The 101229-nt window shown below is 39.9% G+C and overlaps 7 protein-coding genes and 1 long non-coding RNA gene across 10 annotated transcripts; 5 read left to right on the top strand and 3 right to left on the bottom strand.

The window, feature by feature from the left end:
• The first annotated feature begins 3106 nt into the window (after positions 1-3106).
• Positions 3107-8976, top strand: LOC124857154 (transforming protein RhoA-like). Its single transcript, XM_047348289.1, has 5 exons — positions 3107-3251; positions 4139-4296; positions 5775-5895; positions 6808-6938; positions 7845-8976. The coding sequence occupies exons 2-5, from the start codon at positions 4141-4143 to the stop codon at positions 8016-8018; spliced, it is 582 nt and encodes a 193-aa protein (XP_047204245.1). The 5' UTR covers positions 3107-3251; positions 4139-4140; the 3' UTR covers positions 8019-8976.
• Positions 8977-11451: 2475 nt separating this feature from the next.
• Positions 11452-18719, bottom strand: LOC124856326 (transmembrane protein 43). Its single transcript, XM_047346663.1, has 12 exons — positions 18569-18719; positions 17446-17592; positions 17177-17311; positions 16065-16159; positions 15936-15985; positions 15772-15841; positions 15627-15697; positions 15405-15532; positions 15212-15286; positions 12286-12387; positions 12066-12183; positions 11452-11969 (listed from the first exon to the last, which is right to left on the bottom strand). The coding sequence occupies exons 1-12, from the start codon at positions 18584-18586 to the stop codon at positions 11767-11769; spliced, it is 1212 nt and encodes a 403-aa protein (XP_047202619.1). The 5' UTR covers positions 18587-18719; the 3' UTR covers positions 11452-11766.
• A 985-nt stretch (positions 18720-19704) lies between these two features.
• On the top strand, positions 19705-28594 carry zgc:112334 (uncharacterized protein LOC619199 homolog). Its single transcript, XM_047348709.1, has 11 exons — positions 19705-19839; positions 20547-20654; positions 22802-22898; positions 22980-23114; positions 23191-23389; positions 23475-23606; positions 25469-25568; positions 25667-25838; positions 25935-26079; positions 26166-26220; positions 27582-28594. The coding sequence occupies exons 1-11, from the start codon at positions 19798-19800 to the stop codon at positions 27723-27725; spliced, it is 1329 nt and encodes a 442-aa protein (XP_047204665.1). The 5' UTR covers positions 19705-19797; the 3' UTR covers positions 27726-28594.
• On the bottom strand, positions 28557-32222 carry ndufaf3 (NADH:ubiquinone oxidoreductase complex assembly factor). Its single transcript, XM_047348710.1, has 5 exons — positions 32076-32222; positions 31027-31222; positions 30867-30933; positions 29207-29307; positions 28557-29083 (listed from the first exon to the last, which is right to left on the bottom strand). Exons 1-5 carry the CDS (start codon positions 32162-32164, stop codon positions 28976-28978), a joined length of 561 nt encoding a protein of 186 aa, XP_047204666.1. The 5' UTR covers positions 32165-32222; the 3' UTR covers positions 28557-28975.
• A 2846-nt stretch (positions 32223-35068) lies between these two features.
• On the top strand, positions 35069-49760 carry LOC124857577 (NCK-interacting protein with SH3 domain-like). Its single transcript, XM_047348902.1, has 13 exons — positions 35069-35406; positions 36834-36946; positions 37031-37235; positions 39896-39971; positions 40113-40681; positions 42261-42431; positions 42878-42964; positions 43179-43317; positions 45617-45697; positions 45818-45946; positions 46071-46160; positions 46248-46420; positions 48306-49760. The coding sequence occupies exons 1-13, from the start codon at positions 35236-35238 to the stop codon at positions 48528-48530; spliced, it is 2229 nt and encodes a 742-aa protein (XP_047204858.1). The 5' UTR covers positions 35069-35235; the 3' UTR covers positions 48531-49760.
• A 662-nt stretch (positions 49761-50422) lies between these two features.
• LOC124857318 (mitochondrial carnitine/acylcarnitine carrier protein-like) lies at positions 50423-75029 on the top strand. 2 transcript variants are annotated; one of them, XM_047348534.1, is made up of 17 exons: positions 50423-50579; positions 50655-50773; positions 53166-53258; positions 53337-53464; positions 53546-53636; positions 53738-53855; positions 56655-56727; positions 65398-65663; positions 65757-65789; positions 67670-67809; positions 68229-68335; positions 68426-68579; positions 68665-68766; positions 68863-68937; positions 69014-69079; positions 69192-69330; positions 74101-75029. In XM_047348534.1, exons 2-17 carry the CDS (start codon positions 50669-50671, stop codon positions 74223-74225), a joined length of 1815 nt encoding a protein of 604 aa, XP_047204490.1. In that variant the 5' UTR covers positions 50423-50579; positions 50655-50668; the 3' UTR covers positions 74226-75029. The 2 variants fall into 2 exon arrangements, with proteins under 2 accessions (XP_047204490.1, XP_047204489.1); XM_047348533.1 differs by lacking the exons at positions 65398-65663; positions 65757-65789; positions 67670-67809; ... (5 more) ...; positions 69192-69330; positions 74101-75029 and adding exons at positions 56806-56915; positions 58405-58529; positions 61531-62104 and having other exon boundaries at positions 50425-50579.
• LOC124857319 lies at positions 50798-52324 on the top strand. Its single transcript, XR_007035567.1, has 2 exons — positions 50798-51689; positions 51774-52324. It is a non-coding gene; the product is annotated as an uncharacterized LOC124857319 (long non-coding RNA).
• Positions 75030-76023: 994 nt separating the features above from the next.
• On the bottom strand, positions 76024-99012 carry si:ch1073-335m2.2 (msx2-interacting protein). Of its 2 annotated transcripts, none has more exons than XM_047348532.1 (15): positions 98758-99012; positions 97341-97655; positions 93567-94040; positions 93311-93462; positions 91249-91449; positions 90987-91138; positions 90773-90898; positions 90572-90685; positions 90361-90474; positions 90163-90263; positions 82833-90009; positions 82654-82722; positions 82375-82569; positions 80185-80343; positions 76024-77043 (listed from the first exon to the last, which is right to left on the bottom strand). In XM_047348532.1, exons 1-15 carry the CDS (start codon positions 98838-98840, stop codon positions 76912-76914), a joined length of 9564 nt encoding a protein of 3187 aa, XP_047204488.1. In that variant the 5' UTR covers positions 98841-99012; the 3' UTR covers positions 76024-76911. The 2 variants fall into 2 exon arrangements, with proteins under 2 accessions (XP_047204488.1, XP_047204487.1); XM_047348531.1 differs by having other exon boundaries at positions 93567-94043; positions 98758-99011.
• Positions 99013-101229: the final 2217 nt, after the last annotated feature.

Raw genomic sequence — 101229 nt, forward strand, 5'->3', positions numbered from 1 at the left:
TTAGATCTGGTGACTTTGCAGGCCATGGGAGATGTTCAACTTCACTTTCATGTTCATCAAACCAATCTTTCACCAGTCTTGCTGTGTGTATTGGTGCATTGTCATCCTGATACACGGCACCGCCTTCAGGATACAATGTTTGAACCATTAGATGCACATGGTCCTCAAGAATGGTTCGGTAGTCCTTGGCAGTGATGTGTCCATCTAGCACAAGTATTGGGCCAAGGGAATGCCATGATATGGCAGCACAAACCATCACTGATCCACCCCCATGCTTCACTCTGGGCATGCAACAGTCTGGGTGGTATGCTTCTTTGGGGCTTCTCCACACTGTAACTCTCCCGAATGTGGGGAAAACAGTAAAGGTGGACTCATCAGAGAACAATACATGTTTCACATTGTCCACAGCCCAAGATCTACGCTCCTTGCACCATTGAAACCGACGTTTGGCATTGGCATGAGTGACCAAAGGTTTGGCTATAGCAGCCCAGCCGTGTATATTGACCCTGTGGAGCTCCTGATGGACAGTTCTGGTGGAAACAGGAGAGTTGAGGTGCACCTTTAATTCTGCCGTGATTTGGGCATCCATGGTTTTATGTTGTTTGGATACAATCCAGGTTAGCGCCCCAACATCCCTTTCAGACAGCTTCCTCTTGCATCCACAGTTAATCCTGTTGGATGTGGTTCGTCCTTCTTGGTGGTATGCTGACATTACCCTGGATACCGTGGCTCTTGATACATCACAAAGACTTGCTGTCTTGGTCACAGATGCGCCAGCAAGACGTGCACCAACAATTTGTCCTCTTTTGAACTCTGGTATGTCACCCATAATGTTGTGTGCATTTCAATATTTTGAGCAAAACTGTGCTCTTACCCTGCTAATTGAACCTTCACACTCTGCTCTTACTGGTGCAATGTGCAATCAATGAAGACTGGCTACCAGGCTGGTCCAATTTAGCCATGAAACCTCCCACACTAAAATGACAGGTGTTTCAGTTTCATTGTCCAACCCCTGTATATATATATATATACATATATATATGTGTATATATATTTGATGTAATGTCCTTAAAACAAGTCAAAATGAGGCTCAGTATTGTGTGTGACCTCCATGTGCCTGTATGACCTCCCTACAACACCTGGGCATGCTCCTGATGACATGGTGGATGGTGTCCTGAGGGATCTCCTCCCAGACCTGAACTAAAGCATCTGCCAACTCCTGGACAGTCTGTGGTGCAACGTGACGTTGGTGGATGGAGCGAGACATGATGTCCCAGATGTACTCAGTCGGATTCAGGTCTGGGGAACGGGCGGGCCAGTCCATAGCTTCAATGTCTTCATCTTGCAGGAACTGCTGACACACTCCAGCCACATGAGGTCTAGCATTGTCCTGCATTAGGAGGAACCCAGGGCCACCCGCACCAGCATATGGTCTCACAAGGGGTCTGAGAATCTCATCTCGGTACCTAATGGCAGTCAGGCTACCTCTGGCGAGCACATGGAGGGCCGTGCGACCCTCCAAAGAAATGCCACCCCACACCATTACTGACCCACTGCCAAACCGGTCATGTTGAAGGATGTTGCAGGCAGCAGATCGCTCTCCACGGTGTCTCCAGACTCTGTCACGTCTGTCACCTGTGCTCAGTGTGAATCTGCTTTCATCTGTGAAGGACACAGGGCGCCAGTGGCGAATTTGCCAATCCTGGTGTTCTCTGGCAAATGCCAAGCGTCCTGCACGGTGTTGGGCTGTGAGCACAACCCCCATTTGTGGACGTCGGGTCCTCATACCATCCTTATGGAGCCGGTTTCTAACCGTATGTGCAGACACATGCACATTTGTGGCCTGCTGGAGGTCATTTTGTAGGGCTCTGGCAGTGCTCCTCCTGTTCCTCCTTCCACAAAGGCGGAGTTAGCGGTGCTGCTGCTGGGTTGTTGCCCTCCTACGGCCTCCTCCACATCTCCTGGTGTACTGGCCTGTCTCCTGATAGCGCCTCCAGGCTCTGGACACTACGCTGACAGACACAGCAAACCTTCTTGCCACAGCTCACATTGATGTGCCATCCTGGATGAGCTGCACTACCTGAGCCACTTGTGTGGGTTGTAGAGTCCGTCTAATGCTACCATGAGTGTGAAAGCACCACCAACATTCAAAAGTGACCAGAACATCAGGCAGAAAGCATAGGTACTGAGAAGTGGTCTGTGGTCCCCACCTGCAGAACCACTCCTTTATTGAGTGTCTTGCTAATCACCAAAGATTTCCCCCTGTTGTCTATTCCATTTGAACAACAGCTGTGAAATTGATTGTCAATCAGTGTTGCTTCGTAAGTGGACAGTTTGATTTCACAGAAGTTTGATTTACTTGGAGTTATATTGTGTTGTTAAAGTGTTCCCTTTATTTTTTTGAGCAGTGTATATATATATATATATATATATATATATACACACTGCACTTGGGGACACTTTCAAAGTTTTCCCAATTGTTTGGACTGACTGACCTTCATTTCGTAAAGTAATGATGGCCACTCGTTTTTCTTTACTTAGCTGCTTTTTTTGTGCCATAATACAAATTCTAACAATCTATTCTGTTGGACTATCAGCTGTGTACTGTATCCACCTCCTTCACAACACAACTGATGGTCCCAACCCCATTTATAAGGCTTGAAATCCCACTTATTAAACCTGACAGGGCACACCTGTGAAGTGAATGCCATTTCAGGTGACTACCTCTTGAAGCTCATCAACAGAATGCCAAGAGTGTGTGGAGCAGTAATCAAAGCAAAAGGTGGCTACTTTGAAGAACCTAGAATATAAGACATATTTTCAGTTGTTTCACACTTTTTTGTTCAGTATTTAATTCCAAATTTGTTAATTCATAGTTTTGATGCCTTCAGTGTGAAGCTACAATATTCATAGTCATGAAAATAAAGAAAACTCTTTGAATGAGAAGGTGTGTCCACACTTTTGGTCTATACTGTATATATAGGAGAAAAATGTAATGCGTTATTGATTAGTCATGTTAAAATAAAAGCAACTGATATAGATCAATAGACTGATAGGTGTATATATGATTAAAAATACAATTTAATATAATCATCACCATCATGTTTCTAGTCAATTTTGTACAGTTTAGTTGTCCCCACCCCCTCACTTCCCTCCTGTTAATCCTCCAGCATCAGCAGGCAGCAGCAGACACCGAGGCTAACAAAGCGCTACTTTGACTTCAGTTGAACAGATTTTCAACCAATCACTACGTAAGTTCGTCTTACTTACAAACGAAATGTACATATATATTATATTTGGGTCTGTTATTTACATTATATTTCATACGGTTTATTTTTTAAATAGATTTTCTACCGACTCTTTGCCGATGCTAGCCACCTAGCTAACGAAACGATAAAACTCGGCTTGACTTCCGTTATGCTAAGCTAATTCTTGTTAGTCAGCTAGCCGTGCCGGTATGTGACTTTAGATAAAATTGTGTTTCGTTTAGCTCTTAGAACGGACCCACTAAAGGTGTAATGTTTTATATTTATTACATGAAATCACTCAGACCTTCTAAATCGTAAAGATAATGTAAACATTTGGCTTCTAGGCTACATCCTGTCGTAGCTAGTTAGCCTCCTAAGCTAACATTAGGTATTTTGTAAACATAAAATTCTCTTGACTGATTTTATTCAGGACATACAGCCCTGCAATGATTCGCGGAAGGGTTTGTCTGTAATTTGCAGCAAAGTGGGTCAAATCGAATAATTAACCAAGGCTATTGCCGGGGTGGGTAATGCAGTCGCAGCGGAAATGTATCATCGAGCAGGAATAAGTCTCTAATTTGGCAAAAAAAAAAATCAACTCGAAGTCAATTAAAGGGAAGTGGACGCTCACTTTTGTGCTCATCATTTCGGGTTTGGTGTGTTCCCAGCCTTGAAGATGCTGTGACAGAAAGTCAGGCAGTTAGCCCCGGGTGTTGGTTTTAGACGGGGTTTGGGGTTGTGTCAACACAGCTGAAGACTGCTGGGTGCTCACAGGCACAGTGGGGCTACAAAGTTGCATAATAAAATGACCCGCCCTGTTAAAGACAGATAACAAGCTCTGGTACTAAAATATCTGTTGTTGTTTTTTTTTTATGCCCTCCTTTTTCTAGCGATGGCAGCAATTAGGAAAAAGCTGGTTATAGTGGGAGATGGAGCCTGTGGGAAGACCTGCCTGCTCATTGTGTTCAGTAAGGACCAGTTTCCTGAGGTCTATGTGCCCACAGTGTTCGAGAACTATGTCGCTGACATTGAAGTTGATGGCAAACAGGTAGGGATTGTTTTCCTGTTCCACATTTCAGACAAACATTATGTTGAGTTTCAACAGCTGATAGCTGGTTAGATCTCTTCTGCTTCTTTTATCCGCCAAGAATAAAAAATGTTTATTATGTGTTTATATCATTGCTTATGTTTGGGTTTGGATTTTTACAAGCACATTGAAAAAAAAAACCTGTTGCAAATATCTATTTTACAACATTTGTTGTGTAGATGTATTGGTAGATACCTTAACCCTTTATGTAGAGATGCACTGATCTAAGATTTTATAAAGCTTTGACCTGATCATAACAATTTTAGCCAACTCCGATTCGTCCTGTAAATAATTACAAAACAGTAAATTAAACCAATTTCTTTAAACTGTCCAAAGGTACAGAACTTTCTCAGTCTGCATAGCTGAAAATATACAAATGTGGTAAAATGTGATGGAAATTAGGTATTTAAAAATAAACCTAGCTGAAAAATAATAACAGCTTACTTACAAGCTTATAGGCCACAATTATTTTGCACACCTAAAAGTATTGAGTGCGTCATATCCCAAGATATTCAGTTTTTTCTGCTAGATAATAAAAAAAAGTGTCATCCAACTCAGTGTTTATGAGAAAACGTTATGTGTTAGATTTTTAATCATCCATTCATTTACTACAGCTATACAGGAGTTTCAGTCTTGATTGAACATTGATTATTTATATCAGGACCAGAGGTGATGTCACACCGTGTGTGTGTGGGACACATGATTCTGCTTAACAGCTTTAAAGCTTAACGAGTTTAGTTTAATAAGAAAACTAAGACAAAATGACTAGAGTTGGTATTTTAAACTGTCTTTAGTATCCTATATCAGTATTCAGCAGGATTATTGTGGTTAGCATTACAAAGAGCATCCTGTTTGTAGAGTTAGTAGAAACTTGTAACTGTGAGATTAACAAAAAAAAAAAAACATTTCCTTCTCCAGCATGTTCCACAACAGACAGAATTAGACTCTTCAAAAGGGTTAAACACGGTAACTTCGCTGTAATGCTTCCAGCTGACGTCTGACTTCCTGTTTTGGTGGCCTGAAGGAAAAGCCAATATCTCTCTGTTGACATGCCTTTTCTAGAAGTTCCTTATAACTTTAATGCTTTCTCTAACTTAACTTACTGATACTTATGTATGTTACGTTCACAGACTGGAATAATATTGTGATTTTTAGTTTTGCCTGGTCGATTACTGATCAGGGCCGGTCGAGCATAAAAACATAGAATTCTGGTCAATTTTCCTGTGAATTTTTACATTTAATCATATGTAAAAAACAAAAAAATAGTTTTAAATAAACTCAGTCCCTTACACTGACAATCGAAAGCTTGCTGTATTAATAGACCACAAGGTTTTCAGTAAAGGGATGATGGATGCACGATGTTCAGAATAAAATGGTCTACCATTATGGGCTTGTAAGCACTTGCATGGGGTTAGCTGATAACTTTGAACTCTTTGCAGGTTGAATTAGCACTCTGGGACACAGCAGGTCAAGAGGACTATGACAGACTTCGCCCACTCTCTTATCCAGACACTGATGTCATTCTCATGTGCTTCTCCATCGACAGCCCAGACAGTCTTGGTAAGTAAACCCAGGATTCTGTAAATATTGTGGTTTAATTTTATGATCTAATTTTCCAGCAAGGGATTCTTTTATTATTGGCTCATAATATTACATGAGTAAAAAACACCCTTTTGTTTGAGATCTGAGGCTGTTTTTGCATCTGCTCTGATCTCAAGGAAAACTCTTTATTAAAGGACTTAATGCAATGCTGTTCACTATTAGTTTATGGTTAGGGTCCAATTAACTAGAAAAGAAAAAACATGCATTAGTTTGCATGTTAATGGTTTATACTCAAAGGATATGGTAGCTCATGATTGGTTTAAAAGATCTGCAACTGAGTAAACGTCATGAGTTCTGCGATGAGGTCATTTGGACTTGACGGCCAAAGTAGAGATGTTTGGTTTTTGGCCAACATGGAAACACTAATATCAACTGTCAAGCATGGTGGTGGGCGGTTGATGATTTGGGCTCATCTTGTAGCCACAGAACCTGGACACCTAACATTCACCGAGTGGACCATGAGCTCCTCTGCATACCAAATTAGTTCTGGGTTGAATGTGAGACCACCTGTCCAATAGTTACAACATTAGGTTATGCAATTGGACAACGGTCCCAAACACAGCAGCAAAGGTCATACAGAAAACAGCCTTTTCATGTTGTTAAATTATTGGGCGTGTTTAACATTTCCACATCTATCGTTTTGATTTTTACTTTATTTAATAAATGATGACCATGAGAATTTGAGTGTTTTTGTCGATTAGAGGTTAGATTTAAATAACTTTAGAACATGTGGATTAATTACATTAATTGTAAATTCCCAGACCTGAAGGGGGGTTTTAATTTCTTCTGACTGCGGTTTTTTCTGATGATGCTTACTGTTCCAGCTGTGTCTTTGCTCTGACTGCTGGTGTCTGTTGTCCCTTTAATCAGAGAACATCCCTGAGAAGTGGACCCCCGAGGTGAAACACTTCTGCCCCAACGTTCCCATCATACTGGTGGGAAATAAAAAGGATCTGCGTAACGATGATCACACTCGGAGGGAGCTAGCCAAAATGAAGCAGGTAAAGTCTTTACTAGAAATGCATGCATCAGAATTGTGTGGACAATTTTTGCACAGCTTCGACCTGCTATTGATTTTGGCTGATTTTTAACTTTTCTCGAAGAACTGTAGTATAAAAACAGATGAGAACAGCATTGAAAATATCAATTTCTGTTGTCATTAAATGTTTATATCGGGATAAGAGGTAATACGCTGTTTTGTGACAGCAGTTGCTGTAAAACAAGGTTTAACTTGCAGTGTCTTTGTTTTTTAGCTAACCTGTATGTAAAAACTGGGAAATGTTTGTTTTTTACTGAGCTGTTTTTTTACACTTGCTTTGAATCTTAGTCTAGTTTTTAGCTAATCTGCGAAATATCCAGTAAGCCCAATATTGGTTCCAATAAACCCACACTCTGTTAATGTCATGTGTCAGAGATTGGCATCTACTGCAGGTTCCAACTGGCATATTCATGACACTTTGTATATAATAACCAACATAAATATTGCACTCCTTGGGGATAAAATAATGCACATGCTGATATTACAAAAATATATTTGCAGTTTATTGTCTAGCCCTATGGATAGCATAACAAACACAGGCTCCATGTCCCTAGAAAATGTAGACCCTTACTTTAACTCTGAGGTTTCTAAAAGACTGCGAACATTCCCAAATCCAGCATGTTCCATGACAGACAGGAAATAAAAGCTTAAAAAGATAAAAGAACAACTTTTTTCCCCATCCGAATGAGACTGGATTCTTCTATTTCCAACCAGTGGGTCACTGGTCAGGGCCCATTAGGCTGAATATCAGCTGGTTCAGTCACCAGCCAATTTCTTGGTGCATGTTCACTTTTTACATCCTATGCAGACACAAAACCAGCTCAGTTTTCCTAAAAGCCCCTCTGTGCGCCCCCCACTCTCTCCACAGGAACCTGTGAAACCAGAAGATGGGCGGGATATGGCCAACAGGATCTGTGCCTTCGGATACATGGAGTGCTCTGCAAAAACAAAGGACGGCGTGAGGGAAGTGTTCGAGATGGCCACCAGGGCCGCACTACAGGCCAGGCGGGGAAAGAAGAGCAATAAATGCGTCCTACTGTAAATTGGGGCATGAGGACTGCTTCCTGCAGGGGGTAAAAGAAGGAGAATTAGGTCAACCCTACCCCCATGTAAACACACAAAGACTGTTCTCCCCTGTTTTTACTAAAGGTGTAATGCTTCTACTGTTTTTGTCTTAAGCAAAAGTTGTCAGGTCATCAGTATTCAACTTTAAGGTTATGAATAAAACTTTTTTGTACTTTTAACATGAGTAAACCTTGCCATATTGAAAGCTCCTTAAACACGTTGTATGTAATTGTAAAGGTCAGCCCAGGGACCTGTTGTGTCATTCTTGCAAACTACAGTTAAGTGCTTAAGCCCTGCCTGCTGATCTGAGGAATGTGCCCACAGCCCACTAGGGTGGAGTACCTGCACACTGTGACCTGTAGTCCTTTAACTATTCCAACAAACCGATGCATGCATTGGGTCTAAACTCAGCAGCGTGCCTATTATTAAGAAAAATCATTGGTGCATTGTGATCACGTGCACATTATACTGGAAACTGGTTTTGCTAAACACATAAGTGTTTTATGTAATAAATTACTTTGTAAGAATCTTGATAATTTGCCTGACTTGACTGAGAAACACTGAATGAGGACCAGAACTTAAATGTAATACCAGCTTCAGGCTTTTTTTTTTTCTTGGGTTAAACTTTCATTGTTGGCCAGTTGTTGGTTTTTTTCTTCTTCTTGTTTTTTTTGCATATGCATTTTAATGTTTGTCAGGGGGTTCTGACTCAGCCATAGTGCAAGAAGTGCACAGATGATATATGGTGGGTCTTACAGATTGATACAAGCCACTCCTTTAGCTTTTTGTCTTGTCTGTGGAGCCTGATTCATTTTTGTCGAAGCAACTTTTGATAAGCCCTGGAACTACTTAGTAAAATATAAATTATATGTAACAATCATGGTAACAGTTTGAAAAAAAAATAAAGTCGTCAGTGCTCCCTGGTGGACAAATCAGTGCTTGCTGTTTCTGTTATATCCTCCTTGCAGCCAGTATCTATAATAATGTAAAGAGTTGGGAAGTTCCAGTGATAATGTACGCAAATAAACTGGTCAGACTTGTGTCAAACATCCATAATGATTTATTCAACATCTAACATTTACAAGTTAAAGTCATTGTTTCTCAAGTGAAAGCAGAATTTTATCCATTTACTTTAAGTCACCCCACAACCTATCTGCAATTTATAAATGAGGTAAACAAGTACACAAAATAACACTTCATTTGTTGCCAAATGGATGCAACTGAAGATGCAATATGGAGACGTTTACTCTGGTAAGCCCATTTCTTTACTGGTTGATGCTCTTGTACCAGATAATACTCCAATAAAAAAAATATCCAGTGTTATAATAAAGCTTTTGAGTTAAAGAACCCTCTGTTATACAGAGGTTGGACAATGAAACTGAAACACCTGGTTTTAGACCACAATAATTTATTAGTATGGTGTAGGGCCTCCTTTTGCGGCCAATACAGCATCAATTCGTCTTGGGAATGACATATACAAGTCCTGCACAGTGGTCAGAAGGATTTTAAGCCATTCTTCTTGCAGGATAGTGGCCAGGTCACTACGTGATACTGGTGGAGGAAAACGTTTCCTGACTCGCTCCTCCAAAACACCCCAAAGTGGCTCAATAATATTTAGATCTGGTGACTGTGCAGGCCATGGGAGATGTTCAACTTCACTTTCATGTTCATCAAACCAATCTTTCACCAGTCTTGCTGTGTGTATTGGTGCATTGTCATCCAGATACACGGCACCACCTTCAGGATACAATGTTTGAACCATTGGATGCACATGGTCCTCAAGAATGGTTCGGTAGTCCTTGGCAATGATGTGCCCATCTAGCACAAGTATTGGGCCAAGGGAATGCCATGATATGGCAGCCCAAACCATCACTGATCCACCCCCATGCTTCACTCCGGTCATGCAACAGTCTGGGTGGTACGCTTCTTTGGGGCTTCTCCACACCGTAACTCTCCCGGATGTGGGGAAAACAGTAAAGGTGGACTCATCAGAGAACAATACATGTTTCACATTGTCCACAGCCCAAGATTTGCGCTCCTTGCACCATTGAAACTGACGTTTGGCATTGGCATGAGTGACCAAAGGTTTGGCTATAGCAGCCCGGCCGTGTATATTGACCCTGTGGAGCTCCAGACGGACAGTTCTGGTGGAAACAGGAGAGTTGAGGTGCACATTTAATTCTGCCGTGATTTGGGCAGCTGTGGTTTTATGTTCTTTGGATACAATCCAGGTTAGCACCCGAACATCCCTTTCAGACAGCTTCCTCTTGCGTCCACAGTTAATCCTGTTGGATGTGGTTCGTCCTTCTTGGTGGTATGCTGACATTACCCTGGATACCGTGGCTCTTGATACATCACAAAGACTTGCTGTCTTGGTCACAGATGCGCCAGCAAGACGTGCACCAACAATTTGTCCTCTTTTGAACTCTGGTATGTCACCCATAATGTTGTGTGCATTTCAATATTTTGAGCAAAATTGTGCTCTTACCCTGCTAATTGAACCTTCACACTCTGCTCTTACTGGTGCAATGTGCAATCAATGAAGACTGGCTACCAGGCTGGTCCAATTTAGCCATGAAACCTCCCACACTAAAATGACAGGTGTTTCAGTTTCATTGCCCAACCCCTGTATGTGAGTAAAAAAATGTTTTATGATTCAAGAAAACTAAAATTATTCTGCATCTTTACGCCCGGGCTGCATTATATGAGGGAGTGGTGGCCTAGTGGTTAGAGCAGGAGGTTTGTGTTCCGGAGGGGACACAAGGGGCCGGGTTCGTATCCCACAGATTGCCACTCTGGGTCCCTGAGCAAGACCCTTAGCCCCAGAATGCTCCCTGGGTGCTGCACAACAGCAGCCCACTGCTCCCTATAAGGGGTTAAATGCAGAGGGTCTAATTTCCCCTCGGGGATCAATAAAGTATCAATTATTATTATTAACTTCCATAAATACGCCTAGAAAACTAATGTAATCCCACATTTGAAACCAATTCAATTTATGAATGTGGCACCTGAGTGTAAACATTTAGTTGGTACTCATCTGTTCACCCTGTTTATGCAGATCATCTGTATGTGATGCAGTTGAACAGCAACACAAACCGAATCCTCTCAACACGAGCAGTAACAAGCTGTCAGGGTTCCTGACCAGTCTGGAGAAATCTGGGATTAAAGTATTTTCCAGGTATGAATGAGTATGGAAAAAACATTTGGTACATTCAGATTTGCATTCCATGTCACATCCATGTATCTATTCATCCATCCTTTTGTTTCTGTCCATCCATCCTTACAGTTTGTGGTTTCTACAGACTGACATTTATAGAAATTCCAGCAGATATTTCATAGGGAGGTTTTGCATTTATACTGTTGAAACAAATGGGCCAGAAATTGACAAATAAGCTAATTTTAGGCTGGAATTAATATTACATTTGGCTGTGTCATTTATTTTAAGCTTGCTCTTGTATGCATACAGAAATATGAAGCAACATCCACCATCAGGTGAGACAGCACCTGCCTGCTGGGTTCCATTTACACAAAAAATTGGCCGGGTGGGGTGTTTTCATGCTTCAATACATTTCTGAAAGGCCACATTAATGAAAAGTGACATGAATAACATAAAGCCTGTTGGAGTGCAGTTCAGAGCTCAGTGCGAGTAAAGTAGCTGTCTAACATTGACTTTTGCTGGACAGATACAGCCAAACTAGAAATATGTCAAATCCTCACTGCAACAGTCATTCCTTCTTCTTTGGTGGAAGACCAGAACGAGCCAAAAACACTGGAAGCAGAGCGAGGGCTCCCAGAGCCACAGCCACCAACGGTCTGTAGAAAAGCCAACCTATTCCGATGACGAGAAGAGACAGCGAGCAGGAGAGGCACACAGCGAAGATCTTCAGGCCAAAAGACACCAGATCTCTGAGGAGAGGAACCCAATCCACTGCAAGCACAAGAGAAACAGCATGAGTGACAAATGCATACATGGATTAAGCTCCTGTTTGGTGTAGCTGGACGGATAAAGCAAGTGTTCAGTAACCCAGTGTGTAGAGGATGCGTGTGGTCAGCTGAATACTAATGAACATGAGGGCCCAGCCTGCAGCCCTTAGTCCCCACGTCTTCATTCTGTTGGACTGATGCTCCTTGGCAAACACTTCCTGCAGATGAAAATATTAGTTAGGAAGTCTAAAACATGAGAAAACAGGAGGGAAATATTAAAATATTAAAACCAAAAGAAATAAAAGTAAACCCACACCGACCTCTGCAGTGAGCTCCTCCAGGTAGATGATTTCCAGAAAGTCTCCAGACTTGGTTTTAAAGGGCAGCAGTTTTTCTTCCCTTTGCATGGCTACAATACTCACCTGGAAAAAGTTTAAATACTGTCAGTAATGATTATTTAAACAAGTCCAAGAACAATCAGATCATCGAGATTGTGAAAATGGAATCTACTGAAACCCGGTTTTATCAATAAAAACTCGCACCACTATTTCTAACGCTGAAGTCTAGTTCCAACTCTACGAACGTGAAGATTTTACACTTCATGTGTTTTTAACCGATTTATTGTTCCAGCTAAACATTTTCTCTACTTGGAACTACTTTTTGATTAAAATAAATGAATCTGAAGATGAGTCACTGTGGTGACAAACATCTTGATTTTTTTAAATTTATATAATATACATCCATATTAGCATATGCTGTACACAATAAACGTGATATTTGAGGGATAGTAATCTGTTTAATAAAAAACATGTTTGGAAAATATGGATTTTTATGTTAACATTTTCAGAGTCTGGATAAGTATGGAAAAAGGAAAACTGAATAGGAAAAAAAGTTTGCGTTTCTATACTTTATTTTGTGAATTGAAGCCATCATTGATCATAAACTGTGATTTAAAGGACCAGTATTTAATCTCGAACACTAAAATCCAGACTAGGGATGCCCCGATATGAAACTTTGGGCCGATATTGATATCCCAATATTAATTTTACAGGTTATGGCCGACAAGCAATATTTACATATATTATAAATATTGTACATATTTCTCTACCTTTTCAACACAGTGGGAAAAAAAAGACCACACGGCTTCTCTGCTTCAGGTAAAAACCCCACAATCCTGTGCTGCATCACTGTCACATACCCGAACCAATACCATATGGCCAAGCCACTCCCGTACTCTCTCCCTGCCTGTCACTCTATTACTTGTGGAAAAGAAAATAACTAGACAAGATGTTTCCAATCAATTATCTGCAATATTATCAAAAAACAGAAAAACTGATTCTGGAAAAGTATGGAATTTTGAGATGAAAAATTGTAGGAAATCTGGTCAGAATAAAATAAATGTAAACAAAGTACTTCTAACGTCTGTTAGAAGAACTGCAACAACGAGTGGTATCTTTGGGTCACCAAGTCTTCATGACACCTATTGAACTCCATCTAGATGCCAACAGGTTGTTTGGCAGTAATGGCTCCCATTACAAGTGTAAATGATCAGACTTTGATGAACGCTATTGGGACTTTACCTCACACTGTGAGCTTCGGTCAGATGGTTAAGATTACGTTTTTCTGCAGCAAACACACGAGGTGGGTCCGACGTGAACTAAAGGATAATTATGAGGAAAAGCATCTGATGCCCACCGTTAAGTATGGCGGAGGCTCTTGAAATCTCTTTAGGGTGTGTGGCATCATGAACTCTTTGAAACATCAGATTTAAAAGCAGACTCTTAAAACACTAAAGATGCATCTAAAATATTTATTTCTGACTGTTGACAGGTCAACTTTATGTAATATTGCAGAATTTAACAAATCTAATCCTAATAAAACTGTCTATTTAAAACAGTTCAGATTGATCTTTAATTTTAAAGGTTTCCTCTGTGATTGATCTTGTTGATGATGCAAGCAAATAAAACCATTTATAGGTCTGTGGAACATCTAAAGCACAAGTTTTAAACCTGGTATTTGTTCCTCTCCAGGCACTGTTATGAGCATCCAAACAAACTATATAAAAGAATGAAATGCATGATGAGCTGATACCAGCGCTGTATTGAGTTTGTGATTCATATTTCCATTTTACCATTTTAGTTTAACTTTAGTTCGAAAATACTTTAACTGAAACATGCTCTCATATTTTCAAAATAACTGTTGCAGGCAAAGGCAAACCTCAGGTCTGAAAAATACAACTAAAAACTCCAAATCGCAAATTATACAAATGTTGGATTTACAATTTAGAAGTACAACCGTTGGGGGAAAATACTGACAGAAGTTGACAAAGTGCAGAAGGCTTCACAATAACATTCACAATCTATTCAAACTACACATGGCCTACTGGTGTGGGTTCTGGGATCCTGAGAGATCAACCCACCTGGTCAGAAATGCTCCTAAAAAGGTTTGTATTTATTTCTCGTGACTCCAGGAAGTTACAGAAATGTGGTGGTGGTGGCAGCATCATGCTGTGGGAACGTTTTTCAGAAGCGGGGACTGTGAATCTGGTCCGAGTTGAGGGAAAGATGGATGGTGCTAAATCCAGGGATAATCTTGAGCCCAACCTGTGTCACTCTGCATTTTATTTACAACTGGGACGGAGGTTCACCTTCCAGCACAATGACCCGAAGCATAATGCTAAAGCAACACATTAGTGGTTTAAGGAGAAACATTTAAATGTGTTGCAGTGGCCTAGTCAAAGTCCAGACCTCAATGCAGTCGAGAATCTGTGATTAGACTTGAAGATCGCTGATCACAAGTGAAAACCATCCAACATGAAGAAGCTGGAGCAGTTTTTCCTTGAGGAATGGGCAGAAATCCAAGTGGCAAGATGTGGCTCATAGAGGCTTATCCAAAGCAACCTGCAGCTGTAATCACCGCAAAATGTGGCTCTACAAAGGACTGACTATAGAGGGGTGAACATTTTTGGATGCTGAGGTTTTCTATTATTCTGTCCTATTTGTTGTTTTCTTCACAATAAAAAAAAACATCTTCAAAGTTTCAGCCATTTAAATGAAATGGTGCAAACTCTCTGAATACTTCTGCAAGGCACTGTACATTGGCACGACATTTAAGAGCAACATGACATCTCTTTACTGAAAAGTTTAGTTTTTTTACATGTAACTGGCCATATGTGTTTGCAGAAAAATGTTTAAAATAAGTTAACAACCAATTTGTGATTATCAGTTTAATCATTGGAGCACCTACAGTTAGCGGCGGGCCGAGGCGAGAGTTCTCACCACTCAGTCCAGCAAAGGAGAACCTCACACGGACATCCCCAACCTGTTGAAATAAATAAAAACATCATTAAAAGCAATTAAACAGTGCTACTATTCAAATACACGACTGAAAACAACTAAGACTGAATATTAATGTGAAAAGTGAAACAGTTGGGGCTCACCAGTGGGTGCAGCGGGAATTGAGTGTGATAGAAGTAATCGTCATGAATGGAGAGGAAGGAGGCTGTATTAAGAGCGGAGAAATCCCGTAGGCTTAGAGTCTGAAAGTCGTTGATCTGCTCCACCAGGCCTGAGGAGTAACAATCAAAATCAAAATTAGTGATGCAACATCAATTCATTTTGAGCTCAGGATCACGGTGTCAGATTTGAATAAAGCAAAATACCTTTGGACAAAATGAAAGGTCCCACTCGGACTTCATGGGCTACCACTGTCACACTCTCAACGGGCATAGCACTGTAAACCAGAAATTAGTTAAAACCGCCCTGCACAAAAATAAATACCAGTTTATCTTCAAACCATATCAGTACCTCGGGTTCTGGTGGCCGATTTCCTTATCGAAATTACGACTGTTGACCACCTCCGATTTCCACTCTGTGTCTAAAGAAATAAATCAAGATGTCTCACCATAAGCAGGGTGTGTTGATGCAAAAACACCAGCAGGTGAGTGCTAAATAATAGAAGAACAACTCACTGTAGGTGTAGGTTGTCTCAGTTTTAGTTTCCCCATCCTCTTGATAGTCCCTGAAATGATTTGAGTCAAGTTTTGTTGCATTCTAAAACTTTTTCAGTCTGAGATCTGGCTTGCAGGGAGCAGACATACCTGCTCTCATGGTGCTCCACCCACTGATACATCTCCACCTGCCTTCTGAGCTTCACGGCCTGAACCACCACGCCGTAGTTGGGGTCATGAAGGGGCTGGGCAGACACAGGCACACATGAATTCTCATACATGAGATTCAGCTGACTAAAGGGGAAGGTGCCCAACGTGGATTTGAACATTATTACATTCTACATAATAATAAAAAAGTTAAAACACATTAAACAAAAAAAAAAAACAAATCCACTGATTAACAAAAATACATTTTAGTGATAGCTTTCATACTTTTTTTGTTCTGCAGTGTTTTTTTGCGGCATTAGTTGCCTTTATTTTAGGCTTTTCTCCCAACAAAGGCAGAAAGGAAGTGGGATGAAGACATGCAGCACAGGTCTCCTGGATCGGGACTCGAACCTTGGACGGCTGCGTCAAGGACTGAGGCCTGTGTTTATGGGTCGCTCGCTCCACCGCTACGCTGCGCACCGTGCCCTTTCCTCAATGTTTTTTTATCTGTTTGCAGTTCCTAGTGGGTCACTGGCAAAACTAGCTGCTAACGTCAACAAATAAAATAATTAGCACACAATAGCCATGAATGGAAAAGGTCTTTATTTGTACACCGTCTACTTTCGATGATCTTTAAATGTGACAGAAATTAGGCGTAAGAATGCTAAAACACTTTGAATGAGGAGGTTATTCCACCAGGCTTGTGGAAGAGCTCTAAAATGTGAAGTCACGTATTCCACAGAGATCTGACAGGATTGTGGAACTTGGGAGGCTAAATCGAGATCTTTGCCGCACTACTGCTATATTTTACAGATTGACAAGCTGTATTATCCTGTAATGGTATCTCAGATGATGCATGTCCAACTAACATTCACATGGATAGTTGGCCAGCAGTGTGCTTTCAATGCTTTTTGTCTTATTGTCAACATTAGGGATTGCAGGTGTTTTGCTACCAGAAGATAGATCATACCACATTTTTTGCCTACTAATCACCACACAAAGAACATTTTCAGATTTCCATTTTAATCATTTTCTCTGATCCAGCTATCACTTAGCATCACAATAACCAGAAGGATGATATCTAAGTGGGCAGAGTTTAAACAAAGACAGCCTACCTCCAGAGTATGCAGCTGTGCAGATAGATGAACTAATCGGTCATTGTTCTGCAGGTCGAGGCTGGAATGAGGCCCAAGTGATATAACCTGAGAGAGACCTTCATCCAGAGAATAGGCTGTTTGCAGAGCTCGTCCCTAAAGAGCGAAATATACAGAAAGAAAACCTCTTCTAAATTCACATGGAAGTTAATAGTTTGACATAACATGCGCTGCACCAGCAATGTGAGACACTTCAAAACAACGTTTCCCTCTCAGTGACGGTTTCTCACCTCATTAGTGAAGAGAATATAGATGGAGAGAAAAAACAGTCCAACACCGAGGATTGTTCCTCCCGCTGTTTCACCAAGACGCTCCAGGAATCCAGGTTTGGACTTGACAGATACACGTCTGTGTTGGTCAGGGTCTGGTCCTGAAAACTAAACAAATAAAAATTAAAAAACAGCTCAAAGTCAAATAAAACCATAGGAATACAGTACAATTTGTATTTATCAATAATTATTTACCCAATTTATTTAACACAGAACTAATTGTCAAAATAATTTATTAGGAATATGACATTACTTTAGGATTTATTTTATGTAGTCCTCTATTGTTGGGTCATTTATTTCTCAGTTTCACTTTTTAAAGTGAGTGGACAGAGCAAAACTGCTAAACACATTTTGATTGGTCTATAGACGACTAAATGTACAGGTCAACCAATCAGATGTTAGGGCCTTTTTGCCAAACCATAAAACTATATTATTTCACGGTGGTGTAGAACAGGAAATATAGAATAAATAAAACATATAATAAATTGAAATCTTAAATGATTATTTCAGCATTTAATTATTTAAGTTTGTACTTAATTACTGACAGACTAACATACTGCTAAGCTCTTATATATAACGTATTTAGTTATACACAGTTTTACTTAAGTTATCTCACATCATATTCAAATATTAACATTTATATTTTATAAATGAATGAAACAATGAAGTTGAGATTTCGTAATTCCACCAAAATACGTGGGTCAATTACAACTTTGATACAAATTATACAGACAATTTGGAGTAAACAGTAAATTAATGTATCCAACTGATAATAAAAGTATCCAAAGTTGGTGATCGGGCGTAAAGAACCGACACACCTTTAGTACTTCCTACATGTAATGTCTCCTTCTTCTTATATATAATAACATTTACCTTAATATTCTACAGCATTACCACCATAAGCTGCTATAGCTACATTTATTTAGAAGTTCCCTAACTATGTTGATGGTAAAAGTTAACTGCAAGTTATATCCTGATCTCAACAGACTAAGGCGATAAAGCCTGCATGAAATAGACTATACCTTGCTTAAAAACGGTGTTGTCTATGACATTAAACTAAAGTCGTGTAAATGTTAACACTCACGTTCTGTTCTGAAGACATTTCTTTGATTATGGTCAACTCTGCAAGCACTGAATCACAAAGATGTTAGCAAACTGACGTACATACAAACGGTTGCCCGCCAGGGTACGCTTCCACTTCACTGCGGAGTGTCCCGACTCCCGCCCAGAAAAGGCGGTGCCAAAGAGAGATGGCTGCTGCCGAGCCGTCCAGCCCGCTTGGTGAAAAATTCGACCGCTGTGTTCTGACTCTGGTCTGAGGTAATCGACATCGAGAATCGTGGGTAATGTAGTCTTTGTTGACGTGAGGCAAAAACTGCTGAGATTTTGATAGTGAATTTAATCACTAGTCAGTTTACAATTACATATAAAGATAAGGGCAGAAATTATAAATATATTTCGCAAGTTTAATTAAAAAAAATTACACCAAGAAGTGTTCTACTTTCAACAAACATGATGCCTTGCTACTTTTACAACTCAAGACTAACATACATACACCCAGACAACATCTGGATTAATTTCCCTTAGCGAGATACAGAGAAACCACATACTTTTTCTTGTCATCTTGTCATAAGTTGTTGGTTTAACAACTGAAGCTGAGTTGTCCACACATCAGTGAACACACCTGCCTTTTCATTTTAAGCATGGTGGTGGTAGCATCATGCTGTGGGCCTGTTCACTGCCAGTAGCTTTGGTACACTGTCTGAAAATTCTGTGCATGCGTGGGTTATTTTTGGGTACTTTGGCTTCCTCCCACAGTCCGAAAACATGACTGTTAGTTTAATTGGTCTCTCTGAATTGCCCTTAGGTATGAATGAGTGTGTGCATAGTTGTTTGTCCTGTGTGTCTCTGTGTTTCCCTGCAATGGACTGGTGATCTGTCCAGGGTGTACCCCGCCTCTCGCACGTAGACCACTGGAGCTTAGCTTTTAAAATATTTTAGAGAACAAATAACAAAATTAAATACACTTATTTGCATCCAAATGTTGTGTAGATCTTTTTTCATTCACTAGTTGCACAAATTTAATACCATAATCCGCATCGAGTGTGAAACGTGACCTCTTATAGTCAGTCTTGCTCACTCATACACCCAGACACACAGTATGCATATATGTGCCCGTCATAAGAGGATTATTGCAAAGGAGAAAGCAAAGCAATTACTCTCACAGACCATCTTGTCACCTGTTTCTCTGCACAGACATTATAAACTGCATTCAGGGGAAGCAGCTGGGATTGAAGCAGAGACACCATCAGGATGCAGGAGTATGATGTTATTGTGCTTGGAACTGGAATTAAAGTAAGAAAAGACATGTATTTTTCTTATAAAATTTGCAATATAAGTGAATGCACGTGCTTCTGTCAGCTCTCAGAAAGTAACACTTAGTCGTGATTCATGAGAGCTTCAGTAATTTGCAGATATGGTCATTAAAAACTTTGCTAAGTTCAGACAAAATAGTGTTCTTAGGGGGTGGGGTTTTAATGAGTAAACTGATCTTGAATTTGAGGTTAAACTACATACTTTGTTAATCAAAGGGCTAGCGCATTTGTTCACTGTGAGATGTGTCAGTTACACAAATAAGTAACCAAAAAATGTAAGTTGCAAGATTTATTTTCACATCTGTCTCTTGCAGACCTAGAAGGAGTGCAGTCTGTATAGTTAGTATCTGTATGATTGCAATAAACTTAATTTCAAGGTCAACTCAAAATTTTATTTTAGATATCTGCACCAAGCACCTTAAAACACAATGAATGACAATGAATGATGCTGGTTCAGTTAGTATGTTGCTAGAAATCCTTGCATGTTTCCCTGGATCATCATCCTGCAGACCCACTGAGCTCCTTCAGGCTGTCAAAGGAGATTTACTGAGTGACATCATGGCATTAGTGCTGATATGCCTTTACACAGACTGATAACTGCTGATTCCAACAGCATTTGACCCACTCCCCCCCCCAACCCCTATCCCCTCCTTCCTTATTCCTTTTTATCCTTTTTACTTCTTTCAGGAATGCGTCCTATCTGGCTTAATGTCTTTGAGTGGTAAAAAGGTCCTTCACATTGACAAGAACTCTTACCATGGAGGAGAAAGTACTTCTATTTCTCCCCTCGAGGAGGTCTGTTGAATCCAAAACATTTCACACCCGCATCGGCAGGTTGCAGTGCATACCAAGGTTTTTAAAAGTTGTGGTTTCAAAAACATTTTGTGGAATACTACCATAGCAAGTGTCTGCATGATCACTTTTCTTCTGCTCTATGGAGCAGTAACACAACGCAGTCAGCGGTTATATAAATCAGCTGATTTATGTTTCCTTTGATTGCAGGAAAGACAAATCCAGCTGTTTGGAAATGGTTGCACATGTTACAGTTGTCTCTTAACATATCTTTAGATTCTTTTTAAAGGAATGCTGCTATAGTGCACAGAACAACAAAATTAAATTAAAACACCAAATTTGACCTTTGAATTACTTTAACTCCTTGTCACCAAGTACCTCCAATGTAACCTTGACAGACCATAGATTTAGTAAGAGCAACCTCTTATCCCCCTCTGATGGTGTCTTCAAAATATCAATGTTGATAAAACCTCGAAATGTTATGATCATAAAATAGCATTAGTCGAATGTTTGTATAAAAATGTTAGAGTTTCTTTTTTATGAATGAAGATAATCTTATGTATTTTAATTTAGAAATTCTGTAAGCTTTAAAATAATTCATGATTAGTTAACTTTAATCGTTAATTAATGTGTCAAACCTTAGTGAACTTGCTTTTTTATGCAATAACATAATTACATGTTTCAGACCCTGAATGGCAAAGAAGCTCCAAGATTGAGATTATTTTCTTATCACAATGATATATTACATTCCTGCTCTCTCTCTGGTCTAAAACAATATTTTAGAAAAAATAACAGAATCTATTTTTCATTTTGGCTGTTTTGTGTGACTTGGCTCACAGTTCTCCCAAATCTGCTTTTGATTGGTTGATCAGCACCTCTTGATAGCTCCTTCCACAGGCAGCTGTGTTCTGTCACTCAGATTGAGACACAAAAAGAACCAGAACCAGCCAAAAGTGAGGGAGATAGTGCATGAGCCGCACAACTGGAGTGATCCAATTGGTTCTGTGAATAAGCAAATAGCTGCATTCCAGATCAGAACGGTGCTCAATTCTTTGCTTGGTGGTGGTTCTGGTATGGTGATGCTGATGGCTCAAAAACAGTTTAGACATTTTAATTCCGCATTTTCCTCAAACTTATGTTAGATTTTATAAATCAAAATAAGGCTACAAACCACTTCCTTTAAACTCTTGAGAGTCTTATACATTATTGATAAACGTTCGACTTTCAGCCAGCTTTTAAAAGTTAAATGTCTTATTAATAAAACTTACCCTGTTGGCCTTTTAGTGGAGAAACACATTAGTTGGGTTTATCTCTGTTTTTGTTTCGTTTTACAAAATAAAATTGTTATAAAGTAGACCTTAGAGAAATTAATAATAAAATTCTTGATCACAATAATCATTAACTCTTGTTGGTCTTTCTTATCATTTGTCATTGAAATATAACTACCTTCGTTTGATGCAAAACAAATGACGGAAACTCAGAACTTCCTTACTTTAAATTTGTTTCTAATATTGTTCAATGAGAAGGTAAATAATTCATCCTTCAAGTTAATTTAATAATTTATGAGATGTGCACATTTGTCACTGATTTCTTTATCTTATGTTAATATAGTTCATAGTTCAGCATCGCTTATCAAACCTACACCGTTTTAAAACTAGCATGGTGTGAGCATCTGATTGTAAACTGTATACATGAGCAGGTGAATCAACTAATTAACCAACTCATATAAGTTCTTTATACTTGTATTAATCCATAAAGAAACAAAAAGGGGTAGTTTTCTGCATAAACGATTATATATTACAAACAAATTGTTGCAGGTGTTTACTTGTTTTACTGATACTTTTGCTTATGTTGATGGATCAAAATCAAAATAACAAAAACATTTTTTAAAACATTGTTATTATAACTGTAATAATCACAATGTTATAATATTTTAGAACAGTGAGAATGGGTTTTGCCTTTGGTTTGAAATAAAAAAGTGAATATTTTCATCAAAGTTTTGTATAAATACCATGCGTGAAAACGATATTTTCACTGAAAATTATGCCACTATAATATCATACCTGCCCATGTCTAGCAGACACATCTTTATCTGTTTGTACAACACAGAGTACTCCATTGTTGGAATTAAATGCTAATTTTGTTTACAGCTGTACAGGAGATTTAAGGTTCCAGGCCCTCCTAAATCGATCCGTCGAGGGAAGGAGTGGAATGTGGATCTCGTCCCCAAGTTTTTTCTTGCCACTGGTGAGTGCAGCGTGGCTCAACTTATTGGTGAGCTTTTTATTTTAGGCTGATCTACAATCACCTGATGTGTTTTTGCTTCAGGCCAGTTGGTAAAAATATTGGTGCACACGGAGGTGACTCGCTATCTGGACTTCAAAGTTGTCGAAGGAAGTTATGTATTCAAATCAGGCAAAGTGCACAAAGTCCCTGCCACAGAGGAAGATGCCCAAAGCTCAGGTGACAGATTAGTACTTTTAATCTACCTATACAAGCAGAAATATATTACATGATTTTAAAATGTGCTTATTTTCAGATCTGATGGGTATGTTTGACAAGAGAAGGTTCAAGAAGCTGCTGCACTTTGCCCTGAACTTTGACATAAAAAACCCTCGCAGTCACCAGGACGTGGATCCTGAAAAAACAACCACACGAGAGATGTTCAGCCGCTTTGACCTGGGACAGGATGTCATAGAGTTCACAGGTCATGCCATAGCCTTACACTCCAGCGAGAGGTCAGTTGAGATCTTCAGTAAATCCCAGTCACCACAGGTGGCACAGAGGGCTCAGTCTGCTTCCATGTTGTCTCCTGCACTGCAGCTACCTGGATCAGCCCTGTTTGGAAACCATCAACCGGATCAGACTGTACTGCGAGTCTTTGTCTCGACATAACACCAGTCCCTACCTGTACCCTCTGTATGGACTCGGGGAGTTACCACAAGGATTTGCCAGGTGCGTTGCAGACAGTTTCTATCTCTGTAATTTACAGATGTTTTTGTTTTATTTAAATTAACAAAACCACTGACAGTTCTCCCTGAGTGACTTCTGAAAATAAACATTTGAGTTTCACTTCTACCATGCAGAAGGTATGACATTCACAAATTCACAAGCTGGACCTAAACAGCAAAACATAACCTAACTGGACAAAAGAAAGCTAAAACTAAAATACCACAGCATTTCAGAAAGGGCAAGGTTTGGGGCAAAACAATATCAGAGCATTTCAGAAATCAATCACTGGAAAAAAAAAAACAGTTGCGGTTGTTTAAATTGTTGCCTTGAAGCAAGTCGATCATGGGTTTGAATCCCAGCTGTGTAAAATCTGTGCATACCTGAGTACTCGGGCTTCATTCCAACAATTTGCATGTTTGATTATTGGAGATAAGGAATTGCCATCAGGTTTTGCTGGACAGGTGACATGGAGCTGTGCCCTTAATGCGAAGTTCACACTGTGTTTTAAGAAACATCATGGATTTTTTGCTGCTTTGATGTCTTTTTAAATGTGTTTTCTGGAACATGATATTACCTGAAATTGCTGCTCAAGGCTTTAGTGTTGAATTTTAGTGTTGAAACAAGTCAAATGTTCTTCATAGTAGAATTCCCTGTAGATGTTGGGAACAACTGGAGAATTCAACTAATGCAAAGAAATCAAAACAAAAATTAATCAGAAATTAAATGTGTAATAAAGTGGAATTGCACAGGGAATAAGTACTAAACAAAAATGTATTTAGTACTTTGTATAAAAATCATTGTTGTTAATGAAGATCCACCATGCATGCAGAAACTAGTATTGAGCATTAATCAGATATTGAGTATCCCTGGCTTTATGTTTGGGATCCAAGTTTTGCTGAAAGATCCCCCTTGTAATATCTTGCATATACCTGAATTTTTCCATTGATTTTTCCTCTAATTGTAAGAAGTATGTCAGTACGGATGCTGAAAAAACAGCCCCATACCATGATGTTCCCACCTCCAAGCTTCCCTGCTGGTATGGTGTTATTGGGGAGATGAGCAGTGCCATGTCATCTCCAAACATGTTTTTTGCGATAGCCCAGAGTTTAGTTTTGTTCCCATCTGACCAGACCATATTCTCCCAGTACTTTATTGGCTTTTTAGATCTCTGCAGCAAACTCTAAACCAGCTTTAGCACATTTTTTTCCTCAACAGAGGAGTCAGTGATTGTAATGAGTTTACACAAAGGTCATGGTGGTTGACTGCATTAATTATTATTTTTAATGGAGAAAAGGTTTCAGGTCTTTCTGAAGCTCTCTGTATTCTTTGGACTCTTCTGTCAGGATCGTATGAGGAGCATTTATTTGTAGCTGATTTATAATTACATTTTTGTACACTTTGGTATAAAGGTCACAATGGGGCTCACTGGGGCATGCAGAGGTAATATGGCTGAACCAGTACCATCATTAGCAAAAAAAGTTGTGAAAGTCTTCAGAGAACACTTTGGTTTTACCCATTAGGAGATACTAACCTTTTCATAAGCCATCGATTAGGACTAAGGCTGCTGATTTTTGTTTGAAATGATAGGTGATGGGATTGATTTCTAAATACTGTCAGATTTCAGATTTCCTGGCTTTCTATTTTCCCTTGTGGCAGCTTTGCTTTTGTTGCTGTGTTTGGTGCTTATTCTCTGTACCATTAAACTTTATTACCCATAACTGAATTTATGAACCGGTGCGTAATGATTTTGTTGTGTGTGTGGATTATTTGGGTTGTTGAACTTCTATTTTATGATGTTGCAGTCCCCTGCTCCTCAGTCTATTTGTTGAATTAAAGTGTTTTTTTTTTCTTTGTGCATTTTTCAGACTGAGTGCAGAGTATGGAGGAACCTTCCTGTTGAACAAGCCGGTGGATGAAATTGTCATGGATAACGGCAAAGTGAAAGCTGTCAGATCGGATGGGAAGGTGGAGCAGATGCAGGATTGTGGCGGACATTTTAGTTGAAATGTTCAGTTGAGGCACAGTGCGCTAGATGATGTGAGGTTTTCTCTTTTTTCCAACAGCTTTTTCACTGTAAGCAGTTAATCTGTGATCCCAGCTATGTTCCTAACAGAGTCAGGAAAATGGGACGCGTCATAAGAGTTATCTGCCTATTAAATCATCCAGTTAAAAACACTCATGAGGCCAGCTCCTGTCAGATCATCATCCCTCAAACAGAGCTCAGCAGAAAGTCAGGTAGATACTGACAGTGAGCTTGCAGACTTCTCCTGAGAAACTCTTACCATTCTGAATGACTATTTCTGGGTGTCCCCATCTGTTTTGTCCATGCAGACATTTATATATGTGTAGTGTCCTACAGCCACAGTTTGGCCTCAGACGGGATGTACATCGCCACCGTGAGCACAACTGTAGAAACCAACAATCCAGAGAAAGAAGTGCAGCCCGCCCTGGAGCTTCTTGAACCCATCATGCAGAAGTCAGTGATGTGTTCACGTCCTTTGCACAGATTGCTCTGTTTTACTGAATTGTTGTAATTTTTTTGTATGGCTATAATAATTTCAGATTTGTATCCATCACCAACCTGCTGGTTCCAAATGAGGATGGAAGAAAGAGTCAGGTAAGAAAAGAAATCACCAGATGCATTCATACACCCATCATCAGCGTGAATGTTATTTTAATTTGGGCCTTTCAGGTGTTTATTTGATACCATCTTTTATGTGCTTGGACTGATATTACAACAAACTGCAACAATTTCTGAAAAACACTGAAAAGGTAGCTTAAGTTGGTTGGGATGGACACAGTTTGGGCTTTTAAGCATGGTCCTTAAATTTTCAGCAGGGTTGAGGTCAGAGCCATTCAATAAGCCTAATGTTAGCCTGCTGTATCCATTGATGTGTTCAGGATTATTGTCCTGCTGGAACACCTAACTGTGTCCAAGCTTCAGCCATCTAACTGCTTATTTAAGGTGAACGTGAAGAATTTAGACATAGTCTTCCTTCTTCATTATTCCGCTCAATTTTTGCAATGCAATAGTACCCATGGCAGCAAAACAGACCCTCAGTCTGATGCTACCATCTCCATGCTTGACAATTGGTACAGTGTTGCTAGGTATGAAAAACATCACTTTAACTCATCCAAACAGACTTTGTAATTGCGGCCAAATCACTCAAACTTTGTCTCATCTGACCATAAAACTTTTCCCTGGAAGGCATTTAGCTTGCTTGTGTGCACAGCTGCAAATTTCAGTCAAGCTTCATTGTTTGGATTTTGGTTGCAGGTGCTTTTGCATTGGTTGGCCCCCTCTCAGTCTATGTTGATGTAAAATTCCCTTTACTGTGGACAGTTAGCATCGTCCGGTTTACCATCCTTGGTTGTTTTTGATTGGCCTTCATCTAAAGGTGGCAGCATGGGTCAGATGGTTTAAACTAGAGTATTATTGGCTGTTATAACAGCCCAAAACACATCGAAACTGACTGTGACATGGATCCAGCAGGTTAACATTAAGTTTCTTGTGGGCCCTGATCTTAATTCTTTTAAAAATGTACAGACTATGCTGAAAAGCCAAGTTCAACCAGGAAACAAGACAATTTAAATGGACACTAACATTTCTGGTGAGACGAGTGGTCCAATTTCCAACCAAGGTTGTGCCAAAAGCTTGTTTATAGTTGCAAACTGGGTATAGTTTTAACCAAATATTAGTGGGGATGAATTTATATATTTCAGCCTTGTATGTATACAAAATCCACAAGAAATTTTAACTAATGCACCCAGTTCTTCTTGTTATACATTTATATAATCGTTCTGTAAAAACAATGTCTGAAGTAAATCATTGAAGGCCCAAAATTATTAGAGGATTCATGCGGATAAGTGCATGTAAACTTCTGACCCTAACTCTAGGAAAGTTTTTTACAAACTAAATAAACAGAAGAGTCTAGTTCTGATCATTTTTCTCCATCCTCTCTCTCTATACCGGGTTAGATATTTGTGTCCCGTTCATATGACGCAACAAACCACTTTGACTCAGAGTGTGAGGACATCAAAGATATGTACCGCCGGGTCACAGGGGAAGAGTTCTGCTTCGGTAGACCTCGGAATCTGTCCCACAACTCCGACGACGACTGAGAGAGGCCTTCCACATCAGGGACACGTGACTATCAAACGCAGTTGTGAAGCAGAGGATGTTCTGTAGCGTGTACAGTGAACCACGACTGTTATTTAAATGTTGGAAGTCCCGTTTTCTCCCGATTTGTTATAATTTGTTCTGTTTGAGAAAGCATTCAAAAATCATTAAGCTGTCTAACTTTTAAACACTGTTCCACCCTGTGTGTTTTTTTTTTATTAATTATTCTACATATAATTGATCGGAATATTTCATTGTTTATACTTTAATAGAGATTTTGCTGAATTCCTGGGAATGTGTGAAAATTACTTAAAATAGCAATGAAGTAGTTCTGCATGTGTTAATGTGAAATATCCAGTGATGTGGGCATTTTGCAACTGCTTCAGGTAAAAGTAGCTCAGCTGCAGACTGCATGTGAATGATGTGGGTTTAAACGCTGCGACTGATTTTAGTGTTGTTGTATTGCAGCAGCTGATTAGAGATGAATCGAACATGTAGGGGATTTGTGGATTCTCTTCTCTGCTGGGGGCTTACGTGAGAAGGACAAAGCCAGTGAATTATATCATGCTGCACAGGCAACTTGTTTGCTGCAGAGCTGCAGCTGCAAGAGGAGGACGCACAGAGCAAAGAGGCTTATCCAGATAAAGGACGGTCGCCACAAACAACCTCATCCTCCTCTCCTCGGCACAGGCTGCTGCACATTTACACATATTAGATCCTTTGTTTGTTAGTTGATTTTATTTTGTACATGATGCTGTGCATACTGAAAATGACAAATACAATCTGATGAGACGGCTTCAGTAACGTTTATGGAAACATTGAAAACAAATAACTCAAACTTTGGTATTTAATAAATGTATTTATAACACAGCGTTCTATACAAAAACTGAATTGATATCCAAGCATGCAGCTTTACTCAACACAACTTGTTTTTGTTTCTCTTTTCTTGTTCATTAGTGACAGATAGTTGTATTTACATCTAAACCAGAATATTACACTAAAAAATTGCCACAACTTTGTCTTGACTTTTGAGAAGAATTCTCAAGGTGGCTCCTAGCTTGCATGAGAATGCCTGAGACCGACTGTGGCTGCTACAAACTACATTTGCCCTCATGTTTACTGAAATATCAAATATGAATTGCTTTGATATATTGCTCTGGAAGCCGTTTTGCACAAGAAAATTGACCCTCTCACTTGTATGTGAACCTCTGCCTGAAGTTACCACTCAAACACTCATTTTAAGTCCCAACATTTAGTCCTGTTTCACTTCTAGAGCCGTGCTGTAAGATGGTGGAATCAGACCAGCGGCGACCAGTCTTCGCTCACTATTCAAAAAGTTGAACGTTGCACAGGCGTTCGGCTGCAAAACAGAAATAAAAAGATAAAACACAGAAGTAAGGTAGGAAATTAATTTTAATACATTTGTTGTAGTAAAAATCTTCTTTTTTAGTTGTATAGCACAAAGAGATTGAGTGGACTTTACCGTGTCCTGCACCTCCACAGCGATGCGTTTCCGCTTCAAGAGTGCGAGGACTAAGGGGTTAATTTGCTCAACCCGTGATCCTGTGCCCAGCACAAGAATCTCTGCAGCAGTTCAGAAAGAAATGCAGAAAACACAAAGTATTTAATAAAATATTTAAATAAAATATGCCAGAGGAAAATTTGATGAATGCACAGAGACAGGAAACGGAATATACAGTTCCCCTCACAGATACAGCCTTAAAATTAAATCTTGGGTATGTACACAGAATATGCAGTAGTACATATACTCAGCAACAGAAATATCCTAAATGTGGAAATGCCAAAACATAAGTCAAGAAATCACAACCAGAAACTAGCTTCCCTCCTAAATATTTCCATATCTGCAAACAGAGCAATAAATGTACAGTTAAAAACTAGTGTGAAAAACAAGGCTGAACAAGGATCCTGTACACAGCGAGAAGTGCAGTAAAACAAACTAGTGGTTGTTTTGGTAGGCATGCCAGGTTAGCCTTTTCTGTCCTACTGTACCAAACGTCAACATGTGGAGTTTGCTAAACCCTTCAGGGACTTCAACTGAACTTGTGGGATTTGGGTAGATTGGACTGATATTGAGTTTTTAGACAGCAAACGCTGAAGTGGGTCTGGTATTAAACAAAGGATGAATATATGAAAAAGCCCTCAAATGCTTACTGTTACGTATGGTGGAGGATCCATGATGCCGTACGCCCTTTTCTCCTCCTAAAGCCCTGGGAATTATTATTATTTAAGACTGCATGGCATCATAAACTCTTTGAAATACCAGAACATTTTGAATCAAAATCTGGTGGACAGATCACTGGATTGTTTTAGTCCAACACATAATAATGATCCAACACATATGGCCAAATCTTCACAGAAATGATGCAAAAGACACAAAATGAACCTTCTTCCAGGGCACTCTCAAGCCTTCGACCCAAATCCTATAGAAACCCTTTGGAGTGAGCTAAAGAGAAAAGAGCATAGGAGATGATCCAGGACTCTCTTTGTATGCTCCAGCCTTATGAATTGTTATAAAGAAAAACCAAATAAGTGCTCCCTTCTTTACTGGATCGATTTTCTGAAATTAAAAATTCGAATTTTGCTAAAACAAAATCTGTGTAAACCTACAATAAAATATACATTTATTTTAAACCTTTTCGCACATCTTTACCAGGCGTGCCAACAGACATGGGGGGTCTGTAGTTTCCCTGTGGGATATGAAGATAGTGCAGAGTTTAATCTAAGGTCTTTTCAAATAAACTACAACTAAAGCAATCACCATTATAATTACTAAAACACCATATGATGGTTAGCTAATGTAAAAGGAGTTTATTTATATTACCCCGTTTGTACACAAGGTAATTTAGGGGTGTTTTAGTGATTATAGAAATCCAACCAAGAGGGAGAATTTTAACAGTGGTGCTATATATAGCTCACACTTTGTTTATTATGACTTCTGCTTGATATATCAAGCTGAAGGAACTGCATCACTTTAAGCACAAAACGAAAGGAAGCTAAATTTAGATTTTTTGATTTTTTTGACACTCAATAAAACAAAACACTCAACTTATGAGAATAGGCATCATGTTTTTTTTTTTTATATTTGTCAAACGGCTGCATGGTCCTGTTGTTTTTAGTCTTACCTATAGGTGGCTCAAGCATGTGGAAGAGTGAGATGCTTTCTTCCGTGATGTCTCTATAACTTCCAACCTGCAGAAAGAGACATTTTTCCCCACTTAGAACACACACGCATGAGAGGCAGCACAAGGAAATCTGTCGGGACTGTTTGGATAGTGATCTCACATTCCACTGAAGGATGGCAGGATGTAAAACAGCGCAGGGCCCAAACACCTGGTTGCCATCAATGTTGAATCCTGTAGGACTGTAGCTGTGTATCAGGATCCCACTGTGTCCCTCATGCTTCATGAGGGACACAGTGGTTCGCTGGTACAGCTCATCGTCGCCCGGCTCTAATCTGTGAGCCCGACAGAGAAATGGGCTGCAATGAAAGACAGGAGAGCTGAATTCAGGGTTCCCGCATGTTTTTCAGGTCAATGGGGCATACCAGCCCCCATGCAACCATGCAAAGATTAGCTGGCATAGCCTACGAATATTTAGACTAATGGGAGGATGCAACTTTTAGACAACATGATCAGGAATAAAGTGTAGAAATACAAATATTTTTCCTTACTTGTTTTTCTTTAAAATGCTTATTTAGACCAGGAAAATACTTAAATCAAATTATTCTATATTACATATTATTCCAGGTTGAGGAGGAACCCTGTAAATTAGAAACAAATAAGTGAAACTGTATTTCCAGCAATGCAATGCAAGAACTGCGACATCCTATAGGTTTGAGTCTTTATACTTCCATCATTTTAATTTTCACATGACAGACTGCGCAGCAGGTCTGCCAAATGGCCCCATTCAAAAGCCAAAAATCCAACAGTCACCCACTGACAGCCAAATGTTCTAGGCCAGTTTCTGCAAGGCCCACACAGGCATCAATACGTCTGCAAAACAACAATCCTTTTTAATCAAGGATAAGAGACAGATCATTTGATATAACTGTTTTATTTGTTTAAATTACAGTGGGAATTTGCTTTACTTTTTTCCAGAGTGGTGAATGTTTTTTTTTTTTACAATCTATATAGTAATAAATCTGAGCTAAAAGTCTTACTAAAAACAGTAATATAAAAACATTACTGGGACTCTCATTACTATAACATGACATAAAAATGTCCTAACCTCTTAGACAAACAAGACGATAAAACGCCATCATTTACGTCCGTTTTTTTTTGTTTTTTTTTTTGTTCAGCAGGTACATATTCACGGAGTTTAATGAAACATACCTGGAGAAAGCGGGTACAGCTCTGGAGGACAACAAAATCCCCTGAGTTGATCTCTGAAGGAGGAATCTAGTGCGCACAGCGGCGGCCATGTTTGAGCCGGTGAAACACAGGGGACGGAATTCTCTGTAACACCACCCTCTCACTGAACAGTCGTGCGTCGAAAAGTCGAACGATATTTTGTCCCATGTTAAACCAGAGCAATTTATGGAGAGCCGTTTCATTCCAAATTAAATAAATAAATAAATAAATGCTGCCATCGATAAATTATTAAAAAATATTCCATGAAATAAATAAATATCCCCATGAAATAAAACAAAAATAATTATGTTAAAAGAAGTTTTCACCTTATTTTATTCAATTCATTTCAAGATTTATTTAATTTACTTAAAGATTTGTTTATTTATTTATTTATTTCATAATGCAATTTTATTTTGTGACACTTTTATTTTTTTAAAGCTACTTTGCATATTTCAGTGACTTTTATTTTTTAACCCCGTTTTTCATTTTAAGCTCTTTTTATTTGATGTTCTTATATTCAAATGAAGGGGCGGAGTTTTATCTGTGGCGCTCAATTCGTAGCTGAGGCCGGCAGAAGCATGCCGCTGCCTGCCAGAAGACAGCATGCCGGAGGCCCCTGGTGCCAGACCAGCCGCTGTTTTTGTGGAAACCAATGCTGCTTATCAGCAAATGGGATGTCATTATTGTTATAGGCAGTTACTTTGAAATGATGATGACTTTATTGGTTTTTATTTAATAAACAGCATTAGACCCATAACATAAGGTGGCCGTATTTACTTAAGATGGAAAATAAATAGCACTATGTGTGTGTATGACGTGCTGAAAAGATGACAAAGGCTTATTGCACAAACAGCTTCCAAAAAACAGCGGCAACCGGCGTGGCAGGTTTTTACGGCCGGTCTGGCACCCTCCGGCATGCTGCAGCACTGGCGGCAGCAGTTCCGGTATGCTGTCTTCTGGCTTAAAATGCGTTTAAAATGAAAAACGGGGTTAAAAAATAAAAGTCACTGAAATATGTAAAGTAGCTTTACAAAAAAAAAAAAAGTGTCACAAAATAAAACTGCATTATGAAACAAATAAATTAATAAATATTTAAGTAAATTAAATATATCTTGAAATGTATTAAATTAAACAAGATAAAATTTTCTTTTAACATAATTATGTTGTTTTATTACATGGGGATATTTATTTAGTTCATGGAATATTTATTAATAATTTATCAATAGCATTATTTATTTATTAAATTTTGAATGAAACGGCTCTCCATATAATTTCAGTTTGGGCAGTTAAATGATAAGATGCTCAGAATGTGGCATTCCTATTGGTAGGTTAAAACAAGTGAAAGTTTAGTACGCCCATATATAATAAAATTTACTGTATACTTACTGTAAAAGCTACCTAATGATTAAGATTTAGTTTTGATATAATTTATATATTTTTTTAATATAATTTCTGCTTAAAAAAAGATATCTGGAACAATCAAATTTTTGTTTTCTGGAGCCAGATATTTGTCTATATTCTTTAGGATTCTTTATGCATTAATTCACAAATTATTTCACCTTCCTATACATTTCCTATACATTTTTAAAGTATTGTAATTATAATTCAAAATAATATTTTCTATTGTTCAGAGTTTTAATGCCCACTATCACTTTTACAATTTTTATTCAAAAATATGTAAAATTCTTAGTGACAAGTTTCACCTAATAATCTGAAATGAAGGACCCATCTCTACATCTTCTCACAATGCTTGCTGTCTTTTTCCCTTAAATGTAATACTATTGATCACAAAACATATGGATTCAGTGAAAATTCTCTTTTATTTCTTTTGTTGCATTTGTGATATATATATTTTATATCCCTTTAGGAATATTAATATCCAAATTCACACACTATGATTAAAATAATAAATATTATCATTTTGAATATTATTATGCAGCTTCAAATAAATTCCAGGTTTACACTGACATTCCTTATTTTAGGTACTTTTGAACGTGAATAAAACAAAGGAGATGATTGTAGATTTTAAGAGAAACAGGAATAAGTCAAAAACTATTTCCATCATGGGAGAAGAAGTGGAGGTGGTTCAGGAGTATAAATACCTCGGTGTTCACCTGGACAACAGACTAGAGTGGAGATGCAACTGTGAAGCCATCTACAAGAAGGGACAGAGCAGACTGCACTTCTTGAGGAAGCTTAGGTCCTTTGGTGTTTGCAGCAAGATGCTGCATATCTTCTATAAGTCTGTTGTGGAAAGTGTGATCTCTTCTGCCATCATCTGCTGGGGAAGCAGCATCAGAACCAGGGACTTAAAAAAACTCAACAAGCTGATAAAAAACGCTGGCTCTGTTCTGGGGACTCCTCTGGAACCTCTGGAGATCATTGTGGAAAGACGGATTCTTCATAAAATGTAGAACATTATGGAGAAACCCTGAGCATCCTCTTCATGAGACTGTCCTACAACAACAGAGTGTCTTCAGTCAGAGGCTTCTTCAGATCTGCTGTAAGACGGAGCGCTACAGGAGATCCTTCCTGCCCACAGCCATCAGCATCTACAACGGCTCTTTGAAGAAACCTGAATAATATGAGCTACAACAACATTTCATTTCCCTTTGGGATTCATAAAGTATTTTTGAATTGAATTGAATTTAGTTGCACAAAAATGAAAGCTATAAATAATACAAATTTTTGTAAAAGTTTATATATTTTCCCTAATTCTTTATAATTATTACTACTGATACTTTTATCAACAATATATTATTTTTGTTTAGTATTGTTTAATACATATCAAATATAATAACACGGCTAATCAAATAGAATAAACCTATATTTGTAAAATATATATATATATCGTAATTTTATTAAATTCTCATTGAATAAAGCCCAGAAGGTGCTCTGACGTTGATTAAAATGCCTGGTGGTCGCGTTCAGGATGTAACAGCGCCTCTCGTGGCATTCAGCAGTACGACACAGGTCAGATGATCTTAGCTGCTTTGTAAATAGACATCAGCCATTCACTGTAGTCATGCCTTCATAGGCTCTTTAAATCCCCCCAGCTGAGCAGATCCTTCCACTCGGACTCTCTATTCTTTCACAGCTTTTCTCGGACCGTTTTTACTTTTTATCAAAGTATTTCTGAAACATGTACCGGTCTCTGTATGCCTTCCGATCGTCCGAGCCCAACTCGCTGCACTTCGCGGCCGGGGAGAGCTTTCTAATCCTGGAGAGGAGCAACAAACACTGGTGGTTGGGGTCCCGCTGCAGCTCAGGTGAAACCGGCTACATCCCGGCCTCGTACATCGAAAAAATACAGGTAGACCACTCTGATCTAAAACATGTGTTTCTACGTTTCTCAGTCTACGAACACTTAGATCTGAACCTCTTAATGCGTTGGCTATAAAAAAAAAAAGAAAAAAAAAAGAGCTGAATCAGTGGAATAGAGAGAGACATATTCGGTGGTGTTTGTCTGCTGAATGAATTATAAATTATAGCAAAGGTTGCATCCTGCAGAGACTTCGCTTTATCTTTCTGCACTGCAGTTGCAGAGAGGAGATTCAGGGTGGGACAGAAATGAAGTTGTATAATGATGGGATGGTTAAACGGAGCATAATCAAAGACAATGCAGTTTGAAGGACAGGATCAGCTGCAGACAAGTGTTTCCTGCTTACTTGCGTCTTCTTAAGAATCCATGATTTATGTTGTATCTGTTTTTCTCTCGGCCACGCCCACATGAGCCCAGTAATAAGGAGTTTGCTCTTGGATGCAGACTGACTAGTCAGAGCTTGCATTCTGCATTGGATCTATGAGCAGGCAGAGGACAAACGCTCTCTCTCTCTATATATATATATATATGAGCTCTAATAAGCCTGAATGAGAGGCTTTCTGAGCACACGTTACTGTAGTTACAGGCCCTTGCAATTTTGTCATTTTACAGACACATCTGCATTGTGTTTTATGGGGGTTTTATGTAACAGAACTGCATAGTGTGGTCCAGTGGGGAGAGAATGATGGTTTTCAACTTTGTTTGGACATAAAATCCAAAGAGTGTGGTGTGCATTTGTATTCAACTCCATTTACTCTGATACCCATCAATAAAATCCAATGCTATTGTCTTGCCAAGCCGAAAACTGATATTTTTAATTTTGGCCTACATGCAAAACATTATGTGTTGTGGAAAACTAACACCATATTATTTTGAACACACCACTCTCTGTGAAACATGGTAGTGGCAGCATCATGCTGTGAGGAGACATTTTATCAAGGGGCAACCTGGTCAGAGTTAATGCAAAGATGTCTGGAATTAAATATAGGACAGTGCTGGAAAAAAATGTATGAGGCTTCAAAAGACTTGAGACTGGCGCAAAGGTGCATCTGTAATGTAAGCGAGTGTGAATACAAATGTGTGCCACACATTTCAGATTTTTGTTTGTCAAAAGAAAAAGATTGAGAATCATGTATCCTGTTTCTTCCATTTCATAATTAAACACTACATTTTGTTGGCTCATCACATAAAATCCCAATCAAGAACGTTTAAGTAACATGTTGTAATGTCATAAAATGTAAAAAAGGGACTGGACTGTGAAAGGCTGTTGTTGTTGCTTGATAATTGGCCTAGTTTGTTTCTGCCTACAGTCACATATGTCTCCAGGCGATGTCCTGTTAAGTTTAAAGTTTAATAGCTATAAATGCTGCCATGATAATGAATATTTTACCTCTTCACCCTCTGATTTTATGTGCCAGGCTCCGGAGCAAGATGAGGTGCTGCAGTCCATCGACCGGGCAATCGAAGGCATCCACAATATGGCCTTAAAAAATGGAGGAAAATACAATCTGGAACAACGAGACGTTCTACAGTAAGTCAAAGGCAACATAAAAAACAGTTGGTAGTAATTCTGCATACTATTTTGTTTATGAATAATTGTTTTGCTATGATGCAGAAAACTGATCCATCACAGAAAGGAGACCCTCGCTCGGCGAAGTTCTTCCTCCACCGGACACAGACTTCCATCTTCCAACAGTGAAATATCTTTGAGTCAAACTCTTCCTCCTCCCAACGGCCTTAACCAGAACTATGGAAGACAGGGTGGTGTGCCGTTATCAGGGAGCATGGACAGCATGCAGGGAGAGCCGGGGTTTTACCAGGTAACGCGTTCATTATACACATGGATGCACAGAGCGCTCAGCCAAATAGCTTAAAACGTCATGCTCTGCTGTTCATGCATTCATGATCAGATGTATTTGTTTGGTGGCTTTATTCAAAACATGAAGTTGTTTTCTTTGCTCTTTTGGGAAGAAATATAATATTTTGGGTTCAACTTGCTTGTTCTTATAAAAGGCCTTGGCTGGTCAGACATGCTCCATGCGGGGTGTTGCGTGGTGTAGCGGTAGAGGGTGGCCCGTATGCAGAGGCAATAGTTCTCGACCGTCCTGTGCTCAATTCTCAAACTTGAGACCTTTGCTGTATGTCTTCCCCCCCTTCTCTCTCTCTGCCCATTTCCTGTCTCATTACTGTCAGTAAAGGTCACATGTACTAAAATTAAAACAAAACAAAAGAAGAAATGTGCTGTGCTTCAGCTGGTTTCTGTTTCACTGGATTTTGAAAAGTTTCAGCATTATTACCTGGTTTGCTGTTTTGTTAACTTACCGTTTTATCACCTTTGACTTATCTGCTGTGATGCAGAGCAGCTGTCAAGAACCTTTAGCATGTTTTGCCTGAGTCCTTTGGGGCTGCAATCACCCTCCTTTTTAAGCCAGACGTTGAAGACGTTTTACTTTTCAATATTGTTTTTACAGTTTATATGACTTATGTAAGATTCTTTAATTGAGTAGGACATTTGCATACCAATATTGGATGGATGAGTTGATGAATTGGTTTAACTGAGCTAGAATTATTTTTTCACCAAGAGATATTATGATATTATGAAGAGGTATTATGGTCTTTTGTTTTCTTGTGATCATGTGGTGATTATGGTGCAGAAAGTTTTACGTTGCTTTTTAAAATTAGGTATCGCTGTCATGACAGAGTGTGGTTTATAATAGTAATGAGTTGATCCCCATTTTCAGGTTAAATCAGCTGCTGGCATGAGACTTCTGTCTTTAGTTTTAATGTGATTTTTATATAAATTATGGTCATTATGTCACAGTATTCATATGCTTGGAACTTGTCCCTTTTTTTTTTCATGTTGCAACTTCAACCTCCAATGTATTTTTGGGGAATTTCTATGATAAATTAACACAGTGTAACATAATTGTGAAGTGTAAGGAAAACAAACCACAGTTTCTTAACATTTTAAAAAAAACATGTCTAAAAAGAGTGGTATGCATTTTTTTTCAGTCCTCCTCACTTTGTAGAACCACCTTTCACTCCAATTACAGCTGCAAGTCTTTTTGGGTATGTGAGATAAATATTTTTGTATTCATTAAGAGTTGATGCAAAGATCAATTCAAATGTTGGAAAAAGACTAATCAAACCTAGATACTGACATCTGTTAAGATTCTTTTTTGCAAAATAACTACTTCTCAATCAGATTGGATAGAGCTACCTGCAATATAATTTTAAAATCTTGCCACTGATTATAGATTGGAATTAGGTCTGGACTTTGATTAGGCCATTCTCACACATGAATATACTTTTCTCTAAACTATTTCATTGTACTTCTGGCTGTATGTTTAAAGTCATCGTCCTGCTGCAAGGTGAACTTCCACCCCAGTCTCAAATCCTTTGCAACAATCTACCAGGATTTCTTGTATTTAGCTTCATCCCCTTTTCCATTGGCTCTACAAAGCTTCCCCTTCCCTGCTGAAGAAAATCTTTCCCAAAGCATGATGCTGCCACCCCCACATTTCAGCATGGGGATGGTGTGTTCAGGGCCATGTGCAGTGTTTTCTACCACGCATAGTTATGTGCTTGTTGGTCAGAAACACTGTTTTGGTCTCATCTGACCCGACCACCTTCAATCATTTGTTTGCTGCTTCCTTTACATGCAGGCACACTTTACACGGGACTTCTCATGGCTTTCTTCCCAACACTCTTGCATAAAGGCCAGATTTGTGGAGTGCCCCACTAAGAGTTGTTCTTTTGTGGATATCTCCACAACTCCCCCAGAGTTAACATGCCTTTTTTGGCTGCTTCTGTGATTAATGCTCTCCTTAACCAACCTGTTAGTGGTTGGCCCCGTCTTGTTAGGTTTAGAGTAGCGCCATACTCTTTCCACTTTCGGATGATGGATTGAACAGAGCTCTGTGAGATGTTTAGAGCTTGGGTTAATGTTTGATGTCCTAACCCTGCTTTAAACTTCTCCACAGCGTCATCCCTGATCTGTCTCCTGTGTTCCTTGGTCTTCATGATGCTGTTTATTTCTCTAATGTTCACTAACAAACCTCTGAGGCCTTCACAGAACAGCTGGATTTATACTGAGATTAAATGACACACAGGTGAACTCTGTTTCCTAACTAGATGAGTTTAAAGGCAGATGCTTGGACTGGATTTTATTTTGGCATATTAAAGTAAAATGGGGCTGAATGTAAATGCACGCCAGTCTCATTTATATTTAAAAAAAAATCTTTGAAAACAATTATTTTTCCTGCACTACTTTGTCAGCCATTCTGTATCAAATAGAGATGCTTTAATCCTGTATGGCAAGAGTTTTGGAGGTCATTTACAGGTATGTTGAAAGTGAAACAAATTTGTTCCCACTCTTATAAAGGTCAACATAAATCAGGTGTGTTTATAAGGTATTTCAGGAGTTCTAAGAGTGAAAGTGGGTCTGCTAATACAGCCCTGTCTGTTTTCCTCTTTGTAGGTGCCGCCTCAGCCTCGACGGGCCGCTCCAGTTACTCCTCCTCCCCCTGAGAAGCAGAGAAACAACCGGCGTCCAGGTTAGACTTTCCATTCCTCCGCCTGTCAGCTACAAACTGCGGCACAGTGTTTTTGCTGATGCTTCCTGCTGCACGCTCTATTCTTAGTCAGGTCACCCCTGTTCAGGTCCTCTGTAACCGGACCCCTGTCCCTCTCTGCAGAGCCGGAGGTCCCCTCCAGGGTCTCCTCTCTTCCTGCGTCCCCTGCTCCCTCCCTGACCATCAGCACCACCTCCACAGAGTCTGCCTCCTCCTCCCGCTCCTGTTTGGCCACCTCCGACGTCAGTCTGCCAAGTGCTTCCAGCACGCCTCCTCCTCCTGTGCCATCTCGCGTGAAGCCCCCCGTCCAAACTGCAGATGTACAGCCCTCTGAATCTCCTCCCATGCCAGCTCCTGTGAAGAAAAGCCCAGCACCACAGCCTCCCCAGGCCTCTGAGCCCACCCACCCTAACATTGCTCCTCTCCAGCTCTCCGTGGAGGACCCACCGGGGACTGATTGGCCCGTCGCCCCCCCATCTGTGGCTGAAAGCCCTCCTGGCAGCCCCTTTTCCTCTGAGCCAGTTCCCACAACCGTTGGAGCTGAACTGATCGAGCTGGTGCGGAAGAACACGGGCCTGAGCTTCGAGCTGTCCCGGGTGGCCGTGGGAGTGGTGGTGGGACACCTGCAGACTGCTCTGCCTCAGGCCTCCTCTGCTTTGGAGCAGGTTCTTCTATCGCTGGTGGAGAGCAAGGTCAGGCTTGTTTTCATTGCATTATGTGGTTTCAGCACTCCTGAAGCCTGAACTGGGTTTGGGTTTAAAGTTACAGCTTTTTCTGCGTTCAGCCAAGGATCCTAATAGTCATCCTGAAACAATAAACACTTTTTTCTCTTTGGCTGCATCACATCAGACATAAACAGCCGACTGCTTCGTGTTCCACATTTCTACACCTTTCTGGTGGTTCATTTGCTTATTTATTAACCAAGTAATACAATCTCCAGTTCTATCATTTATTCTTATAGCAGATGATAACCAGATTTTCTAAATTAACATCTTAAGAGCAAAACTGTCTCTAAAACTACCACTAGAAAAACACCAAACTGAAAACACTGAAATTGCAGAACTTTGAGCCCAAACTGAGCAGACAAGGAAAAATTATCTTATACAGACCTAACCATCTCCACCAGATAAACTTTATAAAAATTGGGTAATATCTAATGACACTGAGTCAGTGCTGATGACAGATCCTGCTCTATCTGGACGGGAGCCAAATTTGTGGAATAAAGCACTCTAATTGCTGTTCTCTCCCAAAAGCAATCACAATGCAGTCTAAAGTCTAAATGTGATATGATTATGACCATAAGGTTAAAAAATTGGCAGAATGAGCTTGAAGAAATGTTGGAAAAAGACTAATCAAACCTAAATTACTGTACAGTACCTTATAAAACTATTCACTTTTTAACATTTTGTCAAATTACAACTATAAACTTGTGTTTTATTGTGATTTTATCTGTCAGACCAGTTAATTACAGTTACAAATCTTTTAGACTATGTCTACCAGATTCACACATCCCGAGACAGAAATGTAGGCCGTATTCTTCTTTGCACAACGGCTCAAACTCAGTCAGATGGATGGAGAACATCTTTGAAAATCAATTTTCAAGTCCTGCTACTGATTCTCAATTGGTTTTAGCTCTAGACTTTGACTTGGCCTTTCTAAAGCATGAATAAACTTTGATCTAACCCATTTAATTGTAGCTCTGGCTGTAGGTTTAGGTTTTTATGAATGTTAGGACGGTGGAATTAAAGCTGCTTTAAGTCAATATCTTTAATGGGATAAAAAGGGGTTGTCAAAAGCAAAGCATCATCAAGCAACTCAGGGTTTTTAAATTTGGTGTTTAGGGCTTTAGTTTTGTTTTTATCAGCAGTAGGTGAGACAAAAATCTAAAAATACACACTGTACACTGCTTGCAGAGGCGCAAAAAAGAGAAGTGAAATACCAGCTTCTGTGAGGTTTTAAATTTAAAGCTCAGCATTTACATCAGTAATCTTATTTTAACTTAATTTGTTTAGTTTACCAGGTGGCTGGAAACACACCTTTTTAGAACAGATACTAAAAATAAAATAAAAATAGATGAATTGAATTCAGCCACATCCAGCATTTTAAATCTTATGTCACAGCTGCTTACACTGCCCTCTAGTGGCCCAATGATTTGCTAAAGCAAGAGTAAAGACGAGGAAAAACTACTATTTGAGCTACATATACACATTTTATTTAAAGCTGGAAGCATTTTAATTTTTAAACCTGTGACTCGGTTCTATCCTCCTGCAGAACTTGAGTGCAGCACTGCCGCAGGGCCAGGTGTGTCACGACGAACAGCGTCTGGAGGTCATCTTCAGTGACCTCGCTCATCACCGTGACGACTCCCAGCAACGCAGCTGGGCGCTGCATGAGGACCACGCTCTCATCACCTGCTACCTGGAGGAGCTGTTAAAGATATTGGTAACTATGACTCTGACAGTACAGCTGTCAACTTTATTATAAAGCATCCATTTGTCCATCTGTCCTTAACTCTGTCTATCCATCTGTCCAGCCAAACACAAACCCACTCTTCTCTTTGTTGTCCACGCATCTGTCCACCCCATCTTTCTTCCTCACAGTCAGTAAGGTCTCCCAGAAATTCAAAGTGAACTTCTGTTTTATGGGCACACACTAAGTCTGAAAAAATCTGAAATTAAAGTTGTATCAGAATGCTGGCCGCAAAATTGGAAAGGACCTCACAAAAAGTGGTAAAACCAGAGGAAAAGCCTCTGAATTTTCTCTTTGAGCTGATTGTACAGAGTTGGGATTTTTAGATGAGTTGTTGCATCCTGCAAAGTGTTCCTGAGTTCTGGAATAAGTTATTCTCTGTTCCAGTGTTACTGAATTCATCCTGTTTCTATCTTCAGACTGATGCAGATCCAGAGGTGTGTAAGAGGATGTGCAAGTCCAACCACTACGAGAACGTGCTGTCACTGGTTTCATATTACCAGATGGTGAGATATAACAATTATTATTTTTTGTTTGTAGGCAACAATCCGGGCTCAACAAAAGTCGCAGCATCACACTTGTTCAAAGATATGTTGTACATGTGTCTTACTGAAGTGTTTGGTTTGTAGCTTGGCTCTCCTTAGCTGATCTTCAACTTGTGTTCTGATGTGCAGTGGAGTTTGTCTGCTTGACTCTCTCTCACTGTTGGGTTTCATGCAGGAGCATCGCGTGTCTCTGCGGCTGCTTCTGCTCAAAGTGTTCGGCGCGATGTGCAGCCTGGATGCGGCTCTCATCTCCACTCTGCTAAACTCCATCCTACCCATGGAGCTGGCCAGGGACCTCCAGACGGACACACAGGGTGAGGAATGATGACAATAATGAATTAGCACTGTCTCTTATTTAAATCGCACCCAAGTTGGTTTTCTAAAAGTAGATCCATCTGACCACAGGAAAAGGTTTTCACTTCTCCTCTCTGTTATGTTTATATGCATGCTTTTTTATGGGGTTTTTTTGCATTTGCGAATTTAGCAAAAAAGCTGTTGCTAAATCTGTGTTTGGTCTTGAAATGGGTGGAGAAAGGAGCAAGACATGCAGGAAAGGTCTCAGCGGGTCAGGACTCAAACCCAGGACATCTGAATCAAGTGCGTCCGTACATGGGCCGCGTACTCCACTGTCACGCCACCAGCCGCGTCACCAAGATACTCTTAGATTTAGCACATTGCATTTTTTTATAAAAAGAATTACTTGTATGTCAGTTCCACAATTAGTTATCTTCATATTTAACTTTTTGGAGCAAGATCTGACCATAGCTGGACACAGAATGAACTTTAAGAGAGGCTTCTTTGTAATCTGATTGACCAAAGAAATTTATCTGAGGGCAGCAGCTGTTTCCGCAGAACCGGATGAACTCTGATGGGAAGAATATGCTGGTGAAGATTTTCAGTCCCCCAGGACATTTTAAATACAAAAACGGTCAAACTGGACTTCAGTTCTTATTGAAGACACTCTGCTCCTTATCCGAAGGGGTTTCTCAGGTTAATTTCAGCTGTCAAAAACATACAGTTCAGCATTAAGCCTGATGCCCTTTCAGTTTTAACCCAATTAACACCTTCTTACTTGTGACCAAAACATCTCTCAGTTATCCAGGCTAACAACGATGCTAACAATAACCTGTTGTTAAAGGACTCTAATCTGCATGAGAATTTAGATATGCAGAACAGGACATCCCACACAGATTAAAATCTTGGAACTTCTCCCTCCCTAGCTTCGAACTGAGAAAGCCCTTCAGATGTAGAGTGAAATGTCTTCGACTACAATAAATGAGGTCCAGTTTTTTTGTTTTTTAACCTTTTTTGGATCTGATTGGATCCAAAATCGCTTCATTCATTCATCTTTTATACCACTTATTCCATAGTGGGTCACATGGGAGCTGGTGCCTATCTCCATCAGTCTACAGGGCGAGAGGCGGGGTACACCCTGGACAGGTCGCCAATCCATCGCAGGGCAACACAGAGACATACAGGACAAACAACCATGTACACACTCATTTACACCTAAGGCAATGTAGAGAAAAATTAACCTAACAGTGGGAGGAAGCCAGAGTACCTGGTGAGAACCCACGCATGCACGGGGTGAACATACAAACTCCATGCAGAAAGAGCCCTGGCTGGGAATTGAACCCAGGACCTTCTTGCTGCAAGACAATAGTGCTACCAACTGTGCCACCGTGCAGTCCATTTTATTTATTTAAGGGAAACATATTCAGTCTTTTATTAATATATATTTTATCAAGTTAGCACCAAACTGAAAAAATACTCCTTATTTTTCATTTTCTATCATTGAATGAACTATGGAGACACAATAGACAGTTTAAACTGGGTAATAATTACTGAAATGTTTTTAAATTTAAAATCTAATTACCAGTAGACAGATTCTGCCTTTGCTGAACATAGAATAGGGTCTTAAATTAAACGGAAAGAAACCTACAGTTTGGGATTTGTTTATTTTCATTTTCCTGTACTGAACTGTGACCTATGTGCACCGTTGCAAAGCTCTTTCACTTAAATGTGTTTTTTGAATTGTCTTTATGTCTTACAGCTGTCTACTGCTTCTATGTAATATCCATAGTATAGTTACAAACTATCAATTAGGGACTTAAAGATAGGTTTTGGACCAGTTGCAAATGCTTAAACTGATTTTTATTTTCCGTCTGGTTATGTTTGGTTCATCTGAATTTTGAAGGTTGACTTTGACAGAGGTTTTAGTCACTGCTTTAACAGAAAACTTACTTGACCAAACATTAGGTGGAAAATATCTCTAAATCTGCTAAGAATAAATTCCCCAGTTCTTTGGGATTTCATAAGTTATCCTTAAGTTGTTGAAGTATTTATTATATAGTTGCAATACTCAGTCTATGTTAAATGCAATTTTTATACATTATATTAATATAATCTGTTTTATTGAAAATTTATGTTTTTTCACTTCTTATATTTGGCTTGTTTCAACCTTCCTAAAGCATGTTGCTGAAAATAAATAGAAAATCTGAATAAGTATGTTTAAAAACATTTTCTTTCAGTTTTTGAGTTTTTTTAATTCTTTGTTTGATATTTGTAACATGTTTTTTTTTTTATTGTGAATGTGTTTTACTTTTCCTCCAGAACACCAGAAGATGTGCTACACAGCTTTGGTACTAACGATGATATTCTCAATGGGGGAGCAGGTGCCATATCATCACTACGGTATGATGGGTCTCATTGTTCTGAGATGTTTTAAGATGAACATGTCCACACTGATTAAAGTTTGCGTTGGGACGGCTGTGTGAGCTGGATGTAAAACTACCGAAACATGTCTGTTTGCAGAGCACCTTAGTGCTGAGTTTGTTCGGTTTCTATTGGGTGTGCTGAAGGACGGGCTTCCCTCTGATCCCACTGAGCAGCTGCCGGACATCTTCCTGAACCTCCTGCTGGCCTTTAACCTGCACCACACGGGTCTGAACCTCTCCAGAAATTTTTCTCAGCAGTTTGCCGTCCAAGTCCAGAGAAACATAAGTTTAACTTTGTTTTACTAGTCTTTTAAGAAATAATGTTTAAACTACATATCTTTGTCAACCAGCACCGGATAACAATGCAATAATGCAGGAGCTGAGGCAGAAAAATGTCAAGGTCCTGACAGAGAAGGTGCTGCTGCTCCTGAACAGAGGAGGTAAAAAGCTGCAGAATATTGTTTCCTATTTTTTTATATGCTCTAACATGTCTTGCTAAATTAAATCTACTGTTCTGTTTTCCGCAGAGGATCCAGTGTGCATGTTCAAACACAACCCACCTGCACCTCACTCTGTGCTCAAGTTCCTGCAGGATGTCTTTGCCAGCCGAGAGACCGCCGACATCTTCTACCGCACTGACATGATGGTGATGATCGACATCGCCGTCCGACAGATTTCTGACCTATCCCCTGGAGACAAGGTGAGAGTTTCCTCTCAGCAGGTGAGATGCAGGCAGATAAGTTTTGTTGGGAACTTATAGTTTTGTCTATTTAATGGAGACAGATGGAGACAGATGGTGAAGCTGGAAAACCAGTTATTTAGTGGATGTATCATGTTGTTTAATATGTTTGATATAAAGTTTAACTAAAAGAAACAACTTAATCTTAAATGCTACAATTACCAAGATTGAAATACCACCAAGAGCCACCAAGGGTGGGCGATTTTCACTCTGGTCAAGGGAGCCAATGACAAGTATGTCATTTAAGAAAGCTGCATTTTGTTTCATTTTAACACTTGTATTAATTAAAATGTAAGAAGAATAAGACTTGAACAGTAGGAAAGGAAACCATTGATGCTTTAGTTCACAGTTTTAGATTGTATTTCCAGAAATATAAATCAACATGTTAAAGCATTCAGAATCAGAGAAATCACTCAGATGAAACATGTTTTCTTGTTTGTAGTCATGAATTAGATCATCTAAAGCAATCGTTGAGTATGTCATATGTCATGCTCGATAGCTGTTTTAAATTTGAAAGAGTGAGAATAAGAGTTGTGAGTTAAATAAAATGCTCAAGGTAGTTTCTTTTGGCTGATAAAACAGTTTTATGAATGCAGAAACACAGAAGCACACATGGACAAAAAGCTTTGCAGAGACAACTTGCATAGAGATATCAATTAATCTATTTTTTGCATTGCACCCTTTATCCAACTTTATGGTAAGAAGTGCTTTAGATTTAACACAGATTCCCCCCATTCTGACAAAATCGGACAAAATTATAAAAAACAAACAAAAGAGGTTGAAATTCCCCAAAATGTTTAAATCTGTTAGTAGAGCAAATAGAGAAATAAAATTTAAATATTTCAAAAACTAAAATTTTGTTAGCTACACACAGGCTTTCAGATTTAATAACTGACTTAATTAGAACCTGTCTGACAACATGAAGTAGGCTAAAAGATCTCAAAAAGCAATACATCATCCCTGATCTAAAGAAATTCTGCAACAGATGAGAAACAAAGTCATTGCCATCTATCAGTCTGGAAAGAGTTACAAAGCCATTTACGAGGCTTTAGGAGTCCAGTGAGAAAACATGGAACCGTTCTAGAAGAAGCTGGCCCCAAAAAATTACTCCAAGAACACATAAACAATTCATCCAGGAAGTCAAAAAAGTGACAAAATGTTAAGGGCGGTACCATATGGACTAAAATCTCGCCTTTACTGTGTGATTGTCTAACATACGTCACTTTCAAACGACATCTTAAAAACTGGCTAAAAACAAACCACTACTGTGATCACTCATCCTGTAGCAAATATGTACATGGTAGTATATACATGTACTGAGCTGTCTGCACTTCACTTTAATATATAGTCTGTTGTTGTCCAGTGCATCTTTACATATGTGTATATGTAATGCACTGCATCTACTGTGTAGCATGTCTGATTTAATCTGTTTTTAGAAGTATGTGTGAGACAACTCTGTGGAGCCCGCACTGTTTGTTGCCGCTTTTAGTGAATTGTTCAATGTTTGGATCTGCTCCAGGCAGCCGGATGGGTGTGATCTGTTTTAATCTTTTTCATTGTCACCAAATTATAATGCGTTCTAGTTACCAACATGTGTTATAATTGCACCTTTTATGTCGTAAACCCACTTAGCACCAGGCACTTTATACCATGCACATATATATGAATGCATGTATTAACTGTATTTGTAAAATGCTACTTGCTATGGGAAAACGAATAAAAATTAGCTGCCTTTCTGACTTTGGTATATTTACATCTTTACCTGGTACTGATGTTTATTAATGTGAATGTCCCTTTTTTCAAATAAATAAATTGAATTGAATCTTCGCTTTGCCTCCTCTTGAAGCTGCGGATGGAGTACCTCTCTCTCATGCACTCCATAATGCGCTCCACGGACTACCTGGAGCACCAGCACCGCCTGCCTGATCTGCAGGGATCGCTGAAGAGGATTCTCAGGGAGGAGGAAGATCCAGGAGAGGATGAAGGGAGTGCCACGGCAAAACAGATGGATAAGTTAATCGTGCAGCAGATCTTCAAGGAGTTCCCACAGATTTGCGACAACCAGGACTGACCATATCAATGTCATGCACATTCACACGCTGTAGTTTTGCTCCCGTCAGCTGAAGGTAGGGGTGGGGGGGGGGGGGGGGGTTATGCTGGAAAACTAATGCTTTCTGCACCAGCTCAGAAAAACTAAAACAGGCTCTCCAGGGCTGCACTGTGCATGTACACTCTACACTTCCCAAGCAGTTATTTCAAGTAATAAAAATATTTCTTTAGTGCTTTAAAGAATATTAAAAATATAAAAATCTCATAAAGTACGGAAGAGTTAAATTTTGCTTCAAAGTCACAGTTTGCTAAAAATAAATGCCAGCAGCTTCTGAAGTGAATTTTAAGCAATAAAAACTGGGTCTCACATGGACTATGCATGTGCTTTATCAGATAAAATTTACTGCAATCACAGCTGAGTCTTATTTTAACCAAACTAACTTAAACCAAATAGGTTTCAGAGAAAATATAACGAGACAAGTCTGTAGTTTGATTATTTCAAGTCAGAGAGAAAACTTTTGCGAGCTTCCCTTCGTAGAGGGACCAAACTACTGTGTGCTCTGGAGAGTATTATTTTCTTAAATGCTTACTGCACTCTTACCCCTGACTTCCTGTGCCATAAAACCATTCATTATTAATACTTAAAGCAAGGTGAGCAAATTTACTTCCTTACTTAGAAAAGCAAAGCACACTTATCTCTACAGACCTTGTAGCGGAGTTTGCTGCTTCTGCCGCTCTGAAGTCTGCTGTACATCCATCTCCATCTGCTACATTTGGCTTTCGTATCTCTTCTGCAATAAATACTCTGTTTCCCCCAAACACAAAGCCTTGTAAGACTGAGAAGTTACCCTTCACAGATTTAGACCAGCTGGCTGAATTGAGGCTGTATGTGAGATATGATGTACTTGTTTAGTTATAATCTTGTGCTCCTGCTAAAAAAAGATCATGATAAAAGAAGAATACGAGGCATTTTTATGATCTCACCGTGGTTTTTATGTTATTTTCCTTGTTTCTCGCATCAATGTTGTGACTGATGTTCCTGCTTTTCACATGTTGTGGGTTCCCTTCCAATAGAAACACTTCTCCACAATCCGGAAGATCCATGTCTGAGTGTTCGTTTCTTTGACTAATGGTGTATTTGTTTACATTATGTGTAAAATGTGTGTTTGAGTGATAAACATCTTCATGATTAGCATTGTCTGAAAATGCTGCAACTGTGTAATAAAACTAATAAAGCTATATTTTAACAGTGCTATTAACAGTCGTATGTGAGTGAGTGGTGAGTTATGCTGTTTAGGGCTGAAACAATCAGATTAATCGATTATTGAAATAATCGTCAACTAATAGTAATCGAATAATCATTAACTGGAGTATACAAACTCTAAAATATACCATTTGCTGAAAAAACAACCCCCTCAGAGCAGTAATAAAGCCAAAACTGTACAAAAAATCTATACATTTAGCATTAAAAATGAAAATCCTTCTTTGTCTGTGAATTTGCTCCATTCGCAATTCCTTAAGTGATGTAGTTTTATCTTAACCTGGTCGAAATGCTGGAAAAAAAAAAATCTTCTGCTAAGAACCTTTTGCTATCAGATTATTGATCGATTAGCAAAATAATCGTTAGTTGCAGCCCTAATGCTGTTGCACTCTGAGCACTATATATATATATATATATATATGCAACCACTGTTAATAGAAATAATGTAAAATTATATATTGATAAGCTGTCATTTTAGTTATAAATATATTTTATTACATTAATAATGTTTATTATCTCTACTACTACTTATTATTGATATTACAGTATTATAATTCTTTATTTTATTAATTTTATAAAATATAGGTAATATGTCGCATAGTAAAAAGAAACAATAGGAGGTTTAAATAATTCTCCACGTAAGATTTTAAAGCTGGAAGTTTCTACCCGGACAGTATAGATGTTCGTACCGCTGGATGGTTGTGTCACAGTGAAAGCAGTTCGGGTTAATAAGTGGGTTAAAGGTCCTGCAGACCGCAGTGACAGCAGCAGCAGCTCTCCAACGGATTTCTCAGAGGAAAAGTTGAGCAGGTGAGATGTTTGGTCTTTACTGGCCTCTCATCCATGTCTCCTACAGCCACATTTCTCATGTTTTTCTCTCTGCAGAGCGGGAAGTAAAAATGGCTAAACAGCAGCAACCGATCAGCCCGCTGAAGAACTTATTCGCTGGAGGTTTCGGAGGGGTTTGCCTAGTTTTCGCCGGACACCCACTGGACACCATCAAAGTAAATACTGTTAAATGTTGTGTCTGTTTTTTTTTGTTTTTTTTTCTTTCACCGCCTTGCTTGGGGAAGCAATCAACAAAAAGCATCCGGGTTCAGCAGAGACTTCAAGTATAAACATATAACAGCCTGCGGTGTTCAGTGTCAGTCATTGCTGCAGACCTTTGACCCAGATTCAGGATGTCACGTGATTCATGCTGCTTAGGTAGAGAGATCACCTGAAAAATGAGGTGCTTTTATTAAATGACACCAGTGATCCAATCAACAGCTTGGACTGATCAACGAGACCTCATACATTAACTTGCATCATATGTCCATGTTAGTTTACGAGTTTGACTAAATTTACCAGGAAGCAGATCAGTTTAAATGTGCTGCGCCAATAACTTTAAACCTATCCTAGTTTTTTTCATTTCTAAGTCTGATTTTCTTGTAATCTTTTAAAGTTCTTCTATATACTTTACGAAAGTCTCTTTTAGTGTGGTTAAAAAAGTGGAAAAGGAGCTGATGGACGTCAGGTCTTTTACAAAATAAAAAAAGGGAACAGCAAAGACCTGAAACAGGACCTGAGATGTGAATCCCTCTTCAGTTGATCATATTCTATATCCTAAGATCCCAAGCAGGCTGATTCTATCGAATCATTGACTTTGAAGCAATACCTCCTCCTGAGCTACCATGTGGTGACAGTAGAGACAAACAACTCCCTTTTAGCAGAAAGAAACCTCTGGTAGAACCTTCAGTAGTACCGAGTTGGACCCACTTTTAACTCCAGAGCTGCCGTAATTCTTCATGGCGTAGACTGTCGCAGCTAAAATCAAGAGACATCAGACCAACCTGTCATTGTAGCCTGAGTTTTCTGTCCTGAGTAGGCTGGAGTGGCACCTGATGTGGTGTTCTGCTGCTGTAGCTCATCTTCTTTAAGGTTCGAGGTATTGTGCGTTCAGAGATCGTAATCTGTATGCCTTGATTGTAATGAGTGGTCACTTAAGCTGCTGTTGCCTTTCAGACATCTGGACCAGCCTACTCATTCTCCTGTGACATCAACAAGGCATTTTTGTCTACATGACTGCCACCAACAGGATGTAATCAAGTGCTGTGGCCCAACAATCCTGCCGCGTTCAATCACCTAAATACCCTTTCTCCTCCATTCTGATGCCCACATCTTAGATGCCTGTTTGCAATGAGTTGCTACCATGTCACTGACTGGTTCACTATTTGTGGTGTGCCTAATAAAGTAGCTTGTGAGTGTATTTCAATCACATGTACTTATGTTTTGGTCATGTAAGTGCAGTTATAACATGAGCAGTGCCAGATAAACAGAGTCGTTGTTTGTTACCAGTATTGTTTCTGCAAAACATTTTCTGTGTATCAAACCCAAGGGTATGTTTACAAGATCAATCAATGCATCAATCAATTGGCCAGAGATCAGAATCAGACAATTTTCCTATTAATTGGCTAAAACTTTTTCCCTATTTATTTCGGTCCATAAACGCATCATCCAACAGTATTTGCTTTGATGCACTTTGAGCTTAATAAAAATGACAAAGTTTAAGGTTGTATAATGTGATGCATAAAATCTGTTTTATCCAAACCTACCAAGAAAATCTGCTGGACATTTTCTCTGTATTATTTGTTATAGTCATTAGAAAAAAGATCCAAATCAGCAGGTCAGAGTTTAGAGAACTGGAAATTGGTATTGGTCAATCAGAGCCTAATCAGTTTATCGTTTGTTTTTATTTAACGTTAAAGCAAAGGGAATAAAATGTGAGCTTGTGGCAGGATGCTGGTAAAGTGAAGAAAGCTCAATATTTAAACAGCTTCTCTGCCCAACTGCATGTTAAGTGAATACATGACACTTAGTTCCCTTTAGTTTAGGAGCCTTTTTATGCTTAAATGATTTAACTTTCAGAGTTAAGAGACAAACAAAAATAGTCCTCTGCAAATGGTCCACTACTGGACTGAAAGTGACCCCTCAAAGTTTAAAGAAAAACTTTTTAAAGACCTTCAGAAAGCCTGAATAAATGTGAAAAACATGATTCTACTTAGAAACAAAATAATTTAGTCTTGACCCAAGGCCTTTGCACATATTTCAAATCCTCATCTTTAATAATGTGGCCTATTTTTCATAACTAATAATTGGTTAAAGGAGCAAGAGGTAAACCAAACGTTTGGCATAAAATTTGGACAACCATCAGCATCATCTGCCGGTTTCTCCTCGTTTTTACACAGATGCTTCCTGATGTCACCGTTCATCTAATTCCTTTCATGATTTATTCATTTATGAATAAACTTTTTGTATTAGAATTAAATTTTTCCTACAAATAAAAGATTTCATTTGCTGGAAACCTTTATGTCCCTTCAGCTTCTGCATAAAGGGATTTATGTTCTTTCCTCTCAGGTTCGCCTACAAACTCAACCCAAACCCAAACCTGGAGAGAGTCTCTTGTATGCTGGAACCATTGATTGTTTAAAAAAGACCTTAGCCAAAGAGGTAGGCATGCAGACTTGTTTTCATTAATGCATTATTATCCAAAGTTTCCTTCCTCCTCACGCTGATGTTTCCTCACAGGGTGTAAAAGGACTCTATAAAGGGATGGCAGCCCCGATAATCGGAGTTACGCCCATGTTTGCCGTCTGCTTCTTTGGATTTGGACTGGGCAAGAAACTCCAGCAGAGGACGCCTGACGATATCCTAACGTAGGTGACTGATTCCCCTCAGGTGGTTCTGTTTGCTCCACACCTAAAGGCTCTTCCTCAGCTTCTTCTGGTCTCTTCCAGGTATCCACAGCTGTTTGCCGCCGGGATGTTATCGGGCGTTTTCACCACAGCCATCATGGCTCCTGGAGAGCGCATCAAATGTCTCCTACAGGTCCGTTACTGTTCAGGAAACCAGGGTTTAAGCTTTAACCAAGATGTTGAATGATTGAAACTGGGTTCGGGCTGAAATGAAAATGTATGTGTGTTTTTCAGATTCAGGCAACAACGGGAGAGGTGAAGTATGCAGGGCCAATGGACTGCGTCAAACAGCTGTACAGACAGTCTGGGATCAGAGGCATCTACAAAGGCACAGCTCTGACCCTCATGAGAGGTTTGTCCTCATTCTGATAAGGTTACTCTCATATTTTGTGCCCACATTTATGATGAATAGATCACATTGTAGAAGCACAGGTTAATTAGGGTAAAGTCAAGCATAGCTGCAGATCTGAAACAGGGAGTGTCCCGTTTCTGCAGGCGAGGTCCTGAAACTTATCTTTGTTTATCTGCAAACACAGGCTCGGCCAGCTCGTTTCATTACTGACCGCAGCAGAGTTTAAGCTTGTTTGGAAGGAGTGATGGAACACTTATCTGCTAGGAAGAAAACGACAGCTCTGTTTCTGCACAATTAAAAACATGATGAATCTCTGTGGCTCCTATTCTGTGTTTGAGGCTACATCATAAACGTATGGACAATGTAGTCCAACAAAAAACAATGTAAACAGCTTAAACATCAGAAAACGGTGACATCAGAATAACAACCCTCAGTGTGCAGTTTGTACTTTGGACCTTTGGGGGCCTCTTATCTTTGAAGAACACCAACTACCACCTTTAAATCAGTTATTTGTCCTGTAGTTGCATCAGTTGCGTTAGCAAAATAAATTGTGAGTTGTTGGCATAGATTCCAGCTGTTATATAATAAAGATGCACCTCAATAAATTGGTAATTCAGTCATTTAGTTCTCAAAGTGAAACTCATATATTTTGTAGATTCATCACACAATGAGTGATACATTTTAAGAGTTTATTTTACTTAATCTTTATCATGATGGCTTACAGTTAATGGAATCCCCAAATTCAGCTTTTTCAAACATTTGAATTTTGTGTAAGACCAGTAAATTATTATTTTTAAGTCAGAAACATTATGTTTTGGTCTGCACACAATCATAGGATGGACTAGTGATGCACCAGTAGTCCAGCAAACAGTGACGCCCTCCACAAGGAGGCTAAGTCACTAACGCAGGGGTCCCCAACTAAAACAGCAGGAGGTCCACTACCTCCATCATCCAAACACTTTAAGGGTCCGAACATTTTAAATCAACCGACAAATATATTTTATTTTTATTTAACATTTAATAACACTATTAAACACTATTTAATAACACTAGAATTTTTTGTTTTTTAATCACTCATCAATTATTCATATGCCCATGAAATTATCTGCTGAATAGAAAAGTGCAATCCAATTTAATTACAAATATGAAACGCACTTTGAATGGCACAGCTGGGTTTGTACATCTTGGTGTAACGGCTCTGCAGTTCATTTATTCTCCTTGTACTACAGTCAGACCCAGACGGACAGCTTTGGTTGAAGTTCTTATGTCCGGTTTCATAATGTCTCTTTAGATTTCCACTCTTTATGAGTCCAACTGATTCAGAACATATCAGGCACACTGGCTTTATATCCTAAGGAAGTTAAAAGGAAAGCAGTTGCTTCTGTCCATTCATCTTTAAATGTGTGATTTTTATAGTCCACTTTATGTATTTTTGACAGTCATCTTCTTTTACTCACTCATCTGTGCACCAACAAGTCATTGTACTGTGAGCAAGCGTGAGCTCCCAAGCTAGTTACTTAACAGCTATTAGCAGTAATGTTAACAGCGCCACAGCACTACACTGACGGCTGGAGGCAGGGCTTCAGCCGCCAGTGGGTCAGTGGAAACACAACTGGTACCATATGGAGTAGAGCGAAACTGAGTGGAGCGGAGCAGCGCCTCCTACAGCAAGCCAGTTGAAAAGGAGCATTAGCAACCTGCGTTCAGGGACCCCACATAGCTTCTTCTTTGTCTTTTTCTGATGGTAGGCATACAACGATGTGGTGCATTACCTCCACCTTCTGGCTTGGGGTGTGTACCAGAATATCGCTGACCTGCATAGCTGCCTGTCGCGCCTGTTCAAAAGTCAGTCGGGCAGCCGGAAAGGAATAAAATGTCTGTATCTACACAGTAAATGAGAAAATGGTTTGCCGTCCAGACAAAACGCTCTCTGGGTCCGGATTTGAACCGGGGTTTGGGGATCTCTGTACTATAGGGTCATTGCTGTTCTGCTAGCTGTATCCAATTTTTTATTCAAAGAAAGTTAAGTGAAAGGAAAAAAAATCGTGCAAGGAGTCTGAAGTGTGTAATGTGGGCACTATTGTGGGCCTAAGTCCTGCATGCATAAATGACTTAATACATCAATTCAGCCTGGCATACAGGTGATCAGCCTGTGGCTCTGCTGAGGTGTTCAGGACGCCCAGGTTGCTTTAATAGCAGCCCTTCGTTTATCTGCATTGTTGGGTCTGTAGTCTGTGTATTTTTCTCTACCAAACTTCTTCCTTCCACTCAACTTTCCATTAATATACTGGGTTACAGCTCTCCATGAACAACCAGCACCTTTAGCAATGACCTTTTGTGGCTTACCCTCCTTGTGGAGGATGTGAATGACTGTCCTCTGCACATCTGTCCAGTCAGCAGTCTTCTCCATGATTGTTTAGACCAATACATAGCATTTATGTATTAGAAATCCCTTTTTATTAATATTTCAATTTTCTGAGAAACTGAATCATTAGTTTTCATTATATTTAAGCCATAATCATCAACTTTAACAGCACTAAATGCTTGACTTACATCTCTGGGTGTACTGAATCTAGGTAATATTGGTTTCACTCTTTGAACTGATTTACCAAAATACAGTAAAATACTTTTTTGATGGCATACAGGTTTATTGAGATGAACTTGCAGTGTCTCTATTAAAATATATTTTAAATAAGCTGTTGTTAAAGTCGTAATTTTACTGGTAAGTTGTTGGAAAAACATAGATAGTTTTGGGGCTATGTTAGAAAATCATTCACAACTCATTTGCTCCCCCCCCAGATGTTCCAGCGAGCGGCATGTACTTCATGTCCTACGAGTGGCTGAAGAACCTCTTCACACCAGCAGGAAAAAGGTGAGGACTCGCTCATCCTCGGTTCTCACTTCACAGAAAGTCCTCTGAGCAGATAGACATGGTGTCCTCCATCCGCAGCCACAACGAGCTCAGCATTCCCAGCGTGCTGTTCGCCGGAGGAATGGCCGGGATTTGCAACTGGGCCGTTGCAATCCCACCAGATGTACTCAAGTCCCGCTTCCAAACAGGTTTGCTTTTTCAAAAATTCGATTTAGCCGTTGTTTTCCTGGAGAATGTGAACATCATCCGCTGCTACATTATCATCGCATGTTCCTGTATTTAAAATGGGTTCCAATAAATGTTATACTTAAAAGGTCATGAGAAAGAATAGCTACAAAGGCCCAGCTGTTGCTTAATAATAATAAATTACAACAGACGCAAATAGCTGATTCTGATATACACTAGGTTTGATGTGCGGACAGTTAAAGATTTAACTGACCATTGGCTCCCCATAACTAGGTTTATTTTCTGCCATTTTGCGCTTTATGAATTTTACTCAGCAGTATCTTCATATTTAGTTATTTCCTTTTCTAACTTTCAGCATGAATCACAGAGACTTGGTCACATCCTCTCAGGGAGGTTCGTTTTGAGGAGGCAGGATGAAGCAACACTTTACTTCCAAGCAGCTTTTGTGGCGATTTACAGCTCAGAAATTAGGATTCATACAGTTGTTAAAATTAAGAGTAATTCTCCTCACTTTTGTTAACTATGTCTGCGTTTCCTTTCTGAGATTATAACTAACGTTAAAGCTGTGACTGTCATGCCAAGTGTGCCTACAGGATAATAGGAGACTACAAGACACGTTTTCCAAGATTATGGAGCACTCATTTGCGATGGATAAAATAAGTGACTGGCTACAAGCTTCCTGTCTTACGGTAAACGTCAAAAAACATAATTGATTGCATTTCCTGTTGGTCTGAGGCCAATGAGACCACACTGAAATCTCTCAGATCTCGTGTATTAGACTAAAAAAAACACTTCATTATCACCATTTTAATATTCATAGCAAATAAGATATGCTAAGCTTAGATAACCTAATTCATTTTTCCAATTTACGAATGATTTTCAAAATTGCTAATAATATTGCTCCTGCTTGATTAAAGAAATGTATTCAACTATGTTTCAACCAAACAACTCGGACATCTAGGTCCACTTCGCACAAAACCTGTCGTCCCAAAGAGATGTTCTACCTTTACACAATCAGCCTTTTCATTCAAATCCATCAAACATTGGAATCAGCTCCCACTCTGAAGTTGTCTGTAGATCCGCAAACATTTTCTCAAAATAAAAAATAAAATACATTATTAATAATCTGCTGTGCCGACATAAGTCCTAATGTTACGTTTACTTTTTATTCCTTATTACTTCTAGTTGATATATTTGTACCTAGTATGTTTACTACTGATTAATTTAGGCCAGTTAATATTTTTAGGAAATGCGTTTTGTATTGTATATGAAATACAAAGTATATTAATACATGAGCTAATGGTAATCTTGAATTGTGAATTGTTTTCTAAATGTGTCTTCCAGCCAATCTCTTGGTTGATATTCCTTGTTGTCTTTATTTCACAGCTCTATATGTTAAAGCTGCCTCTAAAATAAAAATCCAAGCGTTTGTTTCAGAGGAATCTAACACTGCATCAGGCTGAACCTCAGATCTCTCTCTCTCTCCATCAGCTCCTGAAGGAAAGTATCCCAACGGCTTCCGAGACGTTCTGCGGGAGCTGATCCGAGAAGAGGGGGTTGCCTCTCTATACAAAGGCTTCAACGCTGTCATGCTCAGAGCTTTCCCTGCAAACGCAGTGAGTGTCCATGATTTGTTCTTCTGCTTAGAAACGTTGAGATGGATGAACCTCAGGAGATGTAACAATGTTCAGTGTAGAAAATCATGACGAAGATCCAGCCATGAAGATGTTGTAGGCAATCTTTTTTTGGGTACTTCACATGTTAGTGATGTAATGTGTGAGTTAAGTGTCTGAAAGGAGGATTTGGTCCACATTAGGCTTGTTGGAGCTGTGCAGTGATTTAAAGCCTCTGAATACAGTCTTATTGATGCATTGAAGGACAGGGAGGCTTAGAACTTGTGTAAAAACTATCTGGCCTCTGATTGGTTGTTAAAGATCTGCTGTGGATAAGTGCAAATTGGAGCAGGTGGTTCTGTACAGGTCCTTCTCAAAATATTAGCATATTGTGATAAAGTTCATTATTTTCCATAATGTCATGATGAAAATTTAACATTCATATATTTTAGATTCATTGCACACTAACTGAAATATTTCAGGTCTTTTATTGTCTTAATACAGATGATTTTGGCATACAGCTCATGAAAACCCAAAATTCCTATCTCACAAAATTAGCATATTTCATCCGACCAACAAAAGAAAAGTGTTTTTAATACAAAAAACGTCAACCTTCAAATAATCATGTACAGTTATGCACTCAATACTTGGTCGGGAATCCTTTTGCTGAAATGACTGCTTCAATGTGGCGTGGCATGGAGGCAATCAGCCTGTGGCACTGCTGAGGTCTTATGGAGGCCCAGGATGCTTCGATAGCGGCCTTTAGCTCATCCAGAGTGTTGGGTCTTGAGTCTCTCAACGTTCTCTTCACAATATCCCACAGATTCTCTATGGGGTTCAGGTCAGGAGAGTTGGCAGGCCAATTGAGCACAGTGATACCATGGTCAGTAAACCATTTACCAGTGGTTTTGGCACTGTGAGCAGGTGCCAGGTCGTGCTGAAAAATGAAATCTTCATCTCCATAAAGCTTTTCAGCAGATGGAAGCATGAAGTGCTCCAAAATCTCCTGATAGCTAGCTGCATTGACCCTGCCCTTGATAAAACACAGTGGACCAACACCAGCAGCTGACACGGCACCCCAGACCATCACTGACTGTGGGTACTTGACACTGGACTTCTGGCATTTTGGCATTTCCTTCTCCCCAGTCTTCCTCCAGACTCTGGCACCTTGATTTCCGAATGACATGCAGAATTTGCTTTCATCCGAAAAAAGTACTTTGGACCACTGAGCAACAGTCCAGTGCTGCTTCTCTGTAGCCCAGGTCAGGCGCTTCTGCCGCTGTTTCTGGTTCAAAAGTGGCTTGACCTGGGGAATGCGGCACCTGTAGCCCATTTCCTGCACACGCCTGTGCACGGTGGCTCTGGATGTTTCTACTCCAGACTCAGTCCACTGCTTCCGCAGGTCCCCCAAGGTCTGGAATCGGCCCTTCTCCACAATCTTCCTCAGGGTCCGGTCACCTCTTCTCGTTGTGCAGCGTTTTCTGCCACACTTTTTCCTTCCCACAGACTTCCCACTGAGGTGCCTTGATACAGCACTCTGGGAACAGCCTATTCGTTCAGAAATTTCTTTCTGTGTCTTACCCTCTTGCTTGAGGGTGTCAATAGTGGCCTTCTGGACAGCAGTCAGGTCGGCAGTCTTACCCATGATTGGGGTTTTGAGTGATGAACCAAGCTGGAAGTTTTAAAGGCCTCAGGAATCTTTTGCAGGTGTTTAGAGTTAACTCGTTGATTCAGATGATTAGGTTCATAGCTCGTTTAGAGACCCTTTTAATGATATGCTAATTTTGTGAGATAGGAATTTTGGGTTTTCATGAGCTGTATGCCAAAATCATCCGTATTAAGACAATAAAAGACCTGAAATATTTCAGTTAGTGTGCAATGAATCTAAAATATATGAATGTTAAATTTTCTTCATGACATTATGGAAAATAATGAACTTATTTTTTGAGAAGGACCTGTATATCTCCTGAGGGGAATGGGATCTGGATATAACATATAAACCTGGAAACACATGTATTAGTCACAGGTTTATGTCTCTTCGCACCTAAACTATTTGACCATTAAATGAGCTGCTCAAAGGAATGACTCAAAGCCTACAGTTAGGAAATGTGGTTATGCTCTTATAATAACTATTATCTACTAGCAGGAAGTCACTGTTAGTTAATGTGATTTCATCAAGGGTCATAATCTGTCATATTTGATAAAGATGCCCATATTGTTTGCCACAGAAATATTTACAAAGTTCAAAAGAAGTTAAACAAGCCAGAGAACAGGGGGTAAATATGTAAAAATGTAGCTGAATGTTAGAGAGCTGCAATAAAGACTGGATTTCTTTTTAAACATGGAAGGCTCTCAATGGGACATACAGTTATTGTACTAAACTCCATGCATAATCAATCTTTTAAATATATCAATGATCTTGGTTTATTCATAGAAACCGACAAAGTTACTGATTCATATAGTATAAAGATAATTTTTCTATGGGATATTTTATCACTTTCTGATGTCTACAGCTGTAAACGTTTATAGAAAATTGTTCTCTACTTTTTTCATAATTAACTCTAGACTTAGGATGGAAAAACAAATTCATTACAAAGTTTAGGCATTCATCAGAGACACCTAAACTCTAAAATTACAATAATCTAAATGATAATGATGGAGCAACGGCACCATCTTTAGAACGAGTTAGTTTATGACATAGAAATGCTTAAATCTGTTTTTCTCGCTCAACAGCCACTTAGCAGCTAGTAACCACTCTGAATAATAAAAATAATTATGATCAAAAAACAGAGGGACGCTATAAAAGAAAACTGGAACAACAGAGTTCAAGTGGAGCTCTGGGAAACTCTGGAAAAGGCTTCAGTATTTGGGAAATGGAAACATCTAAACTCATGTGTTCAATCAAATTAAGGCCTAATCGTTATTAAACATCACGGATTATATTATACATGTTGTCAGAAAGTTATCGTTCTGAGCAAACTATGTCTTTATTCCTTGTTCCTAGGCCTGCTTCTTGGGATTTGAGCTGGCGATGAAGTTCCTGAACTGGTTAGCTCCGGACCTGTGACATGGCCTCGGAGTGTCCTCGTCTGGGAACACCAGAAACAATCGGTCGCTCACACCGAGAGAGTCATGAGAAACGAAGAGATTTTTATCTGTTTTCCAGTAATTTACTTGATTGTTTTTGTTGGTACTGTAGAGGGATGGTTCAGACCCGCTGAGAATTCAGAGATGTCGGGTCCACTCTGTAATGGTGCCACTTCACACACAAGCAAAGACCGTTCGAATGTTCTCGCTCCTTTTAGTCTTTATTGTTTGTTTTTTTTTTTTTTATATATAGAAAGGGAGTGAAATGAACATGTGGTGCCTTAGCTTTTCTCAACACTGAGCAGGGGAACGTTTCAGGTGTATCTGTCTTCTTCCTGGACACGTCTGCATCATTCAGCGAGCACTCGTACTTCACGCTGTTTGTATAATGTGAATATGTGAAGGCAACTATAATGAGATCGATTGAATGAAAACATTATGTATATGTCAGCATGTAAAGAAAATATAAAACAGATCCATCTTTAACTAAATCTGTTGTGTTGCCGCTTCTTTCTATACTTTTGTCTCCGTGTTTCCAGTCAGGGAGGGTTACAGGAAAGAAATCACATCTGCAGCTTTCCTGCTTGGTCTCTAAAAGGATGCACCTTCTTCATGTTCTTCTTCAAACTGTTTTAGTTCTCTAAAAGGCAAACATATAAGTTAATGCTTACTTTAGAGGGTAATATTTGTAAATAGAAAATATAAAAAATTAAACTTGGTATCTCGTGCAGAGTTTCTGCAAGGTTTTAAAAGTCAAAATGTCTTCAGTACATTATTAATTCTATTTTAGACCCTTAAATAAGCCCAGTTATTCCAGGCTAGGTCTGAAATTACATTGTGTCTTATATTGAAGGTTTGGTCATTCCTCGCTTCTTCCATTTTCTTGTCTTTAAAGAAATGTGCTTTAAGGTCTTAAAAAATTTAACTTCACTCTTAAGCAACATTAGCTTTCTTTTTCTACTGCTTCCTGTGCTAATTCAACAAAAACTAAATGTTTTAGTTATTTTTCTTTATAAAAACAATCTAAATTGGAGCCAGAGGAGCCGTAGCAACAGTTTATTCATCATTGTAGGCTTCTTTCCATTGTAGGAAGACAAGATTTCCTAAATTAATCTTTTAGGGCTTAAAATAAAAACTTTTGCATTAATTTGGCTTGAAATCCAGATGAGCAAAAGCAGCTTGAGCTACGGTCATGATCTGCATTAACGTGGTGTTAATTTTCAGCTGAATTTATTTTATTTGAACAGTTCTGTTCCAGGCTGGAATAATTATAAAACTTAAAACTTCACTTTAAAATCAAGACTCAGGTGCACAAGTTTGAATTTATCTGGGATTTTCTTTAATCCACGCAGGGTCAAAAATCTACAAACAGTCGGCTACATCTTCCTGGATATCTTTTAACTTCACCAGGCCTGATACCTTCTTCTTACTGTGGTGTTCTTAGGCAGCATAGAGAGGACTTATTCAGTAGCACCGGTTAGATTGACCAATAATTAGAGCAATGGGGAAACTCCAAGATCACAAGTTCAAACACCTGCATTGACGAACAAGCTGTTCTGATATGTCTCTGAACCTCTAAACGTGTTACCCTCGCATGGAGATGGTAAATGGCCTGCACTTGTCTAGCACTTTATGAAGTCCCCAGAGACCACAAAGCGCTTCACTCTACAATCAGTCATTCACCCATTCACACACTGACAAAAGTGAGGCTGCCGTACACGGGCGCCACCGAGCCCTCTGACCACCATCAGCAGGCAAGTCGGGTGAAGTGTCTTGCCCAAGGACACAATGACTGAGACGGACAGAGCGGGGGTTCGAACTACACCAGGAGCTTCCAGTTTTCTCACTTTCAACAGAGAAGCAGGTTTCACATCATCATACACTGGGAGAATGGCAACCAAAAAACAGGACATGGTCTTCTGGAGAGAGGCAAGTCAAGATGAACTGTCAAGCATGGTGGTGGCAGCATCATACTGTGGGAATGTTTTGCTGCCATTGGTACAGGTTGTTTGCACAAAATAGATGGAAAAATAAATTAGGTCTACATCCAATGTTTTTAACGTCACGTCAAATCAGCAGCTAATTGGTTAAAGCTAGGACACAGTCAGGTGGCCCAACAGGACAATGATCCCAAACACTAATTTGTCTCATTGAAAGCAGGCTGACATCGAGCTTCTGGGGTCAAATATTCAGCCAGGTTAAAGCCAGAAGCTTGATGATGATGTGTGGTCAAGGCACAGCTGACTAAGGAACATTTATACAAATATCATTGGGGATGTATGCACGCTTGACTAAAATCCCAGAATCGGGGGGAAAAAGCTACAAGTATTTACATTTCAGCTGCTGGATTGTAACCTGAGCTTCAAAAAGAAAAACAGGAGACAAAACAGGTAGAGGGTCCAACTTATCGAAAACGGCATTCACATTTAGGAGGATTTACCTCATTTTACAGGCTCTTCATCGGTTGATCCATAGTTTGGAAATAGTTTTAAAAAATGCTTGATGTGAATGTTTCCAGTTGGCTGGTAGAAAAGTTTCCACAGCTGCTTTCTTTCACCAAAGGTCTGGAAATGAAATCTGTTTCTGTTTTTGTCTTCGCCAACACCCAGTCGCATCCTCCAGCTTACCTTGGGTGAAAAGGTTTTGGCTCTACCACGTGACTTTTTTTGTCCCAGCCTCCTCAGGATGTTTTTGAGGAATTTAAAATGACCTTCCTTTACTGCGTCCAACCTTGGTGGAAATAAACCATTGTGAGAGATTTTGCTTGTGCTTCTCAACAGTCCTACCACGATCAGTCAGAAGGTGATGACAGTGTGAATGTCTGAGAGAAAATTATTTTAAATGTTTTTAATTTTAAACAGATTTGGACTAGATTTTAAGACTAAAAGTCGTGACTTTTGATCAGCTGATGAACCTGTTTGAATTTAGAAGCAAATTCCCAAAAATTGTCTGCTCCATTTGTTTTGTCTCTGGCTCCTGCTTTTGCCTTGTTGCATTTCGAAGCGTTAATTAAAACCTGGTCATGATGCAGCAACATGAAATATGACTTCTTAAGTAATTTCCCTCATCTAAAGATTTGAATCAGGGGTGGATATAATTTTGACCCTGTATGTATTTAAGAGAATCCACAGCAAATTTAAACTTGTGTGCCGAGTTCTTGCTAATAGACATCATCAGAGTTGATTGCATGGCTTGTTTGTGAACATAAACTTCTGACCACAACTCAGACGTTTGTTTGTACAGCATATAGCTGCAGAACAATGACACAACCCAAATAAGGCTTCACAGTGATCCCCTGGATTTTAAAACAGAATTACAGGTAATCTTCATACTTAAACTTGTAAAATAATTTAAAATTAACGGACATATCTGGGAATCTGAGTCTGGAAAAATCCTTATTTTTCTGTTAAAAAAACCCTTTCTGTCTTTAAAGTTTTGAGATGCTTTAATGTTTTGTTCAGTTTGATTTATTTTTATTTGTCAGATGGTGTCAGAAAAGCCATTGAAAGTGCTCCTCTTTGCCAAACCACCAAGTTCTGACATATTGAACGGCCTTTAATTACAGACGATGCGGACTTTGCTGGTCAATATTTGCCGGCAGGCTGTGCCAAATAAAGAAATCAATAAAGTGCAGAGATTTAGAGGAAAGGGCAGAGTCGCTGTGCTCTGTGCTGATGGTTCAAACCGATGAGGTCGACATATTTCAGGTTGAGCTCTGTGAAGATTAACTTCTGCTAGAAGTTTTTCTTTTCTTTAGGTGCAGTGTCCAGCCTCTGACCTCCAGGACCTCTGGAATAATGAGTAATGTAGAGATCCCAGCTGGTTTGAAGGAGCTGCTGCAGGGGTACACGGTGGAGGTGCTTCGTCGCAAGCCTCCTAACCTGGTGGAGTTTGCTGTTCAGCATTTCACACGAATCCTCGAGAACCAAAAGAACGAGCAGCAAGCCAGGAAGCACAACAGCAAGCCAGCGGGGAAGGAGGTCACTTTTGAACCAGTGTCAAATAAATCTAATGAAAACGATGAAGATGAGGAGGTGAAGGAGACTCCCAGTAAGTCCTGCAGCAACCTTCCTCAGAAGCTAATCAAATGGGCCTTGATTGTGTGAAATAGTTTAATACGTTAACCTCTTGCCCTCTCTTCAGGGTCCAGGACTGGTAGAAGTCGCAGAGTGGCAGGTCAGTGAGCAGCACAAATGTTTGATTATCAATTACTATTAACCATCCCTTGATTCATGTTTGTTCTTTTTTATTTATTTTTGCATACCTTTTACTATGTTGATGCAAACACATTAATATTGTCCAGGTTGTGTATTTTGGAGTGAGTTTTAATTTTTCATGTATTTTTTCAAGTCTAAATAGAGAAATCTGTGTCCTTTGAGCATTTCTTTTGTGCCACTGACTCTCATTCAAATAGCATTTTTAATACATTTTAATTTGACTTTGATTGTTTTCTTTTTTCTGGTGGAAATCCCAACAACAATTCATGTTTTATTGTTTTCCACCAACCAAATGATGATATTTTTATGTAACAGTTTGCATAAACAATCCCAGTCAAAAGTGTGGACACACCTTTGTCATTCGAGGGCTCTTCCTTATTTTTAATTCTTTCTGCATTGGAGATACCTACTGAAGACATTAAACTATGAAGCAAAAGTATCTATAAAATAGTGAAATAACTCAAAACATATTTTAGATTCTTTAAAATAGCCCCCCTTTGCTTTGATTTCTGCTTTGCAAACTTGGTGTTCTCTCAATGAGCTTCATGAGGTGGTCACTTAAAACGGTTTTCCAACAGTCCTGAAGGAGTTCCCAGAGGCAGGAATACAAATAAAGACAAAACATTGAATAAGATGGTGTGTCAAAACTATTGACTGGTGGTGTATAGGATTGAAAAAAATATTCTTTTTCAAAAAGTTTGCATAAAATACAAAAGTTAAATGGAAGTTTAAATTGCTAAAACTGGAATATAAGGGGTTAAATGTAATGAAAATCATTAAATAGGTGCTCTGTATGGTCAGGACATTTATTTAAAAATAAGTGGAAAAATATATTTAGACGCATAATATTTCCAGGGGAGTCTTCAAGAGAGCTTTCTTGTGTGTGTCCAACAGACCCTGGTTGAGAAATTTAGTTGAATCAATATTGCTGCCAGTTTTTCACACCCTCATAAGAATAATACCCTTCACCATGTAAATTTGCATATATATGATTGGAGAAAGCTGCTTTTCTGGAAGGGTTTCTGGAAAGAGTGGCATTTCAGGGGTTAAACATTTTACGAAACTTTGCTATGCATGTACAAAAGTTATTAATGGATTTCATTAAAAGAGTGTAAAAAAATATGTTGATACTTAATATTTGTCTGGCAGCTTTCTTTTTTCCCTCTTGCATCATTTCAGGCTTATTATATGAGGAAGCTGTTGGTCTAGATGTTCCTGGGCAGCTTTGCCCTGCCAAAGAGGATATCTGGAGATGGTATCCTAATTGCTTGATTGTCTTCATTAATCAGGGTTGCATCTGGCATCAGAGTAGACAAGTTGCATTAACAAAATATGAACTTGTGTTTGTAAGACCTTCAACGTTTTGGATAATTAACAGGGATGAACCGATACCAAAATTCGGGCTGCTATCGATATATCCGATATTAATATCGCTGCTATGGGTGATAACCAGTATTTACCGATATTATATACAGTCTATATCTCACTACCCTTCCAACATCGTGAAAAAACGACCACACAGCTGACGTTGCGTTTCTGCTTCCCCCCCTCCAGAGATGCTACAAGATGGTAATAAATATCGGTTATTAATATCAGCCCAGTTTTACTTATCGGAACGATACCAATATGTTAAAAAATTACTAACATCGGCCGTTACCAATGTCAATGTCGATATATCGTGCATCCCTAATTATTAGTATAGGTGCGTATGTGTGAACACATGTGTGTGCATTCACCAGCAATGTCAAGATAACCATCTTTTAATGCATCCAGGGGACATAGTTGGAACATCAAAATGAAGGACTTCTTAAGTAAATAAACATGTCTGTTCTGCTTCAGTTTGTGCAGAGGCTTATGACCCCGACGACGATGCGGACGACAACACCGAGCCTCAGGTTGTGCATCCCAAAACAGATGAGCAGCGTCAACGGCTTCAGGATGCATGCAAAGACATTCTGCTGTTTAAGACTCTGGAGAAGGTAAAAACAGCTGAAATCAGTGTTCACATGAGATATGGAGAGTGTGTAACATTCTTGTTGATGATGACTGACCTTCAGCAGACAGCTGAAGTTTAAACATTTTGTTGGTAAAGCAGTGAAACATCCCTGATCTGCACCCATCTCACAAATAATCCAGGGATGATGATTAAAATTTTGAACTCACACATTTGTTATTGATAGATTAATACATATTACAATATAAACATAAAGAACATCAATTTTACCTCACATCGTATATATTTTGGGGACTTTTATTGGGGATTTTTAGATACTAGATATGCTACAAATGTTCACAGATGTACTGTCTTAGCATTTTAGCATTTAGAAATGATTCCTCAAACACTTTATTCCAGCTTGACTTTAAAACGTGCAAAACAAGCTTGCTTATTGTCCACCAGGACCAGTTCTCTGAGGTCCTGGATGCCATGTTTGAGGTTTTGGTCAAACCTCAGGACCACATCATAGACCAGGGCGACGACGGGGATAATTTTTATGTCATAGACAAGTGAGTAAGATGCTACAGTTTAAAAAAAGTATATATTTAATGTGGATAAAGCTGTCTTTGGCATTAAACTGACTTATGTTCTTATTCCAGAGGTGTGTATGATATTTTTGTGGCGAAGGACGGAGCGAGTGTGTGTGTCGGGAAGTACAACAACAAGGGGAGTTTTGGGGAGCTGGCCCTCATGTACAACACGCCGCGAGCTGCCACCATCGTAGCAACAGACGAGGGCACTCTGTGGGGCCTGGTGAGTGGACCACACTGGTTCTGATGGAGTTACCTGATGTGTTACAAACTGAAACCAACCAAAAGGTCCGTTGCTGCCCCGTCAGGATCGAGCCACATTTCACAGGCTGATTGTGAAAAACAATGCAAAGAAGAGGAGGATGTATGAGGCCTTCATCGAGTGTGTGCCTCTTCTGAACTGTCTAGAGGTTTGTAATTTAGACAGAAGCTTTATGCAAACAAATTGATCATAAAGATGCATCAACAAGGTCATCTTGGATGAATTATGTACTTCTTCACTTTAGCTCTCTGAGAGGATGAAGATAGTTGATGTTTTGGGAGTGCGAACGTTTAATGATGGAGATCGCATTATAGCACAGGTATGAGCTTTAACTCGGTTGCTTTTAGACATTTTAAATATATTTATATTGATGACATTTTCCTCTGTTGCTGCAGGGTGATAAAGCTGACTGTTTCTACATTGTGGAATCAGGGGAGGTGAAGATACTGATCAGAACCAAAGTAAATATACTGTAATAATACTTTAATCAACATATTTACATGTATTTTCAGTTTCTTTTAGGGGAAAACAGCTCTGCAATCTGACCGATGTGTTTCCCTGTGTCTGCTGCAGACAAAGGCTGGCCAGCAGGATAACACAGAGGTGGAAGTGGCTCGTTGCTCCAGAGGACAGTATTTTGGAGAGCTGGCGCTGGTCACAAATAAACCCCGTGCAGCATCTGTCTACGCTGTGGGAGCGACCAAATGTTTAGGTTTGTTAAACAACCATCATTCATTTCATCATAATGCACAAATGGATCTGAAGCACACTGTTAGGAGAAAGCTGGGTTTCTGGAACATAAAATCAAATGCATAAATCCAATCCAAAAACCACATTTTTGAGGTGGAAATTAAGACATTTTATCTCTTTTTTTATGCAAAACAACAAAAGCTGAGGAGACTAATTATTGTGTTTTAGAAAGTTAAATATTTAAAACTTCAGCTATCATTGATGCAAGTTTTTGAATTTTAAACCAAGAACAAGCTCCACTAACGCGTAGGCCAAAAACAACTATATATCTGCATCATGTGCTTTTTGTTGCACGATGGAGTTTTAATTAATTGGCTAAAAATTAAAGGCTGAGCTGTGATTTCCAAAAGGAGATTCTGAGTCATTGCCATGATTGCACCACAGAATCCTGCCTGTTTTTAGTCCCTCGTGAAGCTTTATAACTGTCATTTATTTTCTGTTGAACCTTCTAACGCCATTATTATATATTTATTTAGTTACCTTGCTGTGCACATGTACGTATACCCCTTGAACTTTTTATTTTACAATTAGTCACATTTTAACCAGTTTTTTGTGGTATTTAAAGGGATAAACTAACATAAAAATGTTACATAATTGTGAGGTAGCAGAAAAATTATTTATTGTTTTTTTCAAATTTTTAACAAAAAATAAAGACAAAAAAATGTTTGACAATCCTTTGCATTTAGCCCCTTTTTAAGCTGACCCTAAATAAAATCCAATGAAATAAAATCCAGCAAGCAGGCACATACAGTAAGTATGAGTCCAGCTCTGTGCTTTAATCTCGGTATAAATCCACTGTTGTGTGGTTAGTTACAGGACATTATTGAGCCAGCAGCATCATGAAAACCAAGGAACACAGCAGACAGACCAGGGAGAAAGTTGTAGAGATGTTTAAATCAGAGTTAGGTTAGAAAACAATATTCCAAGCTTTGCACATCTCACAGAACTATGTTCAATCCATGATCTGAAAATGTCACAACTGCAAACCTAGCAAGACATTGGCCGCCACCAGAACTGACAAGATGGGCAAGGAGAGCATTATTCAGAAAAGTAGCCTCACAGAAATATTTAACACTAATTTCATGATTTATGTAATTTTATTACATAACAAATTCCCATTTACTTTTTTTTAGAAAACTTTAACACAAACCTACCAAATAAACCTTACATGATGCATATTCATTAGTGTAATACAGCCTAATTATTTGAAATGCATAATCCTCAGGTTTATGAATTTAGTATTAATAAAGTATAAATACTCTAAATTTCCTCATTTCACATCACATAAATTTTGTTTGTTTTTACAACTTTGATTATTTAAACCATGTTAGTATGCATTAACTAAATATATTTAATACATTTTAGAATTGATTAAATTATGTAGATAATAATTCATTTTAATGCATACATTTACAAAATATGAGTTTTTAAATAAAGTTAAATGCATGTAAATGCATAAAAAACTCATGGATCATTTCTTTGAGTGATTCAATGCTCATGTCGGAGAATAGATTTACAACAAACCTATTAGTCTTTCATTTTAAAATCCTGTTGTTAACCTTTAGGGCTTTGCGAGGTCAAACTCCAAATTACGTCTCTGACCTGTTAAAGCCTTACACGTCAACCCAGAACCTCATCTAAGCTGAGAGTAACGTTAGTTCCTCAAACCCAGGAAAATCTCTCCTTTCAAGCAGTCGCAACTTGATTGTGGAACATACTTTCCTGTCTTTACATTGTTTTGACAATACAGATAACTTTAAAAAGCCAGCTGAAGACTATTTTATTCAGACAAGCTAGTTATTAGTCAGTTTTTTATCATAAACTTAGTTTAGGTGTTCCTTTTTAATAAATTTTTGTTCTCTTATGGCATTGTTTGTATTGTGTTTGAAGAAGGTTCTCTCTCTAACATTATATGAAGACACATTAACCCCATGGTAAAACGGGCTGGTGTTAGCATCATCTTGTGGATTGCTAAAAATAGCTAAAAACAGCTTAAAAACTGTGGGATTGCTAAAAACAGAGCAATACTGGCAGAAAACCTGCAAAAAAGAGACATGAGACTGGAGCAGAGGTTCACCTTCCAGCAGGACAACAACCCTAAACACTCAGCCAGACCTACAGTGCCATAACTTTAGGTCAAAGTATATTCATGAAGAAATGGCCCAGTCAAAGTCCAGACGTAAACGTATTCAAAACCTGAGCCGAGACTCAAAATTGGATCTTCACAAACACACACATCCGATCCGTCTGAGGTGAGCTAGTTTGCAAAGAAGAATGAGCAAAAACTATAAAATAAATCTGGTAGAAAGGTACCCAAAAAGTCTTGCAGCTGTAACTGAAAAGTAGCTGTAGAAAGCACTAAGTCAGGGCGGCTGAACACAAAGGAACAACACACCTGTCAGGTTTTTATCTGTAAAATACTTTACACTACTTTGTGTTGGTCTATCACATATCCCAAAAATTTTCAAGGCTAGCATTAAATACAGCAACGGTTCATTTTACTGTTAGCATTTCATTTCAGACAGCGACCCTTTTTGTTCATCAGTAACAGAGCATATGTTAGAAGCTGAATTTCATCCATAAAACTAGGAGGGGCGAAACTACTGTCCTACAAATCAATGTTTTTCAACAGGCAACAAGGTCAAAATCTAGAACAGCCACTTCTATCCGTCCCGACTGAACACTTTAACAGCAAAGCCAGAGTTAGGCTGGTCACGTGTCACAAACTGGGCAGCGACGTGTTAAAACTGCACATTTCAGCACCTTCACACTGGCCCAACTAAAGACAGGTAACAATTTCACTTAGATTCTCTTGTTTAAACTAAATGAAAACTAGTTTAACTCATGCAGGTACAGTACAAAAATCGAATATTGTGATAAAGTTCAGTATTTTCTGTCATTCATCTCAGAAAGTGAAACTTATTGCATGGATTCATTACACACAGCAGTGTTTTTCAACCCTGGTCCTCTAGGCACGCTGCCCTGCAGGTTTTAGAGGTATACCTGGTTCAGCACACCTGATTTCAATTGATGGCTAATTAATGGACTTAAGAAAGAAGGATAAAGAGAATACAAGATTACACCTCAGAAGATTGCTTCTACACCTGCAGAAACGTGTATTTACGTGTATTTATGTTACAGAAAAACAGACAACCTTCTAAAATTTGCAGGGCAGTGTGCCTTAAGGACCAGGGTGAGAACCACTGACAGAGAGAAATATTTCAAGCCTTTTTTCCTTCTAATTTTGATGATTATGGGTTATAGAAAATAAAAATCCAAAATTTTGTTTCTCGGAAAATTTGAATATTGCATAAATCAATCAAAAATGATACTTTAAACAGAAATGTTAGGCTTTTGAAGTGTGTTTAATTCTTCGCACTCAGTACTTGGTTGGGGCTCCTTTTGCATGAATTAATGCATCAGTGTGCCGAGGCATGGAGCCGATCAGCCTGTGGTTCTGATCTGTAACGGAAGCCCAGGTTGCTTTGATAGCTGCCTTCAGGTCATCTCTGTTGCTGGGTCTGGTGTCTCTCATATTCCGATTGATGATACTCCATAGATTCTCTATGAGGTTCAGGTCAGGCCGGTTTGTTGGCCAGTAATGTACAGTAACACCATGGTCATTGAACCAGTCTTTGGTACCTTTGGCACAGTGGGCAGGTACCATGTCCTGCTGGAAAATTAAATCAGCATCTCCATAAGCCTTGTCAGCAGAAGGAAGCATGAAGTGCTGTTAAATGTCCTGGTAGCACCCCAAATCATCACTGATTGTGGAAACTGCACACTGGACTTCAAACCACGTGGATTCTGTGACTCTCCATCTCTTCCTCTAGACTCTGGGACCTTGATTTGCAAATAAAATGCAAATTTTGCTTTTATCTGAAAAGAGGACTTTGGACCATTGAGAAACAGTCCAGTTCTTTATCTTCCTAACCTAAGTAAGGTGCTTTTGATGTTGTCTCTGGATCAGGAGTGGCTTCAGATGCCAAATTTGTAGCCCATGCGATTTGCTGTCTCCACCATCAGGCCACTTCTTGTGAAGTGCCCACAAATTCTTAAATGGATTTTGCTTGACAATCTTCTCAAAGCTGCGGTTATCGCTGCTGCTGGTGCACCTTTTCCTACCACAAGTTTTCCTTCCACTCAACTTTCTATGAATATGCTTGGATACAGCACTCTATGAACAAGCAGCCTCTTTAGCAATCACCTTATGTGGCCCACCCTCCATGTGGAGGGTGTCAATGTCTGCCTTTTGGACACCGGTCAGGCAGCTGTCTTCTCCATGATTGTGCAGCCTACTGACCCAGACAGAGACCATTTAGAGGCTCAGGAAACATTTGCAGACATTTTGAACTAATTAGTTGACTAGGGCATGACACCAAGAGTTTCTAATGTTTATCGTTTTAGCAATATTCTAATTTCCTGAGACACTGAATTTGGGGTTTTAATTATCTGCAAGCTATTATCATCAAAATTTCAAGAAATAAAAGCTTGAAATATGTTACTCTATGTGTAAATAATTTACATATGAGTTTAACTTTCTGAAATGAGCGACAAAAAATATGGAACTTTTTTTTTTTTACAGTATTTTAAGTTTTTGAAATGTACCTGTACTCATTATGACCATCTTTTGATGTCCTTCTTTAGGCTTTTTAAATAGACAGATCAGGCTAATGTTCGAATAAAAGGATGCCAGCCAAACAAAGGTATAATAAAAAAAAATCTCTTTCAGTGATTGACATCCAGGCGTTTGAGCGCCTGTTGGGGCCCTGCATGGACATCATGAAGAGGAACATCTCCCAGTATGAGGACCAGCTGGTGGCGCTGTTTGGCTCCAGTGATGATTTAAAACACTAGTACACTGCATCTAAACTGTGTAAATAATAGCATGTAGCTCTATTCTGATCCCTCACAGGTGCATTTAACACACAAACTGTTCCCCTTTTTAACTTTATACTGTTAACAAAACAAAGCAGTAAGCCTCTGTATGTATCTGTCAACCCAAAGTTTTACTGAGGTCCTCTGTTGAAATAAACTATAGTATGAAACCAAGCTTTAGGTTATTAAGAAACCAAGGTGATTCAGGAGCTTCCATGAGCCTGAATAACTTGTGCTTTGTAATAGTCTGGATAATAAGGCTGGGTTTTATTTAATTTTAAATATTTATTCTTGGGTTTTTCCATATTAGATCGGTATTTGAAACAAATAAACTACAAAACCTGGAAAGAAAATAAGGAATCATCTCAGTTGGAGGTTGTTAGGCTGAGCTAGGTTTTTTTCTAGCCAAAAAATAAGAAAACTAACAAAAACACAGATATGACACAAAACAATGTTGTTTAATACCTGAATATTCCACCTTTGTAAATTAGAGGTGTCCAACATGTGGCCCTTGGAATTGTTTTGTGGTGAGGAACTACATAAAGGATTTATCTTTTATTAACATTTTATGCTTTTATTTTAATTTCACAGTAAATGGGGCCACAAACATTCAGCGGCTTTTAATCAGAAGCAAGCTTGGTCTCAGATAATCCTCCTAAATACAGCAAGGATTTTTCATGAAAGATTGTTCTTGTTGCTGAGAATTTGCTAAAGAATTTATAATTATATAATTGTATTAAAAAAACATTTATGGTGTAAAATAAATTCAGATATAAAACCTTGGTCTTCTTGCTGGGGGTCTTCTTGTTAACATTTGTCTGCTTATTTCATGGATCCAAACCATTTTCTCTACTTACCCCCAAGAAAGCTGCCGTCTAAATCTAAGCTGTCAAAAACAGCTTGCCAGCACAGCTCCACTTCACAAAGTAACACAACGCTCTTCAGGATATAGATTACTGACCAATACTTTAAATTTACCTTGAAGTGACCCATGCAGTATACAGGTTTTATCTAAACAATTGGTTCTCAAACCTGGTCCTCAGGGCCTGCTGTCCACCATGTTTTAGATGTGTCTCTGCTTCACCTAAACGATTTGAATGATTGCATTACCTTAACATGCCACCAAAGAAGCCTGCTATCAACCAGTCAATTAAGGTGTGGCAGAAAGGAAATATAAAACATGCAGGACAAGGGATCCTCAGGACCAGGTTTGAGAAACGCTGATCTAAATGTTTCCCAAATAAAATGGCAGAAAGCTGAAGTTGGCTTCTGATTGGTCACTGTGGTAAATGGAAATATGAGCTTAGATCTGGTCCATTTTAAAATCTTTTTATTCATTTTATTCTTAAAAGGTCGTTTGGTATCTGAACCACCCGTAATAATTTTAACTACACCTCCAGTTTAAACTCTGACTTAAAGTGGACTAGAGGTCAGAAAAAGCTGTGGAATTGTCCTTTCTTTGTTTTTATTGCATGCATTTAATTGTGGGCCGTCAGACAGAAACTGAAAAAGCAAAAACGCACATTGATATAAGTTCAAATTGCGATTCGGCAAATTAATGATTAGGTGCGTTTTTAAAAATATGTCCCTGGGAAAAAAAAGGTTACAATACAGAAAATTTAAACTTTTACAGAATTCACACCCGATTTCTTTTCCCATACTTCTCCAGACCTGAAACGCTGTAAAAGCAAATACTTTTCAATACTCTGAAGGAACCCCCTTATGACATTAACTTTTTACAAAAAGGTGACAAAATACAGTACTAAATCATCTTGAATCAGGTTTTCTGCAGTTTGTTTTATTTGAGTTACAAAATATGAAGTGCCATCAGCAGACTCCACCCAGAGTTTGCCAATTTTCTTTGTGTTACAAGTATTTACAGCAGAAAAAGTAAAGATCCATCTAAATTTCCACACTCTGCGTTCTCACATGTCCCGGAGGTAAAGTCTCTGTTAAGTCGTCATCTTTCCACTGACGTTTAAATATTTAAAATATTTACAATGGTCTGTACTGGAAAAACAAAAAGCACTCATAATGAAGCTTGTTCAACGTGAAGGCCCGTGCCGGATGTGTGACCACTTCAGTAGTGAGGAAAATAAGCAGAGTTGGTGGAAATGAAGTAGCTGTTAAATGAACATGGTCCTCATCAGGGTCTCCATAGATTTACAAGTTCATTCTTCCTCTAATAAAAGGCAGAGTGAGGAAGTCTGTACATTATTTATTTTAAAATTACACGAAATGTCCTGTTAACTGCTGCAGTTCAACAGCTTTAATGATCCTCCCGTGAAGAAATGAGTCAGAAAAAAACACCAACAAAAGATGCCGCCTAGATAGTCACCAGTTCTTATTTTAACACGAATTATTTTTCTTCTTCTGTGCATCTCCAAAACACTAGAATAAAACTTCAATAAATATAAATACAGCAGAAAAATGGTCAAGTAAGACTCGTTCTGGTTTGATCCATCCCTGAGTTTTTGTGAGAAGGACAAATATACCAGACAGGAGTGAAAAACGAAAGAAAAAAAAAAAAAGTTTATAAAAGGTACATCCAAAACTGTTTTCCAAACTGTATCCAGGAACACAAAAACTGGGAGAAACTCCTCTGGCTTCCTGAGGCTCGTGGGCAAGCACATCCAATGATGGGAGGGGTTCCCAGCAATGGAGGTCACACAGAGGTGATGACAATCATGAGGTGTGGTGAGATGCTGGAGATCCTGTTCAAAAGGTCAGGGGCGAGCTGTGACAAGTGGCTCTCGGAAAACTCACAGGGTGGGAAAATCTGGAGCACATATGCGGGCTGAAAAAAAAACAACAAAAAAAAACGTTAAATGTGTTTTTAGAGTTTATACTAGAAGAAATGTACTAAAAACTTCCTCTGAAGAGGGTTTCTTGTAAATTCAGGAGATCGCCGTTAACAGAATGATCCAAACAGCACCTTAAAATGTACAACTTAAGAGTCGAGACTCAAGCCAACTGATGTACAACCAGGTTTAAGAGACTGCCACATTAATACATACAGTGTTTCACAAAAGTGAGTACACCCCTCACATTCCTGCAGATATTTAAGTATATGTTTTCATGGGACAACACTGACAAAATGACATAACAGTGTGAATTTATTCTTCCCTCAAAATAACTCAAGATACAGCCATTAATATCTGAACCACCGGCAACAAAAGTGAGTACACCCCTAAGAGCACCCTCGTCATTTTCCCTCCAAAATGTCATGTGACTCGTTAGTGTTACTTGGTCTCAGGTGTGCAGGTGTTTAATTTTGTAGTACAGCTCTCGAACTCTCTCATACTGGTCACTGAAAGTTCCAACATGGCACCTCGTGGCAAAAAACTCTCTGAGGATCTTAAAAGACGAATTGTTGCGCTACATGAAGATGGCCAAGGCTACAAGAAGATTGCCAACGCCCTGAAACTGAGCTGCAGCACAGTGGCCAAGATTAACCAGCGTTTTAAAGAGCAGGCTCCACTCAGAACAGACCTTCTTTGGTCGCCCAAAGAAGCTGAGTGCACGTGCTCAGCGTCACATCCAAATGCTGTTTTTGAAAGATAGGCGCAGGAGTGCTGTCAGCATTGCTGCAGATATTGAAGAGGTCGGGGGTCAGCCTGTCAGTGCTCAGGTCATACGCCGCACACTACATGAAATTGGTCTGCATGGCCGTCATCCCAGAAGAAAGCCTCTTCTGAAGTCTGTCCACAAGAAAGCCCGCAAACAGTTTCCTGAAGACATGTCAACAAAGGACATGGATTACTGGAAACATGTCCTATGGTCTGATGAGACCAAGATTAATTTGTTTGGTTCAGATGGTCTCAAGCATGTGTGGCGGTGAGCAGGTGAGGAGTACAAAGATAAGTGTGTGACGCCTGCAGTCAGGCATGGTGGTGGGAACGCCATGGTCTGGGGCTGCATGAGTGCAGCAGGTGTTGGGGAGTTACATTTCATTGAGGGACGCATGAACTCCAATATGTACAGTGAAATACTGAAGCAGAGGATGATCGCCTTCCTCCGGATGGCGATCATCCTCGCATGGCAGAGTTCCAGCATGATAATGACCCCAAACACACCTCTAAGACGACCACTGATTTATTGAAGAGGGTGAGGGTAAAGGTGATGGACTGGCCAAGCACGTCTCCAGACCTAAACCCAATAGAACATGTTTGGGGCATCCTCAAACGTAAGGTGGAGGAGCACAGAGTCTCGAATCTCCACCATCTCCATGATGTCATCGTGGAGGAGTGGAAAACCATTCCAGTGGCAACCTGTGAAGCTCTGGTGAACTCCATGCCCAGGAGAGCTAAGGCAGTTCTGGTAAATAATGGTGGCCACACAGAATATTGACACTTCAGGAACTTTGACACTAAGGGGTGTACTCACTATTGTTACCGGTTGTTCAGACATTAATGGCTCTATCTTGAGTTATTTAGAGGGAAGAATAAATTTACACTATTATATAAGCTGCACACAGACTACTTTTCATTGTGTCAAAGTGTCATTTTGTCAGTGTTGTCCCATGAAAACATATACTTAAACATCTGCAGGAATGTGAGGGGTGTACTCACTTTTGTGATACACTGTACTACCACCATCTGACCATAAACACAGCAATACACTACTGGCCATGAAGCTCATCTCTCTGGTCTCAGACCTATAAGTCTATATTATGAACCATGTACTCGTACTCGTCGTCTTCCGCTTATCCAGGACCGGGTCGCAGGGGCAGCAGACTCAGCAGAGACGCCCAGACGTCCCTCTCTCCAGACACCTCCTCCACCTCCTCCGGGTGGAGCCCAAGGCGTTCCCAGGCCAGCCGAGAGACATAGTCCCTCCAGCGTGTCCTGGGCCTCCTCCCGGTGGGACGTGCCTGGAACACCTCCCGAGGAAGGCGTCCAGGAGGCATCTGGTATAGATACCCAAGCCACCTCAACTGGCTCCTCTCGATGTGGAGGAGCAGCAGCTCTACTCCGAGCCCCTCCCGGATGGCCGAGCTCCTCACCCTATCTCTAAGGGAGTGCCCGGCCACCCTACGGAGGAAGCTCATTTCAGCCGCTTGTATCCGGGATCTCGTTCTTTCGGTCAGGACCCAAAGTTCATGGCCATAGGTGAGGGTAGGAACGTAGACCGACCAGTAAATTGAGAGCTTCGCTTTTCGGCTCAGCTCTCTCTTCACCACAACGGACCGGCACAGCGCCCCCATTACTGTGGCAGCCGCACCGATCCGTCTGTCGATCTCCCGCTCCATTCTTCCCTCACTCGTGAACAAGACCCCGAGATACTTAAACTCCTCCACTTGAGGCAGGAACTCCCCTCCAACCTGAAGAGGACAAGCCACCCTTTTCCGGTCGTATGAACCATTTAATGTTTCCTTAATCTGGTGATTAAGTTTTAAGGAAAAAATGCAAGCATACCAGTTTTCAAAGATGAGATTTACAGTGGAGGAATGAGGATGTGAAGGAAAAAAAGCAAGCTGTAGACCTAATTTTATTTTTGCAAATCTAACTCCCCATTGAAAACTCAACAACTGTTTGCATGTATGTATTGGGCATGGGCGGTTACTGGTATCAACGTATACCAAGGTTTTAAAACGTTACGATTTCAAAAATATCTCATAAAGAACCTCATACCGACCCGTGCTTGGCATGTATGTTAAATAATTCATAAAATAATACGACCCCTGCAGCACACATACTTGCATTTAGTTTTATTTGGTTTCTGGTTGTACTTGTATATTATTTTTGACTTAACTGCCTCAAAAGCTATTACAGTTTGCAACTAACCAATCTCGTAGTGTTGTTACTTATACTGGCTCACCGTCAGTGCGTGCTGTATTTCTACTTTTAAATATATTTTGGCTATAAACCCATGCTTTCTCTTTTTTTTTTAAATAACCCGAAACCTTTAAAACATTTGCGAATGTGTCATGCCTCACCTGATTGGAACCTGGATTAGGGATATTGATGATACCAGCTGCCAGTTTTGCCTGCAAGTAGTTGATAAATGCAGCTTTAAGAGCTTGAGTTTGGTTTATGACATCGTCTTGATCTCGTCCACATGGCAAAGCAAGGAGAAGACAGTAATCGCTGTCACCCTGCACAGGGAATAAATCAAAATTTAGTCATAACATGCAGTGCTGTGCCAAAGTGCTTGCCACCCCTCAAATGACTTGTTTTTTTGTCACGCTTAAATGTTTCAGTAGACCCTGTCTGAATGTGAAGCAGGCTAAATGATCTCAAGGGGTATCACATAATGCCCTCGTCTTAAGAAATTCAACAGGTGAGAAACAAAGTTACTAAAATCTATTAGTCTGGAAAGGGTTAGAAAGCCGACTCTGAGGCTTTGGGACTCCAGTGAACTACAGTAACAGCCATTATCCACAAATGTAGAAAACATTCAGATTCTCCCGGAATCATTCAAATCTTTAAATTTCGATTCCTAGTTTCAATACCCAGTCCGCTGGCTGGAAGAAGAGGCAGACAAAAACCAATGATGAAGAATCCACAGGAAGTTTGTGTTCTCAACCGTGGACCGTGTGCGGCAGCGTTCGAAAGTGTGGCTTAACTTCACTAAAAGAAATGGCCAGTTGTCTCAATGCAACTCTTGCAATAAATTTATATTATGGAAAGGAGGGCACACAACCAACATGATTGACACCTCCGGATTCATGGTGTAGAATTAAGAGTGTCCTGTCTTTGACGCGCTGCACCTTTGTTTCACCGGCCTTTCTTTACTGCCTCTTCCTCTGGCTCCAACACTCAGCCTAGCACAGCAATGCAGTCAGTGCGGTGCTGGGCGTCTTATACCAACATTGAGGCAACTAACAAGTAGTACTGGACCTAAAACGGTGGGTCAACTCAAACGTAAGTACCGAATGGACAAATGACCTGAAATTTCTAATGTTAGCCAGGCAGTTGACCACACTCCAGGATGTACTACTGTGTTCGCCATAGCGCCAAGGGAAAGATGTTGGTGCAACAAATTGAACAGAAAGGTTACAGGGTATATTGGGAAAAGGTTCCATCCCTTTTTAGATGTGGGATCACCAAAATTTAGGATAGTTAATAAAGACAATAGAGCTAAGCTAATTAATAGTTCACTATGAGCTAATGTGATTAGCTAACTCATTTAAACCATGTAAACGTTTTTGACCCTGCGTCTTAAAAGAATTAGAATAGAAAATCGTTAGGAACCGGAATCAAAAAGAAGAATCAGAATCGTTCAAATTCAAATGAAGCACCACACTACCCAGGTCGTCACGAAAGACCCTAAACATCATCATAAGTCGCAGGGCTCATTTGCCTCAGTTAAGGTCAGAGTTCATGATTCAACATAAGAAAGAAACTGAGCAAAAATGGTCTCCATGGAAGAGTTCAAAGACCAAACCACTGCTGACCAAAAAGAACAATAGGGCCCGTCTCACATTTGTCAAAAAACCTGATGATCCCCAAAACTGTTGGAAAATATTACGAGGACTGATGAGACAAAAGTGTACGTTTTCAGAAGGTGTGTGTCATCATAACATTATAACGACTGTCAAACATTGTGGTGGGCCCACTGATCCTGGTCTGTTTTGCTTCTTTGGGACCAGGACAGCTTTCTGTAACTGAGGAAACCATGAATTCTTCTCTCTACCAAAATATCCTAAAGGTGAATGTCAGGACATCAGTTTGTGACCTCGAGCTCATTTAGGTTATGCATTTGGAAAATGTTTTGGAGAACATCAGCAAGTCCACTTCTTGAGAGGGCTTAAAAAAAATAAAAATAAAATCAAGGTTTTGAAAGTGGCCAAGTCAAAGCCCAAATTTAAATTCACTTGAAATGTGTGGCTTGAGTTGAATTAAAATGATGGCAGTTTTTGTACCTAAGAGTGGCACAACCAGTTATTAGGTCTAGGGGCAATTGCGTCGTCTGGAAGGGTCAGACTCGCTTAGATAGCTTTCTTTCCCTTAATAAATAAAATGATCAACTGATAAAATGAGTAAATACAAAATGTAAGTTATTTTTTGTCTGAAGTTTGTTTGATGACCTGAAACATTTAAGCGTGAAAAAACTGAAATAAGAAATCTGTAATAGGCAAATACCTCTTCATTGCACTGTAATTAAAGATACAAAATACACATACCGTCATTCTTCTGGCTACACTCTCCAACTGAGAGGCCTCTAGTCTCATTCTCTGGACAATCCTGAGCAGAGCGCCCCCTTCTTGCAGAGGCAGTGATCGATGAGCCAGAGCTTTGTTTCCACAGACAAAATGCAACTGGACAGCAGCAGTGTCGTTCTTGAGAGCCAGGAGGCCTTGCCACACAATAGGGTACTTCTGTTTTAATTAGACAGAAATAAGAAAGTATGTCAAAGACTATTTTAGTTTAGACCAACAAGTTAGTTGTGATGTTAGTCTTACCGTGAGCAACTGCACCATATTAACAGGCTGGGTCATCTTGCCATCTGGTTTAGTCTGGAGTTCTGCACCCTGTACATAAAACAAAATCCTTAGAAAAGCCATAAAATTATAAAATAACAAAAGGGAAAAAAAAAACTGTATCCTATTAGCATTACTGTATTCATTTTAAATCAGCTTACCATAGATGGTGTGACATTCAGTGGTGGCTGGTTATGCCCAACAGAGGTGTCTGGGATCTGAGACTGGATGCGGTTTGGATACATTCCTGAGTACTCTGAGAATGACCCACTAGGTCCCGGTGGCATTAGAGGAGCTGTCTGGGGAGATGCAATTGCAGGGCCAGACTGTCGGATTCCCATCATTCCATCCTTTGGAAGAGGAGAGTGTGGTCTCTTTGCTTCCAGCGACTTTATGTCTTTGTCAGACACGCCTTTAGGCAAAATGTGAGCTCTTGGAGATAAAGAGGGTGGTAGAGTTTCTTGAATGTGTCCAGAATGGGGGTCCAAGGTCAAACGTTCCCCCGGCTGGTGCAGGTGCACACGCATGTCTCTCTGAGCCATGAAGGTTTCCAACGGAACGTTACTCCTCAAAGTTCCCCGAGTATCAGACGGCAGGGTAGCAGATGGTCTCCCTGCTTGGTGGAAGTGTCTTGATTCTTTCTGTTCCCCCTCGTGACCCAGCAAAGAACCATGGTTAACTTTGAGGACCATGTCCCTGCCAACAGCCTGGGGGGAGGAGGATCGAGGCTGCATTGAACCAGACCAAGGAGAGGCAAGCTGATCGCTGTGCACGTAGTTCATCACAGACAGAGGCGGAGTGTTAACCCTAACCTCTCCCTGAACAAGATGTCCCACTGGAATCGACTGGGAAACACAGTGAGGAGACATTCGTCCCAAGCCTCCAGGCACGCTGTGAGGTTGCATGATAACTGACTGCTCTGGATGGTGGACACCAGTCATAAACTGCTGCATAGGGTTGAGAGCGGAGGATAGCATTACAGAAATCCCCTTGGGTGATGAGGAGCCGAGAGGTGACGACACCTTAGTAAACGTAGGATGTGGATGACCTGACTTTCGTGGGGACCGTGGTTCCTGTTTGATTCCACTAAGGTGTGATGGATTTCTCTCACCAGCTGATGTGACAAAACCTACATGGTTCCCAGGGGGTGAAGGTAAATGTGGGCTTATAGCAGGGCTTACAGTAGAGGTCCAAGATGGTTTAGCTCCATCTGCACCATGAGGATCAACACTGTCCATCTTCTTTTGATGTTTTAAATGCAGATAGTCCTGGTGATAACCCATAACTTGCTGATTGCCCTGCGGGAGACGCTTTACAACTCCTTGGGACCCACACAGGTAAGCTGAATCCATCTTATCTAAACTGCTGCTTTCCTGCTTAATTGAAGATAGAGCTGATTGTGGTTTACTAGGATGCCCATAATCTGTCTGTGAAGACCCCTTCTGATGTCCTGACTGAGAATGACCGTATACATCTTGTTTAATCTGGGGAATGGACATCAACTGCTGAGATTCCATGTCACCTGCTGTTGCTTGTGGGATTTGACTAATCTTGGCACTGATTCTCAGAGGTCCCTCATTTTTCTTGCCCGAGTGGCTCAGCACTACCACTCCTTCAGATGTGTTTACTCTCAGACCAGAGCAAGACCCAGAGCTGTAAGTGGGGGCATCAACAATGAAGCGTGTTCCTGCTTCATCAGGTGGCCCATGGTATGGCCCAGTATCATCTTTGCTGGGCCTGTAGGCCGTTTTGGGCAGAGCCATGTCCATGGAGGGATTTCCAATGTTTAAATTAGCTTTTTCCTCAGACTCAAGAGGGTTACAAACACGACTAATAACAGATGTTGCAGTAGATGCAATAACAGAGATCACAGATTTTGTCTCGGAGGTTAATGTGGAGGGTGTTCGGACAATAGGTGGCGCCGAATGAGTTGCCGTTTTACTATCAGGGAGTGGGGATCTATTTTGAATAGCGGCTGTGATGGCAGGATTGCTTTCAGAGGGATTCTGATCTCGGAGGCTGGGCAGATTGGTTGGGAGTGAAACAGCTTTAGGTTTCATAAGAATCTGCCTCAAGTCACTTGTGCCTTGATCATGCTCTTTATTGGAGTCTGAGGAGGCTGGTTGGCTCTCCTTGGCTGCCACTGACATTATATGTGCAGAGGAAACACATGCATCTTTAGTCTGGTGTCGCCAGTCAGGTGGAGAAACAGGCGCTCTACTTGTTTGAATGGATCTAATATTTGGTCTGTTTGAAGCCAGAGAAGGAGAAACACAGTCAGCTGGTAGCTGGTGAGGCTTTGAATACATGGGACTCTTAGCCTGGGGATGTACGGCTTGTGGTTGCTCTTCCACCGATGACGGTAACTCCGACCCTGCAGCCTTAACAGCTGGAAGTTCCGACTCTGATATCCAGGACACAGGAGTAATAACTGCTGCTGCTGCAGCAGATGGGGGCTTCTCAGAAACAATCTTTATATCAGAAGCTGTGCTCTCAGCTAAAGGCACCGCCAGCTCCTCACTTATAGACGGTTCTTCTTTTACATCTTTTCTGGCATGCTTTAGGGCTTTAGAGCGTTTAGGTGTTTTGGGCCTTCCCTTGTAACCCTTTTTGGGTGTATTTGAGAAGACAGGTTCCTCTTGCATAGCAGTTTGAGATTCTTCAACCTTGACTGGCTGGACAAAATCATGGATCTCAGGTTCTGAACAAACATCTGTGCTAATTGGAGCTGCTGGGGTGAGGGATACACTTGCATCTTCAGCAGTTATTGAGTCAATAGCAGCCATCAGCTCTGTCTCACTGGCAGGATTACAAGGCTTTTCCTCCTCTGGATCACTTTTTCGCTCCGCAGGAGGGACAGGTGGGGTCGCCAGCTCTGTCGTAAAAGCTGGTTCAGTAAATTTGGCGATGTTCTCAACTGCCTGCTCTAATTCCCGCTCCTGTAAGAATGAGCTCTTTGACGCATCCATATCCTTTTCCTCTTTTTCTTCATTAGGGCACTCTTTGTTAGCAGTAGTGCACCTTGAAACATGTTCATTGAGGTCACCAGGACTGACCTTCTTTGACGGGTCTTCTTGATTTCCAAACTCCTCATCACCTAGTTGAAGAAGATCTTTGACCTCTGTGACATTTAGCCTGATTTGGAGGTCCTTAAGAACATGAGGCTTTGGGGCCCCTGTTGATTTGATTTTTCCTCTTAAAATCTTGTCTTTCTCTTGGGCAAGTTTCTCCTCAACAACCAGAGAGTCCGTCTCTTTGCCATTCGATTTCCCCTCGCATATTTTTTCATGAACATCTTTGTCTTTGCCCAGTTCTGCACCTAGTTTGTCTTTTTCACCTTTCTTTACATCAGATTTTACTGAAGAATCTTTGCCTGAATCCAATGAATGTTGTGTAGACACAGTATCTGTTTCAGTAAAATGTATTACTTGTTTCTCATCAGTGGCTTCAGCTTTGTCCCCTTTCTTTGAGCCTGTGGCCGAGGGTATTGGATTTAAAGAACCCTTTGCCAGATGAGGGGATGTTTTCCCTTTAGCTACTCTTGAAATACGCTCCCCGCTCTCCGACTCATTTGAATCCGCATCCTTACTGTCCATTTTTATTTTATCTGCTTTTGCAGATGAAATCTCTTCAACCGGTCTGCGGTTTTTAGGAGGGCGGCCACGTTGTTTGACGGGAGTTGGAGCAGGTGGTTCCAGCTCAGTGCTGTGCTGTGCAGCTTCTTTCTCCGTACCCCGCTTTCGTGCAGAGCGCGGCGACTCTGTAATTTCCTTTCCACGAGTCGGTGCATCGTCTTCAACTGGGGTGGCATAAACAGATTTTACATTTCTTCGCGTCCTTGCTCTACTTATTGGTATACTGTGCTCCAAATGATCATGATCAGATCCAGGAATCGGAGACTTGGCTGTGGACTTTGTCTCAGCTCTTGGGGATGAGCCACGTTTCAGCTTATCTTTGTCGATGCGTTCACTCTTGCGTGTGGCTTGTTTCTCAGAGACGGAGATGGATGTTAAAGGAACTTGGGCAGGAGATTGCTTTCCTTTTTTTGTTTTCATTTCTTTAGTTTTGCTTTCTTTTTGAAAGGGGACTGGCTCTTCAATTGTGTCACTATCAACAGAAAGTTGTTCTTTACCAACTTCAAGTTTCTTCTCTCCTTCTGACTCTACTGCTGTTTGACATGTGGAATGAGGCTCTTCCTTGATTACATCCGCGTCCTCAACAAGACGGGATTGTATTGGACTACAGGTTGTTGGCACTTCTGCTTGTAATGTCTCAGAACCTAGCTTTGGTTCTGATCTGCAGACCAACTCTTCATGAGAACCAGGGTAGTGTGTTTGATCTGCAACTGGAGGTTTTGCATCCTCAGCAATTACTTCCAGCTTCTCTTCAGAAATCTTTGTTTCAGGAACGGTTTCAGGTGCAGGTTCAGATTTTAAGGTCTCAGTTGGTGGATGGTGCATCGGAACAATATCTTCACTTTCTTTTACTTCTTCCTTCATGTCCTCTTTTGTAAAAGACACAAGTGGGCATACATTAGTGGGGGGATTTGGTAACACACATTTCTGATCTGAAAGAGGTGTGTCTTTGATCACAGACAGAGTAACAAGATTTGGAGTGAGTCTTGGTTCAGGAACAACCTGTTCAACAGGACTTATGGGTTTTACTAGTGCGATCACACTAGATTCTGACGTGTCATTAGACCGTAGAACATGTTGTTCCTGATCAGATAGTTTTTCCTCTTTATTTTCATTTGTACACACTGTGTTTGCTTTATCCTCCTGCAACTGCTGACTCTTGTTTTTTTGTTGTTGCAGTTGCGTAAGCTCCAGAAAACGACTGTGAAAGAGGACAACTGGGCCGGTCTCATGTTCACCCTCTGCCCCTTGCTGACTAGCTTGTTGATTTAGCATATGTTCAAGTTCCTCGTATTTGCGCTCAAGGTGTTGAAGTCGTCTAGAGTCCAGCTCAAACACAGCACTGTGAAGGAAACGTGAGGCGAATAGTTCTCTGCGTTCCTGTTCCTCTGGCTTGGACTCTTCTTTCCTGTCATCTAATTTGTCTTCAGATCCACTTCGTATCTTTTTCTTTTTCATGTACCAGGAAGGAGTAGGTCTTGGTGCTGATTCAACTTTTTCTGTGTCTTTCTGGCTTCGGAAATTTACAAAGTGGGAATCATAATCTAAAAATGACCAGTTGTCCTCACGAGAAGATGAGAGAGATTTTGCCCGTTCGAGTAGAGCCTTTGTATCAGGGGTGATGGTCTCGTCAAGTGCTAAGGAGTAGAATTTGTTTCTTTCAAGATGTGCTAGCTTTGGGTCTGAAAATCGATCAGGTCTCTGCCTGTCAGAAAAACGCATAGATGTGGATGGAGCAGGAGAGAGAGGTTTGTTCTCTCTATCCTCCTCAGAGTCTGATCTCACTTCCCCAGGTTCTAAATCATGCCAAAGGCCATATTCCGAAGGCTTGCGGTTATGGAGGTTTTTACTTAAGTTTCTAGAAAAGTTCAGGTTGGGTAATAGGTCTTGTTTAACTCTGCTCTCCCACCTCTTTTGCTGATCTTCTTCGACAATATTTATGGGGGCGTTTGTCTTGTTCACCTGTGTGTTGTGAGTCCTTTTGACCAAAAGCTCAAGTTCTGGGTGAATCTTCTGATTGTTTCGACTCAACTCCTTCAGAGAAGCATCCATAAAGTCTTCATCAGCATGCTGAGAGAAGACCTGGTGTCCTGGAGAGGGGGTACTACTCCAGTCAGGATCTTCACTTTTTTGTCTCCTATAGACACGCTCTCGCTTTATCCCAGGCTCCACTTCGAACTGGTCAGAGAGTTTGTGAGATGGAAAATTATCCGTGACATCCTCAGGTGGTTTACCAACTTCATGCACAAGACTACGATGTTCCAAGTCCTCAGTTTCATTCCTTTGCAGGCTTTCTGCTTTTTTGAGTTTGTCAGACTCACGCTGTTGTTGCTGCTGCAAGTGTAAACGTCTGTTTTGCTCCATCTGCTTGCGGTAACTCTGAGAGAGGTCAATGTCAACATGGTCTTCCTTATTCTTAGTGTTTTTATTAGTTTCAGCATTCTGATTAAGCTTGAATGTAGCATTTTGTTCTTGCTCCTTAACAACGCTTTGATCTGAATTCCCCTCTAGCGAGACCCTTCTGGATGAAGTGCTTCCCTGTTGGCGTTTTGACTCTGATGGGTCTGTAGATCCTTCAGATTTCTCTCTTTGTCCTCTGAGATCCTCTAGTCCATCTTTTTGTATTGCACCTTTTTCCGTTTTAAGTCGTGCATCTCGTCGCTGAGGATCTTTGTGCTTGTCTGTATCTGGTTCTTTCATGTAAGTGGTACTTGACCCAAAGTCTGATAACTGACTGCTGTCCTCTTCTTGCCTGCTTCTTTTCTGACGAACAGTCTTGCCGCCTAAATCCCCAAAGCGCCTTTTTCTTGCAGCGAGGCGATCTGACTCCACTGATGAGTCTTTCCCATCATTTCCAATATCAGACTTGGGATGTTTTTTGAGTCTGGTTTTTCCATCCAACTCTGCAATATCGACTTTGTTCATTTCACTTTTTACAGAGTCTTGAAAAGCAGTTGCTAACTGGTTTCCAGACAGACTGTCCCCATCTACCATACATTTCTGTTTCTCAAGAACATCTTGGTCTGATCCCCTTCCTCGTCCAGATCCTCCATCAAAGCCAACATCCGGCTCAGTTTCTGGTATTTGGTTGGCCGGGGACTGACCCTTTGCTTTCCTTGATTTAGCCTTTTCAGCCTTTTCTTTGTCAGTTTTATCCTTTCGTTTTGGGCGCTTGGGTTTCTCAGCCCCTGCCACCTGGTCAGACTGAGTGCTCTTCTCACTCTTTGCTGCATGATCAAGCAAGGTCTTTTCGGATTTGTCAAAATGAGGAGGTGACATCGAGCTCACGCTACCGCTCCTCTCAGATGACTGGCTGTAAACACGTCGTTCTGAGTCTCTGGTAGCACGTTCGGATGGAGATGGGGATATTGTGGGAGTAATAGCTCGCCTTGGATGAGATGGACTCCACCTGCTACGATCAGCTTCGAAACGCTCCCGCTCTCTTTCTCGTTCTCTTTGAATATAGGTGTATTTTCTGATGTCTTGCTCAAAGGGGTCTCTGTAGTCCCTGTAGTCCCTTGGATCTTCATGATAACGTGGGTCAAAATGTTCACCCTGATAATGTTCCAGTTCAGGAAAGCGCTCTCTGCTGCGTGCAGCATATTCTCTGCGAGCGTCTTCTTGATAAAGGCCAGTGGTCCTTATGTTCTCATAGTAGGCTCTCTCTGCTGTAAACTCATGATAAGGAGGTCTGCGATCATCTCTGTAAATTGAATACAAGAAAGTATTAATCACTTTAGAAATGTAAAACATCCAAGCATGTCTTATACATATTTACTGAATTTTAATTCCTTAAAACTGCTAATGCAGCAAATAAACTGCAAAGGAAATAAATATATAAAAAGAGTCAATTTACCGTCGTTCTGGTGGAACTTCATAGAAGTCTCTAATGTCTTGACCAGAGGCTTGCATTGAGCGGTAAAATGCATTCTGGCTTTCCTGGCTCGCAAAATCCACCTATCAATGTTCAAAAATACCAATTAACAATTGAAGCACCAGTTACATTATAAAAAATACCATAAAATATATATATATATATTTTGTTTAACCTTACCTTAATTTTATTACCGCCGATCTTCCATCCTTTAGTCTCCCTCACAGCTGCCTGAGCAAAATCTGTATTGTTGTACAAGATGAGGGCCATCCCCTTCAGCCGATCAAATATGACCTATGAGAGGTATAAAAACACAGTTATGACAAGGAGAACTAAGAATCAAGACCAGAAATTCATAAAATGCAAAAAAAAAAAAAAAAAAAAGGCTTACTTTTACTACATGCCCATAGCGCATGAAATGCCGTGTGAGATATTGCTCTGTAATGTTGGGGGCCAATCCATCAAGCCAAACACATGTAGTAGGTATACTCTTCCCAAACCCAAGCTACACAAAGTAGGGCGACAATATTATATATTATATTAAAAACGAAATAGGAATGGTTATATTCTTTACTGGGAATAAAATCACTACCTTAAGCCTGTTGTTTCCCAGATATTCTGCGTCCATTTTCTTTATAGCCTTGCAAACGCTGCCGATATCAGAATACTGGACAAAGGCATACTGAGGAATGCCATTTACTTTCTTGATGTCGATGTCCTTGAGAAGAAAAGACAAAAATCACAAGAATGCTCACTGTAAAGTAGGAAATGTTAGTTTGACAGTATACAACTGTGTTGGAACTTACAACAATTTCTCCAAAGCGCTGAAAAATGTCAAGTAGTTGCTGATAACTGGTGGTCTTTTCAAGGTTTCCTATAAACAGTGTCCTAGTAGCCTTGGGGTGGAACTCATCTAGTCGCCCATCTAAAGGCCTGTAGTCATTTTCATTCTCAGTTTCTGAGGGGAAAATCGGTTTATCACACCAGTCAAATTTAATACGACCAACTTCACATCCACTCAGGTTTTGGGAATTCAGTCATGTTGAAAATTCCTCTGTTAACACTTACCAGGACCATTCCAGGCTGTAACCTCAATAAGCATGCCAAAGAACAGCTTTCCCTTGGAGACACTGAGGGCTTTCTCCTGATCCTCTTGCTGTCTGAAGAACACTAAGCCGTAGCGATCCTCTGATGTGCCATGAATCTGAACTGAATTCACTTTCCCATATTTCTTGAATTCGTGGAAGAGTCCATCTTTTAAACTTGTATCTGCAGAAGTAAAGTCAAACTGTAATGGTCTATTTCAGATAATAAATCTGTCACAGAAATAAAAGAATTAAAAAATAAGACTGTTATGGCTGAGTTTTATTTATTGGTTATTTTAGGTCTTTTAGGCTGTGTTTGAGTCCATTTGATAAAACTATCATGTTACGCTAAATACTTTTCATTTAACAATGTTCTCTTCCACATTCTTCTTTTATCATGACCCTAATTCAGTAGTATTTAATGGTAATTTTCTCTAATGAGTGATCTGATATTTTACCCGGCTTATACGAGTGTTCATATACTCTGTTGACTGTTGTCATATATTGGCTGGGTCTGAACGTAGAGTTTGCAAACAGCAATACAGATTACTCATGTAACACAATTCAAAGTTAAAATATGAACTGAGAGTTGACCTAAAAAAAGAGTTGACTTAAAAAAAGAGATGCTTTGAATATTCAACCAGTGAGAAATGAGCACCCAACTAAAATGAAACCCCACATATAGTTTAAGGTTCCTTTCAAAGAGTGCTATTTTTCTTACCCGGGCTATTTCTGGGGCTGGTTTCTACCCTGGTTATTAGGGAGGGTCCGATATGATATTTTTCTGCCGATACCGATGTACGATAATTGTATTGCTGCTGTGGCCGATATCCGATATTTGCCGATATTAAAATGAATGGTAATAATAATAGGAAAAAAATTCAGATTTTTTTTTTTTTATTGAAAATGCAAATTTGCCTTTAAATTGTACAATCACATTGCACTGGCCTTAAAATGTTTAGGCAAAGATGTAGCAGGAACATTTACAAAGCCCCTGTAACAACAAACAGCCATGAAAAAAAAAGAAGCTCAGCTTATCTGACTGTAAACCAATTTGATGTAACTGTCAACATCCACCTTCAGTTTTAGGTATGAACTTAATTGTGCTCACGAATGCGTGCAGCAACAACCTTGTATAGTTCAGGTAGTCCAGTGTCGGGAAAAAAAATGGCGATTCGGTAAGCTGGGCTCAGTGTGTTCCATGAGCCGACAAAACCCTGTGTTCTCTACTATAGAGAAAGGCTGGTCGTCCAGCGCAATCATTCGGTTATCCTCTTTGTTATAGATATGGCTTTCGCTGAAACTTTGCTGAATTTCTTTGTTTTCTCCAGTGCTTGTGCAATAGTTCCCTGTTTATCGGTAGCTCCGGGCTTGATTACATTAGCTTGTTGCTGGTATTCATTGTACACCGATGGGTGTTTATTTTTCAAATGTGTTCTTAAATTTGTGGTATTGAAAGATCTCGCGTGCTCACCCCCCCGCATAACTTCACCTATGCACGAATTGCATATTGCTATTCGGCTGTCTTCTTGGGAAACCGTAAAATACTTCCAGACTGCTGACATGTTGGCTTTAGCGTTGACCTGCCATTGAACTTTAACGTCCGCATGTGTGAATTGGGAGCGTCTCCAGCTGCGTTCAGGGACTGTTTGGAATCCCGCAGTCACACAAACCAAACAATATGACATCAAGGAACATTTTTACTCATCGGACCGATGCCGATATAAAAAGAAATTAGATATATCGGCCGATAATATCTGCCGTGCAGATTTATCCTCCATCCCTACTGGTTATCTGACTTGACCACAGAGAAAAATATCCTGGTTCAGGGAAAAAGGTTCCTGAACAAATCTTAAGATGATAATAGTACCATGTGAGGATTTTCCCCCCGCAGTTTATTGTACATGAATCCTACAAGACCAGTTAAAAGAGGTAATGTGGCCTCAGAAACAAAAGCCCTTTGCATTTTAAACAACTAGACTTTTTCCCCCCAAACTAATTTCAATCCAACTGAACATTTGAGATGTTATTAAAACAAAACTAACCTGTGGAGCGCACTGGTAAGTTTTGTACTTTGATTCCAAAGCTTCTCCGTGGTTCTTCAGAATCCATCACCATACATGGCTGAGGTGCGTGTGCTGCCGATGACTGAACGGAGCGGGCCCGAGAACCATCGCTAGAGCTGCTGTTTGAATCGCTGTCATTGAGGAAAAAAAAAGACAAAACAAAAAAAATGTAGGTGAGCAAACAAATGAATAAAGCTAATTCGTATGTAAAATGTAAAGATTTTAAGATTCATACCTGCCGCTGCCTGTGCTGCTGGTGCTGCTAACGGAGTCCGAGCTTGAAGATCTGCTATGAGATCTTGATCTTGGGCCTCTTCCGGGTGACAAAGGGGTTCTTTTAGGAGAATGGGGAGTTTTTGAGGTTTGCCCTGCGGTCCGTTGAGGAGACGGGTGCCTCGACTGGGAGGAATGAGATGATCTGCTTCGACGATGGTGATGATAAGCTCGATCAACACGTCGCCCTCTATCATCCCTGTAGAGGTCACGCCGTGTTGAATTGGTAAGAGTAAATGGGTCTCGTATTCTAGAGTCAAAATGTGGGTCTGCTGCCTCAAAACTCCCTCCGATGGCACTGCTGCCGGGGCCAGCAGTTGCGAACACAGAGCGATCGCGGTAATATTCAGCATTGTAGTGACGTCGGTCAAAAGTCCCACTGCGCTCATGGTGGCCATATGGGCTGTGATCATATGCACGTTCACGGCTTTCTGAACTACTGTGAATTAAGAACAAGGTGGAGAGATTTATAAAGAAAAGAAGAATTAGTAAATTCTTAAATTAAAAATAGCCTTCTTAAAAACAACCTGTACGGCAGATGCAACAAAGCAACTTGTTTATAAATGCCCAGTTCGAAAAAAAACAAAAACAAGTATGCGCCAACTACACAAACAGAAAGAATAGTCTCACTACTCATGTTGTCAGAACCAGATTTACATCTAGGGCAGAGCAGTGAAAATCTGAACTGAAAATATCTATATAAAACAATGCCTTCCAATAGTATTCATATGAACGGAACACATTTTCCACACTTCGTCATGTTAAAACCACCAGCTTCAAAGTATTTTTATGGGATTTTACGCAATAGACTAACACAAAGTAGCACCAGCATTATTGTGAAGCGGAAGAGAAATTATATTTGGTTTTTAAACTTCTTAAGAAATAATTCAAATCTGAAAAGTGTGACTTGAATTTGTATTCAGCCCTCTAAATAAAATCCTGATCTGCCAAATACTTTCTAAAGTCACTTAAATTAATAGAGTCCTCGTTTGAATAACCACACCTCAGCGTAAATACAGGTGATCTATTGAGGCCTTGTAGGAGACCAACATGGAAATTTCTGGTCTATAATTATTAATGGTGGAGAACTGGAACTGCACATTCCCCCTACATACACCATGCTCACAGAGAAATATGGTGGTGGCAGCATTAGATTGTGGGGAGGATTTCTCTTCACCAGGAACAGAGAAGCTGGTCACGGTTGATCGAAGATGGATGATGCTTAAGACAGGGCAATACAATAAGAAAACCTGAAAAGGCTGCAAAACGACATGACAATGAAACAGAGGTTCAGCTTCCAGCAGAAGAGACAAACCTTGAGCTTCAGGATGTGCAAAGACATGCCCAAATAACTGCACCCATGAATGCAGTAAAAAGACAGTTCAGGAACATTTTTATTTAGGGGGACTAACAATAAATGCACACCACACTTTTCAGATTTTGATTTGCAAAGCATTTTAAAAACTATGTATCATTTTTGTTTAACTTCACAACTAAGCACTACTTTATTTTGGCCAATAACACTAAATCCCCAGCCAGAAAGCATACTTGAGTTTGTGCTTGTAACATGGGATATGTGAGAAAGGCCAAAGGGTAGGAATACTTTTGCAAGGCGCTGTGTTTCTAGCCACCAATTTATTTGACGTTTAAGCTACAATAGGTGTTGCAATATGCTTTAGCTGTGATGCAATTGTGACAAATTACTCAGGGGCAAGATTGCCTTACAGGAAGAGATTATTAGTCACAAAAAGATCTGTTTCAACTTCTTTCATCTTCAGAAGAAAAACACTTTGCATTTTTAAGTCCAAATTTCAGAGGCTGAATAAAATACTGCAAATAAGAGAAATGAAATGCTGTTTCATTTTCAGATTTAAATGTGAAGAATCTACGTAGAATTCATGTTTACATGCTGTTTAGATAATGTGGCTTAATAAGTAAAACTTTGCAACTTGGTAAAAGAAAACTTACATTCATATGCTGGAAAAACTATTCACCTTCTATATTAAATAACAATTTCCTCTGAAAGCAGCAGAAAACTAAACTTTCTCAAAGCACTAGGGAAGCAGAAAGATAAAAAAATATGGCCAGAGAAATACCAACCTTTTGGGAAAGAAGTTACCAAAATTAATCCAAATAAAATCTAGGTGGTCAGAATGTGAATGCCACAATGAAAAATTGAAGGAGAAAAAAAAAAAAAAAAAACAACTGATCCAATTAGGGAAAAAACGTTTCTCCTGAATTGTACTTTGAGTTATCGTCAAGGACCAGGGCAGGATTCTTGTATATTCCACAGTTTGGTATTTAGTTACTTAATTCTCTCCGTAGGATGAGGGCAAAAAAAGGGAACACAAAACAATTTCAGAAATATGCTCCTTCACAAATTTGAGGAAATGAGGATGAAAAAACAATAACCTGATAAAATGGTAAAAAAAAAGAAAATATGATAATGAACTTAATCGGCATATCCAGGTAAAGTAGCTAGTACATTTGAAGGCAGCATGGCAAATATATCCAAATGGACCAGTCTTGGTGGCATTAGTAGCATAAAGAAGGAATATGTCCCAAAAGTTGAGAGTTTAATTTGAAGAAGAAAAAAAAAAAACTAAACAAATCAATAAGAAAAAAATATATCCCAGTGGATTATATCCTGTTACTTAACTTCTGTAAGAATCAGACACATCACAGAATAATAAATCCTCATCGAATCTTGGTATTGCATAATTCCACAGTCCAATGATCCCGTTAGGTGTGTTTCCTGAAAATTGTCTTGGTAGAAATGTATGACTCTTTTTAAAGTTATCCTGTTTCTTATAATATCCTACGAGGGCTCCTCGAAGTCACACATACAGATACAGTATATCCACACCTTAGTAATCCCAATAAATGGCAACAATACACCTAGCCACCGTAGGATCCACATCTCTTTGTCCAGCAAGACGAATCGAATACATCCTGGAAGTTCCAGCCCGATGATACCTTCTTCATGCTTCTTCAGATGAAGAATGACTCCATAAATTTTGGAAGTTGGTTGTTTGGATCCGGAGTGTTCTCCTGCTGCCTTCTGAATTTAACTTCCATATTTGGGGCTCTGCATCAGTAATGTAGTTACACTTTATTCTAATGTAGCTTAGAGAACAATGGGACATATGCGCTTAGTCATTTTTGTGATGTGTAATGTCTAAGTTCTTCCATCCAGTTGCTTAAAGCTTAAAATCCAGAACGGGGTATATCCACATATTGGGGGGAAAAAAAAGTAGTCCAACAATCAAGTCTTGGGTCAAAGCGATAAGCCAATGGCAGGACACTGATATAACTCAATAAATCCTTCAGGCAAAAAGTAAATCCTTCATCTTTGGGATTTTTCTCCAGCTTCAGGCAAATCCATTTACAAATCAGGGATACATTCCATGTTGAATAAAAATATATCCAATAGCTCCCCAAGGCAGTATCCCACATAATAAATCCACAGCTCACCAGGATATTCCTCATGGATGTAAAATCCAAACCAGATGTAAAAACCTTGATATATAGTTACCTTTGCAAATGATAAAGTGAAATAAATTTATTTAAATCCCATGGGCAAGGCGAGTCAGGTGTGATGAAGAGTGGAGTGATCACTAGATTACCTTTGTGTGACCCCACTCCCTAATGAACAACCCAACTATGTGTAAAGGTTTTAAACTTAAATGATACCAAGAGCACTCTGGATTTTTAGAGGGACACCGTGTCCACTTACCCATCTAGTCTCCGCTCATAACGTCCCTCTCGGGTGTGTAGGGACACAGGTGGGCCAAACACTGCGCCAACTGTTCCCCTAGAGAATCCTGCAGCGTCTCGACTGCTGGAGGGGGAGCTGTCTTCGAGGCCCCGCACAGCACTAGGGACTGACCCCGGCTCATTGTAGTCAGTCCGAAGGTCTCGGTCTCCCATCTTATTGACAGCATTGTGAGCCTTCTGTGCACTTTTGATATCCACAAAATCCACAAAGGCTGCAACACCACCCTCTGACCCTCGCTTTCGCAGAACCTTGACGCTCTCCACACGGCCATACCTGACAGAAAATTATGTAAAAAAAGAACGAGGGAGTTACATTGAGTATCCAAAGATAGCTCACTGTCTTTCTGTATGGCACATGCTTGAAATCCAAGAGCAGAGAAGTCAACATGATTGTAACCACCACACAGAAACAATCTGAAAATAAGTTGCCTGTTGTTTCTTTTTGTATTACAATACAAAAATACTATACAAAACTAAAAAACCAGAGAGTATTCACTTTTAGATTACAAAAAACTATATTACAGTATGGACTGATGGCACTTTGAGTTGTAAACAATCCAAATGCACTGAAATAAGCAAAAACGCACTTGTGATCAAGTTGATTTAATGATATAATCAAATACGGATTCGTTTAGTTTGATTTAGATTAGTTCGTTGGTGAGAATGGCCTTCTTACTACGATGCAAACAAAAACGGTAAAGGCTCTGCCAAGCTGCAAATGCTGACTTCCATTAACCTTAATAAAGACAAGTATGGAAATACAATGATTAGCAGTCTGTAGAGTTAAAACTACAGAACCACAATTTGAAGTAGTTTCAGTGACAGCAACCGACTTGAACGCTCTGCAGCTCAACAACTTGCTAACATTTGGTCCCGAGTCCAGAAAGCTCGTTAAAATGATTCGGAGTTGTCCTTTTTAAAAAATACTTTTATAATATACTAGACTGGCAACGACAAGAAAAGTCTCATTTAGGTGACTAATATAACAAAAGTCTTCCACATCTTTACAGTGGATGTTGGCTGTCTTTTGGCTTGTACAGTTCACGAAAACCTGTCGACTTCCCACAAAATGGTTGGCTGGGTGGTAGCTCGATGGCTAGCAGCTAACTGCCTGCTTGCGTTAGCAAAAGTTAGCGGAAGACTCTAAAAAATCAACATGTACATCTGAGCAGGTCAGTTTCATTAAAAAAAATTTAAACAAACGTCAACGTGTTGCAACAAAGCACACGCACTATAAAATAAACCTCGCGGGGAGTAAAAGTTAATAATGCTAACGTTAGCAGGGTTAGCAGCGCAGCCCTCGCATCGAGAAAAGGTTAGTACTGCAGCCAGCGCGCGCAGCTCCGCAAACACGGTCTCCCTCTTGCGTAACGTACCTTTTAAAATGCTCCACGATTTTCTCCTCGCGAACATGTTCGGGTAAATTTCCCACCCAGAGGTGTCTGGTTTCCCGAACCATCTTGCGATCTTATTTCCCCCTTCAAACACATATGATCTCGCACGTTTCTAATCCCCTGCTGGTCGGAGGTCCGCCTGAACAAAATGACCGACGGTTGATTCCGTAAACGATGTGGGCCCGACAGTCTGCTCCCCGTGTAGCTTTAGCTGTTGGCTGGCTGGCTGACTGGCTGGTTGCTGCGTCCTCGATCACGGCGTGCACGCGCGTCAGCCTCGCTCTCTTGGTTTCGAGTTTCCGAGCCGCATGCGTGCGCTTGGTGGTGTTCACGCGCGAACAGCGAGCACGCGGTTTCATGACGAAAACAAATCAGCAACCCGGAAGCAAGATTTCCATGTGCGGGTTCAGACTAAAATGTAGTTTCGAAGTGTTGAAAGAAAAAGAAGCAGAATTAGTTGCTCAACTTAGGACATAAGAGGACTTGTGTTTTTGAATGTACCTAATTTCTTCAATGTTGCATGTTTTAATTATTAATATCAAAGTAATGAGACAACAACTTTAGGATAAAAAGTTGCTCCTATAATGAAGTCACTTTAGTAAAAGTATCAAAAATTGGCTTTTTGTTTAGGGCCCACTCGATTACATTTTTTTAACACTGAAAACTTTATTTGGAGACATCTTTAACCTAAATGTTAAATACATTTACTCTAAGCATTGTAATAATGTTTTTTTAGTTACAGCAAATTTTTTTGGCTAATGTACTTTATTAAAAAAAAAAAAAATTCTTCCCTGGTCCTAATCACAACAAACTTAAGACTTTTTGTGGCCGTTTTTACTGTTTGAACTGAAGCCATTTAACATACGTTTATTTACGTCTCTTGTTGTTGTTGACATTAACTGTATTTATTTATGAACAGGCAGCTGAAATAGTAAACAAAAACAAAAAAATGTCTGGACCTATAATTATAAAGATGTTTCAAGGTTTGTAGAAAGCAACTAACACAAAACGGTGCAATGAGAGCCAGGCAGATGTAAGTGCTATCTTGTTTCAGTGTCACTTTTTATTTAAAATATTTTAAATGAAGTCAGATTTCTCGTGCCTAATTCAGTGTTTGGACTTTCTGAGAAGAACAGCTTCTATTCTGAGAGCCACATTGTTCAGATTAAGGCAGACAGATGTACGGGTCAGAGTCAGAGAGGAAACCTGACACTTCAAATAACAACACCAGAGACCAGTGCTTCAAGAGTTATGGTAAATCCACAAGACAGTGTTTACAGCATTCCCTGCAACATTTGCTCCAGAAAAAATTTATTTTGGGAAGAAATAAATGGATAAATCAAGTTGTAAACCAAATATCTGAAAATATTCAGTGTGTGGATCCTTTCAGAACCTGAAATGACTTCATCTATCAACAATGTTGCCCATTTTTCTACTATTCAGTTCTAGATGAAATCCAATAAATGTTTATTGTTTTTTTCTTATAGCCTAGTCCATTTCAGGTTGACACAAATCACAATCCACCATTAACAACTTCAATCTTCAATCTATTTCTGACCGCTGTTTATGTTTGCATTGCTATATTATCTGTTGACAAACATTTCTCCGTTGCTGTGGCTAATAGCTGTAAAAAATACAAGAAAAATCATAACGGAAAACGATTTAATAAAAGATTATCCTGAGCTCAGAAAAAGATACTGATTTAAAAAAGCCGATAATATTTTAAGTACTACTTCACATAAAAAGTCAACCATCAATAATTCGGTTCCTTTTTGGAAAATAAGGGCGAAAAGTATCCTGATCTTGTATCCTGGTTCGTTCGTTCGTACGTCGTCTTCCGCTTATCCAGGACCGGGTCGCGTGGGCAGCAGACTCAGCAGAGACGCCCAGACGTCCTTCTCTCCAGACACCTCCTCCAGTTCCTCCAGGGGGAGCCCAAGGCGTTCCCAGGCCAGCCGAGAGACATAGTCCCTCCAGCGTGTCCTGGGCCGTCCCCTGGGCCTCCTCCCAGTGGGACGTGCCTGGAACACCTCCCGAGGAAGGCGTCCAGGAGGCATCCGGTATAGATCCCCGAACCACCTCAACTGGCTCCTCTCGATGTGGAGGAGCAGCGGCTCTACTCCGAGCCCCTACCGGAGGGCCGAGCTCCTCACCCTATCTCTAAGGGAGTGCCCGGCCACCCTACGGAGGAAGCTCATTTCAGCCGCTTGTATCCGTGATCTCGTTCTTTCGGTCATGACCCAAAGTTCATGGCCATAGATGAGGGTAGGAACGTAGACCGACCAGTAAATTGAGAGCTTTGCTTTTCGGCTCAGCTCTCTCTTCACCACAATGGACCAGCACAGCGCCCCCATTACTGTGGCAGCCGCACCGATCCGTCTGTCGATCTCCCGCTCCATTCTTCCCTCACTCGTGAACAAGACCCCGAGATACTTAAACTCCTCCACTTGAGGC

This window comes from Girardinichthys multiradiatus, chromosome 20 (assembly GCF_021462225.1).
Source record: "Girardinichthys multiradiatus isolate DD_20200921_A chromosome 20, DD_fGirMul_XY1, whole genome shotgun sequence".
NCBI lineage: Eukaryota > Metazoa > Chordata > Actinopteri > Cyprinodontiformes > Goodeidae > Girardinichthys > Girardinichthys multiradiatus.

Bases quoted from the DNA above. Each gene is read 5' to 3' on its own strand.
- LOC124857318 (XM_047348534.1), top strand. From the start codon at position 50,669: ATGGCTAAACAGCAGCAACCGATCAGCCCGCTGAAGAACTTATTCGCT. The intron at 65,790-67,669 runs GTCAGTGAGCAG...GTTCTGCTTCAG, and splicing joins TAGAAGTCGCAGAGTGGCAG to TTTGTGCAGAGGCTTATGAC. The intron at 68,767-68,862 runs GTTTGTAATTTA...TCTTCACTTTAG, and splicing joins CTCTTCTGAACTGTCTAGAG to CTCTCTGAGAGGATGAAGAT.
- si:ch1073-335m2.2 (XM_047348531.1), bottom strand. From the start codon at position 98,840: ATGGTTCGGGAAACCAGACACCTCTGGGTGGGAAATTTACCCGAACAT. The intron at 93,463-93,566 runs GTATGAATCTTA...CCTCAATGACAG, and splicing joins AGCAGCACAGGCAGCGGCAG to CGATTCAAACAGCAGCTCTA. The intron at 77,044-80,184 runs GTGAGGCATGAC...TTTTTTTTTCAG, and splicing joins CTAATCCAGGTTCCAATCAG to CCCGCATATGTGCTCCAGAT.
- LOC124857577 (XM_047348902.1), top strand. From the start codon at position 35,236: ATGTACCGGTCTCTGTATGCCTTCCGATCGTCCGAGCCCAACTCGCTG. The intron at 36,947-37,030 runs GTAAGTCAAAGG...GCTATGATGCAG, and splicing joins GAACAACGAGACGTTCTACA to AAAACTGATCCATCACAGAA. The intron at 46,421-48,305 runs GTGAGAGTTTCC...CTCCTCTTGAAG, and splicing joins ACCTATCCCCTGGAGACAAG to CTGCGGATGGAGTACCTCTC.
- LOC124856326 (XM_047346663.1), bottom strand. The intron at 17,312-17,445 runs GTGAGAAACCGT...TTCGCTCTTTAG, and splicing joins ATATTCTCTTCACTAATGAG to GGACGAGCTCTGCAAACAGC. The intron at 15,842-15,935 runs GTGAGTTGTTCT...TTATTTCTTTAG, and splicing joins TGAGACAACCTACACCTACA to ACACAGAGTGGAAATCGGAG.
- ndufaf3 (XM_047348710.1), bottom strand. From the start codon at position 32,164: ATGGCCGCCGCTGTGCGCACTAGATTCCTCCTTCAGAGATCAACTCAG. The intron at 30,934-31,026 runs GTGAGATCACTA...CTCTTTCTGCAG, and splicing joins CTGCCATCCTTCAGTGGAAT to GTTGGAAGTTATAGAGACAT. The intron at 29,084-29,206 runs GTAAAGTCCACT...TCTGTTTTGCAG, and splicing joins CTGTGGAGGTGCAGGACACG to CCGAACGCCTGTGCAACGTT.
- LOC124857154 (XM_047348289.1), top strand. From the start codon at position 4,141: ATGGCAGCAATTAGGAAAAAGCTGGTTATAGTGGGAGATGGAGCCTGT. The intron at 4,297-5,774 runs GTAGGGATTGTT...AACTCTTTGCAG, and splicing joins TTGAAGTTGATGGCAAACAG to GTTGAATTAGCACTCTGGGA. The intron at 6,939-7,844 runs GTAAAGTCTTTA...CTCTCTCCACAG, and splicing joins AGCTAGCCAAAATGAAGCAG to GAACCTGTGAAACCAGAAGA.
- zgc:112334 (XM_047348709.1), top strand. From the start codon at position 19,798: ATGCAGGAGTATGATGTTATTGTGCTTGGAACTGGAATTAAA. The intron at 19,840-20,546 runs GTAAGAAAAGAC...TACTTCTTTCAG, and splicing joins TGCTTGGAACTGGAATTAAA to GAATGCGTCCTATCTGGCTT. The intron at 25,569-25,666 runs GTGGAGCAGATG...TTTTTCCAACAG, and splicing joins CTGTCAGATCGGATGGGAAG to CTTTTTCACTGTAAGCAGTT.